The sequence below is a fragment of the Delphinus delphis genome, chromosome X, assembly GCF_949987515.2.
Source record: "Delphinus delphis chromosome X, mDelDel1.2, whole genome shotgun sequence".
Classification (NCBI taxonomy): Eukaryota; Metazoa; Chordata; class Mammalia; order Artiodactyla; family Delphinidae; genus Delphinus; species Delphinus delphis.
The window spans coordinates 30,317,582-30,461,760 of NC_082704.1; the positions used below are offsets into that span (position 1 = coordinate 30,317,582).

The window sequence follows — 144,179 nt, forward strand, 5'->3', positions numbered from 1 at the left end:
GAGTAACTATGATGAGAAGAGGTTTCCTGGCAACCCACATTAGACATGGAGTGTGAGAGCAAAATGAGTGTTTGTTTTGTTAAGCCATTGAGACTTTGGGATTGTTTTTTACTGCAGCTTAGCCTGAGCTATCCAGATGGGTTCAGAAATCTGTTGATTGAGAACACCTTTAGCATGAAAAGAAATCTCATATAAAAACATATATTTATTTTCACCTCCATTTGCCTTGATTTTGGCTTAAGTAACAGGCAGCCAGGTTCTTTCATGTTATTTGTATAGGTGCTGAACTAGGTGGTGAATCTTTTTGAATTAGGTGGTGAATCTTTTCTACTCAATAAATGTACTATTTGTTATAGATGCTATGCTACACTGACCAGATCCTACCTTCAGGGCTGAAGGGTTTATTCCCCAGGTGATGGGAGATTGTGGACTTGACAACTTTCAGGTATAAGCCCTCTTGGGGAGTTGCCTCTGTTGGAGAGAGTGACCTGGCATAAAGTCATATATCTCTCTTGGGGACAGTGGTGCTATAGAGGATTGGACCCTTGCTTCAACTTGGGACAACTCTGAAGCTTCCCATGAGAGTCATCTAAGTGTGATATTGTTTTTGTTGTTCACACCTCTCAATTGTCTTTCCGCTGGTGTTATAGTCTTTGAATACATGCAGAATTAGTCAGGAAAGGTGATACTTTTTGGTTAAGTATGTCTTTTTGAACTTATTTTATAGAATTCAATTTAACTTTCAAAGAAAATGAGGTGAAGTGGTATATTTTCCCTACCAAAGATGCAGGGGGAGTAAGTCCTTATTGTAACTACATCACAGCCCAACTTTTCCCTCTGGCCAGTCATCCTTTTTTCCCTTTCCCCGTGCAGATGGGTCCCAAGATCACTTCCTAATAAACATCCTGCACACTTATTTCCATCTCAGAATTTATATCCCAGAGGACCCATCTTAGAGCTATTTATGTTTAAAAGTGTGTGCTATATGGGCTTCCCTGGTGGCGCAGTGGTTGAGAGTCCGCCTGCCGATGCAGGGGACATGGGTTCGTGCCCCGGTCCGGGAGGATCCCACATGCCGCGGAGCGGCTGGGCCCGTGAGCCATGGCCGCTGAGACTGCGCGTCCGGAGCCTGTGCTCCGCAACAGGAGAGGCCACAGCAGTGAAAGGCCCGCGTACCGCAAAAAAAAAAAAAAAAAAAGTGTGTGCTATGGGTCACATAATATTTGAGAGCCACTATGCTGTCACCTACTCCTGTTGGCATTGCCTATAAAAATACCTCTTTCTAATATATTCACCTTTCTGTGTGATATGTTAATATATGTCTAGGGGAATATACAAGGAGAAATGGGCCTCAACCATGGAGATTGCATTGACTTAAGGGGGAGCTGATTAACTGTGTGGAAACTGTGTGTTTCTGCTGTAAGCAGAAATGTACTGCTGCCTGATGGCAAGGAGCATCTTTCTTTCCTCAGACCATGAAGACCTTCCTGTACAATGGGATATGGCACTCCAGTCTTCCTCTGCCCCTCCTTCCCTTTCATTGGTAGTAACAACTCCAGGTCTGTGCCATCAGAAATTTCAACCTTTCTCCATTGCCTTGCTGTTGGGGAAGAGTAGTCCCTAGCTTCAGTGGTACAAGATATTTCTAGCCATGGGCAGCAGTGACGCTGTTGTTTCAAAGTGGCCGTTCAACCTTTATCCTTTGACCCATTCCTAGGACTCAACCTAGTCATGGTTGCAAAGGAATGAGGTATTCCTGCTTTCTTCTCAGGGAACTGAACTCATGCCAGTGGGCTCACTCAGCGTCAGGAAGGTACAAATGTTGAAAGAAAAGGCCAGTGTATTTTGTCACCCATGGCTTCAGGTATGGAGGAACAGAGCAGCTTAGTATGGTGACCCTGATGATTGCACAGGTATCCAAAGCCATTTGGGATAGGGGTCAGTTAAGGTGATCAAGTCATACCACATGACTGAATAGTGGGGAGTTGTAAGACTCCTTCTGGCAACAGGAACAGATAATACAATGCCCACAAATACTGACGCTCAATACGTGTCTGTTGAACATAGAGTGGCCGCTATCAACTGGGGATAAAACCATCAATAAGGTAAACATGGTCCTCTCTAGGGGAGCTTAGAGTTTGATGGGAATAAGATAGCAATGATACCTATAGCAAAGAGAGCATATGAGCCACCCCAGGCCCCTGCTCAGGTTAAGGAAAGTAGGATAATTTGAGACTGCAGTTATTCTGCTTACCAGGCATCAGTGATGTTGTTATTAATATTGCGTTTGTTGTTTACACCTCTTGTCTTTCCTCAAGTGTCACAGTCTTTGAGTACATAGAGAAGAGTAATATTTTCTGGTTGTATTTGTCTTTATGAACTTATTTAACAGGTTACAATTTAATTTTCCAAGAAATGAAGTGGTGTATTTTTCCCTCAAAAGATGCAGGGGGAAAAAAGACAGGTGACATATTAGGCAACATTTAATAAATTTAATAAATTAATAGGAAGTATCACAAAAACCTGGAATGGATAACATACAGGAACCAGGAATAAGACAACACTTTGCAACCACTCACAAAAAGTACCACTTGATGAAAGAAGACTTACAGGAAATAATATAAGGCAGTCTGTTGCACGTGTCTTAAACAGATATACATACATAATAGGACATCAAAATGATCTGTTTGACAGTAAATTCACCACGTTTACACTTATCACATGGACTTTAAAACATTTATAAAAGGTGTAGGTTTAACATTGAACTGTAAGGTTTATATCCAAATGAGTATACTTGTTTCATACCGAACTGCACAGAACTTATGAATAGCACACAATTTGAGAATAATTACTGTGTTGGGTACTATTAAGTACTACTACTTGATGGCATAAGAATTATTAACAAATGTGCTGTAAGCTATTATCGTTCAACTTATTGCTAGTGCTTTTGAAAATCTGTGGTTTATATTTTATTTCTTTGTAAAACATGTGCTATGAGCTTGCCGCGATAGTTCAGGAAAGAAATCAGATGTTTCCAATTTTCTCTAACACTCACCATACTTCAGATCTGATTGCGTGGTCTTTTTAAAGACTGCTGAAGGATTTGCTTCAGTCCTTCTTATATCACCTACTCCTGCCTTACATTAATACAAATCGATGGATTTATGCATCATACACGGCATACATGCAGGACACCATCTGTATGTGCAGAACTCATGCTCAGTGCATGGTGTGTTTCTTCAGACATTTTCATTTCAGTAAGAATTAGATCTCACTCAATTTCATATAACTGTTTTAACATGCAGTTCAACAGAGCCAACAGGCAGGTAGACTTTACTTTCATGTCATAATTGGGCATGCTCAAGCAATTGACCGGCATTTGGCAGTGTTGCAAATCACGTAGGGACTGTATGAGTGTCCTCAAATACGTCCGTTGGCTCTCCCACCACCCTTGTGGCAGACTGTTGGATTTATCTATGCTGTGTGTTGAGGACACACACCAGGGATTTTAGAAATTCAGATTCTGCCTTCACCAATTTCAAGATACTCTAAGGTGTGTAAGTAACTGTCAGGCATAAGAAATAGCATCATGAACTCTTCAGAAATGGATCCACAGTTGTGTGACATGGACACACATGGAAATACAGTTACTGGAAACCCTTGTACACTCTGCACACAGCATAGACTTAATGGTCTGACTTTAGCAATGTTTGAAAACCTTTCACGGTTAACAAACTAGTAAAATGGTACTGAACTCTTAGAGAGCAGCAGGCCCAAGAATGAAACAATGGCCAACACTTACTGTAACGCAACACTATATTTTAACAAAGATTTAAACTTCTGGTACATAATTGCAGTACAATGAAGAGCTTGCCACTTTTACAAATTAGCTGCAGCCTTGCCTGCACTAGAGAGTTTGGAAGGATCTGTAAATGAGATACATTTTGTTTAAAATCCAAATGGAAACTCTGTATTTCTGTTTTTCCCAAAGTTCAGTAAAAGCTTCTTTTTAATTACTTTTTTTTCACATTCTAAGGGCCCAGTTCTGTAGTCCTTAATCAAGCAAAACTTCCAAGCTTTTGATCATCTATGCTTCCAATGCAAGTTTTACTCAAAAATGGACTGCTAAATTAGGTCCTATAGATAGAGGTACCATAATTAATATACTATTTTAATAAGGCTCAAAATGCTAATTTCATTTTGTGTGTAGCACACAAACTTCCAGGATCCTGAGATCAAAACCCAATTGATGATGAATCCTGGATTGGGAAATAACTCTGGGATTTTGTTTCCCAGTTTAATCATGGAATTAGGTATTTACTAAGGACCAGAATGAAAACACTAATTCCAGTTTGCTTGTCATTATAATCGGAATTTGAACATTGTCTGTAAGAAGTGAAAAGCTGTTATTGGTGTATATATCTTGTATCATCCTTCCACTTCTGTAGTCCTGGTTAACCAGCTGCTATGTTAAAATACCACTATGTCTGATGACAGACATTGCAGTAAAATATCAACAGAACATTCTGACAATGTCAAAATTTCCCCTATGTGTGACAACAAGGCTAAGTTCTGCCTTTGACTCACTAATAGTTATGATAGATTATCAGAAGGCAGAACCTATCTTACTGTGTTTATGTGTGTAGATGAGCTGAGCAAGAATTTAAAGTGTATATTTACTGTTAACCCAGAAAATAGATTTCACTGAATTTGTTCAATTTTGGCGTGGTTGAAGTGTAACCACTGTCCTGTGCATCATTCTGGTCTCCTGCAAATGTCACCTGAGATGAAGATCAACACTTCCGTATGTGAAAAAGAAAAAGAGAGAGAGAGAGAAGAGGGAAAGAAAGAAAGCAAGAAAGAGAGGGAGGGAAGGAGGAAGGAAGGAAGGAAGGGGGAAAAAATCAACATGTTTGCATCAAACAACCAAAGTAAATTATTCTCAATCTATTATAAACAGTAAATACAGAACCCTAAATCTCACTACTGTAAGCATGATTGTAAAGTACAGGATTGCAAAGCTATATATAAAAACAACTTTTTCAGACAGCAATATTTACATTAGGTTATGACCGACAGAAGAATTATAGAACAGTTTCCTACATTTGTAGCTTTACTGTAGGAAAAGACTGCACCGCTCTTTCTTACACACTACTAATCCTTTCACTAACCACATTGGAGGGATTAACTGGTAGCTCCAAATTCTCCATTTGCATCTCTATACCGGCCTCCTGGTCATCAGCTTTCTTAATCACTGGTTCATTGGTGTGCCGGTAAATGTTAACATTAAGCTCCCTCCCAGACAAAGCAGTGGCAGCAACTCTCGGTATTTGTCTGATCGGAGGCTTTTTATCTGCCTTATAATTGCAGCGCAAATAGTTGGAGAAAGCCCTTCGGTAAACTTTGTTGAAAAGAGTGTACACCAGAGGATTAATTCCTGAACAAACATAGCCAATCCAAACAAACACATTCAGAAGTTTTTCCATTAGCTTTTGATTACAAGCCTTCCCACAAAGAACCGACAGGATATTAGTAATAAAAAACGGGCACCACATGATCAGAAACACAAAGAAAACAATGCCAAGGACTTTCGAGGCTTTTCGTTCATTGTTGATAGCTTGCATGGTGCCCCTTGGCCGTCTTTCCTTCTTCTTCCTTCGGCGTGGGTTCAAATCTTGGTTAGGGTTTGCAGAGTTCTCTTCATCAGTATTCCTCTTGCAGCACTTCAGGAAATCCAGGCTAATTCCGGGCGGTTCCTCCGTGTGGCCGTGCAGTAACATCAGAGCTTGTCGGCGAAGGACGTGGATCGTTAGACAGTATGTAATCACCATGATCGTCAGCGGTATGAAGAAAGCTACGAAGGACCCAATAAGAACGAAATTTGGGTCATTCAGCACGCAGGTGGTGTTGTTGATGAACACCTTGTCTTCATCCCTCAGTCCAATCACTGGGATAGGAACTGATACACCTACAGGAACAGAAAAGAAGGTAGGACATTGTTACAACATATTGAAGGGTCGCACAGATTTGTACAGTGGGATGCATTTAATTGCATTTCACTGAAGAAAATTTAGATCTATCTGTTGAAGGCTATTCACAGCATAAATGGGTAGTCACATGAAAGAGTAGCAGTATGATATCAGAAAATGACAGCTTTTTTCAAGTTAGGAATGCCTTCTCACCAAATTTCCTGTAGAAGATGTGGAATTATCATTATTGAGATAATTATAGGTATGGTTGTGCATAAGAGTGGTTCGTGTCTTTTTTGTTTTATCTCCAATTCCTAGAACTGTCCTGGCTCATAGAAAGCACTCAATAAATATTTGTTGAATGAGTGAATAACTTCACATCTATACTCAATGACGTCAATAAATTCAACTGTTCTTTTTTTTTTTTAACATCTTTATTGGGGTATAATTGCTTTACAGTGGTGTGTTAGTTTCTGCTTTATAACAAAGTGAATCAGTTATACATATACATATGTTCCCATATGTCTTCCCTCTTGCGTCTCCCTCCCTCCCACCCTCCCTATCCCACCCCTCCAGGCTGTCACAAAGCACCGAGCCAATATCCCTGTGCCATGCGGCTGCTTCCCACTAGCTATCTACCTTACTACGTTTGTTATCAACTGTTCATTTTTAAGCAGCTTCCAAATGCAATAAAAATGATGTGTATGCCACCTACAAGAGTAATTATAGCATATCAGGGTTGGCTGAGCTTTTAGCCAAGGACATCTTTTCCTGAGGAAAGTGGTCAAGAAGAGGAACTTCTGTGTGTGTGTCCTTTGGAGACAGGGCCTAGGAGCTCTGGAGTTACTGGAGATGGAGAGGATAGTATGTCCCCCAAACAGGAATTAGATCTGACCACAGTGTGGACATAATCTATGCAGAAACTGAAAGGATTGTCTTTTTAGTAAGCATTTTCCTGAGACTCTGTGCTTAAGCAGGGTCAAGAGACAGATAGAAATGCTGAGTTGGGAAAGATACAGTCCTCCCATTTCTGTGTGGAGTTTTGAACTCTTTTGTTTTTTAAGAATACTGAGAGGTAGTAATTTGGTAAGCACTTCCATTAATAAAGAAGCTCACAGGCAGAAGATATCAACAAGGAGGTGGGAGCAGAAGGTGCTCTTATGCCTGAGCATAAGTAAGAAACCTAGAAATTTTTAGAAATCATTATGGTAGATCTCGAAGAGGTCCTACATTAATAAGTAGGGATAACTTGCAAGTGAAATTCAGATTTTAATGTTAATTTATTCTCTCTTGTGTCCACAGGAACTTGAAGCCTGGGAAAATTCAGACTGCATTTTTAGGATTCCATCAGAGATTATTATGAGGAATCCTGAGCTGGTGGATATCTGCACTATGAACTGTGAGAGGGAATAGAAGCGCACTCTCAAAGATCATTGTTGGCTTTAGGGAACGGTGACAAATCTGAAACTGAAAGTCCCTATAGATTGTCTTTTTTTTTTTTTTTTTTTGCCGCACAGCGTGGGTGATGGGATCTCAGTTTCCTGACCAGGGATTGAACCCAGAATCCCAACCGCTAGGCCACCAGGGAACTCCCCTACAGGAGTCTTAACACACTTTGTCAGGTATACAGTGTTTGGCTGGATGATCAAGAAGGAAATAAATGGTAAATGTTTCTTTGCCAAGAGCTCGCTGAGGATATTGATTGGTAATTAATTTCTAGGAAGACATGAGGAAGAAAGAGTCTTTGGAAAGTGATCTTTAAGCCTTCTAACTCAGACCCTGAATTTCTTAAATGACCGTTTTTTTTTGTTTGTTGTTTTTTCTAGAGAAAGAGGCCAAGTGATGGTATGAGAACCAGTGATAGATGTGACAAGACTTCTTGGGGTATTGGTATATGCCTGCAACCCTGAACCTGGGCATGCCATTCAAGAAAGTAAAAACGGCTGTGAAAACTAGGAGACACTGCAAACAGAAAGTGTCCTCAGGTAATACAGTGCAGGATCCGGTGAAAAGACCTTTGAACTCTGGATGGGAAGAGTGGCAAGTATCAGAAGGTAATATTCACCCAGTTTGATGAACCACGCAGATTACATTTCTTAAGAGTTATAAAATGACAGGTAAGAATGTGGTCGGTTTGTACTGTTAGGATCTTTATTCCAAAAGTTATAAATATGAGGGAATATCTAGAAAGAGTGTAGATCCAGCTTGCCTGAAAAAAGTCAGTATTGGCTTTATCCTTCATGAAATGTTTTAGTGAGGATTAGGCTGCAGGAAGTTTTCTGGAGTTAAGGAAGCTAATATGAGATTAAGAAAAGAGGGACGGGTTACTTAAACACAAATCATTTACAAGAGAAAAAATTAGAGAACCTAAGATTAAGAGAGACTTAAAAGACCTATCAAGCATTATAATATGTGGACCTTCTTGGGATCTTGATGCAAATAAATTTTAAAAAATATTCATGACACAGGTGGAAATTTTGAACAATGGCCTTTTGATGATATTAAATAATTTTTGTTCATTAATTTTTAAAAGTGATGTTGATATTGTGGTTCTGTAGAAAAAATCTTATATTTTTAGATATAGAGACTGAAGTATTTAAGGATAAAGTATTACGATTCTGAGGTTTATTTCAAAATAATATGGGAGGGAGAAGTGGATGGAAGTATGGATGAAAGAAGGCAGTCCATAAACTGATAAATCTTGGAGCTGGGTAATGAGTACATGGGTCTTTACTATATAATTCTATCTAACTTTACAATCTTTGGAAGTGTCTCTAACAAAAGTTTAATATTTTAAAAATTGAAGAAATTAAAAGAAGACATAGAAGTCCTTTCTGGAACAGAGAAAGAAATGGCTATTAGACCTCAGATCATAAAAGTCTCTAAGATTTACTACCACTGCTAACTTTGGAAGTGATTATTTCTAGAGCAAAAGTCTTGGCCTCCTGAGTGGAAACGCTCAACATTTTCATATAAATATAGAGAAGAAGGCGGTTTTCTGACAAAATGTTGGTAGAAAACTATGTTATACTTTCTCAGGATCCTATAGCAAGACCAGAGGAGGGGTATAGTGGAATGGCTCCCCTTCCAAACTGCCCCCCTCCCCTGCCCTCTAGCAATGTGAGAACCAGAGCCTGAGGCTAGAAACTTGATCTGGGGAGTTTGCATTCATTCTGGAGGAATCCTGACAAGGGTAGACATATCTACACTCAGGAAACAAGTGCTGGAGTGGAGATTCAATTCCCAAGGAAATGCTGCACAATATTTTAGGTATTTCTAGATATCTGAAGTTTCTAGGGAAGGCCTCACACTCTGATCAGAAGGTCAGTGGAAGTCAGCATTACTCAGAGCCCAGCTCTGAACTGGTATTAGCTTATTTCTGTTAAAAGATTTATTCACTTTCCTAAAGGATTCTTGGGCCTAAAAGTAAGCCTGTTGAGAGACAACAAGAGAGGGTAGCAGAGTGATCCCAGATGAGCTAAAGGAGTTATTGGGTATGTGACGCCAATTTTATCCCTGGCATCTATTTGTATAATTTTATGTACATTGAACAAAGAGTGATTCTAAGGCTGCCTTTTATTGAGTCTATCTTGTATGCCAGGCATTGAGCCATGCATATTACTGACATTAAAGATATAAAATGTATTATCTCAATTTGGTTAAAACTCCTAAAATACAGATATTATTTGGTGAAGGAGCTTAACCGTTTTACCAAATCTATATCATCACTAGTTTTATTTGTTTTTGGTTTTTCAGAAACTGTGAATGCAGTCAACAAAACAAGAAACTTAAGTTCTTTTGTCAGTATCTGGAAATGAAATGTAAATAATAGCAGCTAAAGCAGCATTAATAGCAGTACCTATTGTACAGATTATCTTAATCAATACTTAAAAAACAATTAAAAGTATATGTCAGCAGTTTTCAAAGTGTGGTTCAAGGACCCTGGGGGGCCTCTGATACTCTTTTAGAGAGTTTGCTATGTTTCCCTTTTCCACCTATTTATCTTTAAAACTGCATTTTCTTTATAAACTTCAACCTAATAACATAAAACAGGTTGAATGCAGATACATAAATGAGAATCCAACTATATTTCCCTAAAACTAAATATTAAAGAGATTTTAAAACTGTAAAACAATGTCGGCCTTCTCTCAATTATTTTTGGGAAATATAGTTTATTTTTATAAAAAGTATTTACATTGACATTAAATGGATTCATTACTGTTATTTAAAATGAAATGATTCATAAATATGTTAAATATTTCTCAGTTTTAAGTTATATTATAATAAATATCAATAGATATAATCCACACAAACAAAAGCTCTTTGAGGTCTTCAATTATTTCGAAAAGTATAAATAGGTCCTGACACCAAAGAGTTTGAGAGCTGCTGTTCTATATTAATGGATGAAGTTACTTAAGCCCTGGAGAGTTAAATTCAGCAAATTTATGAAGTCTTTCTCAGTATTTTAAATTTGTCAGCTAGTAGAAATTCAGGTGATGTTATGTCAGGGTAAACATAAACAACATCAGTAATAGCAACTAAATATTTTACATGCATCATCTCACTCATTGTCGTAAAAATTATGAAAGGCGCATGTTATTTGGTGAAGTTAACTTCAGAAAAGTTAAATTAATTTAGCAAGTATAATGAAGCAGTCTTTGATATTTTTAAACCTTTGATATGTCCAAGGAGAAAAAGTGAAAATGAACTCCAAAGAAGATATACAGATTGCCAACAAACACATGAAAGAATGCTCAACATCATTAATCATTAGAGAAATGCAAATCAAAACTACAATGCGATATCATCTCACACCGGTCAGAATGGCCATCATCAAAAAATCTACAAACAGGGGCTTCCCTGGTGGCGCAGTGGTTGAGAATCTGCCTGCTAATGCAGGGGACACGGGTTCACACCCTGGTCTATGAAGATCCCACATGCCGCGGAGCAACTAGGCCTGTGTGCCACAACTACTGAGCCTGCGCGTCTGGAGCCTGTGCTCCGCAACAAGAGAGGCTGCGATAGTGAGAGGCCTGTGCATCGCAATGAAGAGTGGCCCCCACTTGCCACAACTAGAGAAAGCCCTCGCACAGAAACGAAGACCCAACACAGCCCAAAATAAATTAATTAATTAAAAAAAATCTACAAACAATAAATGCTGGAGAGGATGTGGAGAAAAGGGAACCCTCCGACACCGTTGGTGGGAATGTAAACTGATACAGCCACTATGGAGAACAGTATGGAGGTTCCTTAAAAAAGTAAAAATAAAACTACCATACGACCCAGCAACCCCACTACTGGGCATATACCCTGAGAAAACCATAATTCAAAAGGAGTCATGTACCACAACGTTCATTGCAGCTCTATTTACAATAGCCAGGACATGGAAGCAACCTAAGTGTCCATCGACAGATGAATGGATAAAGAAGATGTGGCACATATATAAATGGAATATTACTCAGCTATAAAAAGAAATGAAATTGAGTTATTTGTAGTGAGGTGGATGGACCTAGAGTCTGTCATACAGAGTGAAGTAAGTCAGAAAGAGAAAAACAAATACCGTATATTAACACATATATATGGAATCTTAAAAAAAAAAAAAAAGGTCATGAAGAACCTAGGGGCAAGATGGGAATAAAGACGCAGACCTACTAGAGAATGGACTTGAGGACACCAGGAGGGGGAAGGATAAGCTGGGACAAAGTGAGAGAGTGGTAGTGTATATATGGATATATATACACTACCAAAAATAAAATAGGTAACTAGTGGGAAGCAGTTGCATAGCATAGGGAGATCAGCTCAGTGTTTTGTGACCAGCTAGAAGGGTGGGATAGGGAGAGTGGGAGGGAGGGAGATGCAAGAGGAAAGAGATATGGGAACATATGTATATGTATAACTGATTCACTTTGTTATAAAGCAGAAACTAACACACCGTTGTAAAGCAATTATACTCCAATAAAAACGTTAAAAAAAAAAAAAGAAAATGCCAGGTATAAATAACAACAATTGCAATAATAATAACTACTTTTTACTGAGTGCTTTTTATTTGTCACACGCTGAGTCATGTGTTTTATAATTATTACATACTTTCATATATTATTTAATCCAGACAAAAAACATAAAAAGAAGGAATTATTAACTAGAATTACTAAGTCTTTCTGAAATTAACTTCAATTAATCTACATCATCTTTAGAATTTTAGAAAGAACAAAGATAAGTTATAATTCACATTCGGCTGAAAATATCAGGTACTACTTCAACCAATAAACAGTCAAATATTTTGCATGCATTATCTCATTTAGTTCTCAGAAAATCCTGTGAAGGTGATTATTATTCACTAAGGTTACTTAAACTCAGAGAGAAAAAAATACTTTCAATAAACATGTGGAGTCTTAGCATTTTAGGAACACTGAATTCAGTAATAGTTATAGTTCAAGTTTTTATTGAAAATATGTGTTACTATGACTACCACGACTACTATCATTTATTGAGTGCTTACTAACTTTGGTACTGTATCTGCAGTATATACTTTATATGCATTATTTTATTCTAGCCTCATAAAAGCCATAAAATAACTTGGTGCAGTTATTTTACTTCAGATAAGGCAAGTAAGTTCAGAGAATGTATAAAGATGTTCGCATTATTTCTTGAAGCCTTGAATTCAAGCAACACAGATCAATTCTCTTCAATCAGATAATAATACCATATGCCAATCATTCTTAGATGTACATTTCTTTTAGATTTTAACATCTTCTAATGTGTGATGCATCTTACAATTGATAGTATCTTACAATCAGTGTTGGCCAGACAGTAGTCATTACATAGCGTTACATTGTCAGCGTATGTGTGAGCCTGGTCTGATAAACTTCTTTTGACATCTTCTGGTAAGATCAAAATTACCAGTAGCAAAATTTGCAAAGTGGCTATCAGCAGCATGGTAATAGTTCACTGTGAACGAAAAATTATGTCATAACAGGCAAAAAGAGGGAGTGTTCTGAACAAGGCATCCTCAACAGCATCAAATGTCACAGAAGGGTCTAGAATTTGAAACATTTCCTCTGTCTTTGAAAATGAGGTCACTGGTGATTATAGAGAGAACAATTATAGTGGAGTAGTGAAGACAGGAAACAGATTGCCAAGAGATGAATAATAAATGGTAATTAGATAGAGGAAAGAGAGATTATAAAATACATTTCCTGGAGCAGATTGACCAACATCAAAATGAAAACATAGATTAAGGGAATTTTTTACTGAACTGCAGGGCTATCTCCTAGGTATCTATTTTCATGAGTTTTTCATGGAGAGGAATTTTTTCAAGGACACCTAGGAGGATGACACAATGTCAGGCTGATGGGAATGGTCCCTTGCCTCACAGAGTAATAAGTGAGTCCCTTGACAATGGGAATTGACAGCAGAAGATGAAGGAACTATTTTCAGAGAAGAACATAGAAGACAAAACAAACACAAGCAGTGCTGCCTTAGTTCTCAGGTGACAAAGTGTGACTGAGAGTTGGAGAAATATTTTGCATACTTTGGCAGATAAATCAGTATTGTGATGATGCAGTGGGAATTTTAAGGAAGTCAGAATCAGGTTGAGAGTCAACTTTGAACTTAAGGAGTTTTTAGCTTTGAAAAGAGTAGGAACCTAGGCATGCATGAATGAAGGATATCGAGTAAGGAAAAGACCTTAAATGACTTTGAGGGAAGTGGAACTAAAAGAAGAAGATTCTTCGTAAGCAGGAAAGCATGAGAAGACAGTTCATGAGGTGACAAAAGGAATGCCCAGGGTTTGTAAGATAAACCTGGGTAAGAGTTTCTGGACAGCTGGGTGTTAAAAAGAAATAGCAAGCACCAAATGGAGTCATCTGCCTCCATGACAGCAAACTAAGGCTTAATAGTCTCAACTTCTCCCAATAATGTGACTTTTAAGCAATCTGAAATTTCCTGGTCAGCACTAATGAGGTAATCTGCATAATGACCCCTTCCATTACCTTTTCCCTCAAAAGAAGATGACCTAACCTGAAATAATTATTTTCTTTTGCTAATAACTTCCTTGCCCCACTCCTTCTGCCTGTAAAAACCTTCCATTTTGTCCGGTCCTTTGAAGTCCTTATTTATTCACTAGAAGGGATGCTACCCAATTCATGAATCATTGAATAAAGCCAATTAGATCTTACAATTTACTCAGTTGAATTTTATTTTTTAAACAGTGAGGGAGGTCCTAGGGAGGTCCAACTATAATATGGCTGAGTGCATGAGGAAGTGAAATTTGAGATAACATCGAAATATGGCAACATTACTACTGATGGGTAGCAGAATATGCCACACCAAAATATGCGTCTTTGGCGTAAGGATTATTTTGAGTTATTTTGAGAAATGACAGACACAAGAGAAGCTCTGAAAACAGCCTAAGAGAAATTTGCATTTACAAAGGAAATCTCCATTCGTAAACATTTTCCTCTCTGTACCTGGAAGAGAAGGATGACTAAATCATAAGAGAATCTTATCAATGGAGAAGAAGCCCACTTAATTCTGCATAACAAACCTAACCCTTGTTTACCTAGCTTTTCCTGGTCACCTCTTATAACTGGTTTCCCCCACCCCACATCTTTATTTGTCTTTAGCTGAAGATGGTATTTAAGGTGATGGCTTACACCATTTGGGGTAGTTACTTAGTTTTTCTGGGTATCTCCCATGTATACATAAAATATACATGTTAATAAACATATTTGTTTTCTCTTTTTAAACTGTGTTTTATTATAGGAGTCTAAGCCCAAAACTCAGAAGGGTAGAGGGAAAATTATTTTTCCTCCCCTACATTGCTCACAAGCTAATGAAGATTGAGGAAACTAAGATTATATTTAAGGTACAATAATATGCTTACACATTAAAGGTGAAGGCCAATAGAATGGAAGAGCTTAAAGATACAGAAAAGAAAGGTTAAGATGTTAGATAAAGGTCCCTGAGGAGGCAAAGTTGGAAACAGTTGGAAAAATTACACTAGGTCTAAAGACTGGTTGTTCCTTTCTATTAGAAGACATAGTAGTATGAATGGGTGGCAGAAATTATTGGGCCTTATACAAAAAGGTAGAAGAGAGATGAGAAGAAAGTGTTAAACGGCAAAAGAACAGAGTTGTTAACTGGATGCACAAAGTGATTTAAATGTATATCTGTTGATTCCACAAAGCAGTGAGAAATAAGGAGAGTAAATGCAGATAGATGAGTGTGGATAGTCAGCTTTCTTAAAGATAAAATCAGACAGTTGAACACCCTTACATGCTATTGGAAAAATATTCAGGAGAGGGAGTTTGAAGATGTGGAGAAAAAGACATTGAGTAATGGAGCCAGACCCTGAGAACTTGAGAAAAAATAGACTCATGGGTTCCAGGAAGAAAGTCAAGACTTGGGTAGAGGGTGGCCTCAATTCTCTTGTAACAGGTTAAAAAAAAAAAGATTATTATACAAGGGAAAGAATTAAGGGAAGAGTAGAGGGGATTGGGAGAATAGACAGATTTTTTGAGCCATTTAGAAGTTCCATTGATAGGATATGGTGATTGATAGGATGTGGCATGTGAGGGAGAGGCAAGAGTTAATAAGTAAATGAAAATTTCTGTTTTGTGTCATTAGGTAGATGGGGATGCCATTAAGCACAAGAACATAGATGAAGGAGCAGGATTTTGGCAGTGAAAGTAATGGACTCACTTTGGATTGTGTAAAGTTAGAGATGTTTGTGAGTATCAATATGGAATTCTCTGTGAATATAGTTGTTTAAAACTCAGGAGACAGGTGCGGTTGGGAACAGGATCTTTCTTATAAAGGGAAACTTCAAGGTCATGATCTTTTAGGGAGAACTTTGGTGAAAAGAAGTCATACAAAAATCTAGGGAAAGGGTTCCAAACCTTTTTGTACCTAAGGATCTCTTCTTAGAATAATTTTTTTTTTTAGAATAATGTTTTTAATATATAAAATAACATACAGGAGATTGCAAAGGAAATAAATTATTTTGACATTCTGCTATCAAAATATTAAAGATAAAATTTAGAAACAGTAATATATGCAGGTTTTAATTAGCACATTAAATAACAAAATCTAGTAATGGGCCTAACAGCTCCTGAAATTTGAAATAGTGATGAGCATCTATCATATGGCAAGATATCTGCCACAACCGAATATGATTTTCAAGTATTTGTAATGACTATTGGTGATACTCTTACAGATATTGCAAATTACTATTTTGGTTTATTGCTTACATTTGTAATTGAAGTAAATCCCAAATTTCAGTTATAAGTTAGTTAAAATAAAGATGCAGGGAGGGAGTGGCCAAGATGGTAAAGTAGAAAGACCCTGAGTTCACCTCCTCTCATAGGAACATCAAAATTACAACTATTTACAGAACAACCATCAATGAGGACAACCTGAAGACTGATAGTAAAGATCTTTTACAACTAAAAATGTAAAGAAGGAACCAAAATGAGACAGGTTGGAGGGGTAGAGACACAATATAGTCAAGACCCATCCCCCTGGGTAGGTAACCCACAAATGAGAGGATATTACAATTGCAAGGGTTCTTCCTAAGGAATGAGTGGTCCAAGCCCCACGTTGGGCTCCTCGCCCAGGGGGCTTGCACCAGGAAGACAAGTCCCCAGAATGTTTGGCTTTGAAGGCCAGTGAGGCTTACTTTTGGGGAGGGCTGTAGGAAAAAGAGACTCTACTCTTGGCACACACAAAGCCTCACAAGCTCTGAGACCCAGGGCAGAGGCAGTAATATGAAAGGAGCCTGGGTCATAACCACTTGCTATCTTAGCCTCCTGGAGAGGCAGGAGAAAACTTGGATCCACCCTGGGGACATACATGCTAGCAGTAGCCATTTTGGGGAGCTCATTCTACCATGAGGACAATGGTGCTGGCAAGTGCCAATTCTAGCACCAGAGATCACAGGATCCTACCCTGCCCACCAGCAGGCCAGCATTAGCCTCAGGAACCCCTGGACTGTGCCACCAGACATGATGGGACACAGCCCTGCCCACCAGCAACCAGCAATCTTCACAATAGGCAGGGCCCAGCAGCCAACCAGACTGGGGGCCAGCCTTACCTACAAGCATGCCTATAGTAGTCAGCCCACCACAAAAGAAGGGCCCATGCAGCTCACATAGATGACACCACTAGAGCATGTAGCTCTGGTGACCAGAGGGGAGTGCACTGCTGAAAGGCATAGGAAGTCTCCTACATAAGGCCACTTCTCCAAGGTCAGGAAATGTAACCCATCTACCAGAAACATAGAAATAAAAACAGCAAATTAGGCAAAATGAGGCAGCAGAGAAATATGTGCTTAAAGGAGGAACAAGATAAAGCCCCAGAAGAACTAAATGGAGATAAACAGTCTATCTGATAAAGAGTTCAAGGTAATGATCATGAAGGTGCTCAAATAACTCAGGAGAAGGATGGATAAACACAGTTAGACGTTAGAAGTTTTTAAACAAAGAGTTAGAAAATATAAATAAGAACCAAGCAAAGCTGAAGAATACAATAACAAATAAAAAATAAACCAGAAGGAATCAACAGTAGATTAGATGATACAAAGGAAGAGATCAGGGAACTGGAAAGCAGAGCAGTGGAAATCACTCAGGCAGAACAGAAAATTTTTTTTTTTTAAATATCAGGACAGTTTAAGAGACCTCTGGGACAACATCAAGCCTATTAACACTTGCATTGTAGGGATCCCAGAAAGAGAAGAGAGAGAAAAATGTGCAGGGAACTTATTTGAAGTCATAATAGCTGAAAACTTTTCTAACCTGGGAAAGAAAACAGCCATCCAGGTCCAGGAATCACAGAGAGTCTCAAACAGGATAAACTCAAAGAGGAACAGGCCAAGACACATTGTAATTAAAGTAGCAAAAATTAAAGATAAAAAGAGAATATTAAAAGCACCAAAGGAAAAGCAGCAAGTTATGTACGAGGGAACTCCCATGAGGCTATCAGTTGACTTTTCAGCAGAAACTCTGCAGGTCAGAAAGAGTGGCATGATATATTAAAAGTGATGAAAGGAAAAAACCTACTACCAAGAATACTCTACCTAACAGGGCTGTCACTCAGAATTAAAGGAGAGATCAAGAATTTTGCAGACGAGCAAAAGCTAAAAGAATTCAGAACCATGAAATCAGTTTCAGAAGAAATATTAAAGGTACTACTCTAATTGGAAAAGAAAGACCACAACTCCACAACCAGAAAAATGAAAATTACAAAAGAAAATCTCATTGCTAAAGACAAATATATAGTGAAGGTAGTAGATCAATCACTTATGAAATTAGTAAGAAGCTTAAAAGACAAAAGTAGTAAAATCATCTATATCCACAGTAAGTAGTTAAGGGATACACAAAACAAAAAGGTTGTAAACTATGATGTCCAAAACATTAAAAGTGGGGAAGGACATAAAAATTCAGGTTTGTTAAAATGCATTTGAACTTAAGAGATAGCAACTTAAAATAATCATATATTTATATAGATATATATAAAGTTCATTGTAACCACAAACAAAATCTATAATAGAAATACACACAAAAAGAGAAAGAAGTCCAAACATAACACTAAAGATAGTTATCAAATCACAAGGGAAGAGAACAAAAGAAGTATAAATGAAAAAATAGAACTACAAAACAGCCCCAAAACAATGACCAAAATGGCAATAAGTACATACCTATCAATAATTACTTAAATGTAAATGAATTAATGTTCCAATCAAAAGACATAGAGTGGCTGAACAGATACAAAAACAAGCCCTATCACTATGCTGCCTACAAGAGACTTACTTGAGATCTAAAGACAAGAGAATGAAACTGAGGGAATGGAAGAAGTTATTCCATGCAAATAGAAATGAAAAGAAAGCCAGCACAGAAATACTTATACCACAAAAAAATAAACTTTAAAATAAAAACTTGTTACAAGAGACAAAGAAGGACATTACATAAGGATCAAGGGATCAATCCAAAAGAAGATATAACAATTGTAAATATGTATGCACCCGACATAGGAGCACCTAAATGTGTAAAGTGAATATTAACAGATAAAGGGAGGAATTGACAGGAACACAATAATAGTAGGGGATTTTAACACTCCACTTACATCAATGGACAGATCATCCAGACCAAAAATCAATAAGGAAACACTGGCCTTAAATGATACATTATACTGGATGGACCTAATAGATTTATATAGAACATTCCATCCAAAGCAGCAGAATACACATTCTTTTCAAGTGCACATGGAACATTCTCCAGAGTAGATCCCATGCTAAGCTACAAAACAAATCTTAGTAAATTGAAGAAGATTGAAATCATATTAAACATCACATTGCAACACTATGAGATCAGAAATCAACTGCAAGATAAAAACTTCAAAAATCATAAACACATGGAGGCTAAACAATATGCTGCTAAATAACCAATAGGTCTCTGAATAAATCAAAGAGGAGATCAAAAAATACATGGAGACAAATGAAAATGAAAGCACAATGATCCAAAATCTATGTGATGCAGCAAAAACAGTTCTAGAAGGGAAGTTTATAGTGATACAAGCCTGCCTCAGGAAACCAGAAAATCTCAAATATACAACCAAACCTTACACTAAATGAACTAGAAATAGAACAAAACCCCAAGTTAGTAGAAGGAAAGAAATCATAAATATCAGAGTAGAAATAAATAAAATAGAGACTAAAAAAATAGAAAACATCAATAAAACTAAGAGCTTGTTCTTTAAAAAGATAAACAAAATTGATGAACCTTTAGCCAGACTCATAAAGAAAAAAATGAGAGAGGGTTCAAAACTATAAATTCAGAAATGAAAAATGGGGAGTTAAGTCAACATCACAGAACTACAAAGGATCATAAAATATTACTATGAACAAGTCTATACCAATAAAATGGACAACTTAGAAGAAATGGACAAATTCCTAGAAATGTACCTCCCAAGACTGAATCAGGAAGAAATAGAAAATATGAACAGACCAATTTTGAGGAATAAAATTGAATCAGTAATAAAAAAATTCCAGGAACAGATGGTGACAAAGGGGAATTCCACCAAATATTTAGAAAAGAGTTAATGTCTATCCTTCTCAGACTATTCCAGAAACTTGAAGAGGAAGGAATGTTTTCAAGTTCATTCCAAAAGGCCAGCATCGTCCTGCTGCCCAAACCAGAAAAGATATCACAAAAAAGAAAATTACAGACCAATAGTACTGATGAACATAGATACAAAAACATCCTTAACAAAATATTAGCAAGCTGAATTCAACAATACATTAAAAGAATAATAGACTGTGCTGAAATAGGGTTTATCCCAGGGATGCAAGGATGGTTCAATATTCAAACATCAATCATGTCATACACCATATTAACAAATTGAAGAATAAAAATCATATGATCCTCTCAATAGATACAGAAAAAGCTTTTGACAAAATTCAACATTGATTTATGATAAAAACTCTCCAGAAAGTGAGTATAGAGGGAACATAAGTCAACATAAAAGGCCATATATGACAAGCCCACAGCTAACAACATACTCAGTGGTTAAAAGCTGAAAGCATTTCCTCTAAGATCAGAAACAGAATGATGCCCCACTCTCACCACTTTTATTCAGCATAGTATTGGAATTCCTAGCCACAGCAATCAGACAAGAAAAATAAATAAAAGGAATCCAAATCGGAATGGAAAAGGTAAAACTGTCACTGTTTGCAGATGACATGATATTATATATAGATGCATAAAGATTTCTACAAAAACTACTAGAACTCATCAACGAATTTGGTAAAGTTGTGGGATACAAAATTAATATGCAGAAATCTGTTGCATTTCTATACACTAACAGCAAACTATCAGAAAGAGAAATTAAGGAAACAATTACATTTATAATAGCATCAAAAAGAATAAAATACCTAACATTAAGTCTAACTAAGGAGATAAAAGACCTGTATTGGAAAACTATAAGACACTGATGAAAGAAATTGAAGATGAAACAAACAGATGGAAAGATATACTGTCTTCATGAACTGGAGGAATTAATATTGTTAAAATGACCATACTACCCAAGGCAATCTACATATTCAATGCAATCCCTATAAAAATACCAAAAGGCATTTCCCACAGAACTAGAACAAAAAATTTCCCAATTTGTCTGGAAACACAAAAGACCCTGAAGAGCCAAAACTATCTTGAGAAAAAAGAACAAAGCTGGTGGTATCATGCTCCCTGATTTCTAACTACACTACAAATCTACAGTAATCAAAACAGTATGATACTGGCTCAAAAAACATACACTTAGGTCAACGGAAGAGAATAGAGAACCTAGGAATGAATTCAGTTATATGGTCAATTTATCTATGATAGAGGAGGCAAGAATATACAATGGAGAAAAGACAGCCTCTTCAATAAATGGTGTCAGTAAAACTGGACAGCTACATGTAGAAGAATCAAACTGGACTACTTTCATACCTTGTATGAAAATAAACTCAAAATGGATTGAAGACTTAAATGTAAGACCTGAAACCATAAAACTCCTAGAAGGAAATGTATGCAGTGTGCTCCTTAACATTGGTCTTAGCAATATTTTTTTTGAATAAGTCTCCTCAGGCAAGGCCAACAAGGCAAAAATAAACAAATGGAACTACATCAAACTAAAAAGCTTTTGCAGAACAAAGGAAATTATCAACAAAGTGAAAAGGCTTCCTACTGAATGGGAGAAGATAAATGATGTAACTAATAAGGGGTTATCTGCAAAATATACAAAGAACTCACACAACTCACATAAAAAGTAAATAGCCCATTAAAATAATTGGCAGAGGACCTGAGTAGACATTTTTCCGAAGAAGATATACAGATGGCCAACAGGCACATGAAAAGATCCTCAATATCACTAATCACTAGGGAAATGCAAGCCAAAACCACAATGAGCTATCACCTCACACCTGTCAGAATGGCTGTTACCAAAATGACAACAAATAATTGTTGGTGAGGATGTGAAGAAAAGGGAACAATTGTGTACTGTTGGTGGGAATGTAAATTGGTGCAGCCACTATGGAAAACAGTATGGAGATTTCTCAAGAAATTTAAAAATAGAACTGTATAATCCAGCAATTCTACCCCTGGGTATTTATTCAAAGAAAACAAAAACACTAATTTGAAAAGATATATGCCCTCCCGGTTCATGGCAGTGTTATTTATAATAGCCAAGATATGGAAGCAACCCAACTGCCCATCAGTAAATGAAAGGATAAAGAAGGTGTGGTATATACACACACACACACACACACACACACACACACAAAAGAACATTACTCAGCCATAAAAAAGAATGAAATCTTGTCATTTATGACAACATGGATGGACATAGAGGGTATTTTGCTAAGTGAAATGTCAGAGAAAGACAAAATACTGTATGATTTCACTTACATGTGGAATCTAAAAAACAAAATGAACAAACATAGCAAAACAGAAACAGAGTCATAGATACAGAGACCAAACAGGTTGTATCCAGAGGGGAGGGGAGTAGGGAAGGAGAGGATTGGTGAGGGAGATTAAGAGGTACAAACTTCCAGTTACAAAATAAATGAATCATGAGTATAAAATGTACAGTGTGGTATATATAGTCAACAATTAAGTAATATCTTTGTATGGTGACATACTGTAACTAGACTTCTCATGGTGACCAATTTGAAATGTATAATGTATAAATAAACAAACTCATAGAAAAAGAGATCAGATTTGTGGTTACCAGAGGCGGGAGGTGGGAGGAGGGGGAATTGGATGAAGACAGTCAAAAGGTACAAACTTCCACTTATAAGACAAATAAGTACTAGGGGCACAATGTACAGCATGATAAATATAATTAACTCTGCTGTATGTTATATATGAAAGTTATTAAGAGGGAAGGGGTTCTCATCTCAAGGAAAAAAACTTTTATTTTTTAAATTTTGTATCTATATGAGATGATGGATATCCACTAAACTTATTTTGGTAATCTTTTCATGGTGCATGTAAGTCAAACCATTATGCTGTATACCTTAAATTTATACAGTGCTGTATGTCAATTATATCTCAATAAAACTAGAAGAAAAATGCAAATTTTTTTCACCATCAAAATGTACAGGGCTTCCCTGGTGGCGCAGCGGTTGAGAGTACGCCTGCCGATGCAGGGGACACGGGTTCGTGCCCCAGTCTGGGAAGATCCCACATGCCGCAGAGCGGCTGGGCCTGTGAGCCATGGCCACTGAGCCTGGGCGTCCGGTGCCTGTGCTCTGCAACGGGAAAGGCCACAACAGTGAGAGGCCCGCGTACCGGAAAAAAAAAAAAAATTAAAAAAAAAATGTACAAACTCCCAGCTATAGTCATGATTCAATAGCTGGTATCAGAGTCAGATTTAACTTCCTGCCACAAAAATCTATAAGAACTTGTTAGTAAATACTATCATTTTCTAATAATGGTGGAATAGTTTATAGAAGACTAGGTCTCCTGCTGACAACAATCAAAAGCTTGAACAAAATTTAAAACACCCAACATGCGAAGATACTTGAGAGTGAACAAAAAGCAGGTAGAAACTACAGGGGACTGTGCAATCAGAAAGAGGACAAGCTATAGGCAGGAGGGGGTTTAAAATTTCTGTACAAACTTCCCTCACATTCTTGTTTGACACCTGAGTCCTTTATTTGTGACTCTCCAAGGAACTCATGGAGCAAGCAACATTTGAGAGGTTGAAAATATTTAATAGAGATCTCAACAGTTTTCTACTGAAAAGGAAACAGAGTTGGGAGTTTGCATCACACCAAGTCAGGAAAGCTTAGTAAACACCCTGGCCTTTTCATCTATACTCAGAAGGAGCATGCCTTAGGAAAAAAGCCAATTTCTTGAGAATAAAGGATTTGACCTAGGAATAAAAGCAAACCTGGAACCCACCATAACAAAGCAAAAACAAGGCCTCCATAAGAGTATGTGTATAAAATTACTGAATATACAAAGAAACAGAAAAATGTGACCCATAATAAAGAAAAGAAAATAGCATGCCACCCCCAAATTGAACACTCTTTAAAAGAAACAACACATTCCAGACTCTTTTCAATGTATCATTTCCAGTGCCCTGCATAAAATTACAAAAATATAGATGATAGGCTAAGAAATAAAGATATTAATTACACAAAAAAGCAGTCAATGAAAAAAGATTCCCTGTACCACTTAATATTGGAATGATCAGATAAGGAATTTATAGCAACTGTTATTAAGATGTTCAAGGACTTAAAGGCAAATGTGGTCCTAATGGGTTAAGGGATGCTAACTCTCAGCAGAGAACTGTAAATTGTAAAATGAAGAGGATGGAAGTTTTGGAATTACAAGGTTAAATATTTGAATGAAAAATAAACTGCATAAGTTTAACAGACAAGTGGAGATGGCAGAAGAAAGGAACCATGAACTTGAAGATATTTATACAAATTAATCAGAAGAACAAAAAGAAAAAAAAATTTAAAAATAGAGTTTCAGTGACCTGTGGGACAATATAAAGCACTCTGACACACTCGTAAACTGGAGTCTAAGAAGAGGATAAATAATGGGGCAGGCAAACATTTGAAGAAATAGTGGTAAAAACTTCTCAAATTTGGTGAAAAGCATTAACCTATAGATCTATGAAGCTCAACAAATCTCTAGTAGAATAAACCCAAAGGAAACAAAACATAAGAATATTATAATCAAAGTACTTATAACCAATATAAATAAGAAATCTAAAAGGTAGCCAGAGAAAAATGACACATTTCATAAAGAAGATTAATATAGAAATATCCGAGGACTTTCACATCAGATTCCATAGAGAATGGAAGATAATAAAACTTTCTTTTAAGAGAATAAATATAAATGATACAAACTCACAGCCGTCAAACCAGAATTTTATGTTCAGTGAACAGATCCTTCAAAAATAAGGGTAAAATTAAGGCGTTTTTCAGCTAAACTAAAGCTGGAAGAATTTGTTGCTAATAGATCTTCATTAAAAGAAATGCTATAGGAAGGTCTTTAGAGGTTGATGGAAATGATACCAGGTGGAAGTTCAGATCTACAAAAGGAAAGAGGAGCATGTGAAATGGTAAATACATAAGTAAATGTGAAAGACTAACTTTTGTTTTATCCTAATTTCTTAGAATGTATAAATGAGGTTTTGAAGCAAAAATAATTTAAATTTAAGGTTATGTCAGTAATATATGTAGAAGTAGCATACATGAAAACAAGAACAAAAAGAAAAGGCTTGGTAAATGAAATTATACTATTTTAAATTTCTTACATTTCTGAAGTCTGATGTGGGAAAGTGGTATATTATTGAATTTAAGGATGGTTATGAGCTAAGAAAGCATGTGGTAATTCCTAGATTAACCTAGATCAACTAAATATAATTTAAAAGATGTATGGTTAAAAAAACAATATAGGAACTGAAATGTAATGTTAATAATATTTGGTAAACAGAAGAGAAAGCAAGAAAAGAAGAACAGAGGAACAAAAATCAAATGAAACAAATAGAAAGCAAAGAACAAGATGTCAGACTTAAATCCAGTCATATCAATAATTATATAAAATGTAATTGGACCAAATACTCCAGTTAGAAGACAGCACTTTTTATAGTAGGATAAAAAAGCAAGACTATCACTGTCTAAGAGATGAACTTTAAATATGAAGACACATACAGTCATATCTTGCTAAATTTATTTATTTATATTAGTAGTTTTCTTTTTAGTATAATAGATTCCTTAAGAGTTTCCACATAGACAATTGTTATCTTCAAGTTAAAAAGTTTTAACTTTTCCCCCAATCTTTTTCTTTTTTTTATAAATTTATTTATTTATTAACCTAAATGACTATGTTACCCCTTGCTCTTTAATGTATGGTCTGTGGCCGGTGGCATTGGCGTCACCTGGGAACATTTTATTTAATTTTATTTATTTTTGGCTGCGTTGGGTCTTTGTTGCTGCACGTGGGCTTTCTCTAGTTGTGGTGAGTGGGGGCTACTCTTCGTTGCGGTGTGTGGGCTTCTCACTGCAGTGGCTTCTCTTGTTGTGGAGCACAGGCTCTAGGAGTGCAGGCTTCAGCAGTTGTGGCACATGGGCTCGGTAGTTGTGGCTCACGGGCCCTAGAGCACAGGCTCACTAGTTGTGGTGCACGGTCTTTGTTACTCCGCAGCATGTGGGATCTTCCCAGACCAGGCTCAGACCTATGTCCTCTGCATTGGCAGGCGGATTTTTAACCACTGCACCACCATTCTCCCAATCTTTGTTATCTCTATTATTTATATTTGCCTTATTCACTGGCTATGAACAAAAGTGAGTCAAAATGGAAAGAAATAGAAAATTGAAAATTCTCTTCATCTATTAAAGTAATTGAACTAATATTTAAAAACTTCTCCAAATCCAAATGGCTTCATTGATTAATTCTTTCAAACATTTAAGAGAGAAACATCAAATTTACACAAATGGAAAAGTAAGAAATACCCCTCCCTAATGTTATGAGGCCAGCATAACCCTGATCTGAAAACCTGATGACTTTATCTGATAGGACTTTTATAGAACAATATCATTTATATACATAGATACAGAATTCCTCAATAACACCTGTAAATCTGTATATAAACTCTACCTCAATTATTGACTGATCTTTAAACTATGCAGGCACAGAAGAAATATAGGAGGAATACACTAAAAAAGTAGAAGCTGGAAGCCAAGAAAACTGAGCAGAGGCATTAGATGCTGCATAATGTGAAGGACACAAGTTTTATAGTTTGAGTACAGAAGGGTAACTGCCTACTATAAGACAAAAACAATAATCTTCACAAGAGAAAACAAACTCCAGAATATCACAAAGTATAAAAATGTCCAGTTTTAAATCAAAAGTTATTAGCTATCCAAAGGAACAGAAAGATGGGAACCACAATCAGTGAAAAGAGAAGTCAATATAAGTAAACTATATTTATTGGTCACAGATATTGGATTTAGAAGGGGAGGGTGGGATGAACTGGGGGATTAGAATTGACACATATACACTACTATGTATAAACTAGATAACTAATGAGAACCTCCTGTATAGCACAGGGAACTCTACTCAGTGCTCTGTGGTGACCTAAATGGGAAGGAAATCCAAAAAAGAGGGGGAAAAAAAGAAATCAATTGCATTTCTATACACAAACAACAAAACATCTGAAAAAGAAATAAAGAAAACTATCCCATTCACAATAGCTTCAAAAACAATAAAATACTTAGGAATAAATTTAATCAAGTAAGTGAAAGATGTGTTCAATATAAACTATAAGACCTTGATGAAAGAAATTTAAAAGGACACAAACAAATGGAAAATTACCCCATGTTCATGGATTGGAAGAATTAATATTGCTAAAATGTCCATACTACCAAACCCATTTATAGATTCAATGTAATCCCTATAAAATTCCATTGGCATTTCTCACATAAATAGAAAAAGCAATCCTAAAATTTGTATGGATCCACAAAAGGCCCTAAATAGCCAAAGAATCATGAGAAAGAACAGAACTGGAGACATCACACTTCAAGATGTACTGCAAAGTAATTTAAATGGTATGGTACTGGCATAAAAATAGACACATAGACCAATGGAACAGGATAGAAAGCCCCCAAATTAACTCCTACATATATGGTCAACTAATATTTGATGTGGAGCCAAGAACACTCAATGGGGAAAGGATAGTCTCTTCAACAAATAGTGTTGGAAAAATTGCATAACCACATGCAGAAAAATAAAATTGCACCCCTATCTTACATCAATCAAAAAGTTAACTAGAAGTGAATTAAAGACTTAAACATAAGACTTGATACCATAAAACTCCTAGAAGAAAAGGAGGAAGAAGCTCCTTGACATTGGATTGGGCAATAATTTTTTCGATATGATACCAAAAACACAAACAACAAAAGCTAAAATCAACAACTAGGATTACATCAAACTAAAAAAAGATTCTGCACAGCAAAAAATAAATCATAAAATGAAAAGGCAACCTGTGAAATGGGAGAGAATATTTGCAAGCAATATATCAGATAAGGGGTTAATATTCAAAATATATAAAGAACTCATACAACTGAATTTTATGAAAACAACGCAATAAAAAATGGGCTCAGGAACCAAGTAGACTTTTTTTTTCAAAAAAAGGCATATAAATAGCCGTTAGGTACATAAAAAGATGTTCAGCATTACTAATCATCAGGAAAATGTAAATCAAAACCACAATAAGAGGGACTTCCCTGGTGGTGCAGTGGATAACACTCCGTGCTCCCAATGCAGGGTTCCCGGGTTCAATCCCTGGTCAGGGAACTAGATCCCACATGCATGCTGCAACTAAGAGTTCTCATGCCACAACCAGGGAGCTGGTGAGCCACAACTAAGGAGCCCTGGAGACACAACTAAGGAGTCCACCTGCCACAACTAAGACCAGGTGCAACCTAATAAATAAATGTATATTAAAAAAAACACAAAATAAGATATTACCTCACACTTGTTAGAATGGCTATCATCAAGAAGGCAATAGATACTAAGTGTTGGAGAGGATGTGGTGAAAAGAGAACTCTTGCACATTGTTGGAGGAAATTTAAATTGTTGCAGCCACAATGGAAAACAATATGGAAGTTGTTCAAATAATTCAAAATAGAACTGTCATGTGATCCAGCAATTCCCCTTCTGGGTATATATATCCAAAGGAAATGAAAAGAGGATTTTAAAGAGATATATTCACTACAGTGTTTATTTTTGTATTATTCACAATAGCCAAAAAATGAGAACAACTTGTGTGTCCATCAATGGATGATATATATGATATAATGGAGTATTATTAAGCCATGAGAAAGAAGGAAATCCTGCCATTTGCAACAACATGGGTGGACCTAGAAGGCTTTAAGCTAAGTGAGGTAAGTAAGACAGAGAAAGACAAATATTATATCATGTCACTTATATGTGGGATCTAAAAAAGCCAAACCTGTAAAAACAGAGAGCAGAATGGTGATTACCAGAGGCTGGTGGGTGAGGGAATTGGGGATATGTTTTTTAAAGGTACAGACTTGGAGCTAGTAGCTACATATGTCCTGGAGAGCTAACATACAGCATTGTGATTATAGTCAACAATACTCTATTATAAACTTCAAAGTAGCTAAGAGACTAGATCTTAATTGTTCTTAAAATGAAAAAAGTAATGACTGTTATATGATGTGATAGAGGTGTTAGCTAACACTATAGTGGCAATCATACTGCAATATATAAATGTATCAAATCAACATGCTGTGCATCTTAAACAATTTTATACATCAATAATATTTCAATTTTAAAAAATGGACATTTCTTTTTCAAATGCTATTTATGCATATATTGAGATGATCATGTGTTTTTTGTTTTTATTCTATTGAGATTAAATCAATCTTTCATATCTGGGATAAATTCCACTTGATCATGGTATGTAATTTTTTAAAATGTTGCCACATTCAGTGTGCTATTATTTTGGTATTCAACTATATTTCTATACACTAGCAATGAACAATCCAATAAATGAAATTAAGTAAACAATGCAACCAAGGGGAGAAAGCAGGCGGGGGGCAGTTGGTGGGATGAACTGGGAGACTGGACTTGATGTATATACACTAATATGTATAAAATAGATAACTAATAAGAACCTGTTGTATAAAAAAAATAAAATAAAATTCAAAGAAAAAACCCAATGCAATTTATAATAGCACTGAAAAGAATAAAGTACTTAGGAATAAATTTAACAAAAGAAATCTAAAACTTTTAAATTGAAGAGTACAAAACTGTTGAATGAAAGTAAAGAATTTAAATGAATGGAAAAAAGCATATGTCTATGGATTAGAAGATTTAAAATTGTTGAGATGGCAGTACTCTCCAAAGTGATCAAAAGAGTCAACGCAATTCCTTTCAGCATCCCAGCTGACTTCTTTGTATGTAGAAATTGACAAGCCAATTCTAAAATTCACATGGAATTGCAAAGGACCCAGAATAGCCAAAATAATTTTGAAATAGAACATAGTATGAGAACTCACACTTTCTGATTTTAAAACTTACTACAAAATAATGATAATCAAGACCATGAGGTACAGACGTAAAAATAGACATACAGATCACTGGAATAGAATTGAGAGTGCTCAAGTAGACCTATGTATCCATAATCAGCTAATTTTCAACAAAGGTGCCAGGACCATTGCTATGGTCTGAATGATTGTGTCCCTCTCAAACTTCATATGTTGACATCCTAACCCCCAAGGTGCTATTAGGAGGTGGGGCTTTTGGGAAATGATTAAGTCACGAAAGCAGAGTGCTCATGAATGATATTAGTGCCCTATAAAAGAGGCTAGATAAAGCTCCCTTGCCTTTCTGAGATGTGAGGTCATAGTGAAAAGATGGCCATCTAGGAAGTGGGACTTCACCAGACACCCAATCTGTCAGTGCCATGATCTTGGACTTCCCAGCCTCCAGAACTGTGAGAAATAAATACTTTTTCGTTTATAAGTCACTTAGTTTATGGTATTTTGTTACAATAGCCTGTAAAAACTAAGACAACCATTCGAGGGGGAAAGAATAGTCTTTTTAAATGGTGCTGGGATAACTGGATGTCAACATACAGAAGGAGGAAATTGGATCTTTACCTTTCACCATTTACAAAAATTAACTCAAAATGAATCAAAGACCTAAATGTAAGAGGTAAAAATTATACAACTTTTAGAAGAAAACATAGGGATACACCCTTATAATTCTAGTGTTAAGAATGTTTTACTAAATGTGACACTAAGAGCACAAGCAACAAGAGAAAAATAGATAAATTGAACTTCATCAAAATTAAAAACTTTTGTACTGCAAATGATGCCATCAAGAAAGTGAAAGGACAACTCACACAGTGGTAGAAAATACTTAGAAGTCATATGTCTTCTGTGTGCCTTTCATCCAGAATATATGAAAATGCTTGCAATTCAATAGTAACAGACAGATAACTCAATTAAAATTGGGCAAATGATATGAATATGTATCTTTCCAAAGAAGATATACAAATGACCAATATGTACATGAAAATATGTTCGTCATCATTAGCTATTAAAGAAGTGCAAATCAAAATCACAATGAGATACCACTTTATACATACTAGGACAGGTATAATCATATATATAAACAGCAAAAAATGTAGGTAACAATGTGAAGAAATTGGAGTCCTCCTATAAGGGTGATGGGAATTTAAAATGGTACATCAGCTTTGGAAATAATTTGGCAGTTACAATGTGATCAAGGAATTCCTTAGTTATATACGCAAGAGATTTAAAAACAGGTGTTCAAAGAAAAATTGCTCCATGAATGTTCACAGCAGCATTATTCATGATTAAAAAAGACTGGAAATAACCCAAATGCCCATCAGCGGAAGAGTGAAAAAATAAGTGGTAGTATATACATACAACAGAATCTTATTCACACTTAAAAGATTACTGAGTGAAAAAGCCAGTCACATAAGACCACATATTATATGATCATAACTACATGATATCCCATCTATTGCCAGAGTAGGCACACCTATAGAGACAGGTAATTGATTAGTTCTTGCCTAGGCATGGGGGATGGGTAGGTAGGGGTGGTGATACTTATAAGGTTTTTTTTTTTGTGGTGACAAAAGTGTTTTAAAACTAATAAACGTGATGGTTGCACACATCTATGAAATATTAAAAAACATTGAATTGTATACTTTAACTAGGTGAATTATATCTGAATTATTTCTCAATCAACTGCTAAAATCTAACAAAGAAAGGAAAAAGGTAAACGAAGTACTAATGTATGCTACAACAAGGAAGAATTGAAAAACATTATGATATTTGAAAGAAGGCAGATAGAGAAGGTCACATATTGTATGACTCTATAGAAAATGTCCAGAGTAGGCCAATCCATAGAAATAAAAAGTAAATTAGTGATTTCTAAGGTCTGGGGTGAGAGGGATTGGGAAATGACTCTTTTAAATACTTTTTTTTGGTGTCATGAAGATGCTCTATAATTAAATAATGGTGATGGTTGTACAACCTTGTGAATACACTAAAAACTATTGAGTTGTACACTTAAAATGGTAAATTTTAGGCATATTAACTATATCATGATAAGAAAAAAGTAAACAGAAAGGTGGAATGGAGCAACAATAAAGATAAAAGATGAATAGAAAACAAATGCCAAAAGCAATATCAATAATCACATTAAATGTAAATTGACTAAACCCTCTAATCAAAAGTTAAAGGTAATCAGATTGAATAAAAAGTTTTAAAAATAAAAGAGAGATTAAATTTTTTGCTGCTAACGAGATATATTTTGATTATGAACATACATATAAGTTGAAAGTAAAGAATTGAAATATATACTACATGAAATGATATGCATAAAACACTATAGTACATATTAATTTCAGATAACATATACTTAATAATATGATTAGTATTAGAGGCAAAGAGGGAGGTTGCATAACTAAAAATGGGTTAATATAGCAGGATGATATAATAATTTAAAAAAATATATGCACCTAATAACACAGTTCCAAAATACATGAAGCAAAATCAACAGAATTGAAAGGAGAAGTAGATAAATTAAGACTTTTAGTTGGAGTTTCAATATCAAACTCTCAAAAATTAATAGGATGAATAGAAAAGTAGAAGGATATAGTAGACCTGAAAAGCACTATGAACCAATTCAACATAATTAAGATTTATACAACTTTCACACAACAGCAAGATACAAATTCTATTCAAGTGCCTATAGACTATAAACCAGGACACACTGGAACATATCCAGGGACATAAAGGAAGGTGCAAAAATTTCACGGTCTAAAGGTATTGAAATCATACAGGGTCTGTTCTCTTATTACTGTGGAATTTTGTTAGAAATCACTATCAAAAGGTATTTGGAAATAACCCACATATTTTCAAGTGCAATGTGACATTTACCAAGAGAGATCTTTGACTTAGCTATTGAAAGCGTCAATAAAGTTAAAAGACTGAAAAAAACACAGAGGGTGATTGCAGAGAAGAAAACATTTAAATGAGAAATTAATATCAAAAGATACTTAACCCCCCCCCCCATATATTTGGAAATTAAATGTCCACTTTTATATGATGGGTGTATCTAAGAAGCCATAACAAGGAAAATTAGAAAATATTTGGAACCGAATAAAAATGAAAAGAGAATTTATCAGAATTTGTTGGATGCAGCTGAAGCTGCTCAATGCAACTAAATACAATGTGGAATCCTGAATAAGGTATGAAAACAAATAATGGACAGTAGCAGAAAATGTGAAATTTGAACAAAATCTGTACTTTAGTTAATAATACTGTACGACATGATGATTTCCTGTTTTTGATCATTGTACTATGGGTATACAAAATGTTAATATTCAGTGAAATAGGATGAGGGATGTAAGGGGACTCTCTGTGCTATTCTGCAGCTTTTCTGTAAGTCTACAAATTAGCTAAAAAAATAATAAAAACTGGCATTACCAAGTGGCAATGAAATCATGGATCAACTAGAACTCACATATGTTGCTGGTGGGAATACAGAATAGTACTGCCACTTTGAAAACTGGTTTGGTAGTTTGTTTATTTGTTTCTTCTAAATAAAGATAAACCTACAACTTTGTTTTGACCCAGCAATTCCATTCCTAAGTATTTACCCAAGAGAAATAAAAACAGAGAACCTAAAATAGACTTTGAAAAATAATTCTCATACCAATTTTATTCCTAATAGTCCCAAACTGAAAATAATGTAAATATCCATCTGGAGATAATTGAATAAACAACTGGTTGTATATTCATGCAATGATAGTTACTTAGCAATAAAAAAGAGCAAGTTAATGATAAGTGCAACAAAATGGATGTATCTCAAAATCACTATATTGAAAAAAGATGATAGACACATAAAAGAATGCAATGTTTATTTTCATTTATTTGAATACCTGGGAAAGTTAAAACTAAATATTAGTAATAAAGAACAATGGTTGTCCCATTACAGGTGTATTGCCTGGAAAGTGAATGGGGACAATTATTGAGTGGTAGAATTACTTTAAATCTTGTTTTATTTCTGATGGTTACATAGAAATTATCATTTTTTCTTACTCATCAATCACTATGCATAAAAAGCTGTACATTTTATTGTATGTAAATTATACCTTGGCAACAAAAAACAAGGCTGCACCAAATACATTATACAATTGTTTCTATTTACTGGATAAGCTAAAGTGCAAAGCTACAATCTTTAAGAGACAGGAAGCCCATGTTTGAGCTCCCATTTACACAAGCTTCCTCCTGATGAGCAATTTTGAAACTATGTTTTAAGGAAATAGAGCCCAGTCAAAGTGTAGCACTTTTGCTGGGAAGTCGAGACATAAATAACATTTCAGAGCTGAATGGAGACTTAAATTTGGGTGTTAAGCCAGGAGAGAATGGACAGACACACAGGGGATTCTCTGAAACTTGCATAAAATTTCTTCTCATGATTTTGGCCAACTCCTGAGATGCAAATGACCTAGGTAAGCCTCTTGGGGTCCTAGCATATAACAGACACTGGAAGGCTGGAAAGCAAAGCTGAGATTTTAGAGATCGTATACGCATAGTGGACCGTCTTTGGAAAATACTCAGGGCCTTTAGTTGAGACTGAAGTAAGTCTATGCGCTAGGAATCTAATACAGTATCCAGGTGATATGCTGATAATTTAACTTTCAGTTAGAATAAAATTTAACACTTACGAGAGAAAGATGACAAAATCAAGGGCTTTTATAATATAATACCCACAATGCTGGGCATACAATTAAAAGTACTAGATATGCAAAGAACATTGAAGCAGTAACTGCTGATCAGAAGATGAAAGAGTTAATAAAAGAGACCCTGAGGTGATTGAGTATTGAAAAAAGAATAAGAAGAAAAAAAAAGACAGAAAATAACAACAATAAAAAAGGGACAAATAATAAACAGCAAAAGATTACTTTTAAACCCAACTATACCAATAATCACATTAAATATAAAAGATATAAATATGAGCAGTGGAGATTGCAAGATTAGATAAATAAACAAGACAACTATATTTTATCTATAAGAAACCTAACTTAATTATAAAGACAAAAGGAAGTTAAAGTAAAGAATGATGATACAACTGAAGGTGACATTAGTGGAAATGGTGATAAAGACATAAAAATGCTCTTATCTATAAAAACAATGAGAACACTGGAAAATATTGTCAAAATCAACCTATCAGAACTCCAGAAATATGCCAAAGTCTTTCAGTAATTCGGGGAGTATTTATTCAAGAAGAAAGCTCTGGCTCGGTGCTTTGTGACAGCCTGGAGGGGTGGGATAGGGAGGGTGGGAGGGAGGGAGACGCAAGAGGGAAGACATATGGGAACATATGTTTATGTATGACTGATTCACTTTGTTATAAAGCAGAAACTAACACACCATTGTAAAGCAATTATACCCCAATAAAGATGTTAAAAAAAAAAGAAGAAAGCTCTACTTCCGTAAGAACAGTGTTTTGTGGAATTTGAACTTGCCTTATTCTCATTCTTTCATTCAAAATTTGTACCATTTTTTTTTAGAATCCACATATAAGTGATATCATATGATATTTGTCTTTGTCTGACTTACTTCACTCAGTAAGATAATCTCTAGGTCCAGCCATGTTGCTGCAAATGGAATTATTTCATTCTTTTTTATGGCTGAGTAATTTTCCATTGTATATATGTACCACATCTTCTTTATCCACTCCTCTGCCAATGGACATTTAGGTTGCTTCCATGTCTTGGCTATTGTAAATAGTGCTGTGATGAACATTGGAGTGGATGTATCCTTTTGAATTATTGTTTTCTCCAGATATATGCCCAAGAGTGGGATTGCTGGATCATATGGTAGCTCTATTTTTTGTATTTTAGGGAACCTCTATACTGTTCTCCATAATGGTTGTACCAATTTCCATTCCAACCAACAGTGTAGGAAGGTTCCCTTTTCTCAACATTCTTTCCAGCATTTATTGTTTTCAGATTTTTTTATGATGGCCAGTCTGACTGGTGTAACATGATACCTCATTGTAGTTTTGATTTGCATTTATCTAATAATTAGTGATGTTGAGCATCTTTTCATGTACTTTTTGGCCACCTGTATGTCTTTATTGGAGAAATGTCTATTTAGATCTTCCACCCATTTTTGGACTGGGTTGTTTGTTTTTTGGATATTGAGCTGCATGAGCTATTTGTATATTTTGGAGATTAATCCCTTGTCAGTCGCTTCATTTGCCAATATCCTCTCCCATTCTATGGGTTGTCTTTTTGTTTTGTTTATGGTTTCCTTTTCTGTGCAAAAGCTTTTAAGTTTAATTAGGTCCCATTTATTTACTTTTGATTTTATTTTCTTTAGGAGATGGATCAAAAAAGATATTGCTGCAATTTATGTCAGAGTGTTCTGCCTATGCTAAGAGTTTTATAGTATCTGGCCTTACAGTTAGGCTTTTAATCCATTTTGAGTTTATTTTTGTGTATGGTGTTAGGGAATGTTCTAATTTCATTCTTTTACATGTAGCTCTCCAGTTTTCCCAGCACCACTTACTGAAGAGACTGTCTTTTCTACATTGTATATTCTTACCTCCTTTGTCATAGATTAGTTGACCATAGGTGTGTGGGTTTATTTCTGGACTCTCTATTCTGTTCCATTGATCTGTATGTCTGTTTTTCTGCCAATACCATGCTGTTTTGATTACTGTAGCTTTGTAGTATAGTCTGAAGTCAGGGAGCCTGATTCCTCCAGTTCCATTTTTCTTTCTCAAGATTGCTTTGGCTATTTGGGGTCGATGCAGAGATATACCATGTTCTTGGATTGGAAGAATCAAAATTGTCAAAATGACTATACTACCCAAAGCAATCTACAGATTCAATGCAATACCTATCAAATTACCAAGGCATTTTTTCACAGAATTAGAACAAAAACTTTACAATTTGTATGGAAATACATGAATTAAAAAAAATACACATGCTATGAAGACTAATTCACAAAGAAAAAGAAAATATGAATAGACCTGTTACAGTAAAGAGATTCCATTTGACATTAAAAAAACTCCACTAAGTACTGCTCAGGCCCAAATGGCTTCACTGGTGAATTCTATCAAATATCTAAAGAATTAAAACCAATCATTCAAAAACTCTTCCAAAAAATAGAAAAAGAAAGAATGTTTCTCATCTCATTTTATGGGGCTAGTATTACTCCTGATACCAAAAAAAAGACAAAGATGTCATATAAAAAAACCACAGACCAGTACTTTTTCTTAATATAAGTACAAAAATCCTCAACAACATACTAGCCAACCAAATCCAGCAACATATAAAAATTAGTATACATCAAGACCCAGGGGAATTTATCCAAAGAATGCAAGGTTGTATCAGCATGTGAAAATCGATCAATGTAACGTGATATTAATAGAATAAAGGACAAAATGCAATGTGTTTTTATGATAAAATAGTGACCATACAAAAAATAGAAGGGAACTTCCTCAACCTCATAGAGGACATCTGTAAAACACCTACAGCTAACATCTTCTGCAGCATGTGGGATCTTCCCGGACCGGGGCACAAACCCATGTCCCTTGTATCAGCAGGCAGACTCTCAACCACTGCGCCACCAGGGAAGCCCTACAGCTAATATCTTACTTCATTATGAAAGACTGAAAGAGGAATTTTTGGTGAAATTAAACTTTCAAAAATATGAAACACACACACACACACAGAGTGAGAGAATGATTATTTCTGGTGGAATTATTGGTAATTACAAAATATTAGAAATAAATGCTCATACTACACAGGAGACTGGTTAAATAAATTACAATATATCTATAAAATGCAGTACTAATGAGCATTTAAAAAAGGAATTTGGCTTTTAAACAGAGTGTTTAGGTCATTTACATGATATTTGGGTTTACATCTACCATCTTACTATGAATGGATAGAGAGGGATTCCCAGGACATATTACAAAGAACAGCAAAGTGTTAACATGTATGTAGTATTTTATCTTTTATCTAAGAAAGGAGAAACAAGAATATATATAGTTTTTTGAAAAAATAAACTTCGAAGTGTAGTCTAGAAATTATTGAATGGGTTAACCAAGGGAGAGAAGAAAGAGTGACACTTCTCTGAGTATACTATTTGCATACTTTGGAACATAATATTAAGGTCTTACATATTAAAAAATAAAGGCAGCAAGGTAGGGTAAATCAATACTGAATGCATACAGAAACCAAAAAAATCCCTAACTTTAAAGAATTGGTAACAGAACCACACAGAAGAAAATATCCATATTAATTGTAATATTTTGAACAGAATGCTTTGACATATAACCTCAGTGGGAAACATTCTAAAGGCAAAAAAACAACAACCCAAAAACCAAAAAAACAATTGCAATACAATTTTAAACATAGCATTTTATTTATTTAGTGGTATGAGGATAGCAATTCTGAAATGAATTTTCATATTGTAGGATTTAGAAAATATAAATATTAAATAAATATCTTGATGCTTTTGAGGATCAGGTTACTCATTGTGAGAAAGGTGAGGAATAACAAGGAATTGGGAAGGTAGCAGAAGAATCCTGAGTCACTGGATTGGAATTAAAGGCATAGATATAGCAATGAGTGTGCCTAGATACCATATCTGTCTGTAAAACCTCTGACCACTAAAAAAACCCAAGGGTTCCTTGTATGAAATAACTGATTTCAGAACTGGGACATGGAAAATAAAGGGTAAATCTGGCAAAATCAACGACAGAAAGTAAGAAAGTGCTTAATGTGCTGATGGGACATAACAAAAGGAGTTATTGGACAAATCTGGGACAATTTGAGCGTCAAAATAATTAAGGACAGTAATGAATTAAGTTATATTGATTACAAAAGAATTCAAGAGTATTTACTTATATGAATAAATGAATAACAAAGTGGGAGGGAAAACCTTCCTTACAGTACAATGCCAACTAATAAAGGAAGAAAGAATAATAAAGTGAGAAAAAATCATTAGTTTACAATCACATAATAATAAATGGTTCAGAGAAGAGTCATCAGTGGATTCTAAATCCATTGGGTCATAGTTTATTGGAAAATAATTTCTTAATTTCCAAATATATGTAGATTTTTCTAGTTACCTTTTGGTAAACATTTCTATTTCATTTGAATTTGAATTACTTTATGATTCCAACACTTGAAATTTATTGAGAATTAATTTATGGCCGAATATATGGTCAATTATGATAAATATTTCTTATGCAAATGATAGGAATATGTATTTTCACTTGTCCATTAGTTCAGCTTTTTTCATTGTCCTCATACGATCACTGAAAAGGGTGTGTTAAAATTTTACACCATTATTGTAGACTTGCCTATTTGTCCTTACAATTCTGTCCATGTTTAATTTAGTAACGTTGAGGCCATAATATTATATACATACATTCATTATTCTGTGTCTTCCAAATGAATTAACTCCTTCATAATCGTGAAGTAACCTTCTTTCTTTAAAATAATTGATTTTGCTGAAAAATCTATTCTGATAGATTACTACTATAGCTATACAATCTTTCTGTTGGTTAGTGTTTGTGTGGAGTACCTTTTTAATCCCTTACTTTCCTTATGATATATATGTGTCTTATAAACACATAGTTGGATTATTTTTTCAAATCTTATCTGACAGTCTTAGACTATTTAGTCCCATTTACAATTAATATAATTATGGATATATTTGGTTTTAATTTTGCCATCTTAGTATGTGTTTCTATATTTTCCCACCTGATCTGTGTTACTATTTTTTATCTTTTATTGCCTCCTTTTGGATTTGTTATATTATTCTCTAATATTCTTCTAAAAATTTGGAAGGTAAACGTTTCCTTTCTATTAGTGATTACCGTTGAATGGACAGTTATACTTTATTCATCAAAGCTTAATACTAAATATCATTTTTATTTTTCTCCTGGACAATGATAAAAGTTTACTTTCAACCCTCTGTTCTTATATGCTATTGTGTTGTGCATTTTAGTTCCATTAATATACTGAATGCCATAAGACATTATCATTATTGTTTTATACAGTCAATGTTTATTTATATTTAACTACACATTTACCATTTTCATTGCACTTAATTGCTTCCTGCATCTCCAACCTTCCTTTTGTGGCCATTTTCCTTTGTTTGAAGAACACCCTTTAGTATTTTGTTAAGAAGGAGACTGCTTTTGTCACGTTCTCTTAGTTTTTGCTTGATAATGTCTTTATTTCACTTTGATTCTTGAGGTATAATTTTGCTGAATATATGATTCTAATTTAGCATTCACTTAAAAAAATTTTTTTTTTCACCACTCCCTGTGCCATGCGGGATCCTAGTTCCCAGACCAGGGATCGAACATGCGCCCTCCGCAGTGCAAGTGTGAGTCTTAACCACTGGACTGCCCAGGAAGTCCCAGCATTCACTTTTCATCAGCACACTGACACTATCATTTTAATATCTTCTAGTTTTCACTGTTGCTGTTGAGAAGGCATTCATCCATCTTATCGTTGCTCTACTGAACTAACTTGATCTTTTTTTTTTAAGGTTGATATATGTTTTCTCTTTTTCTGCAGTGTCACAATGATGGGTCTAAATGTTGATTGTTTTTTATTCATTCTGCTTGAGACTTGTTGAGCTCTTTAAATGAGAGAATCGGTGTTTTTCATCAATTTGAAAAGCCATTATTTCTTCAAATATTGCTTTTCTGCCATTCTTTTCTCACCTTATGGAATTCTTCTCACTTTGTACTGTATGTCCATTATCTTCTTATTTTCTCTTTTATATCCTTCTGATTTTCCTTGCTTCATTCATCACAGTTTCTTCTGACTGACCTCCAGTAATGCTCTCTTTAGCCATGTCTAATCTGTCTTTGAGTTCTAAGGTTTTTATATGTTTGAGCTCCAGGTTTTCTCGTTGTTTCTTATATCTTAAATGTCACCCTTTACAGCTTGCAGTTTCTTGCTGAAATATGTAAGTTCAGCTTGTAATTTCCATGTTCACACTACAAATAGTTGTTTAAAGTCTATATCAGGTAATTCAACTATCTTGAGTGCCTGTGGATTCATTTGTATTATCTTTTATTGTGTTATATCTAGTTCATTTGTCTTGTTTCTTCATGTGTCTGTTTATCATTGTATTTCAGTTACAGGAATTGAAAATTATTGAAAGAAGTCATTTGAAGCCTAGGATGATAAGGATTTTTTTGTTTATACCAAGAAAATTGGAAAGGTGAAGACTATGAAATCACCTTAATCCAATTTCCAGGCTCAAGATTATTTTGCTTAGATGGGTGGCTTGAACCAGGCCTGAACTCCATGCCAAGGGTGGTTTAACCCTGGTTCATCCTTACTTCTAGTGTACAGTCCTTTGGGATCCCAAACTAAGCCCAAGTTCGTTGACCCTTGCCAGGCTCGTGAGACTTGAATGAGCTTCTCAACCTGTCATCACATCTTCAGGTTTGCAAATGCCTCATTAGCAGACGTGACCCAAAAGTCATAATCATTTTTCCTGGATTTCTGTCTTTTTATGGATGTCTCACTATCTTTTTTTTTTAACATCTTTATTGGAGTATAATTCCTTTACAATGGTGTGTTAGTTTCTGCTTTATAACAAAGTGAATCAACTATACATATGCATATATCCCCATATCTTCTCCCTCTTGTGTCTTCATGATGGAGAGGGTAAAATGTATAAGTCCTTGAATATGTAGGTCAAATTGTGTATATAGATTCACTTTTTTTCTTGGAGAAATTTCATTGTTTTTTATCTGAAGGGATGTGTGTGTGTGTGTGTGTGTGTGTGTGTGTGCGCATTCACCTATAATAGAACAATCTTAAAACTTAAATTTATTTTATCAATGAACCCAGAGTCAAGATCTTTAGATGATATCAGTAAAGACATCTTGATATTGTAAAATTTATCAGAATCTTTTACAGAAACATAACTTTGAAGAGGAATTATTTAATGAGACACTAAATGTACGTTCCAACTGGAGGAGAAAAAAAAGGAAAATATGGATTGTAAAATCCCTTATATTCCAATTGGTTAAATTTTGTGACTTGAATATTAGTATTGTTGAGCATGAATATTTTAAATAAAAGCAGTAAGATGATCATTTCTCTCCCTTTAACCTCCCTGAAATCTTTAAAGAAACCAATAGATGTTTTTGTTTCTGTATAACCAGAATTCAAGGAGATATTTAAAAGTGAAGGGGAAATAGTATATTTTAGGTTGATTAACAGCATAAATTTTGACATGTTTACTTTGTGAAGATTCATCTTGCACTATAAAGTTTTCCACTGAAGATATAGAATTAGAATAAAAATATTAAGATTAATATTCTGGGATAGATTGATCTCTTCTAAGATTTAAAAGCTGCATTTTAAAAATTTAGATTTTACCATGTATCTTTGTCATCTTCAAATCGTTTTAATTATCTCAAAGGTTATGTGTCTGTGTTGCAGAATTCATTGGCATTTTTGACACATAAAATAATTTAGCAGGATAAATGGAAACTTTACATTTGCATATTTATATACTTTACATTTCTTACATTATTGTTAACCTAAATATCAGATAAATAGGTTAAGAATAATTATTAAATAGAAGAATCCCGATTAAACGCAAATGTTACCAGTCGACGTCTGTACGTTGTTCACAGTACATAATCCGAAAGTATTGAGCATAGCCGCTGCAATTCTACTGGCCAAGAAAGTTAATTACCTAAAGAAATTGCCCAAACAATAGCAATCTTCATGATGGCCTTAGTCCGTGAATTGAAACGGCTATGCTCAATAGGATTACGTATTGCTACATACCGATCCAGCGAAATAGCGCAGAGGTGCATGATGGACGCTGTAGAAAATAAAACATCTAAAGAAATCCAGACGGGGCACAAATATCTAGGTAATGGCCAGACATAATCTGAAAGAGAACAGAGAGAAGACAAGAACATGTTATGTAAATTATACCAACTGTAGTTTTAAATTTAGTCTACGTATTTTTTCTTCTCATAATCTAAGTTTATAAAAGAAAGTAAAATTTGGTAAACATTGTTTTCCATAGTAATGATATGATGATGATGATGATAATGCATTCAGTGTTACATTATTTTTTATTGAGGTAAAATTTACATATTATAAAATTAATCACTTTAAAGTGTACAATCTAGAGGCATTTAGTCCATTCACAACATTATGCAACCATCACCTTTTTCTGGTTCCAAAACATTTCATCATTGCAAAAGGAAACCACTACCCATTAGGCAGTCACTCTCCATTTTTGCCACCGCCCTCAGCCCCTGACAATTTCTTATCTGCCTTTTGTCTCTTGAATTTAGCTAATCTGGTTATTTTATGTAAGTGGAATCATACAATAGGCGACCTTTTGTGTCTGGTTTCTTTCTTTTTGAGGTTCATCCATTTTGTAGCTTCTATCAGTACTTCATTCTTTTCTATGGCTGATGCTCTTATCAGTTGAAATTTTTTTGCATGCTCTCATAAATGAAATTTTCTTAATTTCCTTTATGGATTGCTCATTGCTCTTGTTTAGAACTATACCTAATTTTCATGTATTAATCTTGAAACCTTCAACTCTGCTGAATTCATTTATTAGATCTATATTTTTGTGTGTGGGTTCTTTAGGATATTCCATATGTAAGATCACATCATCTGCAAAGAGAGGTAATTTTATTTTTTCTTTTCCAGTTTTCCTCTGCCTTTAATTTTCTTTCACTTGATTTCTCTAGATAGAATTTCTAGTACAATGTTGAATATAAGTAGTGAAAGCAGATATCTTGTCTTTCTCCTTATCTTAAAGAATAATCTTTCATTATTTCATTATTGAATAGGATATGTTAGCTGTGGGTTTTTCATACATGCCTTTTATCATGTTGAGGAAGTTTCCTTTTATTCCTAGTATGTTCTGTGTTTTTAATGATGAAAGAGAGATATTGTTAAATGCTTTTTCTATATCATTTGAGATGATCACGTGGTTTTCTTACCTTCATTCTATTAATGTGATGCATTACATTAATTGATTTTTTATGTGCTGAACCACTTTTCATTCTTGGGATAAGTCACACTTGGTCACGGTGTATAATATGATGCCGAACTTAGTTTGCTAGCATTTTGTTGAGGATTTTTGCATCTATATTCATAAGTGATATTGGTCTATAATTGTCTTTTCCTATGATGTCATTATCTGGCTTTGGTATCTGGATAATGCTGGTCTCATAGAATGAGTTACAAATGTTCCCTAATCTTTTATTTTGTAGGAGTTTGAAAAGTCTTGGTATTAGTTCTTCTTTAAATAATTGATAAAATTTGACCAGTGAAGCCATCTGGTCCAGGACTTGTCTTGTTGGAAGGTTTTTTGATTACTGATGCAATGTCTTTACTTGTTATAAAGTCTAATCAGAGTCTTTATTTATTCTTGAGTCACTTTAAAAAAAAATTAATTTAATTTATTTACTTTGGCTGTGTTGGGTCTTCATTGCTGCACACAGGCTTTCTCTAGTTGCAGCGAGTGGGGGCTACTCTTTGTTGTGGAGCATGGGCTCTAGGCACACGAACTTCAGTAGTTGTGGCACGCAGGCTCAGTAATTGTGGCTCGTGGGCTCTAGAGCACAGGCTCAATAGTTGTGGCACATGGATTTAGCTGCTCCGCAGCATGTGGGATCTTCCCAGATCAGGGCTCGAACCCGAGTCCCCTGTATTGGCAGGTGGATTCTTAACCACTGTGCCACCAGGGAAGTCCCTTGAGTCACTTTTAGTAGCTTGCATGCTTTTAGGAATTTGTCATTTGTCCATTTTATTTAGGTTATGTGGTTTGTTGGAGTACAATTGTTCATTTATTCTTTTATAATCCTTTTAATTTCTGTAAGGTCAGTAATAATGCCCTTCCCCACTTTCATTTATAATTTTAGAAATTTGTGTCTTCTCTCTCTTTTTTTCTTAGTATTTCTAGCTAAACGTTTATCAACTTTGTTGACTTTATTGTGCCTTAAATCTCAATTTCTCCATTTTTTGAAGGATAGTTTAGAGTTTTGCCATATGCAGAATTCTTGGTTGACAGAATTGTTGTTGTTGCTGTTGCTGTTGAGCACTTTATTTATTTATTTTTTGTTTATTTATTTATTTTTTCCAATTTATTTATTTTTGGCTGCGCTGGGTCTTCTTTGCTGCATGCGGGCTTTCTCTAGTTGTGGTGTGTGGGCTTCTCATTGTGGTGGCTTCTCTTGTTGCAGAGCATGGGCTCTAGGCACACAGGCTCAGTAGTTGTGGCTCTTGGGCTCTAGAGCACAGGCTCAGTAGTTGGGGTGCACGGACTTAGTTGCTCTGTGGCATGTGGGATATTCCCGGGCCAGTGCTCGAACCCATGTCCCCTGCATTGGCAGGCAGATTCTTAACCACTGTGCCACCAGGAAAGCCCCTGTTGAGCACTTTAAATATGTCATCCCACTGCCTTCTGACCTCCATGGTTTCTAAAGAAAATTCATTATTAATTTTTTAAAGATCCTTTGTAATTTTGACCATAATGTCTTGGTGTGGATCTCTTGGAGTAATATATGCTTAGCATTCATTGAGCTTAGTAAACTTGATAGTATCTTGTTTCTCTCAGGTGCTGTTCATTTTTCTTCATTTTTTTCTCTTTCTTCTCCTCAAACTGGATAATCTAAATTGACCTATCTCCAAGTTCCTTAATTCTTCCTTCTTTCTGCTCAATTCTGCAGTTGAATTGGTCTAGTAAATTTTTAATTGAATTTTTGTATGTTTCATCCCCCAAATTTCTATTTGATTTCTTTTTATAATTTATATCCCTTTATTGCTATTCTTGATTTGTTGAGACAAATTCTGGTTTCCTTTAGGTCTTTGTCCATGGTTTCCTTTGGCTATCTGAGCATTTTTGAGAGAGTTGATTTAAAGTCTTTGTCTAGTAAGTCTAATGCCTAGGCTTCCTCAGGATCATTTTCTATTAATTTTTTTTTCCTGTGAATGGGCCATACTTTCTAGTTTATTTGCATTCCTCTTACCTTTGATGAAACTTGAATATTTTGAATTTTATAATTTGGCAACTCAGGAAATTTGATTTTGCCCCAGACATGTATGGTTCAGAGGTTAGCTAGAGATTTAAGCCAAGTTTATGGTTCCCCAGAGAAGAATCTATGGTTCCCTCTATCTCTACCCTTTCCTATATGCTCCCTCAACTTTCAGCTTTGAGATTTCCTCAAACTCTGTCCTCAGTTTCTTTGGGCTACAATAACTGCAGATTTTTTGGAGGTTTAGGCACTTGACCTGACATAGACTGCATCTTCCTCTTCGACTGTAAGTCATGAAATTTGGAAACTCAACCAGTGCTGTTCTCTTCTTCCAAGTCTTGAGACCCTCCAGAATCTTTCTGTTTTAGGTTTTTCTCCAGTACCTTTAGATAGTTGTTTTTGTATTATGTTTAGAGTTAATAGAGTTAATAGTTTTTATCTGCAGAGGTGTAACTAACAACCATTGGAATTCAAGGAGCACAACAAAGAAATCAAAGATATTATTAAAAATTCTTCTAAACAAAAATGTTTATGAAAGTCCATTTCTGTTCATCATTATCTTGTAATCTCCTCAGATTGTATCCATCTAGAAGTTGATTGTGTTGAGGGTTTGGGTATTCTCGAACTGTTTGACGTTCAAAAATTATTTTTCAAATTGTGTTTCAAATACACAAATATTACCTCACTGCCATTATGTGGAAAATTTTGTTGCCATAACCACTGGAATATAAGATGCATTGGGTCAATATTGTTATCTGTTTTATTTTTCTACTGTTTTATTTATAATGCTTAGGTCAATGCATGGCACAAAGTAGGCACTAAATAAATATTTGTTAAAGGTATAAAAGAATACATCCCTCTCAACAGATCATAACCTCACTCTAAACCCAACTTCACCATATGCCAATATATAGCCTCATGAGGATACATGTCTACTCTGCAAAGTCAATACACTATCTGGTCATTTCTCAGCAGTTGCATATTTAATAATGGCAAAAATGGCAATAGCTATTGTACAGTACCTGTCATATACCAAGCACAGTGTTAGTTAGGTACTTCATTTTTAGTTATATTCCATACAACACAAAAAATTCTGTAGTGTCAGTTCTGTTATCCTACAGTGTGAGGAAAATGTGTCTCAAAGTTTCAGACTTGTTCAAGTCTACAGTGTGAGTAAAGAATTTTGCTCCAAATCTGACACTTTTTCCTGAACACTAAGGTACCTCCTATCACCATACACTATTTCTTATTGAATAATAAATTCAATTGCTTTTATAATAGAGGACAATATTCCTTGTACAGGGTTTTCAAGAAATCTACTTCGAAACATACAAGATGTACAATTATGGCTGATAACAATTATCCTCTAAGATTCTTATTAAATATATTCCTTCCTGGATTTCACTACAGACCTGTTAATTCAAAATATTTAGAATTTAGTTTTCATATTTGTCTTGTTAAGAAGACAAATGCATTTTTCTAGTTGTCTCAATGGAATTAAAGTGTATTTTCTTTAGATAAATTTATGTGATCAGGCACATTCCAGACAAGAAATATGTGAAAAGTTTTGTGGAAGTTGCATAGCAAAAAGGCCATATAGCATAATTTCCATGGGGGAGGTCAATTAGTTGAATGAGATTAAATCTTGTTTTCAGAGGTAAAAATTGTTAGTGTTTCATAAGACATTTTCCTACATTCAGTCATTCATTTATTCATTCACAGATTACGTCAGCCTTAGTAACTCCAAAAATCACAGGCATCCCCACCAATATTGACAATAATGGCAAAGACTGAATAATAGACACTGTAAAATTTCAGTTCATTTGTGCAAATGAAAAAATACAAGGGCTTTATTTCTATGAAATAATGGAGACAAGTTTTGCCTTGCACAAAGTAGACACTCAAAAAATATTTGTTAAGTGTATAAAGGAATAACCCCACCCTGAAAATTATAATCCCATCACAGAAAAAATAATTTTCCAATATTCTGATAATATAATTAAGGAATGTGGAAATGTTGGACTGTAAAGCCATCCCAAAGCTAGAATGGAAATAAAGAAGTTATAATTGATGTCATTAAGTTAACATATATGAAAAGATGAATAACCACAAAAAAGTTTTAAAAATTCTCTAATTCATTTGATAAAATAATACAGTGTCAATATCAAAACTTACAAAATACTGAAAGAATAATACTAGAGACAAATAGCATTCATTGATATAGATTCAAAATTACAAACAAAATACTCACAAATAGAATCCAGCAAAGAGTAAAATGAAAAATGTATTACATTAAAACAAAACTTATTCCAGGAATGCAATGGTAATTTAATATTATAAAAATCTACCAATATAATCCCTTATATTATCATCTGTAAAGAACTTTTATGATCTTTTAATAGATTTTTAAGAATAACTTGATAAAATACAGGAGCCATTCCTAACTAAAACTTTAATTATATAGAGATAAAGGGAATCCCCTTAAATTTGATAACTTACAAAAACCAACAGCAATTATTGTAATCAGTAATGCATTAAATACATTTCAATTACATTAAATTTTAAAATTGGACAGTACAGTCTTTACAAAGCCTTTGAAGCAGCTCCCATAACCACATTCAGTGAAGAAACGGTGGATGTTGTTGAAATTAACAGAAAGAGGACTTCTTGAATAAGACATAGAACTTATGAAAAGAACCAAATGAGGAGTTTAGAGCTGCAGAAAATATCTGAAGGAAAAAACTCACCAGGTGGGCTCAATAGAAGAATGGATATGGTAGATGAAGAGTCATTAAAACCAAATGCAGATCAATAGAAATTATCCAAACTGAACAAGAATGAGAAAAAATTAAAAATAAATGAACATAGTAGGGACCTATGGGACATATGTATGCATCTAACATTTGTGCCATTGGAATCTGAGAGGAGAGACTGATACAGAAACAAACTATTTGAAGAAATAACTAAAATATTCCATATTTGATGAAAAATAAATTTACAGATTTAAGAAGCTCTGCCGAACCCAAACGGTTAAACTCAAATAAGATCATGCCTAGACACATAATAATCTGGTGAAAACAAAAGATAAAGAAAAAACTTTTTAAGCAGCCGAGAAAAATAACTCTTTCATCAGAGGCCAGAAGGCAGTATAATCACAATTCAGAATTTTATATCCAGTGAAAATACCTTCAGAGAATGAATGTGAAAGAAAGAGATTTTCATAGGAGGGGAAACTAAGAGATTGGTTGCTAGGAGACTTACTTTAAATATTTTTAAGGAAGTTCTTCAGAAAGAAAGAAAACTTGTAAAAAAAATATACAAACAGCACATGCAGCTCAATATCAATAAAACAAACAACCCAATCAAAAAATGGGCACAAGACCTGAATAGACATTTCTCCAGGGAGACATACAGATGGCCAAGAAACTCATGAAAAGATGCTCAACATCACTAATTATTAGAGAAATGCAAATCAAAACTACACACAGGTCGGAATGGCCATCATCAAAATGTCTACACATAATAAATGCTGGAGAGGATGTGGAGAAAAGGGAACCCTCCCACAGTGCTGGTGGGAATGTAAATTGGTACAACCACTATGGAGAACAATATGGAGGTTCCTCAAAAATCTAAAAATGGAACTACCATATGTTCCAGCAATCCCAATCTGGGGCATATACCTGGAGTAAACGATAAATCAAAAAGATACGTGCACCCCTGAAGGCAGACAGCAGAAGCAAGAAGAACTACAATCCTGCAGCCTGTGGAATGAAAACCACATTCACAGAAAGATAGACAAAATGAAAAGGCCGAAGACTATGTACCCGATGAAAGAACAAGATAAAACCCCAGAAAAACAACTAAATGAAATGGAGATAGGCAACCTTCCAAAAAAAGAATTCAGAATAATGATAGTGAAGATGATCCAGGACCTTGGAAAAAAGAATGGAAGCAAAGATCGAGAAATGCAAGAAATGTTTAACAAAGACCTAGAAGAATTAAAGAACAAACACCTAGAAGAATTAAAGAACAAATAACTAGAAGAATTAAAGAACAAACAAACAGAGGTGAACAATACAATAACTGAAATGAAAAATACACTAGAAGGAATCAATAGCAGAATAAATGAGGCAGAAGAACGGTTAAGTGACCTGGAAAACAGAATGCTGGTATTCACTTCCACAGAACAGAATAAAGAAAAAAGAAAAGAAATGAAGATAGCTTAAGAGACCTCTGGGACAATAAACCTACCAACATTCACATCATAGGGGTCCCAGAAGGAGAAGAGAGAGAGAAAGGACCTGAGAAAATATTTGAAGAGTTTACAGTTGAAAATTTCCCTAACATGGGAAAGGAAATAACCACCCAAGTCGAGGAAGCACAGAGAGTCCCAGGCAGGATAAACCCAAAGAGAAATATGCCAAGACACAAAGTAATCAAATTGACAAAAATAAAGACAAAGAAAAATTATTAAAAACAACAAGGGAAAAACGACAAATAACATATAAGGGAACTCCCATAAGGTTAATGCTGATTTCTCAGCAGAAGTGCTGCAAGCCAGAAGGGAGTGGCATGATATATGTAAAATTATGAAAGGGAAGAAACTACAACCAAGATTACTCTACCCAGCAAGGATCTCATTCAGATTCAACAGAGAAGTCAAAAGCTTTACAGACAAGCAAAAGCTAAGAGAACTCAGCACCACCAAACCAGCTGTCCAACAAATGCTAAAGGAACTTCTCTAAGTGGGAAACACAAGAGAAGAAAAGGACTTACAAAAACAAACACAAAATAATTAAGAAAATGGTAATAGGAATATACATATTAATAATTACCTTAAATGTGAAAGGATTAAATGCTCCAATCAAAAGACACAGGTTTGCTGAATGGATACAAAAACAAGGCCCTTATATATGCTGTCTACAAGAGGCCCACTTCAGACCTACGGACACATACAGACTGAAAGTGAGGGGATGGAAAAAGATATTCCATGAAAATGGAAATCAAAAGAAAGCTGGAGTAGCAATACTCATATCAGACAAAACAGATTTTAAAATAAGGAATGTTACAAGAGACAAGGAAGGACACTACATAATGATCAAGGGATCAATCCAAGAAGAAGATATAGCAATTATAAATATATATGCACCCAGCATAGGAGCACCACAGTACATAAGGCAAATGCTAACAGCTATAAAAGAAGAAATTGATAGTAACACAATAATAGTGGGCAACTTTAACACCTCAATTACACCAATGGACAGATAATCCAGACAGAAAATTAATAAGGAAACACAAGCTTTATGACACAATAGACCAGATAGATTTAATTGATATTTATAGGACATTCCATCCAAAAACAGCAGATTACACTTTCTTCTCAAGTGCACACAGAACATTCTCCAGGATAAATCACATCTTGGGTCACAAATCAAGCCTCAGTAAATTTAAGAAAATTGAAATCATATCAAGCATCTTTTCTGATCACAACGCTATGAGATTAGAAATAAATTACAGGGAAAAAAGTAAAAAAAACACACATGGAAGCTAAATAATACATTACTAAATATGCAAGAGATCACTGAAAAAATCAAAGATGAAATCAGAAAATACCTAGAGACAAATGACAATGAAAACATGACGATCCAAAACCTATGGGATGCAGCAAAAACAGTTCTAAAAGGGAAGTTTATGGCAATAAAATCCTTCCTCAAGAAACAAGAAAAATCTCAAATAAACAATCTAACCTTACACCAAAATGAACTAGAGAAAGGAGAACAAACAAAACCCAAAGTTAGCAGAAGGAAAGAAATCATAAAGATCAGAGCAGAAATAAATGAAATAGAAACAAAGAAAACAATAGCAAAGATCAATAAAACTCAAAGCTGGTTCTTTGAGAAGTTAAACAAAATTGATAAACCATCAGCCAGACTCATCAAGAAAAAGAGGGAGAGGACTCAAACCAGTAAAATTGGAAATGAAAAAGGAGAAGTTACAACGAACACCACAGAAATACAAAGCATCATAAGAGTCTACTACAAGCAACTTTATGCCAAAAAAATGGACAACCTGGAAGAAATGGACAAATTCTTAGAAAGGTATAACCTCCAAGACTGAAACAGGAAGAAATAGAAAATATGAACAGACCAATTACAAGTAATGAAACTGAAACTGTGATTAAAATCTCCCAACAAACAAAAGTCCAGGACTAGATGGCTTCACAAGTGAATTCTATCAAACATTTAGAGAAGAGCTTACACCCATTGTTCTCAAACTCTTCCAAAAAATTGCAGATGAAGAAACATTCCCAAACTCATTCTGCAAGGCCACCATCACCTTGACACCAAAACCAGACAAAGATACTACAAAAAAAGAAAATTACACACCAATATCACTGATGAATATAGATGCAAAAATCCTCAACGTAATACTAGCAAACAGAATTCAAAAACACATTAAGGGCTTCACTGGTGGCACAGTGGTTGAGAGTCCGCCTGCCGATGCAGGGGACACGAGTTCATGCCCTGGTCCAGGAGGATCCCATGTGCCGCGGAGCGGCTGGGCCCGTGAGCCATGGCCGCTGAGCCTGCGAATCCGGCGCCTGTGCTCCACAACAGGAGAGACCACAACAGTGAGAGGCCCGCACACCGCAAAAAAAAAAATATTAAAAAAAATATATATATAAATAAAACACATTAAAAGGATCATACACCATGATCAAGTGGGATTTATCCCAGGGATGCAAGGATTCTTCAATATACACAAATCAGTCAATGTGATACACCATATTAACAAATTGAAGAATAAAAACAATATGATCATCTCAATAGATGCAGAAAAAGCTTTTGACAAAATTCAACACCCATTAATGATAAAAACTCTCCAGAAAGTGGGCATAGAGGGAAGCTTCATCAACATAATAAAGGCTATATATGACAAACCCACAACAAACATCATTCTCAATGGTGAAAAACTGAAAGCATTTCCTCTAAGATCAGGAGCAAGACAAGGATGTCCACTCTGGCCACTCTCATTCAACATAGTTCTGGAAGTCCTAGCCACGGCAATCAGAGAAGAAAAAGAAATAAAAGGAATACAAATTGGAAAAGAAGAAGTTAAACTGTCACTGTTTACAGGTGGTATCATACTATACATAGAGAATCCGAAAGATGCCACCAGAAAACTACTAGAGTTAATCAATGAATTTGGTAACGTTGCAGGATACAAAATTAATGCACAGAAATCTCTTGCATCACTATACACTAGCAACGAAAGATAAGAAAGAGAAATTAAGGAAACAATCCCATTTACCAGTGCAACAAAAAGAATAAGATACCTAGGAATAAACCTACCTAAGGAGGTAAAAGACCTGTACTCAGAAAACTATAAGACACTGATGAAAGAAATCAAATATGACACAAAGAGATGGAGAGATATACCATGTTCTTGGATTGGAAGAATCAATATTGTGAAAATGACTGTACTACCCAAAGCGATCTACAGATTCAATGCAATCCCTATCAAAAGACCAATGGCATTTTTTACAGAACTAGAACAAAAAATCTTAAAATTTGTATGGAGACACAAAAGACCCCGAATAGCCAGAGCAATCTTGAGGCAAAAAAACAGAGCTGGCAGAATCAGACTTCCTGACTTTACAGTATACTACAAGTCTACAGTAATTAAGACAATATGGTACTGGCAGAAAAACAGAAATATAGATCAATGGAACAGGATAGAAAGCCCAGAGATAAACCCACACATCTATGGTCAACTAATGTATGACAAAGGAGGCAAGGATATGCAATGGAGAAAAGACAGTCTCTTCAGTAACTGGTGCTGGGAAAATTGGACAGCTACATGTAAAGAATGAAATTAGCACACTCCCTAACACCATACACAAAAATAAACTCAAAATGGATTAGAGACCTAAATGTAAGACCGGAGACTATAAAACTCTTAGAGGAAAACATAGGAAGAACACTCTTTGACGTAAATCACAGCAAGATCTTTTTTGACCCACCTCCTAGAGTAATGGAAATAAAAACAAAAAGAAACAAATGGGACCTCATGAAACTTAAAAGCTTTTGCACAGCAAAGGAAACTATAAACAAGACGAAAAGACAACCCTCAGCTGCTGATGAGGGTGTGGAGAAAAGGGAACCCTCTTACACTGTTGGTGGGAATGTAAATTGATACAGCCACTATGGAGAACAGTATGGAGGTTCCTTAAAAAACTAAAATAGAATTACCATATGACCCCACAATCCCACTACTGGGCATATACCCAGAGAAAACCATATATCAAAAAGACACCTGCACCCCAATGTTCACTGCAGCACTATTTACAGTAGCTAGGTCATGGAAGTAACCTAAATGCCCATCGACGGATGGATAAAGATGATGTGGTACATATATACAATGGAATATTACTTAGCCATAAAAAGGAATGAAATTGGGTCATTTGTAGAGATGTGTATGGACCTAGAGACTGTCATACAGAGTGAAGTAAGTCAGAAAGGCAAAAGCAAATATTGTGTATTAATGCATGTATGTGGAATATAGAAAAATGGTACAGATGAACTGGTTTGCAAGGCAGAAATGGAAACACAGATGTAGAGAAGAAACTTATGGATACCAAGGGGGGAAGGGGGGATGGGATGAATTGGGAGATTGGGACTGACATATATACACTACTATGAATAAAATAGATTACTGATGAGAACCTACTGTATAGCACAGGGAACTCTACTCAGTGGTCTGGGGTGACCTTAATGGGAAGGAAATCTAAAAAAGAGGGGATATGTGTATACGTATAACTGATTCACTTTGCTGTACAGTAGAAATTAACACAACATTGTAAAGCAACTATACTCCAATAAAAATTAATAAAAAATGAAGGTTCCTGATTTTAAAAAAAAGAATAAGTGAGGAACAACAGAAATGGTAAACAATCTGGGAAAATATAATAATTATTTTTCTTTTCTTAAATCTTTAAAATATATGTGACTGTCAAAAAGAAAAATTATAAAATCATCTGAAGGTTCTCAATGTATATAGATGTACTCCATATTGCAATTAAAACAAAAAGGGGAGGCGCCAAGGGGACGATATGGTTGTAAGTTTTTTATATTCACTTGAAGTGAATAAAGTACTAATTATAAGGAAATTTTGACAGATTAGGTATGTATATTTCAATCTAAGAGGCAATCACTAAAAAATTGTACAGAGAAATATAGTAAAACTTCAACAGATCAATAAAAATGGAATACTAAAATGAAATGTAGAACCCACCAAATAATTCAGAAATAGAAAAAAAGGAATGAAAAAGTGAAGGGATAAATAGAAAATAATAAAATAGCAGACATAATTACAAACAAATTAATAATTGCATTAAATGTAAATGGTATAAGGTGTAATTTGTATCAATTTAAAGAGATAGCCATGTTGGATTAAAAAGAAGAACAATAATACTATATGCTGTCTATAAGAAACCTACAAGTTTAAATACAATATGGATAGCTATATAGTAAGAGAATGGAAAAAGGTAAACTATGCAAACACTAATCAAAGAATGCTGGAGTTGCTATATTAATATTAGACAAAATAAATTTCAGATCAAAGAATATTACTAGGGATAACAGAAACCATTTTATAGTGATAAAAGTGTCAATTCCTCAAGGGAATATAACCATAGTGAACATTTATGCACCTAATAACAGAGATTCAAATTTCATGAAGCAAAAAAAAAAAAAGAAAACAAAAGTACAATCACTATATATATATATGTATATATATATATATATATATACACACACACACACACACACACACACACATATATATATGTACAATGGACCATTGCTTCATCTTTAAAATAATGAAATTAAGATACATGCTACAACGTGGAGGAACCTTGAAGACATTATTCTTAGTGAAATAAGCCAGACACAGAATGATGACTCCACTTATATAAGGTTTGTAAAATAGTCAAATTCACAGAGACAGAAAGCAGAATGGTAGTTACCAGGGGCTGGGGGAAGGGAGCAAGAGGAGTTATTGTTTAATGGGTACAGAGTTTCAGTTTGGAATGATAAATTCTGGAAATGGATAGTGGTAACGGCTTCATAGCAGTGTGAATATACTTAATGTTACTGAACTGTATACTTAAAAATGGTTAAAATGGTGAATTTTATGATATGTATCTTTTACCAAAAAAAGGAAATAGCACTTTTCCAGCCACCTTAGAAGCCCTTCCATGTGCTCTGACCCAATTGTAAACCCTTCTCCCCCCCAAATTAACCACAGTCCTGACATTTACAGTAACCAGTAACTTAACATTTCTTTATAGCTCTATCAATAAAGTGTGCATTCCCTAGGGGAAAAGAAGTACAATCACAATTATACTTTGAGATTTCAACATCTTTTCCTCAGTAATTAACATAACAAGTAGACAGAAAATTACCAACGATATGAAAGAACTGAACAGCACTAACAACAAACTACAACAAATTGGCATTTACAAAACACTCTAACCAACAATAGGAGTATACACATTCTTTTCAAGAGCTCATGGAAATTGATTGGGAAACAACACATCCTGAGCCATAAATTAAATCTTAAGGAATTAAAATAATTGATATCATATAATGTATATTCTCTGACCATAACAGAATTAACCTAAAAATCAGTAACAAAAAGATATCTTAAAAAAGTCAAAGCATCTGGCAATTAACACAGGTCTACACAATCCATGTTTCTAAAAGGAAGATAAATTAACTTAGAAAATAATTTGAACTAAATGAAAATTAAAACATCAAAATTTGTGTGACAGTGTTAAAGCAGTACTCAGAGGGAAATTACTAACATTAATGGTTTATTTTAGAAAAGAAAAAATATCTCAGATCCATGATCTAAGCTTCCATATTAAATGGACAAAGAAGGGTAAAAATTAAATCCAAAGTATCAGAAGAAAGGAGGTAATGAATACAAAAGCAGAAATCAATGAAATTGAGGAAAGACAATAACAGACAAAATTCAATGAAATGAAATATTGGTTATTTGAAAAGATTGATAAAATTGATAAACATCCAAACAGACTGAGGGAGAAAAATAAAACTAGAAGACACAAATTATCATTATCAGTGATGAAAGAAGAAATATCTCTGTAGACTCCATAGACAGGTATAAGGGAATTATAATTATAAACAATGGTTTGCGCATAAATTTTGTGGGATTTTGGGGTCCTTAGACATGAAATCACAAATTTCCTGAACCATGAACCGAGGCCAGAATTTCAGTGGAGAGTGTGCTGCTGAGAATAAAATAAAACAAAATTAAATTAAATTAAATTAAAAGGATACAAGAGCTCTGAATCCCCAAACCTGAGTCAGCCTTTTCCTTAGCCTAACATTGGCCCACTTGCACTCTTTGAAGACTGCCAAAGCCAGGGCAGTTTACTGGAAACTTAACCCAGATTTGAATGCATAGTGAATAAAGCCTTTTTAGAACTCCAATGTCTTTTGAGATGGCCAGGTTAATGTGGACCTTAATTAAAGTCTGGAAAACTCAATGGCATCCTAGGCTGTCACTCAGGTTGATGCTATCGACAGAATTGATTATCAGCAGCGTCTCCTATAGATCAGTAATTTTCATATACAGGTCCATAGTGAAATTTTCAGTCTATGGAGAAAATAAGTATGACAGTGTATTTTTAATAAAGCTATATTTATTCCATTTAAATATATTTTAGTTAAATAAATTAGTCCAATAAATATATGGACTTATTTTTATTCTGAGATTATCTTCTCTAGAGAATCCAGAAGTAGAAGAGTCTAGCCCATAAAATTCAGTAAAGCTGGATTTTGCTTTACTATTTTATTCCTTATCCCATGTTTTTGAAGGGCTCAGCCCTGTTCTTGATGTTTCGTATCACCTTGCCTTTGATGGAGTCTCCTGGGTATCATTGGATACTGCATCTTACATCAATTATTTCTTCTAAATGTTTTCGGAGAATGCCACTAACTTTCTCCCTTGGAATCACACCCACTCCCTTGCAACTTGATTCTTCCCTGATACTAGACTGTGTTTGCACCCACTTGAACTTGATTTAGAATTACTGGATCTTCTCTGGGCCACTGCACCCAAATCTCCTGCTTCTGAAGTTGAGACATTTAAGAAAGTATTACCTTGACACTCAGACCTGAAATTCTGGGATGCTTTTTAGGCTATAACCTTCGCTTCTCTCTGCAGTAGGAATTAAATTCTCTCTCCCTCTATCTACTCTGTCTCTGAGCACCCTAAGTAAATATGTCCAACTACTAAACTCACCTACCTTGGTGTAGTGCTGAAAGGAGGAGGTGCAATTCTGGAGGCATTACTTGTATGGCTAGTGGAGTTGCTGGGAACTCTGCAGGTTCTTCATCTGGCTACTATTGTTCAATAATTTCCTACTGGCCCTGAGCTTACAGATCCACTCATACACCCACTGTGTCTCATGAGCCAAGGTCATAGAAAACAGTACTCTATCCTCTAATGAAGATTTGTCAGAATGCCTTTCTAGTGATGTAGCTTAGCATCTGTACTTCCTTGACACGTAGATTTTATGGTTCTTCAGTGAGGCAGAGTGGTGTTTCTGGTATATGTCCTGATGATGTGGGCGGTCTGGTATGTCTCGACGATGTGGGCGGGGAGATGGGACATCCTACATATGCAACCAGCCAGCCCCCTCTTAGTATAAAATAGGGATTTCCTGGCAGCACTATGCAGGATGTTCAACCTCCCCACCCATGTGACTGTTAACTGCTGCATCATGAAGTTCCTTCCAGTTTCTATCAAAGGGCTTGTCGCTTGATGTGTCTTTGTGTGAACCATTTCAGGGAGACCTCTTCCAAGCTGGTCTTCTGTTCCCGATGAACTGGCTGTGATTACTAATGGCCTACATGATCTAGAAGCCTGGTAACTAATAACCCACCTCTTACTCAAACTTAAACCCCGTATCTCTAACAATATACTTTTCCATCAACTTAAATAAAAAGAGAAAATTCTCTTGACATAGATGCCAAGATATATCATGGATTACAAACACTCTCCAGTTCCACTTCCAATTTTGTCGACCCTTACTAAATAAATACATAAACCTCTAAATTATATAAGCCACTCTAAATAATATAAACACAGACTTCTTATATTACAGTAGAGGCAATTCTATTGCTAGAAGAACCTAGATGGGCTGCATACATTTATCCCAGTTATCCCAGGTTATCCCAGTTGAAATTAACCATCTTATATGTATCACAAGTTATTTGCCAAAAACATAGGTCTAGAAGCATCATCCTGAGACTCGCTGCTCTGTGGCTATGCAGTCTGACTACCACATACTGAAATAAATAAGAAACTTAGCTAAAGACAGATTCTGTCGGCCTCGTTCTTTCAGCTGAATAAATTTTGCATTATGTACTTTCCTATCTCAAGCCTCTCAGCTCTGAGAACTTTTCTACCTGTAAAAATTCATGAACCTGAAGTTCCACCAGGACCAGACACCTGAAAGGCTCAATATGATGTATAATACCTTTTTGAATAACACCCTGGATTTGTTTCCCTGAAATAGTCCCACAACCCATCCACCCTGGAGCTTTCCTTATGATTTGCAATTGAGCTAGTTCCTTTCAAGTTGGCTTCAAGTCTTTCCCTATGGGAATATGGCAATGATTTCCATGTCTCTGTTTATATTTTCTCCAGAGAATGGAAGACTCAGCAATTTTATGGATCTTGGGTGGGAAAGGGAGAAAGACAAAGAAGAAATGATGAGTGTTTTCCTGGTGCTTTCTACCTAACCAAGTATACATTAATGAAAAATTCTGCTATTTGTACTATGTGGCTCTACCCTAGCACAGTAGTGTGGGAAAAAGAAAAGATAGAGGTAAGAGAATAAGATATTATTGTGGCTTTAAATTTATGCCTCTAGATTTTTTGGTTTTGGTTTCATTTTAATACATTAAGCACACCCATAATCTGGTACTTTATATTGAAAAGAAAAAGCCTATTTGACTGTGTCATTTATGTAAGGTGATTGCTAACTCAACAGGAGAAAATATATTTTTAAAAAAGTATCTGGTATTCATAATTTATCAAGTCTTGATGATACTAGCAGGATTAAATTTTGGTAATTCTCCTAGGTACTTGAATGATAAATATGATGACCACCCCATCATTCTAATGTTCACTAAAGACCAAAGTAAACCTAAAATGTTCTTTTGAATAATGCTTTTTTATAATAATCCTTTAAATCTCTAATAACATATTCATAAATACTAAAATGCACATTTTATTAAAGATTAGTATTCAAGTAATGAATAACTTATCCCTGACTGAACAATTTATCATTTGAAATTTTTGGATCAATGTTTCTAAATTTTTGGTGGCTACTAGTTAATTTACTATTTGGGAGGATACATTTTCTACAATATATTTAAACTAAAGATATAGGACAAAACCTGTAAAATCAATTTACTTTTTTTTTTTTAAAAAAGATGTTGGGGGTAGGAGTTTATTAATTTATATATTTATTTTTGCTGTGTTGGGTCTTCGTTTCTGTGCGAGGGCTTTCTCTAGTTGTGGCATGTGGGGGCCACTCTTCATCGCCGTGCACAGGCCTCTCACTATCACGGCCTCTCTTGTTGCGGAGCACAGTCTCCAGACGCGCAGGCTCAGTAGTTGTGGCTCACGGGCCCAGTTGCTCTGCGGCATGTGGGATCCTCCCAGAGCAGGCCTCGAACCCGTGTCCCTTGCACTGGCAGGTGGATTCTCAACCACTGTGCCACCAGGGAAGCCCCTCAATTTACTTTTATCTTAAATTTATATACTAATATTTACTAAAAATCTAGTCAAGTCTAAATTAATAGCTACTGATACTAGTGTCAACAACATGCTGCCAGGTATCAGGCAGATTTCTTAAAGCATGGAGTAGCAATCATGATTTTAGAACACTCAAAGTAGCTACGTCAAAGAGACACCATCTACAGCCTTAATTAGAGCACCCTAGTAACTGCTGTTTGTGAATTTGTAACCCATACCCATATCTGCTTTCTCTAGTTAGTGATCCTTTTGATTACTTGCAGTAAATACCCAAGGCTTAAAAATATTCAATACATCTCCAAGTGAACTCCAGGTATTAACCTTGAATGCCCCCATGACCTCCCTTCTGTTACATCATAGGTTGAAACCAATACTTATTCACTGCCTTTCATATGCCCAATTTCAAACATCCCCACATTCTAAGTTTTAGTAAAGCTTTTTGGTTTTTATTTATTCCCTGTTCAAACAGTTTACTCTGCAGAATGAGAATAGATTAAAAGTTACTGTGGGGCTTCCCTGGTGGCACAGTGGTTGAGAGTCCGCCTGCTGATGCAGGGGACACGGGTTCGTGTCCCGGTCCGGGAAGATCCCACATGCCGCGGAACGGCTGGGCCCGTGAGCCATGGCCGCTGAGCCTGCGCGTCCGGAGCCTGTGCTCCGCAACGGGAGAGGCCACAACACTGAGAGGCCCGTGTACCGGAAAAAAAAAAAAAAGTTACTGTGAAATTTTAATTAACAGAAAACGGAAACTCCTTCTAAAGCTTCTTAAAGGGGAAAGGAAAGCAATATTGACATCGAATTCCATAGCTAAAAACAAACTATATTTTACATATATATGACTTATAAAGTTGTTGTTTACAATTAAAATATTGCCATTTAAAAAATTTCCCTGAAACTTCCACAAATTTGCTTTAAAATAACAAAACCGTGCCTCGGAGACGCCACCGCCAGCACAGCCGGAGACCTGAGCCGACACTGGGGGCTGTCCGTGGGCCCCGCACTCCCTCGATGAATCGTAGAAGTCCCGTTGTATCAGAGTAAGATGGACGGTAGGTCTGATTGTGATTGTGGTGAGCTGGAGCCACCTGGTCACTAACGAAAGACATTTTGTTAACCAACCGCCCCCAGAGCTTCCTGTTGAAATATACAGCAACAAAGGAAGAAAAGAAGCAAAACGGAAATAGTGCTTGCCAGCACCTTAGAATGATGCTGCTCAGGACCAGTCCAACACTGAATGTATCTGCACTGCGAGGAGAATGTTCATAGAAGCCTGTTGTATGCATATTTATTCACATTTTTGTTAAATGTTAAATCCTTCAGCACAGTAAATCTGAATGTCACTTCATTCCGTTTGAGTTTCTTGAGTGTTTTCTTTAAATGTCTGCAGAGTTGCTGCCCCTTTCTTCACCTATGAGTACTGCAATCTTTTTAATTCTCAGTATGAGTAGAGCTTTTTGAGCTTTAAATCTAAGGGGAACTCAACAGGCCTGGTTGGCATATGCAATGAAACCACCTTGCTGTGGAAGCAAAATTATTATTTTTTCTACCTTTTTGAAAGATCTTTCCTTTTGATGCCAATTTTCTTCCTTATTTACACAAGTTCAACAATTTGAAAGGAAGAGGCAATAGTAAGGGTTTCAAAATGGCAGAGAAATTTAAAAGTCTCATGAAATCTGGGCTCTAGTTATATGGACTTAAAACCATTGGGTTGTGGAGGCAATGGCTTGGTTTTTTCTGCTGTAGACAATGACTGTGACAAAAGAGTAGCCATCAAGAAAATTGTCCTTACTGATCCCCAGAGTGTCAAACATGCTCTACGTGAAATCAAAATTCTTAGACTTGACCATGATAACATTGTGAAGGTGTTTGAAATTCTTGGTCCTAGTAGTAGCCTGTTAACAGATGATGTGGGCTCTCTTACCAAATTGAACAGTGTTTACATTGTTCAGGAGTACATGGAGGCAGACTTGGCTAATGTGCTGGAGCAGGGCCCGTTACTGGAAGAGCATGCCAGGCTTTTCATGTATCAGCTGCTACGTGGGCTCAAATATATTCACTCAGCAAACGTACTGCACAGAGATCTGAAACCAGCTAATCTTTTCATTAATACTGAAGACTTGGTGCTGAAGATAGGTGACTTTGGTCTTGCGTGGATCATGGATCCCCATTATTCCCATTAAGGTCATCTTTCTGAAGGATTGGTTCCTAAATGGTACAGATCCCCACCTCTTTTACTTTCTCCTAATACTTATACTAAAGCCATTGACATGTGGGCTGCAGGCTGCATCTTTGCTGAAATGCTGCCTGGTAAAACCCTCTTTGCAGGTGCACATGAACTTGAACAGATGCAGCTGATTTTAGAGTCTATTCCTATTGTACATGAGGAAGATTGACAGGAGCTTCTCAACATAATTCCAGTTTACATTAGAAATGACATGACTGAGCCACACAAACCCTTAACTCAGCTGCTCCCCGGAATCAGTCGAGAAGCACTGGATTTCCTGGAACAAATTTTGACATTTAGCCCCATGGATTGGTTGACAGCAGAAGAAGTGCTTTCTCATCCTTACATGAGCATTTATTCTTTTCCAATGGATGAGCCAATTTCAGGTCATCCTTTTCATATTAAAGATGAAGTTGATGATATTTTGCTTATGGATGAAACTCATAGTCACATTTATAACTGGGAAAGGTACCATGATTGTCAATTTTCAGAGCATAATTGGCCTATACATAACAACTTTGATACTGATGAAGTTCAGCTTGACCCAAGAGCTCTGTCTGATGTCACTGATGAAGAAGAAGTACAAGTTGATCTCGAAAATATTTGGATGGAGATAGTGAAAAGTATTTGGAGGATCCTGCTTTTGAGACCAATTACTCTACTGAGCCTTGTTGGCAATACCCAGATCATCATGAAAACAAATATTGTGATCTGGAGTGTAGCCATACTGGTAACTACAAAACGAGGTCATCATCATACTTAGATAACTTGGTTTGGAGAGAGAGTGAAGTTAATCATTACTATGAACCCACACTTATTGGAAAGAACAAAGCAAAGAAAAATCTGATAAGAAAGGCAAGTCAAAATGTGAAAGGAATGGATTGGTTAAAGTCCAATAGCATCACAGCAACTTGCTGAAAAAGAAAGGGAAAAGAATCAGGGATTTGATTTTGATTCCTTTATTGCAGGAACTATTCAGCTTAATTCACAACATGAGCCTACTGCTGTTGATGACAAATTGAATGACTTGAATAGCTCAGTGTCCCAACTAGAATTGAAAAGTTTGATATCAAAGTCAGTAAGCCGAGAAAAACAGGAAAAAAGAATGGCCAATTTGGCTCAGTTAGAAGGCTTGTACCAGTCTTCTTGGGATAGCCAGTTTGTGGGTGATGGGGAGGACTGTTTTCTCATAAGTCAGTTTTGTTGTGAGGTAAGGAAGGATGAGCAAATTGAAAAGGAAAACACTTACCCCAATTACCTGGACAAGTTCTTTAGCAAAGAAGAAGATATTGAAATGCTAGAAACTGAGCCGGTAGAGGATGGGAAGCTTGAGGAGAGAGGAAGTGAGGAAGGATTTCTGAACAACAGTGGGGAGTTCCTCTTTAACAAGCAGCTTGAATCCATAGGCATCCCACAGTTTCACAGTCCAGCTGGATCACCACTTAAGTCAATGCAGGCCACATTAACACCTCCTGCTATGAAATCTTCCCCTCAGATTTCTCATAAAACATACAGCAGCATTCTGAAACATCTGAACTAAAACACTCAGCAGGCATTTCTTTTTGTATTCTTCATGAAATGTGTTTTGTCTTTGTTATTACTAGTGTTTAAGTCAGTTTTTTACTTGAATCAGATGGTGTCATTTAGAAAGCATTTTTTTCTTGGTTTTTAAAATCCAGACTTTTTTTCTACATGTGAGATGGTTTTCATTTTAACTGGCATGTCATTTGCACACAAAAATAAAGAATGGAGCAAAATAATGCAATGCGGGAGGAGATAAAAGAAATGCACTAAGACAAGTAAAAAACATTCTCTCATAGAACAATGATCTGTTTTACAGGAAACAAAAATCTTGCCTTGAAATTTACACAGTGAGACTACATAATTGCATGAAAATATATATTTTTTTCTTAAAATATTTTTCATTCTTGAGTATTTCCAAGTTTTTCCTACTGTACACATTTCTTTAAAACACATGATACCAGCAGCAACTGAAAATGAATGACGAATTTGGTACACATGTGTTATCTACCTCAAGGTAACAGAAGTATGTGGCAAAACATATACTACCCATAGTGCTTCACAATATGCACTTCTATTTAGCCAGCGTTTATTGCAGTATTCTTAATAAGATTCACTCACCGTTTATAAATGTTCTGGTATGCATTCTTTATAGTGAAGTGTTACTACATCACATCTTATTTATTTTAGCAAATCAATATATTTTCTGTATTTAATTCTAAAAAGTTAACTTAGTTTTTGAAATTTATTTGCAAATACACTTTTTCCATTTGGCACTATGGTTTGTTGTCTACTTAGGTGAATATATGTCAGCTTATCCTAAGGCTGTCCATGTACTTAATTTACTTAAGTATTCATTTTAAGTAAAGCGCTCACTGTGTATAGGAATTTGCATTTTGGAGGTACTTGATCTATCTACAAAGAAAAATTAGGAATTACTTTATTATAAAATGCTCCTAGAAGTCTTAATTGTGTTTATTTAAAAAGAAAACTGTAATGTTCGACATGTGTGCATGGAAGTAATTAAGGTACATAATTATTGTAGTTTAAAAGTTGTACATGATAAGACATATTTTGTTTCTATTGTATGTTTTTACTGAATGACCTATTCCCCATCCCAAGGCAAGCATGAATAAAATTAGTTTAAATGTAAAAATAAACAAAACAAAAAACCCCACAAAACCAGTGACAATATGTTTCAGGAGCCAAGTATTGAAGTAACTACTACATTGTATAATAGGCATGTTCTTTTCAGAGTAATACATTACTCAAATTATTAGTATGAATTGTTAATATGATAGAAATATATTGAAATGAATTTTAGGAGAATTGGTATATTTTATTAATTTATGGATTTATTCTCTTCCTTGTTCCAAAATAAGTTTAAGGTGTTTTACTGATGTGGCATTGATTTATGTATTTAATAAATATTAAGTTCTTAATATATAGTAGGTAGATGGAGATAATGATACAGAAGGCAAACATTATACTTGTTCTCATGATTTTATAGTATAGTGAGAAATATTATAAGATGAAAAACTAATTAAATAAATTAACTGGACAAAAGAAAAGCACACATGGAGTAGAAGGGCATTTTATTTTTTTTCACATGCAGCAATTAAGAAAGAAGAAAGCCAATGGAAAAACAAAACAAAACCAAAAAACAAACAAGGAAAAACTTGGGATTTTCAAACGGCATCTTAAACCAGAGAATGGCAAACATTTTCTGTAAAGGGCTAAGTAATATATATTTTAGTCTTCGCAGCTACTCAACTCTACTTTTGTAGGTTGAAAGCAGCCATAGGCGATCCTTGAAAGAATGGGTGTGACTGTATTCCGAGAAAACTTTATTTATCAATATCAGTAGTCACCAGGATTTGGCACATGGATGTAGTTAGCCAACACCTGACCTCAAGGGCTACGAAGGGGGAACTGAGGTGTGGTTGAGGGTTGATGGAGATGATTCAGTATTTTTTTTTTTAGTAATACAACTTTATTCTTAAAATATCATTTTTTTGTTTCAGAGCTAAATACTTTTTTGAATTTTATTTTATTTTTTTATACAGCAGGTTCTTATTAGTTATGTATTTTATACGTGTTAGTGTATATATGTCAATCCCGATCTCCCAATTCATCCCATCAACGCTCCCCGCCCGTCCAGCTTTCCCCCCTTGGTGTCCATACATTTGTTCTCTACATCTGTGTCTCTATTTCTGCCTTGCAAACCGGTTCATCTGTACCATCATTCTAGATTCCACATATCTGTTTTTATCACAAAAGGGGTTGGATTTTGTCAAATGCTTTTTTGAGTCTATTAAGGTAATCAGGTAGTGTTTTTCCCTTTATTCTGTTAATAAGGGGCATTATATTGATTGATTTTCACAGGTTGAACCAACTTTGCTTTTTTTTTTTTTGCTGCCAAAAGCTTTATTGTTTCCATTTGGTCCAAGGCTTGGGAGAGGGCCCCAGGGCGGTTACAAAGCCCTAGTGGCTGCAGAGACGGGCTTCAGGCAGAAGTCCTGACACCAGGGCGGCTCCTCAAAGGCTTCTGGGCTCTGGAGGCTCCTAGTTGTGCTTGAGGGTGATCCTTTCAAAGAGATACTGGCTGAGCCCAGCCTGGGACCAGCCAGCCTGTGGAGGTTAGTCGGGTGGTCGCCATCTGCTTGATGAGTTTCAGCTGCTCCTGCAGGAAGCGGCTCTCCAGGAAGTCACAGGGGTGCGTGTCTGCGCGGGCAGAACCCAGGGCCTGCGGGTCCGCAAGGGCCTGGCTCAGGTTCTTCTCCATGAGAATGGCGGTTTCCATAGCATCCTGGGTTTTACCCCACTCATCTTGGGACGGCTTCTGTGCTCCTGGAGGAGGGTGCGGCTGCTGCACTGGTTTTGCATCTTCAAGAGACGTTGGGCGCCCTCGTGCTTCTCCTTGGCCAATTCACAGAAAAAGTGGCCCACGTTCTCCAGAGCCACATCCTCGCGGTGGAAATAGAAGCCCAGAGAGAGGTAGGTGTAGGAGGACCCAGATGCATGTCAACTGGGCGGTTGATGGCAGCCTCTACCTCAGTGGAATAATTCTGAGGAATCTGGGAGCTCATGGTTGATCGGTAATACGGAGTTAAGCTCAAAAAATGGCGTTGGCTGGTCCCGAAAGCTGAGGGTGGCTGAGTGGCTGATTCCGAAAGTTGCGACTGGAAAAAAGGTTGGAGGGTGGTTGGAGGCTGGAGCAAGGGGCGTCCCTCGGTCTGTTTTGCCCCAACACTGTTGAAGCAAAAGACAGATCCGCAGGACCGCCTGAGCGGCTTGCCCCAACTTTGCATTTCTGGGATAATACCCATTATATTGGTGTCCAACCTTTTTCATATATTTGCTAGTATTTCGTTAAGGATGTTTGCATCTATATTCATACAGGATATTGATTTATATATTTTTTCCCTTATGCTATTTTTGTCTGGTTTTGGTATCAGGATATTATCAGTCTCATACAAAGAGTAGGGAAGAATTCCTCTTTTTAAAAAAATTTTTTGAAAAAGTTTTTGAAGAATTGGTGTTAATTCTTCCAGGGGACCACCAGACATGTCAAATAATGACAATTCTCTGGAAATGAGGCTCTGAAGGAGTGTGCTAACTCTGTTCCCTCTGGTAGGTATTGGGCTGCTAGTTTGCACTGAGATTGCAGGCTCTTGGTTTTCAAGGCTACCCCGGAGCCTGAGACGGGTAATGAAATAGGGCAAGTTAAAATGCTACAGAGACTGCTGCTCTTAGCAAAATTCAGTCATTTTTTTTGAATAAACACTCCCTGGATTGCTTTGAGCTTTTAAGTAACTTCCAGAGTCCTGAATTAGTTGATTCTGACAATTTTTGTAAAATTTCTTGTTGCTTTTAAGGAAGAGAGAATTTTGGAAGGACTAAAGACTTATATCCACATATAATTTTTGTGTTGTAAACACATCTTAAAATTTTATAATCTCACACAGCTTAGAAATTGTAGAAAATTTTGCACACTGAGATCGTATTACTAATATACAGAATGGAAATGGTGATTTTGAACAGAAGTATGAATGAGAATATGGAAACATCATGTTCATATTCATTTCCCAGTATCTAGGGGATGCATTATACACTGTTCTTCTAAATAAACCTATAGGTATATTTTATAATATAGTATTTTAACACAATTGTTAAATATTTGAGACAAATATTTTATGTCAGTCATTGCTTTATCTTGTAATTTTGCTTATGTTTGTTTCTTGCTGCAATTATTTTATCCCAGTCTACTTTACGTTTTTTAAAAAATTTTATTGGAGTATAGTTGATTTACAATGTGTTAGTTTCAAATGTACAGCAAAGTGATTCAGTTATACATATATCCATTCTTTTTCATATTCTTTTCTCATATAGGTTATCACAGAATATTGAGTATAGTTCCTTGTGCTATACAGTAGCTCCTTGTTCCTTGTCTATCTTATATAGTGGTGTGTGTATGTTAATCCCAAGCTCCTGATTTATCCCCCCCCCACGATGTTTCCCTTTTGGTAAGCCTAAGTTTGTTTTTGATATCTGTAAGTCTGTTTCTCTTTTGTAAATAAGTTCATTTGTATCATTTTTAAAATTAGATTCCACATATGATTGATATATATTTGTCATTTTCTGACTTCACTTAATATGATAATCTCTAGGTCTGTCTATGTTGCTGCAAATGGCATTATTCTGTTCTTTTTTTATGGCTGAGGAATATTCAATTGTATATATATATATATATACACCACATCTTTATCCATTCCTCTGGCAAAGGACATTTAGTTTGCTACCATGCCTTGGCTATTGTAAATAGTGCTGCAGTGAACATTGGGGTGCATGTATCTTTTCGATTTATGGTTTCTCCGGATATCTGCCCAGGATTGGGATTGCTGGGTCATATGGTAGTTCTATTTTTAGTTTTTAAAGGAACCTCCATACTGTTCTCCCTAGTGGTTGTACCAATTTACATTCCCAGCAACAGTGCAAGAGGGTTCCCTTTTCTCCACACCCTCTCCAGCATTTATTGTTTGTAGTCTTTTTGATGATAGCCATTCTGACCAGTGTGAGGTGATACCTGCTTGTAGTTTTGATTTGCATTTCTCTGATAATTAGTTATGTTCTACTTTACATTTTAAAAAAATGTTTCTGTAGTCAGAAATGTTATATTTTTATGTAGCCAAATCTCTCAGTCTTCTCATTTGTGTAATCACCTATGGTTTCTTCATCTTAGATGTTAGGTAAATATCCAATAGTTGGCTAAATATCCTTTTCAATTTCTTCTTGTGTTTACTTGGATAGGTTTTAAATAGTCAACTTTTTAATCTTCCTAGAATTTATTTTCGTGTGTGAAATGAGGCCAAGAGTCTAAATTTATCTAACATGTTTTCTTTTATCATTGATTTTGATGTCTCATCTATCATAAATAGTATGACCTATTGCTGTACTTTTAACTTTTTAAAAAATGTTTTTATATGTTTAATCCTACATCCACACATTGTTATTATACTGGCTGTTGACTTAGAATATATTAAGAAATGACTTTTCTATTTCCGTCTTTGAAAAATGTTTATTAGAAATATGCATTGAAGTTTATTAAATGATTTTCAGGCTCTACCAGGATTAATTATAGTTTATTGTGTTTAACCTATCACAATGCCATATTTATATATTTCATAATATGTTTAAAAATCCTTAAATTCATTAGATAAAAAGAAACTAGCATTAGTTAGGTATATTTTTTTTCCAGGAAACTTTACAGATTATGTCATTTATGCATCACAGTAACCTCATAAATTAGTTACAGATCAAAGCCCAAAACCCCTGAAGTTTGGTGATATTAACACTGAAAGTGATGCAGTTGATAATTTGGATTTGAATATACATATTAAAAGCCATGACTTCACCCTGTTAATTCAATTTGTATTGTGTTTCATTGAAAATTTTTCTATGTTAATAACTAGGGATTCACTGTATAATGGAGAGACAAACATGCAAACAAAAATTTCCCTACAATGAGTTAAGTGCCATGACAGAGGTAGTGCACATGATATTCTGGAAATACTGAGTATGATAAACTTAACTCTCCCCAGGTTTATAAGATAAGTCTTCTCAGAGAAAGCTGGAAAGGGAAGAAAGTAAAGTTTGGAGGAAGCAAGAGAGTTGGACAAAAGTCAAGGAGATCTGCAATGATGTCATAGAACACAATATTTGTGAATGAAGGAGTTAAAGGGCTGGAAGGAAGAACTTTATATTGAGATGTAGGAAGTTGATTACAGTAGACCCGCTCTTAATTTTTGTCAAATTATAAGAGTAGCTATAAAAATTATGTGGCTCTGTGAATTTACAGTAACGTGCTTTAAAAAATGTTTATTCCCACATTTGGCGTATATACGCCAACTATATAGTATCTATACTTTCTCTACTGCCAGTTTTTTAGATTAATGCAGATTTTCTAGTCTTCCAGCTTCCCTTGTCATATCAGGAAGTTGGAAAGCAAGACTGAGAGTGAGTCAAGATCTCCTTTTACCACTTTTCCATCCTAACCGAGGAGATAGAACTTAGGTTGAACATGTGAAAGGAGCAAGGTCAGTAATGACTGAGACGTGCCCTGAGGACCTCCATGTTCACTGCTTGTGCTGAACTTTTGCTGAACAGTCTAAATAAAACTGCTGAATAGTTGCTGAGTTGCCAAAAGGAAAAAAAAAATGCTGAGAACTGTACTTTTTCTGAACTAGAGAAAACATACCTTTCCGTAGTAACAGATGAGATATGCTCAATAACCCAATTGTATTTATAGAACAAATTTATCCTCCAATCCAAATTCTTGGGAAACAACTTTTCTAAGCCTGCATGAGCTTCCCGCTTTTTCCCGTAAAAACCCCTATCCATTTCCTCTGATGGGACACTATTCTGTGTTCCTCTGGAATCTGTGTTCCCAGAATAGCAATTCTAAGACCCCAAATAAACTACCTTTTGGACTCTTTATAGTTTGTGGTCCTTTGGGTTGACAAACTTTAGTATTGTTTCTCATTCTAGTCACATCATTCTGGTTTTTATAAACATTTAAAAGTTCTACCATGCATCCAATACTCTTTATTAATTTCTGCTGGGGTTTTAGATTTCTTTTTGTTTGATTTTATAGGACTTGTGTGAAATGCTAAGACCAGTTTCCAGCATTTTTACATATTCTGATACTTTAAGGTACTTTAAGGTAAAAGCTATTCTTTTAGTTTTAGCTTAGGGTTGAGGAAAAGTATCAAGGGGAAAGGTGAGCCTGATTGTCTGATGTAGAATATCTTTTTCAAGTCATCATCCGAATATCTCTTTAGCCCTCCTAAACATTACATATTGATTTTGAAAGGAGACAGAATGGAAATTTATGGTCAAATAGCCCAAAATAGGGCAGTGCTATTAAGTAGAAGCAGATAAAAATGAAAGATTTATAGAAAAACACTCTGCTAGTTAACACAGTCATCCCTCGGTATTGGGGGTGGGGTTCAGATTGGTTCCAGGACTCTGGGTAGATGCTCAAGTCCTTTACATAAAATGGTGTAGTGTTTGCATATAATCCTCCCGAATGCATAAATCATATCTAGTTTACTTATAATACCTAGTACAATGTAATTGCTATGTAAATAGTTATAAGTACAATGTAATTGCTATGTAACTAGTTGCAGCTGTGTGGCAAATTCAAGTTTTGCTTTTTGGAATTTTCTGGAATTTTTTTTTTTTTAATTTTTGACCTGTGGTTGGTTGAATCTGTAGATGAAGAACCTGCAGATACAAAGGGCTGACTGTATTCTCTGGAAAACCTGGCAAGGATAAGTAAAACTTTATTTTAGTTAGGGAAAGGACTGTTTACAAAACAATACTATTTATTATATAATTTTCTGTGTGGAACTGTATATATACTGTATAATAATATATATTATAATATATATATATTTATAAAATGATATATATATATATATATATATGTATAATAATCCCAGGAATAACCTAGCTAGCATTTCCCACAAAACTGGAAGAGGCATTTTTTAAGTTATAGAACTTCTACTTCCTAGCAGCTTTCTTTTTACCTCCTAGTTTCAAGTGACTATTTTCCATGCTTCCCCTAGGTTTATGCTATTGTGTGCTGCTCTAAAGTGTCAGCCCTGGGAGAGAGTGGTAAGAAAGGAACAAAGCAATAGCTCACGACTATCAGGAATCCTATATTTGAAAATACTCAGGGGATGAGTTAGAGTGAACGATGATGATGAGTTAGGGTAATGGGCTTCCTGTGGGGGGGAAATTAATACACAACAAACCTCTCTTGTTCCTTTTAAAGTGCCACTGACACAAACCAGGCCCTAGCATCTTCTTTTGGTACCCTGAGTTCCCTGGTCGGGGTGGACATGAAATGGGGGAGGGTGTTGAGGATGACCGTTTCATGCTGAAGTCACAGAGCTCAGGTTCAAGGTAAAGCCTGCAAGACTGAATGGTTGCAGAACTGAAGGCTGCATCTTAGAAAGTGGAAGTACGGAACTGAATATGGACATGTGCACACATGTATCTCTTCCTTGTATAAAGTAATCAGTCTCTTGAACGATCACTTTCACCATGATAAGTTTGTCACAGAGGAAGGCAGTGGCCATAGCTGCCTGGTATTCTGGGCTGGTTCGAGGGGATAGATGCTGTGGTGAATGCAGGTATGTTCCAAAAATAAAAGGAAAACAGAGAAAGAGAATGAGCAAAATGAAAAAATAGGAGAAAGAGGAGAAGGAGAAACCAAAAATGAACAACAAAGAAAGAGTATGAGGTGGCCCTGCAGGTGTTCAGATGAAATATTCCCGCTTACACTCGCTCACTGTGTTTTGAAAATCAGTGTCACTTCTAAAGGAACTGTCCAAATTTTCTGGATATTCCTTGTCCTTCATCTGGTTGGTATGATGTGACTGCTTATGCTGGTAAAGGAAGCAGCTCATGGTGCCGATGATGGAGAAGATGATGAATATCACCACTGCTATTACTCCTCCGATGAGAGCCGAGTCACTTTGCACTGCATTGGTGGTTCATCTGTCTTCTCAAAAAGATCTGATGAAGAATGCACCATGGTCACTGCATTCACATCCGAATCCATCATTGAGCCACAGCTGGATTCTGTCAAGATCCCTTGGATGGTTACAGGTGCGGTGGTGGCATGGCACAGGGCTGCCTTCAGTGGTGCTATGTGGTTGTATTGGACTGAAGCCAGACAGCCAACAAAACCCAGGGTGTTTGCTTTAGCAACTTCAGAATCCAATCGAAGATTCTCTGTGACTTTGCCCAAGGTGAGGGACCTGATAGCCCTGAACTCAACCTCTGAGGAGAAGTTATAACTGAGTCAGAGTTGCTGATCCATCTGAATGGTAAGCCCTCTGCCCTCTCAGTTAATCTTCAGGTGGTGCAGTCTTCTCTTGGCAAAGTTCTCTGCATAAATGGTGAATACATGGGTTTCTTCCTTGCTTAGCTGGTAGTGAACTTGTAAGCTTCCTGCTAGTGTTGGAGGGTCTGCAGAGGCGGGGGGGGGGGGTGGCTGTGTCCCACCGCGAGGACAAGGACACTAGCAGCAGAAGCTCTGGGAAGCACCCCCTGGCACGAGCCCTCTCGAAATCCTTATTTCTTGAGTCTGTTTCTGACATTATTTAATCATTGAGGTTGTAGTTTTAATGTTTGCATGCATTAATAAAGGAGATCGTGAAATATATTTTGGATGTGTATGATGGATTTTGGGTATATTTTCATCTACGGGGTGGCATGACTTTTTATGAGTGCAAAGAATTTAATTAGATGAAACTATAAAGACCTTTTTGACTACCTAAGTCTGCAGTATGTTTAAAAAAGTTAATCATAAACTTAAATATCAAAGGACATTTTGTCTGGTAAAAATATTCAAATACTTATTATACTGTTCGTTGTTTTTTACTTTTATTTAACAAAATATCCACTCTTTAGCATAATAATTCAATTTATAAGCCAGCATTACTTGGGAAGTTTGGAAATTAGTATCAGCTACTTCAATTCACTAACAGTTTATTTGAGTTTAAGATGGCATTTTCATCATTCTCTTTAAACATTCTGGATCCATCTTAGCTACTAGACAATGTCTTCATAGAATATGGCCCGGTTTTCATAATGTAGGTTTGTTAAGTGTATAACCCATATAAGGGATGGAGAACAAAATTGGGGTAACCAAGGAAGGAGTCATAGAGTTTCGGGGTGGCTACCACTCTAGATAATGATTTCTACAGAAAAGCAGTTTAGGTGAGTAAATAACCATTCACAGAATACTAAGGGACATAAGAGAAGGTAGTGGGACTAAAAATATCTCCAAAATTGTGGCTGCATAGAGACAGTAGGAAAAAAAGTGACCCTAGGAAGAAATGGTTGTTTTGCCATGAGGAACCTTGAATGTTTGGAGCATGAACCGGTGGTTGTTAATAAATAGATTCCATGTAAATGACTAATGAAGGCTCATGCTGGGAGCAAGTAGTAGCTTTCCAGAAAGCAAAAATGTTCCCATGAAGAAGCTTCCTGCAATAGCTCCTCTCCTATCTTCTATTCAGACTATGCATTTAGAAATATAGTGACATAAAACATTTAGCCTTGAGAGACAAACTGTAGATTTAATATGCTAATATATTTCTCAGTGAATTAAGTCTTCGTAATGAATGCCTGCAATGGGAATATTATCATGACTTTTTTTTCCATAAGGCAGATATTGTCATGATTAAAGTGACGAGAAATGTCATGTAAAGGTAAAGAGGAAATATGTAAGGTTTTCCCCAGTATGAGTATTCCATATTTATATGTGACATCTGTATGTTCTTTGGATATTTTGCTATATTTCTATTGTCATTGTACTACTTAAATATATGTCATTATCCAAAGACTTTAAAGGATTCTATAAACATTAGCATATTAATCCTCTAAAAAATATGTAGTGGCGGGGTCTGGGGAAAATTATGAAAAGATGAAATTGGTCCTTGGACACTTTCATTACTTTCAAACCTCTTTTTCCCATTTATAGTACCTATATTTTAATTAAGCAATTTGAATATAAATTAGATTTCTATGATTGGAATTGTAGGGAAGGCAAAGTGACAGGGAACAATTTTGGCTGGTGTGGGAGGACAAAGCAACTTTCGCAGTGTCCCTCAAATTACACCTGATAAGAGGCTTACTCTGAAGTTCTAAGAATTCCAAGAACACACTTAGCCATTCTATCTATGATATAAGCAGTTTGTTAGTCTAACTATGTCACATTTTATCTGTTATTGATTAATATTCAATATAATATATAAAATATTTTTATAAATTGCTTTTTAAAAACAGAAACTATACATTTTAGCTGAACCATCACTATCATATAATCACTTTGGGGTGAAGTATAAGAATTTTTCTTTTTTTGTGTGTGTGATGAAAGTCTTGGTTCAAAATTGAAATTGAAGACATGAAATGGCAAAAGAAAAGGTGTTGAGACAGTTACAGGGATGAAAATAGTGGATGGATGGTGAAACCATATGACAAGAGAAGGCCCTGAGCCCTGGTTAAGGAGGCAACAAAGGTTAATCAGGAAATGAAGCTGTTATGTCTACACCTTGAGGAATAGATGAATCTTTTAAAGTATGAAAATCAGATAGGCAGGGGGAAAAAAAGGGAAAAAAGGCAAGAAGAAATGGCTGGAAAGTAAAATGGAGCAATTGCGGCACCCCATGGGACTCAGCAGGATAAACAGGGAAAAGTCTCCTTTAACCCATTGGTGAATCCCAGTTCTTGTCCTGCCTGTTTCCCTCAGATTAAATGTACTATCTGGCTACATTCCTAACTTTCAACCTTTATGTTTTATTCCCTGGATTCTGATCAGCTTCCTTTTGCTTTGGCATGGCTTTTTCACAAACAGATAAGCTTTCCTCTTGGCATAAAAATATTCATAAGATCTGAAGATAAAAAGCTCAAAGTGGTGAAAAAGCTTGCGGCCTGGATTTTAGATTTGGGTGTCATCGGCAGATGGTAGCTGAGAATATGAAAGTAGATGTGTTGTCCAGGGAAAGACTGTAGGGGAAGTAGACACCGGACCAAAGACTTTGATAGCTTTTTGAATTACTTTTTACCTGAAATTATGGTACTGCAACAAGTCCCTAGAAATACCAGTTGCAGGCTGATTTTCTCCTTCTAAAATGTAGATTACAAAAGCTTACTCCAGAATCCATATACTAAAGCTGAAGGCTTCTAAATTTTTATTTTATTCCTTTTGATCACTTTAATGTCTTTTGGATATTGCAAAGTTTTACAAAATCAGAAAGTTATTATATACAATTTTAACATTACATCATTTTGGCAGCAATTATTTCTTAATGATTTTTATTCTTCTTATCTCAACAACCTTATATAAAATAAAAGCATGCTATTCTTAGATTCAGCAACATTTAATTGCTAGTTCAGCATTGTACAACCTCTGCTCTTACACTATCGTGAAATGAACACAGACTTTGAAACTAGACAAACCTGAGTGTGAGACACAATTTCACTAGCTTAGGTGTCACCACCTCCATGAAGCCATTAGCTAGTTTCTTTTTGTCTTCTCAAGAAACTGACATAGATCTAACTTGACATTTATACCACCGTGTATTAAAATTATCAGCTGCTGTGTCAGTTTCCTTCATTACGACTCCTAACAGGCAAAGGAATATGTTTATTCAACATAGAGCTCAGCACGTGTAGGTGCTCCTTTTAATGTTTGAAAAGACAGATGAATAGACAATACTCAAGTGGCTTGATTTATCTTCTTCTTACAGGAAGAATGAAAAGAGAAGGATGGTAACCTTTTTTCAGCTATGTAGATAAAAAGAACCTAAGCACACTGTGTCAGTAAAATAAGACCAGAAAATGTAAAGCTAAAAGGCATTATCCTGAGCAAAACTCGATGAAGTAAGTAGAGACCCTTATCAACAAAATCTCTGATTGTCATCATGGGCTACATAATAATTGTCATCTGGTTAGGGAGACAGAGGAGTTTCTAGAAATTAATTTGGCTCTTTGGAAATAATGGAGCATATTTCTGAGAAGAAGGTAAATTGTGAAACTCTATGGCACATTCTAAGATGACTGCCCCCCTTTTGTATTTAATTAGCTCATATTCCTAATGGAGGTGTCAGGAAATAGCACAGAAACTCCGTGCAAAAGCTCCTGACCTCACTCTATGATTTCCCATCTCTGTGTTTAATAGTATCATTAGACCAGACTTTGAAGTTGGCTTCCATAGAGACTCCTATTTGCTCAAGTAAAAGGGATAGATGAGAAAGCTCATTATCTTGTATTTGGAACTTTATGCAGCTCCATAAAATTGTATATGAATACCTCATAGCTGGTGCTAAATATTCACTAGATAGCTCCCATAATTCTACTGCAGAATCCCTGATTGCTGATTCCAAAATTACAATGCCTCAATTTAAAATAAGTTATTAGGCTCTCAGGAATATGGTAAAAGTTTCATAAATGGACCTTTTTGGAATAGGGGAAATTCTTTATTGTCTCTATACCTCATTGCACTACTACTTTCATCAAAGATGCTTTGTGACTTAGAAAATGCATCCAAATTTAGGGAAACTGCAGTAGTCTTTTAAAATTAAAATCATTCATTTGAATATATATATATATATATATATATATATATATGTATACAACCAGGTTTTCCTGATGATAAAGTTCTTTGCACAGTTAGAACTTGTCAAAGGGGTTATAGTTGTCCATAAATGCTCAGATTCTATCAGAGAGTGGATGTTTAACTTGGTAGGAACTAACTCATAAAATTAGGCGAATCTAAGTAAAGTATGCCTTGCTAGCATGGAGGCAAATATGTCACCATGATGGTAAAGAACAGGGCAGAAAAGCTAATCTTGATTGGAGCTCATTTTACTGCATCTAGGCATCACATCTATCCATAGCAACAAATGATCTTGCATTCCTTTCTATCCTAGATTCCATGTAAATTGCTTTTTCTTGGATGCATTGATGATGAACTTTGGGGAGAGCCTGTATGATTCTGAGTGGAATCTCTACTGTGATCTAGGCAGATGTCTTCAAATGCTTATTGGTTAATGTTGTATGTCTGGGCAACATAGGAAAGCCAGAGGAAAAAATTAACACTGGAAATGACACTTGACGGAAAAAAATCATAAATTAGGGCTTGGTATCTGTGTTAATGTGTAGGTCTGCTCTTCTCTTCTCCACTGCCTAATAAAGACAGCTGAACATTCTCAACTACCTAATAGGGGCTCCCTGTGTTCTTTACTGTTGCATTATGTTCCCCACTGCTTGAAAGGCTGCCTTGAGTCCCTCTGTGACTAGCATGAGCTGACACACACACGGAAAGGCTTATTGAGCCATATCTTATAATGAAGTGAGAGTTGCCTCAGTCATAGGAGGGCTAAATAAACTGCCACAAAAACTTGTTCCTATGGAATGGGTGCTTTTCTAGCTTACTCTAATGTTGACACACCCAGTATTCTTACCACACAGGGTTAATTTCCCTGATCACATCATGTATTCTTATTTACCACTCATTTTTATGTCATTCCCACTACTTACAATGTCAAGCCCTACTCCTTCTCTGCCTGTCAAAATCCCATATTTTAAGAACTCTCTTGGCCAGCATATGGAATAGTGCTTCATACACAGTAGATCCTAAGTGAATACTAGTCATTGAATAAATGAATGAATTAATGAATGAATTAGTGAATGAAACTTCTGAGCTGATATATTCCTATCGGAAGTTTGTATATACTTCTAATTTAGCATCTATCAAATATTATCATAGTGGAATGTATATAAACATATGGATATATTTATAAATATATAAATATATACTTTTCCTAGTACTTGTGTATTTCAACATGGCTCTTCAATGACTAAAAACTTCATTGCATATTATAATTTTATTAAATGGGAATGTGAACAGAAGGATGCATAACTTAAGGGATTTGACTGATGTGTCAGAACAGTAGTATGTTGCCTACACACAAAAAACTTTCACGTAGTGCATATATAAATATGTCCAGGTGTGTGTGTGTGTGTGTGTGTGTGTGTGTGTGTGTATATATATATATAAAATACAAAGTAAGTGTCATACTTGGTATTAACTTGTTTAATGACTGATAAATTCAAGTCTATAATACTTGTTATATCTTTTCATTTAATGAATTTTTTGTAGTCTATTTTTAGATATTGAAGAGTTCATTTTTCTGCCCATTGTGGGAAAGAATATGTACTAAAATTTCCAAATATCCCTCAAAAAAAGAAGAAAGAATCTTTGTAATTAAAATAAATCTTTTTATTCTTAAGGGAGGAGGGATTTTGAGTGACTCTTGACCTTATGGCTCCTGCCAACCATTTGTAACTCACGAGTGGTGATATAAATCATGCTAATAAATGCCAAAGAATGCATAATATTTCAATTTGCCTTATTGTCACTTTATTATTCTGAGTGGCATTCCTTACTAGAGAGCTGTGCGGAGACTGTTTACCTGAAAAATATCATCTTTTTTTTTATTGAAGTATAGTTGATTTACAATGTTGTGTTAGTTTCTGGTGTACAGCAAAGTGACTGATATATATATATATATATATATATATATAAATAACTGAATAATATATATATTCTTTTTCAGATTCTTTTGCATTATAGGTTATTGCAAGATATTGAGTATAGTTCTCTGTGCTATACAGTAGGACCTTGTTGTTTATTTAATATATAGTATTTTGTATCTGATAATCCCAAACTCCTACTTTATCCCTCTCCCCCTCTCCTCCCCGATTCCCCTTTGGTAACCATAAGTTTGTTTTCTATATCTGTTTTGTAAGTAAGTTTCTGTTTTGTAAATAAGTTCATTTGTATCATTTTTTAGATTCCACATATAAGTGATACCATATGATATTTGTCTTTCTCTGTCTGACTTACTTCACTTGATATGATAATCTCTAGATTCATCCATGTTGCTGCAAATGGCATTATTTCATTCTTCTTTATAGCTGAGTAACATTCCATTGTATATATATATATATACCATATCTTCTTTATCCAAGAATATCGTCTTGGAGAAATTAACACATTGAAACTAAAGTTTTCTAGCCCTTGAAATTCACTAATAGTAACTTTGAGGTTCAAGAAAATATCATTTGAGTTTGATATTGTCTCAATGAGTCCCTCTCTGACTGTTAATCCTTAGTCATCCCTCCCTTTTCTCACCTCACATGACACATTGTGTTTGTGTCACTTGGTCTAAACTGCTTTGCATTGTTTTTTGTCTCTTTCTATAAACATCAAGGGTAGAGATCATGTCTTGTATCTCTTTGTCACTTGAGCCTAGGTACATAAACATTTGAAGGGGAGGAGAATGAAAATAATTGGGGGGGCTCTCTCTCTGTCTCTCTGTTGTGTTTTTAATAGCAAGGAAATAGTCATAAACTGGTATGGTCAAAGTTTAAGTAAAATTTAGACTATATAGACAATATTGAAATTTAGAATGGAGAGATAATTTTAAATATAATTAATTCAATGCTATATAGTGCTGAAGACTTGAGCAATGTTCTCCTTTTGTGGGGAGAAATACATATATACTGTATATAATATATATATTTACACACTACTATGGGCTATTTAATTTTATGTAAATAACTCTCAAAATAGTTTGTTCAATAATTAACCATGGAACTCACAGGAGATGTTTCTTAATGTTTTCAGAGTCAAGGATTTAGAAATAAAAGGTAAATATATACAGTGAGAAAGTTGTTTTTAGTGCTATGATAATACACTGTCTTTACTATGACCAACAACAGCATATTACGGTTAAGCAGTGTTTTTATGTGATAACTAATGCCGCAACATATTTAACTTTGTATAGAAAATATGATGGGTTTTAATTGTAATCTGAAGAATATAAGCATTACTTGAAAGTTCTTTGTGTGTCGGCAACATACTACTGTTCTGACACATCAGTCAAATTCCTTAAGTTATGCATCCTTCTGTTCACATTCCCATTTAATAAAATTATAATATGCAGTGAAGTTTTTAGTCATTGAAGGGCCATGTTGAAATACACAAATACTAGGAAAAGTAAAGAATTAGGTCATTTCCTGACATTAAAACCCCAAGCACTGTGACTGGGTCAGATTAATCAGTTCCTGGTGTAACCAAGGCCAGGTATGCCTGGGAAGCTCTAAGTGCCTAGGGCTCTCTTGGTTTTAAAGGACTGCAGTCTGGTTCAATAGACTCTACTACTGCCTCTGAAACTACTTACCTTTGTGTCTAGAGTAATCAGTTAACCACACTGAACCTTAGTTTCCAAGTCAGTAAAAGGAGGGAAGCTGAGATGTTTGAATTTTAAGGTCTCTTTTAGTCCTCAGACTCTGGGTATAAACTAGTAGGTTGTCTTCCTAATTATCTGGGGAATATAGAGATGGCCAAGCCATTCTTTCAGGCTTATTGAAATCATATTAACAGGACAATGTTAATACTAATATAATTAATTTACAGCAAGATTAACACTCAGAGCTGTGTGAAATCACATGAAGGAAGCAAATATTCTTACTGAAATTTGGCTATTTCATATATGTGATTTCCAAAGACCCCTATCTTAGCACATGCATACCATAACATCTCGTATAGGTGACAAGTACAAGGTTAATCTTACTACTGTGTCTCAATGGGACACTGCTTGTTCCCTTTCTCTAACTGATGATGATTCAGTCCCCATATCCCAGAAATAAATCCCTTTTCATATATGCTGTTCTGGGCTACAGCCAGATGCTCCATTTATGAGAACAGACCTCATCCAGCCTGACTAGGGGTATTTCAGCTACACAGTGTCCGCCTTGGCAAAATTTTCTTTAGTTTGATTAAGCCTTATTGCCAACTTCCCAAGTGAGAACACTTATGGAACAATGGGATCTTTTATAGCCACTAACACTACTTAATCCTGGTAGCACAACAACTAATTGCTTCTTTAATTAATTTAAGGGTAAGAAGTAAAATCTGTAGGCACTTTTATGCCCATGGATGGTTAACTTATATATACTATAGCTTAGGTTAAAAACTCAAAACACAGTGTTGCCTAATCAGTGAAACTGAACTCTTAATAATTAGAAAACCTTACATTAAATGGCCTTCACCAGAATTTACCTTAGGCCAACTACAGGTGGATTGGAGTTAAGAGGGCCACAATTTGGCAGAAAGAATGGTATAGTGGAAAGAAAACAGGGTCAAGGGTGACACATGATTTGTGGTTCCAGTGTTAACAATTACTGTCATAAGCATATCACCTTCTCTGGTTGTCAATGGAATGAAAAAAAAAAACACACTTGGTTGCAGACGTGGCACTCAATTCTCCACCATATCTTGATACATGAGAATAATGATAGTGCTTCAGCCATCTACCTCTTTGTGTCACTGTGCTTATGAAATGGCGTAAAGAGCTCACGCTTTGGAGTCAGACAGAGCTGAGCTCTGTAGTACAGCCAGACCTGGAACCTAAATCTCCTGACTTTCAATCCTGTACTCTCTTTATTACACCATGCTTGAGACTGATCAATAGAGGAGAAAGATAACTATGAAAATCCATAATGTCCCCTTACAGAAAGGTGAACATGGGTAGTACAGGTAATGTGTGTAATGAAAAGATTATTCTTTGAAGATTATTTGAAGACTATTGATTTATAAAGTAACTTTTCCTATCAAACGTTAATTGTCCTAAGTCCAAGGGACAATGAGAAGCCAGTGATACCTAGCTTCAATATTTGGAAGTGTAAAGATTAGGTCAGTTAAACATCACTATCTTCCGGGGCTTCCCTGGTGGCGCGGTGGTTGAGAGTCCACCTGCCGATGCAGGGGACACGGGTTCATGCCCCGGTCCGGGATGATCCCACATGCCACAGAGCGGCTGGGCCCGTGAGCCATGGCCGCTGCACCTGCACGTCCGGAGCCTGTGCTCCGCGACGGGAGAGGCCACAGCAGTGAGAGGCCCGCGTACCGCAAAAAAAAACAAAACAAAACAGAAAAAAACAAAAAACAAAAAATCACTATCTTCCTAAGAGACTCACTGTTAAATAATAAGTTTTTTTTTAAAGATTGTGCAAATACTCTCTCTCCCTCTGCATTGGCTGAGGTCAATATATTATTGTATGGGACTTTGGTCAAGAAGATAAAAAGGCAGAATGACCCTTAGAAAATTATTGTGCTGCTGCTCTCATATGTCTGGACGGACCACAGGGCTTAGTAGCAGAAACTGTCTTTCTGAAAGAAAGATCTTGATAGAGAACAGTGAGAGAGATCTTTTTTTTCCGTTGAGTTGGGTGTTTGTTGCTGTGCGCAGGCTTTCTCTAGTTGCGGCGAGTGGGGGCTACTCTTTGTTGCGGTGTGTGGGCTTCTCATTGCGGTGGCTTCTCTTGTTGCAAAGCACGGGCTCTAGGTGCGCGGGCTTCAGTAGTTGTGGTGCGTGGGCTCAGTAGTTGTGGCTTGCGGGCTCTAGAGCACAGGCTCAGTAGTTGTGGTGCACGGGCTTAGTTGCTCTGTGGCATGCGGGATCTTCCCAGACCAGGGCTTGAACGCACGTCCCCTGCATTGGCAGGCGGATTCTTAACTACTGCACTGCTGGGGAAGTCCCGAGAACAGTGAGCTCTTGATAGAGAACAATATATTTATGGGAAGGTGAGCAGTGCTATATTCTAAGTTGGAGAAAGGAAAGGGTTATCATTTTCTACTCTATATCTCTAATAAAAATGTATATTGGTTTGAGTGCTTATTTTTCAACTTAGCTTCTAAAATGAAATTTTATAAGTACAGTGGAATATCTATCTATCTATCTTTTATATATCTTATCACAATGAATTCCCATAAAATAGAAAATTATTTTTTCTATAAAGAACTGATATTGTCTAACCTAAGTGGTTCATTGGCTGGGATTCAGAAATCATTTTGTTTTTGTAAAACATTTCAACATAATGGTACTTTTGGACTTTATTTGCCTCAAACAGTTAATTCAGTACTTATGGAGATTCATGCTACTAAACATATCCATTTGATAGGAAAGCAATTGCATCTCAAATAGATTATTAAGACAGTAGAACCAGTGGAAAAAATAAGGGCTTGGAAAGACATAGAAGTAAATATTCACATTTACACCTATTGTGGAAATTTTTTTTGAATATCATGAGGGCTTTGATTATCCTGAAAAAGAATAGTAGGATCTTTGTTCCTAGATATCTTGAAGAATGGGACAGACATCTAACTACATGTACTATATAGATATTTTTAGATATTTTTTTAAACATGACTAAAGAACAAAAAAAATGCAGTAATGTCCTTCACAGACCAACCAATCTGTTATTGTCTATTTAGAATAAACAAAGCAATTTATTTTATGCAAAATGTAGCCAAAATATAAGTACTTAGATGCACAAACATAACTCAGCATTGTTCAAAAGATACTCTAAGGGCCTATAGATAATATAAAGACTTGGTAGGAAGCAAAATCCTTAGAATACTAAACATATTATTTACAGCAATAGTAAGTAATATATGTTGCTTACTATGCACCAGGCCCTATTCTAGGAGTTTTATTTATTACCTTACTTAGTCCTCAAATCATGTAAAGTACTTACTATTATCATCCCCATTTTATGGATAAGGAATTTGGAGTATATCTGAGCCATTTTCTCATCCTCCAAACTCTTGTCTAAACATAAGAGAAGACTTTCTTACTTTTTCCCCTTCTTATCAATATTGTCCTTGGTTGTGCGTGTGTTAGCAGTATTTCCCATTTGTGGCCTCCATGCTTTTGCTAAGCTCAAAGCTCACTTTTCGAGTTATTAGAGGTCCTTGGCAATTTTCTTTTTACCTTAATATTTAGGATAACTTCTAATTAAGATCACTAGTAATTATAATTACTGGTAATTATTTTCTTTCTGAGAAAGGCCTGTAAAAGGTTAGCTTACTTTCAGGAATTAACTGAGAAAGAATTAAATGACTTTTTTTTTTTTTTTGCGGTACGCGGGCCTCTCACTGTTGTGGCCTCTCCCATTGCAGAGCACGGGCTCCGGACGCGCAGGCTCAGCGGTCATGGCTCACGGGCCCAGCCTCTCCGCGGCATGTGGGATCTTCCCGGACCGGGGCTCGAACCCGTGTCCCCTGCATTGGCAGGCGGACTCTCAACCACTGCGCCACCACGGAAGCCTTAAGTGACATTTTTAAAGGCTTTAATTTCCAATGAGAAGCTGCAGCACTGGGAGGATTTGACTCAACATTGTATAGCGTGTATGCCTGAAATTAATGAGAAATGCTGGGGTATTTGGTTCCTTGTAAGTGTAAAGTAAGATAAAGCATGAATCATAATTCTCTTGTACAGTAACAAAATAATGACTACACCAAAATACTTGGCATTCTGCGACACAATTAGAATCTCAAACAGTTTTCCATTCTGATTACCACAAAAGGGTAATTAAACTGTTTCAAAATCTTTCCTTCAAAACTCTCCCTGGGCCAAAAGTTTGAAGCAAATTATTTTCTTCTTGAGCTGGTATCACTAAGTGGGGGGGAGGTCTCAGCTTTCTTGAGAACTGCAGTTTTTCTAATGCTTCTTCTAAGAATAGACCAGAGCAAGTGTACTTTGAGGAGACTGACATTAATAAAGTCATTTCCTCCCCAGACATAAGTTAAAGTAGGAAGACAAAAACTTGGATTTGAGATATAACAACAAATTTCCCAAAATGTCCCTGACACTGTCCTAATTTCTGAACCTGATTTCATCTGAATTGGGAAGGTTATATTGATGAAGCATAAAACCTCATTAGAATCTGAAATTTATCTAGTTAATAAAGACTTACAGCTAGTCTGGAGGTAGGGGCAAAGGGGTGGAAGGGCAGAGACAGGGAATTCCTTAGTTTTTCCTAGTTTTATTAATACTATTGGATGAATAATGCAGGACTAATCCCTGAACTTCAACAGAGTGTTCTCATCCTCCTAAACACAAAATATATATAAAAATGAATTTCCTCATTATTGTAGGGAATATTTGGGGATTTTAAAATTTAGCTTTGGTGTGTTTATTTCTGCATGAAAAGAAAACCCCAGCTTTGAATCATTAGAAAAAGGTCTACCTTTTAGGCCAAAGTTACATTGTCATTTTATAGCTTTCTTTTTCCAGATTATTTAATTTAATTCAATCTCTTATACTTAAGACAAGTTGTCTCAAGCATTTGTGAATTTTAATTCATTTTTTCCATAACCAACAAATAGATATTTCTGGTCTGTGAAATCATAAAGACTTTCTTGTGACCAAATTTTTCATGACTTGCTTGTCATCTTCCTTTATCTTCTGCTGTCTTCTTAAAACCTTGAACTATAATTCTGAGAGAAATTTCTCTGTGTGTATAAATTGATGCATTATGTTTTCTTATTTGCTTCCATGAAATTTTGGAAGGATATTTCAAACTTGGTGGGCTTGTGTTGTATAGACTCCTCTAGGGGACGAGGTGCAGGGACAGATGGTTTACTCTCATTCTGTGTATAGGGTGACCCAGAAAAAGATTCTTACGAGTTTTTAAGTTAGGAAAGACTCTGTTGCCCAGAAGTGGATGACTAGTACAAATGTATGCCAAAGACTGTTTTTCTCGGCAGATGTTGACAGTTGTTATTGCTTTCATCATTTCCATCCCCCATGGTTAATCAGATTGTTTTGCCCCACAGTCACTTAACAAAATGAGAACTGGAAGAAAGAATCAACCACAGCCCTTTAGCAATGAAGGCTTTTAGAGGAAAAGAACAAAGGAAACTTTTTTCACGGATAAACGACAGCTTAGAAAGTCATTTTGAGTGACAGCGCTAAGGAGAAGTAGGCTGATACATCGAGCAAGGTGATTTCAGGCCAACGGGGCTTAGAATTTAGGAGAGCTATTAGACTGAACCATATGAATTTGCTAATACTCAACTCTTGACTTGCAAAAATGCCAGTTTCATATAGTTCAACCTAATAGTATTCATTTCCTGCAAAACAAATTTAACAGAGGCAGCATAGTGTAATAGCTGAAGACTTTAGGGTTAGATTGCGTGGAGGCAAACCCCAACTCTGTCACTTAAAATATGTGTGATTTGGGGTAAATAGCTGCACCTCTCTGTGCCTAAGCTTCCTCATCTGTATAGTATTTGGTTATATTACCAAAGGCAGCAACTTAAGTATCCATTTTATTATTGCTTATACAATTTAGTTCCTTTTAGTTTGGGGTAATTACAAGCAATGCTGCTACAAATAATTCTTTTACACATATCTTGATGCTCAGGAGTAAACCTCTCTCTATACTATATACCCAGCAATGGACCTTCTGGATCATAGGGTACACACTTTTCTAGTATTGCTATATAATGCTATATTGTTTTTAATTATAGTTGTGTCAATTTACATTCCCATCACAAGTGTATGACTTCATGTTGTTCCGTATGCTTGCCAGCACAAGTATAGTCACACTTTAATTTTTGCCGATCTGGTGAGTATTTACCAGTACTTAATTGTAGTTTTAATTTCCCTGATTACTGATAAGTCTGAGCATCTTTACATATGTTTATTGGCCATTTGGACTTCTTTTGTGAAGTACCTCCTCAATTTTGTCTTTTTGTCAATTGCATTGTTTGCTATTTCCTTATTGATGCACAGGGGCACTATATTCCAAGAATATTATCAGCTAAATTTATAGCTTGAATTTTTTGGACCACTGAAAATGTGAGTTCTGGCTTATGGTTAAAAATTATCAGGGACAGGTTCCCTCTGCCCCTCAATTCCAAGTCACTTTTCCTGGCAGACCGTAGGGGTGAGGGTGTGGTTCTGGTTTACCTCTGGATCACCCTTATATTAAGGTATAGTCATTTAGGGTGCCAGCTTAAAATGGGAATGATCTTCTGCTTGAGTTCTTGTCTGCATACTCTCAAGCTTCCTTTTTAAGCAGATTTCTGCAGAGTAAACATCCTGAGCCGATGTCTGGGTTCCACTCTTGACTAAAATTTTGCCTTGATAATTCCTTACTTATATTTGCTTGGTAGTGTTGTTCAAATAAACTTAGACTGCCATATTTCAGAAAACAGAACTCATTGCTAAATAATCTTATAAAGTCTCATCTTGTACCTAATGCCTTCACTTCCCCTACAAATAAGTTGAGGTCCCACAAAGGGAAACTAAGCTCTGAACTAGAGAGATTTTTATTGAAATGTAGAGTTATCATTTGAGATAGCTGCTAATCTTTGAGTATGACACCCCCGCCTCTCCAGTGGCTTTCCAGAGTAGTGCATTGTGAGTCTGAAAGAGCTTAGGGCCCCACTGTCCATGTGAAGCAGTGATCCTGCTTGAGTTTAAAGGATTTTTGCCTAAAATAAGAAGCTGCATTGGAGATATTATGCATTACTGTTAATAGGTGCTTAACTCTCCTTCCAACCTGCAGGGCACAGGAGAAAACATTCTATGGTTCTAATGAGTATGGTTCTAATGAGGAAGGGAGGAAGAAGATTTGCTTTGTCACATACTATCTATAAGTGTGTATCCACTTTGGGATTTAGTTGGATTTTTTTCCCTTCTGAAAACTCAAGAAAATTACCTGTTTTATCTACTTTGTAAGTTGTTTGAGAATAAATAAAAATGTGTATGAATGGGTTAAATATTTAAGATAGCAACTATAGTCTTCCACCCAAGATAACATACCTCTGCTGCTTATGCTTCAATTGTCCTCATAAGTTACCCAAAGCACTGAGCCAGTGTTGGGCCTGTGCACTCTTCGAGTCTACCTCAAAGGCCTATGTAGACAATTGGAAATTAATGTTGCAACAGGAGGCAATTTTATCTTCTATCAAATGTCTTTGGAAATGGAATGCTGGGGAGGTTAGTCAGTCTGTGATTAAGGATATAGGATTTATACACAAAACTTTTAATATTCTCTTTGATTATTTAGCCCTGTATATTTTTTATTCTCCATTTTTCTTTTTTTTGTTTATGTGGAGTTTGAAGAGATAGTAAAGAGAATCTGGATGGGAACTGGATGACCAGCCTGGAAGTTAAAGTTTTCCATGCCTGACGTGGGAGAGCAAAGATTCCTTATTATACAGCCAACCCTCCATCTATGTCCCAGACGGTCCGTCACTGTCTCTTATATAGGAAGCTTCACCTAGGTGGCTCTGTTTTCATAATGACAGGTACAAACTTTTTTTTTTAAACATGGAAATGGCAACAAAGATATATATATGAATGGGAAAACAAAGTATGTATGATCATTTCCCACTCCACCAAGACATATATGCTGCACACAAAAGCGCTAATCAAATCCTACTCACAAAGCTGTAGGGCACTTCCACTTGTAAGCTGACTTGTGAGATATTGTATTCTTAAACAAAGGCACAGAACTAACCTAAAAGACATTCATTCAAAAACAACCTACTTACATTTGGTAACAACAGTGGCATCTGTGTTTCCCTTGAGGTTGCTCCTATTCTTCTCCCAGCTCAACAGTGGAGCACAGTAGCCATGAAGAGCAGCTGCCAGTGGAATGGGGCCTTACTTGTTTTGGAGTTCCTTGTAAATTTCCATCCCCATAGCACTATACATATTTTTATAATATTTACAGTAGTTTCCTTGAAACACTCTATTCCCAGGGCATGTGGCTATTTGATATGACTCTGAATTCAGTCCCTCAGAAAAAGTCCTATACCTTGGGTATTATTGAAACAATAGCAATAAGTTGGATTCAATAACACTGTAGTTGTGTAAGGCTGTGAATTCAGTTGGAACAAATAAGAACCTGGCTAAAAGTTTAGAAGGAATGCCTTTGTAATAGGAATATGACAAATATAAAGGACTTTAAAAAGCTCCAACATATTCTAGGAGACCTAAAGAGGCTGCATACATGCATGGCTGTGCATATGTCCAAGAAAGCCTGGAGAGGACCCCTGCTAGTTCATCTCTTGCTTTCCTTGATTCTCTTCTCAAGTAAGAAGTAAAAGTAAAAGTCTTAACTGACTTGTAACCCCCCAGAAATTTGAAGGTATGACTTCACACACAAAAAATCCCCATGGAAAAGGGTGGAAGTATAACTGGCTTAAAACATTTAATGAAATATTCTGACCAATCATTGACTGATCAGACACTATGCAGATTCAGGGGTGACTCCTAAGAAGCCAGGCTTAAAAATAACAACAAGAATTAAAAAAAAAAACCCACCAGAAAAAATAGCGACCATACATTGCAAGGAATATAGAATCTATAAGATTAATCTAGGAAAGTCACTAAAGCAAGCAGGAATGAGAAAAAAAACAGCAACAACAGAAAACACCAGAAGGCAAGGGGTCTAATTCCAAAGTTGTTACAATATATTATTTAAAATGTCCAGTTTTCAAAAAGAAAATACAAGATAGCAAAGAAACAGGAAGGTATGGCCCATAGGCAGGAATAAAAGCAGTCATTTTCTAGTATCCAGGAGGGGGTTCAGTTGTTGGACTTATTGGACAAAGTGTTTAAATCAACTATAAAAATACATTTAAAGAAGTAAAGGAGACTATACTTAAAGAATTAAAGGAAACTATGATGATAATGTCTCACCAAATAGAGAAAATCAATAGAGGGATACAAATTAGTCTAATATTTAAAACAAAACCAAAAACAAATAGAAATTCTGGAGTTGAAAGGTATAATAACTGAAATTATAAATTCATTAGATGGATTTAACAGTGAATTTTAGCAGGCAGAAGAAAAGATCAGTGGACTTGAAGATAAGTCAAAAGAGATTATCCAGTCTGAAGAACAGAAAGAAAAAAGAATAAGAAAAATGAACAGAGCCTGTGGGACACCATCAAATGTATGCATAATGGGAATATGTATGCAGAAGGAGAGGATGGAGAGAAAGGCAGAAAAAAATTTTGAAGAAATAATGGCTGAAAATTTGATGGAAAACATTAATTTACACATCTAAGAAGCTCAAGGAACACCAGTTAGGATAAACTTAGAGAAAGACATCTAGACACTTCATAGTCGAAATCAAAAGACAAAGACAAGGAGCAAATTCTAAATACAGCAAGAAGTAAATGACTCAACATATGTAAAATGACCCAAAAAAGATAAACAGCTGACTTCTCATTGGAAACCAACAAGTCCAGAAGGCATTGGGATGACATATTCAAAGTGTTGACAGAAAAAGACCGTCAACCAAGAATTCTATGTCCAGTAAAACTATCCTTCAAATATGAAGGAAAAATAAAGACATTTCTAGATAAACAGAAATTGAATTTGTCATCAGCATATTTGACTTACAATACCTATTAAAGTGAATCCTCCAGGTGAATTGAAAGGCTAGATGGTAACTTGAATTCATATGAATTAAAACACTTTTCTCCTAAGTGTGAAAGACATGAAAAATTATGTAAAAGACAACTACATAAAACAATAACTACAAAACTATTTTGATGTGTTATAATGTATAAGATGCAATATGTATGACAATAATAGCACAAAGAAGGGGGAAGGAATGGAAGTATATTGGCACAAAGTTTCTATATACTATTGAAATTCAATATTAATCTTAACAAGATTGCTTTGAGCTAAAATGCATATTATAGAGAGTGACTGCTAATTTGTATGGGGCATCTTTTTGAGGTGATGAAAATATTCTGGAATTAGATAATGATGAATGCCCAATTTTGTGAATATACTAAAAACCACTGAATTGTATACTTTCAAAAGGTGAATTTTATGGCATATGAATTATATCTCAATTTTTTAAGAGGAATGAAAATAAAGAGATGCATATTATAAGACTTGGAGCAACTTCTAAGAAAATTCAAAAAACATAGTAGAAAAATTCAACAAAGTAAGTTAAATGATACAATACAAAATATCTCTATCATTTCCATTTAGTTGACAAGGGTAAAAGATAATTAAGAATCTTTTGTGACTAGCAGTAGTTGGTCTTTCAAAATCCAGAAAAATATTGTCATAGTGGTAAGAAATTGAGCAGAAAAATAATGACCTGGACATTTTTCCATATGTGTCATTCCTTATGTGGTATATGTGAGGGGGTTGGCTGCTTCTTTAAGGGAAAAAATGATTAAACCACTTGTATAATTTTTACTTATTAGCACACTGTTTTGAAATCACTACAAACTCATTTTTTTCCTCCCCAGCTTTAAGTATAGATAATGATACCTGTAACAAAAGACTGTTTTGATGTTTTAGTGAATAATATAAGTAGAAATATTAAATCTGAGAAACTATTATTTGTGTGGCACAGCAAAGCAGACTGAAAAGAGCATAAACTTTGAGGTTGAATCAGTTGTTCAACCTGAACCTAGATTTCCTCATCTGTAAAAGATGAATTGTAACACCTACATTATGTAATATTTTTAGGTTAAATCATAAGATTTGAGTAAAGTGCTTGGCATATAGCTGGGCCCCAATATAGACATAGCTATCACTATTATTGGTCTTACTTGTGTTATTGTTTTGTTAGCATATAATAATTTCCTTAGGCCATAGCTCTGCCCTACTAGGCATGAATTAAAAAAAAGCAATAGGTAAGAAAGCAACGTGAGTCTACCTACCACTTTTACTTTCTGTATTCTTTTATTTTTTCTACTATCACCTTTGTGTACTGTTTAAATTGTCTCTTTTTTTTCAAGTAATCCTAACACGTCTGAAAAACAAATTCTAAGAGAATATCAGGTAGGCTACAAGTGTAATATTTTTACTCATTTTTTGTTTCACAGTAAAAATAGGGTAGTTCTTAATTACAGTATTACAATATTTTACATCAGAATTAAATACAGTCAGATTCTCTCACTATATTTCCCCTCTTTTGTTCAGTCATTTATATAACTAATTTAATTAGAGTTCACTAATCGTGTAAAATAATATTGTGACTAACCTAAAATTAAACTTTTAGGTGAGTAAGCCATGGTAAAAGTTAATTGAGTAATTTGTCATAGTATTGCATGCTAAAAAAATTATTTATGAAATATTGGTCTTCAAAATTTGCCTTGTATTTTTTTTTTTTTTTTTGTGATACACGGACCTCTCACTGCTGTGGCCTCTCCTGTTGCAGAGCACAGGCTCCAGACGCACAGGCTCAGCAGCCATGGCTCACGGGCCCAGCCGCCCCGTGGCACGCGGGATCCTCCTGGACCGAGGCACGAACCCGCGTCCCCTACATCGGCAGGCGGACCCCCAACCACTGCGCCACCAGGGAAGCCCTGCCTTGTATTTTTTTTTTTTTTTTTTTTTGCGGTACGCGGGCCTCTCACTGTTGTGGCCTCTCCTGTTGCGGAGCACAGGCTCCGGACGCGCAGGCTCAGCGGCCACGGCTCACGGGCCCAGCTGCTCCGCGTCATGTGGGATCTTCCCGGACCGGGGCACGAACCTGGGTCCCCTGCATCGGCAGGCGGACTCTCAACCACCGCGCCACCAGGGAAGCCCCTGCCTTGTATTTTTTAATGAAGTAAGTTTTGGCTAACTGATCCTTTAATTTTCCTACTCTAATTAAACTACAAGAAGCTTACTTACTTCATTATAATTAAACAGAAAATTTATATTTTATATTATATTATAGTTAAACCAAGAAAATACTTCCAGAACATTTGTTTTGGTAGATGTGGAAATACATAGTTTATATTTTCATATGCACATTATATTTAAATTTAGATAGAGACTTGGTTTAATGTAATACTAAAAATAATAATATCTTAAAATCGTGTAGAGGCTTACAGTTCACTAAATAATTTCACTTTCGGTCTTTAATAGTCATAAGTACCTGTAAAGTATATGCTAAGTGACGTAATGTAGGTTAAAATACTTAGCATGATAGGTACACAATAAAAACTAATCATTCATAAAGGAGAATCTAATTCTTAGAGATATCCACTGATTTGCTCATAGTCACAATATTAATATGGCATTATTGGAGTCATTTGATCAAAAAGATATAGTTAAAACACAATATTTCTTAGGCAGAATTGGAGCTAAGGATATAAAACTATCAAAATTCAAATACGTATATGATTAACTTATATTCATGTTCGGCTTTTGTATAATTTTTCTATTAAACCGTTTCCTTTTTATTGGTAACTAAGCAAAATATAATTCAAATCTTTGAAATAATTATCTTTATTTTTTACTCCAATTTCCCTCCTAGAGAACACCCTGGTTGATTACAATGGTTTATATGCCACCCACTGGTGAAATTCATGTATATACAGAGATTATAATCCTAGGTTTTTGAGGAATTGAAAATTAGAGACTTCATTCTCTCCCATCATGAGAAATACTTCAAAGAACATAAGGATTTTACTTTTCATTATTTATCTGTGCTCTGTTTTGAGTATATTTTCCATTTGAAATGAAATACATGAAAGTTAGCTTCATCTATATTAGTCCAATAGCACACATTTAACTTCCTCTTCTGTACTTGTTCCTAAAATAGGAAACTCAGAAAAGTCCTTTCTGCCTACAAATATGGAAATTTTAAGCTGAGAGTATATAAGATGGGGTTAAAATAAAATAGAAAAATGAATAAGTGCCTAATAAATATTAAATGCCTTTCTTTTAGTTCCCCTTCAAGGTTTTTGCTACATAATTTTGAGGAGAAACTTTTTTTTTATTAGCTAGTGAATTCTTTTGGGCTCTAGAATAAGAAATACTTTTGCTCTACAGAAGGTGTCCTGATGTAGTTATCTCATGTGTACCTACTAATTCAGAATACTTCCTTTCCTGCTTCATTCTGAATAGAGTTAAAAATCCACAGTAGCTTTGATCTTATAATTACATAGTAAACAGTGATTAATAATCTACAATGGTTTGGGCTCATTTGAAATTGTATACTTCCATAAAGACCCTCAAATATCTCTTGCCATGTAATTAAAGAATAAAAATAAAGATACATAGGCTGGTAATTAAAATTCTGCTTTTACTACCTATTTTATGAAATATTTCTCAGTGAGAAGATCCATACTAGAAAAAAATCTCATTTAACCTTGACTGTCTTGGTGATATTCTTATTAAAAAGAAACAGTGGCATCAAGTCATGGAAAAACAATTTATGAAGTATATTTTTGGAACTTAGTGTTATGTGAATAATGGGTGAGTAGCTTGCATTTGCTATATTTTGAATGCAGAAAAATTAGAGTGCAGGGCTTCCCTGGTGGCACAGTGGTTGAGGGTCTGCCTGCCGATGCAGGGACAAGGGTTCGTGCCCCGGTCCGGGAGGATCCCACATGCCGCGGAGCGGCTGGGCCCGTGAGCCATGGCCGCTGAGCCTGCGCATCCGGAGCCTGTGCTCCGCAACGGGAGAGGCCACAGCAGTGAGAGGCCCACGTACCGCAAAAAAAAAAAAAAAAAAAAGAAAATTAGAGTGCAAAGATTTTATATTTCTGATATCTTTTACTTGGAACATGAAACAAATTTTAGCACTTGCAGAATATAGAAATTTAGTTTGACTAAGGAGGAAAAGAAAGAAATCAACTTTTAACAATTAGTCCAAGAACCCGGATACTACACAGTTCAAGCACTGTGTTAGGAATACATAGATATAAATGAGAACAATTCAGATTCATCGTTGTAAGCAATTCTATTTAACATATGAAAGACAGCTTTCAAGATTGAATTACTGCCCTTTGAGATAAAGGCTAAGTAGGCTATTCTTATTCATCTCATAATGTTTAAAAGTGAGGGTTTTGGATATACAGTCCATTCATTCTTAGCAAATTTTCTTTTATGTTCACTTAGATGGCAACAAGAGATAAAATGTCTTATGAGTTGTTAAAATAATATATAATTAATGAGTAGGTTTTTCATCCAGGGTCTCTTAAAAGCACATGTGAAATGTAACCCTGTTGTATGAAATAGTAATTCTTCTTTTCATCTCCCTGTCATTCCTTCTACTTCCGTAATGATAATTTCAGACTCCAAGTAACTCATTCAAAGTGACATCAGTAGGAAACTTAATGATACAATCTGAAAACATAGGAGGAAACACAGAAAGTATCTAGTGTAACTTCCTATTCAAAGCAGAAGTTCCTTATATAACCTCGGTAATGGAGTGGTTCCTTTCTTTGAAAGATAGAACTTTTCATTGATAAAGAACATTTTAATGAACTCTAATCTGCTTCTTTCTGTATCTTTTACCATTTATTTTGGTTTTACCTTTTGGAGCCATGAAGAGCCTTCAACTATTTGAAGATATATTATGCCCCTCCCCCACACCCCCTTAATTCTATTTTCTAATCACATGGCAACAAAGGCATTGAAACCTGGGCCTTCAAACTCTGCGTCTGAAGGGGATGTTAATGGAGTCTAAAATGTACTGAACAGAAATTACTTTGAGCAAAGCTATGTTTCTAAAAGAGTGTCTATCAGCTAAAATGGTGTATAGCACTAATATGTGTAAAAGAACTGTGAACTATTGTTATCATTGTAGGGCTTGGAGAAATTACTCCTGGATATACAAGAGATTATTTTCTTAGTTATGGTACTCTGTGTGTCTAAAGCTGTATCAAGACAGAAGCAAGAATCAGCATTTGGTTTTTCAGGAAGATATAGCAAGTTCCACATTTCCATGGATGAGTGGCAAAAATATCAGTCTGAGTAGCAGGGGGAATGGGGCCCTTAATGTCATTGATCTAAGTGAGAATGGATATTAGCCTTTCGTGGCCCTAAAATCAGGTAAAGTGTGTGCTTTAGTTTTCCTCATCTGTAAAGTGGCGAAAATGTAAAGTTCTACCTATACCATCCCCCAAATATGCTGCTTTGGCATAAGGATTCTTTTGAGCTGAAGGCAAATGAGAAACAGCCAATATAGGAAAAGCTCCTGACCCTCCCCGTTTCTGCCTAAAGTCAGGTTATAAATTTCCCTTTGTGAAGGTGTCCGCATCCCCACCTCTACCAGGAAGAGGAGAATGACTCAATCACTGGAGACACACTTATCACCCCATACTACACAAGATTGAGGCTTCATAACAAACCTTACAAACGTAACCCTTATCTTCCATTAGTTTTCCACATATATTTACCTTCCCACAATTTACCACCCCTAGAAGCCCAAACTGCTTTTCCTTTGTCTTGTCACTTCTCCACAATTTATTGCTCTTTGTTAAAATGATACATACACCCTTGGAGTCTAACTGCTTCTTTGGGTTTTCACTTCTTTTCTATGAAGAACTCAGTATGCATAAGTAATAAACCCTTTCTCCTGTTAAACTGTCTTTTGTCAATTTAATTTGCAGGACCCCAGACAAGTTTTCCTTCCCATACAGTGCTCAATTAAAGTTAGCTATAATAATTATTGTTATCATCATCTTCTTTAACATCATCATGGAACCAAGTTAAAAGGCTCTTGGATCACACATACCAGATTAGGGGAAAGAGTCTTTGGAAATAAGAGCTGAGAATTTAGCTTTCTAGGAATTGGCACATCATAACATGATATAAAGCCAGTGAACGTTTCCATGAAAAACAATGAGATTTTCCAAACTCAAAAAATACCTATATCAGGAATTGTGTTTGGGATTAGCCAAATAGAAGTAAAGGATAAAATGAAGTGAATCTTCAGAACATCAGCAATGGGTACTCTACCAGGAAACCCAAACCCAACTTGAGAAGATAGAAGAGAGTTTCCTGTTAATGTAGAAAATATAGGGGGATTTTTCCCAACTTGGCAATAGATCATTGGTAGTACTTAAATTCTTGGTGCTTTGATCTCCCTACCTGTTAAATGGGGATAGTAAATGTATAGCACTTAGAATAGGGGCCAACACTGAGCCAGCACTCAGGTGTTACTTATTAGTGAGCTTAGTGCTGCCTATCTGTCTGTAAGTGAAGTGATTTTTGCAAGTAGAACTGGAATGTTAACTAAAACTACATTATGAATTTGTTGGAGAATAAAAGAAGTAATCTGCAAAAGTTGTTCTAAGGAGGAAAGAAGAAAGTACAAAGAATTACTAGAGATAGCAGACTCTAGAGGTAAGAACAACAATCAGGACCTCTGGACTGTGTTCTTTAATATATGTCACTGTAATTTTCTGTAAATATACTGAATGCCATTCTTCCCGTTTACACTTGGAATTAAAATTTACTTGGTAAAGAAAATTTTCACCCCAGGATAAAGAGCCTGTAGTGAAATGACTATGTGGATTGGGACAGGGGATATTGGGAGTAGACATTTAAACCAAAAAGTAAAGATTCACAGTTCTAGATGTGTAGGGCTGGGCTATCCCAAGTATCTAACCTCATGAATTAATTTGCAAGAGGGAAAGAAACCTTCATTTATCCATTAAAAAATACCAGATACAGGGATAAATGCTGGGTTACAAGACTGAGAAGATCACTGCTTAGCCTTTCAGGGAGAAGTTTTTATGTGGATGCTTGAGGACAGAAATTAAGGCATCAGCAAATATACTCTAGATCAGTCCTATAGAATGTAAGCCCTGAGGAAACTACAGTAAGTAAAAAAGAAAAAAAAAAGAGTTGTTTTTCAGAGGGATTTTGTGAAGAGGGCAAGGACAAGCATTGCTTTTTCCATGTTTAGATAACGAAGTGTGCTACATATTCCTAATTTTTGCAGGGAACACTAATACTGAAGCAAATGCAGCACCATGTGGTATCTTGAGGGTTTGTAGGTTTGGCTATACCAGGTGACAGTACCCAAGACAGGTAAAGCAGCATTCTCATGGAAGTCACGGGTGGTGAAATGGCAGAGCATCAGCAGAGACCACAATGCCTGGTGGGAGATTGTGGATTCCCAACAGACAGGGCGGTACTCAGCAGATGCCCAGCAAATGATGATGGATGCCCAGTGGGCGATGATGGATGATCAGTGAGAGATGTTGGATTATCAGCAGATATAGTGAATGGTGGCAGGTGACGGTGGATACATACGTGCTCGATGAAAGCCCAGAACGGTTGCAACAGTGAGTGATGCAAATTGATTTATTCATGATCACATGTGAGATAACTCTTGGGGACTTCTAGAAGTATTTGGAGGGAAGGTGTGTATCTTTCTAGGGGATTGGAGTAACTTTGTTAGCACATGGGGATAACAAGCCAGTGAATTTAGGGTATTGATATCAAGGTTGTTTCTTTTGTGCCCACAAGCTGTGAGTCCTGTCACAAACTTAAATGCTTTTAGGGACCAGGTAGGTTTATAATCAGTGAGTAAGGCAGCGAGGTGTAAGAAAATGGGGAGTAGTAGAAACACAGCAAAGTTGGAACACATACACAATTGAATAAAAGATATTCAATTTACAAAGTTCAAAAATCATTGGTTAGGGGCTTCCCTAGTGGCGCAGTGGTTGAGAGTCCACCTGCCGATGCAGGGGACACGGGTTCGTGCCCCGGTCCGGGAAGATCCCACATGCCGCAGAGCGGCTGGGCCCGTGAGCCATGGCCGCTGAGCCTGCGCGTCCGGAGCCTGTGCTCCGCGACGGGAAAGGCCACAACAGTGAGAGGCCCGCGAACCGCAAAAAAAAAAAAAAAAAAAAAAAAATCATTGGTTAGGGTACAACAAAACTCACCTGCAGGCAGAAGTCAGATAAAGAGCTACAAGATAGTGGCATCTGGTTTCGGTGAACACTAAGTACCAATGTCCTAGAGCCTAGTACATCATTTATCTAGGAATGTGGTACCACCTTTACACAAATAAGAAAATTGTTTCATTTTGAGAATGAACTCCAGGTATGCAAATTTTGGATATATGTTAGGTACATGAGAAGATTATCTTCTACTATTTGTTAACCAATTCAAAGAAATCAGAAAGATTCTATTTATCACATGTTTATTTCCATTAACTCTAGCTTTTCTAGAATGTTTTAGGATAAAGGCTTTTTCACTCAACGTCTTTAGAGCTAAATCACATACTTTAAAAATTATATTTTAATGTTAATGTTATAAATATAATGCTGTGCTAATATTATAATTGTATCAATATTGATAATATTTTTACCTTTAACTATTAATAAATATTAATTAGTAATAATGTTGATATTATATATTAATATGTTTTATTAAGTGATTCCCTAATATAGGGCCAACATAGTGTTACTGGAATTAATCCCAGTTCATCGTATAATATTTTTTAATGTGACATTGGATTCTGTTTGCCAATTGTTTATAAAGAATTTTTGTCATAAGTGATGTTAGTCTATAATATTCCTTCTTTGTGCTTTGTCTTTATTTGGTTTATGTGTTAAACCTATGCTTGCTTTGTATAAGAATTAGGAAGGTTTTTAAAAAATTATTCAATGGTCTTAAACAATTTATGGAATATTACAACTATCTGGTCTTCAAACGTTTTAAAGAATTCCCCAGTGAAACTATCTGTATCTGATGGTTTTTTTGTGTGGTAGGTCCTTGATAACTTTATTTCTTCTACTGAAATTGTTCTCTTTCTTTCTATATCTAATGAGGTTAATTTTGCTAACCTGATTTTCCCTGGGAAACTACCTGTTTTTTTTTAATGTTCTCAATTGATTTGCATATAAACCTACAAAGTAATCTAATTTTTAAAATTTACTTTGCTTCAATGGTTATTTTCCTTGTTATTTCTTATTTTGAATATTTTTGTTTCTTCCTTTTTCCTTGTTTCAGTTAGCTAGTGCTTTTATTTTGTTTAAAAGTTACTTTTTAAAAATGCAGGATTTTGATTTATTAATTAGGTATATTGTTTTTCTATTCTCTACCTAATTAATTTCTGCTTTTATCTTTAGTTTGTTTCTTTGTGCTTTCTTTTGAGTTACTTTGCACTTCTTTTTCAAGGTTGCTTTCTAGGAATTTAATTCATTTGTATACCTTCATTTTTACTTATAAAGGTGATGAGGGCTATGAATTTTCCTTTGATCATTGCTTAAGTATCTTCTATAGATTTTGATATGTAGTGTGTATTCTATCATATTTCTAAAGTAGTCTGTAATTTCAGTTTGCATTTGTCCTTTTGACCAACAGTTGTTTAAAATTTGTTATAACTTCAAGATCAGATGGTCTTTAAACTTTTGTTGTTAATACTTTCAAGCGTTATTGTGTTCTTATCAGAAAGTATTTTTCATAATAGTTTTACTTTTCTAACATTTTCTTTGTGGCCTAATGTATAATTAATTTTTGTGAGTGTTCCATGAACTCGTGAAGAAAATATACTTTCTATGATAAGGGTATAAAGTTTAATATACATCCATAAAACCTACATGTCCAATTTTTTTGTACTGAGTATGATATTTAAAGTCTCCCATTAGTAGAATGTATCCATAAATGTATCCTTCCATGTTCTTTAGTTTTTGCTTTTAAAAGAGCATTGCTGTGTTATTGGGGGCATAGATATTCTTAACTGCTATATACTTGTTAATTACAGCTTTTAATCATAAATAAACATCCTTTTTGGGGAAAAAAAGCATCATTTTTTTTTTTACTCTTACTGTTTTTTTAATTTTTTATTTAAAATTTACTTTGTCAGATATCAACATCACAATTTCTGTTTTCTTAGTGTTTCTATTTGCTTACTATACCTTTGCCCATCCCTTTATTTTAACCATTGTGATTCACTGGGTTATGAGTTCCACTAAATATAGAGAGTATAGTTGGGTAATTTGTTGTAAGCCAACTTGAAAATCTTTTATTTTTAATGGTAAGTTAGGTTCATACAAGTGTATTGCTATTACTGGTATGTTTGTTTTCAACTCTGTTATTGTATCACGGTATAATGTTGAGAGTATTGTTTTATTTTCTTGTGTTTCTTCCTCTACTTGACTTTTTTTTTTTTTTACTCTTCTATTAATTGCATTTCTTTTGGTTTTAGATAGATTTGTCTTTTTGTTCTAGTGGTTAACTTTATATCATGTTTATATCATGTTTTCTTTACATCCTGTTTAATACTCTTAGACCTCTGTTTTCTTATGAAATCTAGTTTTTCGGCTTGCCATTTTTTGGAGTCATATAAATTAACACCCATCTTTTGTTTATAGAAAAATCAATGAAATTATTCTACTTTCTTCTTTCTCTTTCCCTTTCTCTTTTCTTCCCAATTTTTAGTTGCATTGCTTCTAAGTTGTTAGACTATATAACAAATAATATATATCATATAAGATATGACAGTATTCTTATGCCCTTATACCACCTTTATTTCTGTCTTAGCTCTAAAATTAAATATATTAAACACTCATGATCCATCTTTTTGAGGAAAAGTTCCCAATCATCCCTTTGTTAGATGAATCTTATCCATTATTCAATTTCTTAAGAAGGGCTATGGGTTCAGAATTCTCTGGGTTTAAAAAATATTAAACTTTTTACAGCTTGATGGCCAACTTGTCTGGATACAAAATCTTGGTTTGAAACTTTATTTGAGTATTTTTCTTTTTTAAATTTCAGGTATAACTTACATACAGTAAAATTCACCCTTTTAAAACTGCATACTAGAATATATAGTTTTTAAAATTTTGAGAAATATATATACAACCACTACCACCATCAAGATATAGAACAGTGCCATACTACCAAAGTAAATGCTCCTTTGGAGTCAGCATTGCTTGTTCAGACCCTGGAAACTAATGATCTGTTTTCTGTCTTTATAGATTTACTTTTGAAAGAATATCATATAAGAGGTTGACTTTTATATAAATATTGCTTCAGTGTTGCTTTGTTTTGTTATTTTTTAAAATTATGAAGCCAGTCTAATTCTCTTGCTTTTGTAAATTATTTCTTATTTTTGCCTGAAGATTTTTCTTTCTATTTAACACCTAATGTCTCAGATATATCTCAGAGTTGACTGTTCCAGGTCAATTTTTGGTACTGGGTTGGCCCTATCAATATGTACATTGAGACCCTCTTTTATTTCTGGAAAACTTTCCAGGATTATAGTTCTAAATATTAATTCTGTTCCATTATATTTTTTTCTTTTCAAGGATTCTCATTATACACACATTGGCTCTTTTATTTGATGGTCTTCCATCTCAAACACTTTCTTTTTGACCTCTTTTACTTCTTTCTCCATCTCATTTTCATTCTTTCTGTTGTTTCCATGTTTTTCTTTAGTGCCCCTTATTAAGTTTTCATATTAATCTATTCTTCTTTAGGCACTTTTAATTTAATGTTCATTCCAATATGATTTTATCTTTTTCTCCTATTTTATTCTCCTGGGTTCAATCAACTTTTGCTTTATGTTGACCAATTTTTTTATCCATTTCTTTTCTTAGTTTTTAGATTTCTACTTCAAGGTGTTTTTTTTTTATAGATATATCTTTAAATGTTTGAGAAAATTTAGTTTATCTTGAAGTATTTTGTTACAGCTTTTTTGTTTTTTGATCATTCTTTATTTGTGGGAACTTTCATCAAATGGCTTTTTTTATTCTCATGTTCTGATTTCTTTTTATAGTAGCTTGGTATAGATGAAAGTTGGTTGCATCTTTGAATTTGTATGAACATGGCTAGCAGTTTGTGGGTGGTTTCCATGGCTAGTGGTTTGTGGGTAGTTTCCAAGATTCCAAGCTCTGGAGCACCCTTTTCTCTTCATGTAACAAAGTATGATTTCTTTATTGGAGGACTTTTGGGGTACAGTGGAGGGCAGTGGGGGGAGGGTTGATGGGTTCTTACATGTTGACATTTTTTTGTCTTGTAAGTTGATGAAATTTCCCCTCTTGTTTCTTTTTCCCTTCACTGTGCATTTTTTTTCAAAAGTCACCTCTCCCTTTTAACCCTTTTCTACCTCCAAAGAGTTCCTCTCCAACACTGCTTTCTTGAGTCCTATATACACTTCTAAGTCAATTCTCTAAAGGATGAGCTTCCAGAGAAGTTTCTCAGAATTTTCATACTTGGGGTAGACTTTCTTTCTTATGATGATTTTAGATCAATCTTAGGCTTCCTACTAGCTTTCCTCCTCTCTCTTTCATCTAGTATTTACTGGACTGCCCTTCCTCTTCACAACAGCACATGGTGGGAGCCTAATAGAAAGCTCATTGTGATCTCTTATTTATTTTCTGCTTACAGATTATTTGGAATTTGAATGTTCTCCAAATTAGGTGGTGGTATTGTGTAGTTTTATTTGTTTTGTTTTGTTGTTCTTTATTGCTTGGGGGTGTGGTGATGGATGTGTTAGGACATTTGGATTTAGGCTGATGCCATTTTTTGACCACTCATATATTTTTAAGGGAGAAACTGGCAAAATGAAATAGACACCACAAGACGAAGTATACCTTCTAAAGCATATTCATTCCAGTGACCTTTTCTTACATAATTTGGAGCTATAGTGTGGTAAAATGCTCACAGAGAAGGTAAAATACTTATACTTTGAAATTAATGCATCATTCAAACTCAGTAAATATAAGGAAAGCATATTTCCTGAGAACACTATTTATAAAATGCCTATTGAGACAATCTATTACCACTGTGTATTTAGAACAGGATAATTAATTTGTAAGTTCCATGAGAGATTATTTTCTAGATGCAGTAATCTTCTTTTAGGACTTGAGAACTAGATACACTTTCAGTATTAGTCCTTCCAGTCTAATTCCATTATACACTCCAGGGAGAAGGGAGTCTATTTCACTGCCTTGTGAGATGAGCATATCGGCAATGAAATTCAAACTGGGTTCTCCAACTCCCTAGGAAAGAAACTTTGCAGTGTAGTATAAGTGGTTTTGATTGTTCTTAATAAATATTAGCTAGAAACAAAAGTTAGGTTAAAACGAATATGGCAAAGATATGGGAGAAAATCAAAAGAAAAAATTTTTATCACTGTCTCCTTTTAAAAACATGAATTATAGACTCTAGGAAGAAGAATAGCTGTTATTGAGTGCTTATTATGTGCCAAGCACTTAGTTTGTCAATATTTAGGAAGATTACTTAAAATATGTTTTTAAAGATGATGAGCCTTGGGGACCTTCAAGATGGCAGAGGAGTAAGATGAGAAGATCACCTTCCTCCCCACAAATACATCAAAAATACAGCTACATGTGGAACACCTCCTACAGAACACCTACTGAACGCTGGCAGAAGACCTCAGACTTCCCAAAAGGCAAGAAACTCCCCGTGTACCTGCGTAGGGCAAAAGAAAAAAGAAAAAACAGAGACAAAAGAATAGGGATGGGACCTGCACCTCTGGGAGGGAGCTGTGAAGGAGGAAAAGCTTCCACACACTAGGAAGCCCCTTCACTGGGAGACACAGGGGGTGGGCAGGGGGAAGCTTTGGAGCCATGGAGGAAAGCACAGCAACAGGGGTGCAAAGGGCAAAGTGGAGAGATTCCTGCACAGAGGATCGGTGCTGACCAACATACACCAGACTGAGAGGCTTGTCTGCTCACCTGCTGGGGCGGGTGGGGGCTGGGAGCTGAGGCTCAGGTTTAGGAGGTCAGATCCCAGGGAGAGGACAGGGGTTTGCTGCATGAAGACAGCCTGAAGGGGGCTAGTGCACCACAGCTAGCCGGGAGGGAGTCCAGGAAAAAGTCTGGACCTGCCTAAGAGGCAAGAGACTATTGTTTCAGGATGTGTGAGGAGAGGGGATTCTTTCCCTTTCTGCCCACAGAAGGCAGAGCACCACCTAAACGAGCTCCAGAGACAGGTGCAAGCCATGGGTATCAGCTTGGACCCCAGAGACCAGCATGAAACGTTAATGCTGCTGCTGCAGCGAACAAGAATCCTGTGTACAAACACAGGTCACTATCCATAGCCCCCTGGGAGCCTGTGCAGCCCACCACTGCCAGGGTCCTCTGATCCAAGGAGAACTTCCCTGGGAGAACACACGGTATGCCTCAGGCTGTTGCAACGTCATGTCAGCCTCTGCTGCCACAGGCTTGCCCCACATTCCAATTATAACTACTGTACCCCTCCCACCCCCCGGCATGAGTGAGCCAGAGCCCCCTAATAGGCTGCTGCTTTAACCCCGTCCTGTCTGGGCCAGAACAGATGCTGAGGGCAACCTACATGCAGAGGTGGAGCCAAAACCAAAGCTAAACCCCAGGAGCTGTGCGAACAAAGAAGAGAAAGGGAAATTTCTCTGTACAACCTCAGGAGCAGTGATTAAATCTCCACAATCAACTTGATGTACCCTGCATCTGTGGAATACCTGAATGGACAATGAATCATCCCAAAATTGAGGCGGTGGACTTTGGGAGCAATTGTAGACTTCGGGTTTGCTGGCTGTGACTGATTTGTTTCTGATTTCTTATGTTTATCGTAGTATAGTTCTGAGTGCTTGTTATCATTGGTGGATTTGTTTAGTGGTTAGGTTGCTCTCTTTTTTTAAATTATTATTTTATTTTAATATTTATTTATTTATTTATTTATTTATTTTTTCTTTTTTTCTTCCTTTTCTTCTGAGCTGTGTGTCTGACAGGGTCTTGGTGGTCTGGCCTGGTGTCAGGCCTGAGCCTCTGAGGGGGGACAGCCGAGTTCAGGGCATTGGACCACCAGAGATGTCCCAGCCCCACATAATATCAGTTGGCGAGAGTTCTCCCAGAGGTCTCCATCTCAACACTAAGACCCAGCTCACCCCAAGGGCCAGCAAGCTCCAGTGCTTTATGCGCCATGCCAAAAAACTAGCAAGACAGGAACACAACCACACCCATTAGCAAAGAGGCTGCCTAAAATCATACTAAGTTCACAGACACCTCAAAACACACTGCCAGATGCAGCCCTGACCACCAGAAAGACAAGATCCAGCCCCACCCACCAGAACACAGGCACCAGTCCCCTCCACCAGGAAGCCTACACAAGCCACTGAAACAACCTCACCCACTGGGCGCAGACAACAAAAACAGTGGGAACTATGAACCTGGAGCCTGCAAAAAAGAGACCCCAAACACAGTATTTTAAAAAAAATGAGAAGACAGAGAAATATGCAGCATGAAGGAGCAAGGTAAAAACCCAATAGACCAAACAAATGAAGAGGAAATAGGCAGTCTACCTGAAAAAGAATTCAGAGTAATGATAGTAAAGATGATCCAAAGTCTTGGAAATAGAATGGAGAAAATACAAGCAACGTTTAACAAGGACCTACAAGAACTAAAGATGAAACAATGATGAACAACATAGTAAATGAAATTAAAAATTCTCTAGAAGGAATCAATAGCAGAATAAATGAGGCAGAAGAACGGATAAGTGACCTGGAAGATAAAAAAGTGGAAATAACTACTGCAGAGCAGAATAAAGAAAAAAGAATGAAAAGAATTGAGGATAGTCTCAGAGACTTCTGGGACAATATTAAAGGCAACAACATTCAAATCATAAGGGTTCCAGAAGAAAAGAGAAAAAAAGGGACTGAGAAAATATTTGAAAAGATTATAGTTGAAAACTTACCTGACATGGGAAAGGAAACAGTCAATCACATCCAGGAAGCACAGAGAATCCCATACAGGATAAATCCAAGGAGAAACATGCCAAGACACATATTAATCAAACTATCAAAAATTAAGTACAAAGAAAAAATTTTCAAAGCAGCAAGGGAAAAGCAACAAATAATATACAGGAGAATTCCCATAAGGTTAACAGCTGAACTTTCAGCAGAAACTCTGCAAGCCAGAAAGGAGTGGCAGGCCATAGTTAAAGTGACGAAAGGGAAAAACCTACAACCAAGATTACTCTACCCACCAAGGATCTCATTCAGAATTGATGGAGAAATTAAAATCATTAAAGACAAGCAAAAGTTAAGAGAATTCAGCACCACCAAATTGGCTTTACAACAAATGCTAAAGGAATTTCTCTAGGCAGGAAACACAAGAGAAGGAAAAGACCTACAAAAACAAACCCAAAACAATTAAGAAAATGGTAATAGGAACATACATATCAATAATTACCTTAAATGTAAATGGTTTAAATGCTCCAACCAAACGATATAGACTGGCTGAATGGATACAAAACAAGACTCGTATATAAGCTGTCTACAAGGGACTCACTTCAGACTTGGGTACACATACAGACTGAAAGTGAGGGGGTGGAAAAAGATATTCCATACAAATGGAAATCAAAAGAAGGCTGGAGTAGCAATTCTTATATCAGACAAAATAGACTTTAAAATAAAGACTATTACAAGAGACAAAGAAGGACACTACATAATGATCAAGGGATCAATCCAAGAAGATATAGAATTGTAAATATTTATGCACCCAACATAGGAGTACCTCAATTCATAAGGCAATGCTAAAAGCCATAAAATGGGAAATCAACAGTAACACAATAATAGTAGGGGACTTTAACACCCCACTTTCATCAATGGACAGATTATCCAAAATGAAAATAAATAAGGAAGCACAAGCTTTAAATGACACATTAAACAAGATAGACTTAATTGATATTTATAGGACATTCCATCCAAAAACAACAGAATATACTTTCTTCTCAAGTGCTTATGGAACATTCTCCAGGAAAGATTATATCTTGGGTCACAAATCAAGCCTTGTTAAATTTAAGAAAACTGAGATCATATCAAGCATCTTTTCCAACCACAACGCTATGAGACTAGATATAAATTACAGGGAAAAAACTGTAAAAAATACAAACACGTGGAGTCTAAACAGTATGCTACTAAATAACCAAGAGATCACTGAAGAAATCAAAGAAGAAATCAAAAAATACCTAGAAACAAATGACAATGAAAACACAGTGACCCAAAACCTATGAGATGCAGCAAAAGCAGTTCTAAGAGGGATGTTTATAGCAATACAGTCCTACCTCAAGAAACAAGAAACATCTCAAATAAACAACCTAACCTTACACCTAAAGCAATTAGAGAAAGAAGAACAAAAAACTCCAAAGTTAGCAGAAGGAAAGAAATCATAAAGATCAAATCAGAAATAAATGTAAAAGAAATGAAGGAAACAATAGCAAAGATCAATAAAACCAAAAGCTTGTTCTTTGAGAAGATAAACAAAACTGATAAACAATTAACCAGACTCGTCAAGAAAAAATGGGAGAAGACTCAAATCAACAGAATTAGAAATGAAAAAGGAGAAGTAAAAACTGACACTGCAGAAATATAAAGGATCATGAGAGATTGCTACAAGCAATTATATGCCAAAAAATGCACAACCTGGAAGAAATGGAAAAATTCTTAGAAAAACACAACATTCTGAGACTGAACCAGGAAGAAACAGAAAATATAAACAGACCAATCACAAGCACTGAAATTGAGACTGATTAAAAATCTTCCAACAGGGCTTCCCTGGTGGCGCAGTGGTTGAGAGTCTGCCTGCCGATGCAGGGGACAGGGGTTCGTGCCCCGGTCCGGGAAGATCCCACATGCCGCGGAGCGGCTGCGCCCGTGAGCCATGGCCGCTGAGCCTGCGCGTCCGGAGCCATTGCTCCGCAATGGGAGAGGCCACAACAGTGAGAGGCCCGCATAACGCAAAAAAAAAAAAAAAATCTTCCAACAAACAAAAGCCCAGGACCAGATGGCTTCACAGGAGAATTCTATCAAGCATTTAGATAAGAGCGAACACCTACTTCTCAGACTCTTCCAAAAAGTTGCGGAGGAAGGAACACTCCCAAACTCATTCTATGAGGCCACCATCACCCTGATACCAAAACCAGACAAAGATGCCATAAAAAATGAAAGCTACAGGTCAACATCACTGATGAATATAGATGCAAAAATCCTCAACAAAATACTAGCAAAAAGAATCCAACAGCACATTAAAAGGATCATACACCACGATCAAGTGGAGTTTATCCCAGGAATGCAAGGATTCTTCATTATACACAATTCAATCAATGTGATATACCGTATTAACAAATTGAAGGATAAAAACCATATGATAATCTCGGTAGATGCAGAAAAAGCTTTTGACAAAATTCAACACCCATTTATGATAAAAACTCTCCAGAAAGTAGACATAGAGGGAACTTACCTTAACAGAATAAAGCCCATATATGACAAACCCACAGCCAACATTGTTCTCAAAGGTGAAAAACTGAAACCATTTCCTCTAAGATCAGGAACAAGACAAGGTTGCCTGCTCTCACTGCTATTATTCATCATAGTTTTGGAAGTTTTAGCCACAACACTCAGAGAAGAAAAAGAAATAAAAGGAATCCAAGTTGGAAAAGAAGTAAAACTGTCACTGTTTGCAGTTTACATGATACTATACATAGAGAATCCTAAGATGCTACCAGAAAACTACTAGAGCTAATCAATGAATTTGGTAAAGTAGCAGGATACAAAATTAATGCACAGAAATCTGTTGCCTTCCTATACACTAATGATGAAAAATCTGAAAGAGAAAAAGAGGGAAACACTCACATTTACTCTTGCAACAAAAAGAATAAAATACCTAGGAATAAACCTACCTAAGGAGGCAAAAGACCTGTATGCAGAAAAGTATAAGACACTGATGAAAAAATCAAAGATGATACAAACAAATGGAGAAATATACCATGTTCTTGGATTGGAAGAATCAACATTGTGAAAATGACCATACTACCCAAAGCAATCTACAGATTCAGTGCAATCCCTATCAAATTACCAATGGCATTTTTCACAGAACTGGAACAAAAATTTTACAATTTGTATGGAAACAGAAAAGACCCCTAATAGCCAAAGCAATCTTGGGAAAGAAAAACGGAGCTGGAGGAATCAGTCTCCCGCACTTCAGACTATACTACAAAGCTACAGTAATCAATACAGTATGGTACTGGCACAAAAACAGAAATATAGATCAATGGAACAGGATAGACCTCCCAGAGATAAACCCACGCACATATGGCCACCTTATCTTTGTCAAAGGAGGCAAGAATATACAATTGAGAAAAGACAGTGTCTTCAATAAGTGGCACTGGGAAAACTGGACAGCTACATGTTAAAGAATGATATTAGAACACTTACTAAGACCGTATACAAAAATAAACTCAAAATGGATTAAAGACCTAAATGTAAGGACAGACACTATAAAACTCTTAGAGGAAAACATTAGGCAGAACACTCTATGACATAAATCACAGCAAGATCCATTGAGAAATGGAAATATAAACAAAAATATACTAATGGGACCTAAGGAAACCTAAAAGCTTTTGCACAGCAAAGGAAACCATAAACAAGATGAAAAGGCAACTGTCAGAATGGGAGAAAATATTTGCAGGTGAAGCAACTGACAAAGGATTAATCTCCAAAATATACAGTCAGCTCATGCAGCTCAATATCAAAAAACAACCCAATCCAAAAATGGGCAGAAGACCTAAATAGACATTTCTCCAAAGAAGGTATACAGATTACCAACAAACACATGCAAGGATGCTCAGCATTACTAATCATTAGAGAAATGTAAGTCAAAACTACAATGAGGTATCACCTCATACCAGTCAGAATGGCCATCATCAAAAAATCTAGAAACAATAAATGCTGGAGAGGGTGTGGATAAAAGGGAACACTCTTGCACTGTTGGTGGGAATGTAAATTGATACAGCCACTATGGAGAACAGTATGGGGGTTCCTTAAAAATCTAAAAATAGAACTAGCATATGACCCAGCAATCCCACTACTGGGCGTATACCCTGAGAAAACCATAATTCAAAAAAGTGTCATGTACCACAATGTTCATGCAGTTCTATTTACAATAGCCAGGACATGGAAGTAACCTAAGTATCCATCAACAGATGAATGGATAAAGATGTGACACATATATACAATGGAATATTACGCAGCCATAAAAGGAACAAAATTGAGTTATTTGTAGTGAGTTGAATGGACCTAGAGTCTGTCATACAGAGTGAAGTAAGTCAGAAAGAGAAAAACAAATACTCTATCCTAACACATATATATGGAATCTAAAAAAACAAAAAGTTCTGATGAACCTAGGGGCAGGACAGGAATAAAGACACAGATGTAGTGAATGGACTTGAGGACACAGTGAGGGAGAAGGGTAAGCTGGGGCGAAGTGAGAGTAGCATTGACATATATACATGTAAAATAGATAACTATCTATTTTACATGTATATATCTACCACATGTAAAATAGAAAGCTAGTGGGAAGCAGCTGCATAGCACAGGGAGATCAGCTCGGTGCTTTTTGACCGAGGGGTGGGATAGGGAGAGTGGGAGGGAGACACAAGAGGGAGGGGATATGGGGATATATTATACATATATCTGATTCACTTTGTTATACAGCAGAAACTAACACACCATTGTAAATCAATTATACTCCAATAAAGATGTTAAAAAAAAATGAAGATGATGAACTTCTTTCATCTTCTTTGTATAAAAGCTGGTACTAGGTATGTGTACTGCCCAGAACATAGGGGTAGGCACATGTTTCTTTCACTGTCACAATCTGTATATTGGAAGGCAATTGTCATTGTTTACAAATGACACTGAGCAATAGAGTATCTATATATGATTTTAATATATTATAAAACATTTGTTTTGCTTTTTCAAGAGTCTGCTACTGATTTATTTAATAAATATACACACATCCAATTTCGTCTGTCACACAATTTTCTTTTCTGTTTATTTTCCAAATGATACAAGTAGAATAATTAACTTTCTGATTTTTTACGATACCTGCCACAGATTTATGACATGATCTGAGATCAAAATACTAATAAATTTGTACTTACCATAAAGGATTGCAAGCAGAGACAGTGGCATGACAAGTAGTCCCACTAGCATATCAGCAATGGCTAGGGACATTAAGAAATAATTGGTGGCATTGTGCAGTTTCTTTTCCAAGCTTACTGCCATGATAACGAGAATGTTGCCACCTATTGTCAAGATTATTATTATGACGATTGAAAGTGCTGGCCAGTTTTGTACCCCGTCTGGGAATTTGAAGCGTCCACCATCGGAGGTATTGAAAATGTCAGTTACTATGGCTGCTACTGGGCTCACAGAAATATCACATTGCCAAACCAATAGGCCAATCAGGTGCACACTGAAAATTAAGAAAAAAATAATCAGGTATATATTATATTGCTTGTACCTAATAAATTACTTACATAAATCAACTGCTTTTCCTTTAACAATCATTATCATCATCATCATCATTTCTACTCTCAATTAAACTTCAGTATCTCTTCTTTCTCTCCCCCAAATACTTTTATTGAATGCTTAATATGAGTCAGGCACTTAGTTTACTGAAATATATATGTGTAATCTCATTTGATCTCATATAACATCCTCATGAAGTCAGTACTGATTTATATCTATTATGTATAAGGAGAGACTGAGGTTCAGAGAAGTTAAGTAACTTTCTCAAGGAAATATAGGCAGTAAGTAGCAGGGGCAGGGTCCGTACTCAAGTCCCGTTGAATTCAAAGCCTGTGTTTTAGACTTTTACTCTTTATACTCAATCTGAAACCACAGTATTGTTTGACTTGCTGAGTGACTTTATGCTGGCCCATAATTTCTTAATATCTGTCCTGTAAATTTTCCTTCTACCTGACACTCTCCCCATTTCTGTCCTATGTTTTCTGGTGTTGTTCTAGGTTAGAAAATGATTTGTGGTGATAATTAACTCCTGTGGGTTTGCTACTTTCCTATGCTGGAAAAGAAATCTCTTAAGTCATTTAAAATGTACACCTCTCATGATGGTACTTATGTAGATTTTTACTGGTAGGAATTTCAGGCCAAGTGGCAGACTAATGCAAAAGAGACAGACGTGGTTATGTTTTGTACATTCCAAATTAATTTCCCCTGATGGTGATATGAGATTTATTCAGGTTTCATACATTAATGTAAGTCCGTAAATTGTCTCATGAAACTAATATTTATTTTCCTTAATAAGATAAACAAGAATAAGTATATTCAATATTTCCTGCTTAAAAGCAAGAATTATTATCTGTGAATGACTGTCTTATGTGTATTCTATGTTCAGTAATAGTTATTTAATGAATACTAAGCAACAACTATACTATATGTACTAGTTGTTAAACCCTGATATTATTTATAGAGAAGAAAATTTCCTCTACTGGTACAATATGTGCTAACCAATTCTCTATGCAAGAAAATTGCATGGGGGATGGAACACATGACATTACAAAATCCAGAGTCTATGAGTTCTCCATGTAAAAGTTTTGATTTCATTATCTCATTCACTTGTTCTTTGAGCTAAAAATATTATTTCTACAGGGAAAATATATGTGTGATTAAATTGACTATCACTTATTATCAATCATCAGAGAAACTTGCAGTAGTAACACTAGATGATTATGATTATCATAATTGTATCTATAATATTATACACACACACACACACACACACACACACACACACACACACACACCATACTTTCTGAACCAGAACTGGAACACTGAACCTGAAAAATTATTGGCCTTATTTAAACTTAAGTAAAATATTATAATAATTTTCTACCACGTTTAAAAATTATTTCTCTTAATATCTTGTTAATATACTTTATGTATTTTAACGTAATGAAGAAATCATGAAAATATTTTGACTTTCTCATTCTACAAGGGGTGAAAACTAGTACTTCGGACATTTAGCTTAAAACTACTTCCTCATTAGTCAAAGCTGCCTGATATCCTAAGCATCATGTCGGTGGGAGACATACATAATAATTTTCTTCAAATCATGAGAAGTAATCATTAAATTCTTTCCAATGCTGGATGTATTCTTTTTTCCTGAGACATAAAAAATAAGCTAAAATAATATGTGATTCAAAAAATCTGTATCATAATTAATTTGTGATTAAAGTGAATAGAAATTATTGAAATAAAGGACCAAATAAATAGAAGCAAGGTATTTGCTTTCAGCTTTGATTACTCTGTCACTGTATTTGTTGTATTTGGCATGTGGCTAATGTCCTGGCTACCTGACCTAAATGATTTTTTTTGACCAGTCACTTAACCTCTCAGAAGATCAATTTCCTCATCTTTACAATGAGGATGATCACATTATTGTTGTGAAAATTAAATGATACATGTAAAGTCTCAAAATAATACCTTTGTCGTAATAGGCCCTCAGTAAATGTTGGAGCTTACCTTCTTTCTGCCTTCAAAGTTAAACAAAAGTATTTTGTGGTAGCTATACCCTAAATGTACTTCAAAATTTGTCAAGAATTTAAGTCCTGGTTTTATTTTAAGAAGGTACTTATTTATGCAGAACTGGCTCAGATAGTAATTTTAAATCCAAGGTCTTTTCTGGCCTAGCTGTTGAAAAACATGTTCTGAAATTTAAAAAAATTCTGGTTTAAATTAGTTGATGATCATTTCAAGTAGTCCCACAAGACTTTATGCTCACAGTGATATGCTGCATCTTCAATTTTCAGTTGCAGAATCACAAATATATTTATTCTTAAGCCTAGATAATATGGTCCTAACAGGATATGCAATGCAACTTCAAATTTTCTCAGTAAATTGTGAAAACATCTAAATCCTTTCACATTTCTGTAAAAATAGTAGAAGAATACAAAATAAAATTGTATATAACAAAAGTACACGAAAAACTATGTCCAATTATGAATTTTATGATTTGAGTATCTTAGAACTTTGGGGTACAAAACCACTTAAAACATTCATCTTGCCTACCTCTGCTGGTCAAATATATTTTTACTTTTTATTAAAGAGTCCATGAAACAAATACTGAATTATTGAGGAAGCTTGTAGAATCTAACTATATCTTTTGTGAATTATTAAATAAAATAATGGTGTTGGGAAAAATCCTGACAGAGTTTTTACTTCAGTTTCCTGGTTTCAATTCAATTCAATTTAATAAATTCTTATTGAGCACTACTTATGAGCAAATTATTATGATTTTTACTGCAGTCAGTCCTATTTTCTACAGTATTATAATCAAGAATTGGCTGTATTCTAATTAAACCTAATTTGTAACATTTACTTGTTCAGTGAAAAACATACAGTCCTTTTACAGAAGAGGAGTAATCTAGGTCTTGTTTCTAAAGCTTATGCTGATTGCTATTAAGCCCACAGAAGTCTCATAAAATACGTGCACAAAAATCACAATTTCTATCTGAACAATTGAAATAACTTATTAATTGCTACTAAGTTTTGAATGAAAATATCTGACATTTTTAGTCGATAAACAAAATTATAATTTGATTTAAAAGTCTGAGTACATTTTAAATCTACTGAGTTTTTGCATGGCATATGACAATGGGCATTATTAGAAGAGATGAATGATCCCTTGTTTCTCTTAATGTAATGGAAAAAATTCTATGTGAATTCTTTAATTCCATAGCAGAATAATTTGGTACTCTTTAAGCTACCTTAAGCTAAACTGTTTCCTCAGTGAGCACTTTTATAGAAATCACAGAGGAGATTGTGCAGGAGCAAGGTGATTCAAGGCTTCTCAGTTGTACTGATCAGAGTTTACAGAGCCCTGGATCTTGTTTTCCATGCCCCCATTCCTCAAAGAGTAGGTTTAGAAGAAAGCAACCCAACCTTTTACTAAGTTAAAAAGAAGATATACCTGGATTAGATCATGTTTTGAATTGCTTAGTGCTTGAATTCAACGCTTTCCTTATCACTTTTATGTTATGTTCTATTGACTTTAACTACTGGTTCATTGTTTCAAGGCTACATCCTGTCCAGCTACATCCTCCAGCCCCTATTCCCTGACCTCTCGCTCATTCTTTTGCAACCTTAACTATTTTTCATAGAACCAGAGACTTGTAAAGACATTTATTCTCTTGGCTGTTTAGTTCATGCAGGAAGGAAGAGGAAAGAACCTTTCTTATTTCTACATTTTAACCATACAGAAAGGAACCACAAGTATCAGAATTATTTTTGAATGATATTACTTGTTTGAACATATGAGTGGTTGTGTTTAATTGGAGTTCAAGTTATTGGTTTTTTTCCCATTTATTGTTTTTGAATAGAAAACACCAGTAATATTAGTCTATTGGAATGCAAGTCATTTATACAGATTGAGGCAAATATAGCTGAATAATCATATAAAAACCTTTTTAACATTTTTGAGCAAACTACTATGAAAAGTTATTTTAAAAAAATAATAGGTAATAACATCCTTACAGGAACGAGTGCACTGCCTTCCTCAGGTTCACCATAATTGCTTCAGTCTTAAGCAACCAAAGTTTAAAATTGAGAGGAGGAAATTTAACAGACTGGATTCATTATGCCATCCTTTCTGGGGAGAGAAAAAAGAAAAAGAGAATTAGTTAAAAGTTTAAATAACTTTAATAACCTTTGATTAAATAAAAATAAATATATTTATTAAGTGATAAGAAATAATCAATACTAAATTTAGCAAACAAGCAAGCATATTATATAAGTGATAAAAAATGGCAAGGAGAATAGATTTTTCATTTATTTACCAATATACAACCATCATAATTTTTCTAAAATTTCTTGTATATACTTTCTTTATATGGGGCTTCTACTAAATCTCCCCCTGCTGGAGTACAAAGCAGTGTTTTGAAAAAGAAATTAAGAATATATGCTTCTTAATTTGCAAACTATTGGGGGAAAGTTTGTGATCTAATAATTAAGTAGCATGTATAAAGTAAAAAGGTTTCATCTTATAGAGCAATGAAAAACTAAAACAAGTTTTAAGCATTTTTATAAAGTGAACATACTTTGTACAACATTTCTAACTTTTTTTCCAGTGAAGCAATCTGCTTTTTCATAGATAGCTTTCTTTATACTTTTGCATGAACCAACAATATTATCCAGAGGGTAGCCACAGGTTTATACCAAAATAAATGAGTTGATTAAGTTTACCTAATTAAATATAGCAACAACCCTATGAACCAACTAGTTAGTATCCAACAGATAATATGCTGCAGTCAGAGCACATGGGATAATGTTGAAAATTGCAAACAAAAGGTCAGTTGCACTCGATGATTGAAAAACAAAATTTAGTTTCATTTATTGATTAAGAACTGACAGTGCATCTTCAGAGGAATTAGGAAGGAAACATGAACACTCTACAAACATCAAAGAATTTCAGAGTGAGTACCTTTGATTTCTGTAGGCTATTTTTGAAGGAGTTATTGGTTGCAATGCAAAACCCCACCAAATATTTACATAAGAGATTATTCACCACTTAGCCCTCACTATATTCAGTGTGCTAAAATGTTGGCCAAGAGTAGACTGGATGCAAATTTGCTGAGGATCTCTGCTGTGCTCCTTGTGGAAATAATATCTTTACACGGAGTAAAACGTGTCACTGTGAATTTTTACATTGATATTGAAGAAATACCCAGAGTGAATTCTAACGATTAACATAGAGACCCCTTGGTTTTTCTGCATAGCAATTCTTAACTGGGAATAGAGTAGGTAAACCTCTCTGTTTTTCATGTTGCCTTCTCTATATCTTCTTTTTTTGGATTTTGATTTTACTCTCTTCTCATACCAAACATGTAACTGTATTCTTTTTGGGGATCACAAGCTATTATGAGAGTCAAGATTGTGATGTTAAGTTTGCAAGTAGTGGGCTGTCAATGAGAAAAATTTAGTTGTGTATGTTTGTGGGTGGGGAGAGAGAGAAAGGGAGAGAGAAAGGGAGAAAGAGAGAGTTGAATAGCTTGAGAACATGGAATATTGAAAGGTCATCGCTTTTGTTTAATTTTTAAGTATTTTCAAGGAATATGATAAAAATTTGTCAGTAATCTTTTTTAATGTTTTCTAGTTCCTTTTAGAAATTTGGAAATAAAATTTTACCAAAAAAACTTGCACCTCCCTATGTTTCCCATCTTATTCAACAGCACTCTTCTAGTCAGTCAAGCTACAAATTTAATTTTTTCTCACTTCTTATCCCTCAACTCTCACTTGTGAGTTCTCTTAGTGCTACCTACACAAAAATTTATCCCCAAATCATCCCCTTAACTACAGTATGAGAAATGTTCTGTGAGTAATTCTACAAAAAGGGGAGGGGATGCAAAATCTCTTAAAGCCTTGGATAAGAAATTAAGAAGAGAAACAAACAAACAAAAACAACTCTAATTGAACACTGATCTGCATACCTCTCAGATTCCACCAATCTTTCATAACGGAATTCTCATGATTGTGTGAACACAAACACAAAAATATATGTGAGTTCAAGTATTCAAATTTGGGAGGACTTGTGTTTTATAAAATAAATTTAAAAATCACATGGGATAACTGACAGAGTAATTGATTAATTTTTAATGAGAATTTGTGATTCTTATAGAAACTATGATCATGTAGCAACATAATAAGAATATATATACACATTTATATGTGTGTACGTATGTATATATGTATTTGTGTTTGTGTATATATATAAATATATATATAAAATTTTGTGTAGAGAAAAGTATTGATTAACCTGAAATTGTCTCAAGCATGCAGAGAAAATTACAGATTAAGTCACAGAAATAAGTAAAGGATCAGTAAATACACATTCAGATCAATCTCTCATTTCTTTCTGCAACATAAATCACAAATCTTTTCATGCTCTCTCTAAAGTTCTGTAAGATCTTCAGGCATCACTAACAGTAACTACGTTTGCTAAGGCAAAAAAGGGGACAAATATTAGTTTTCATATAGTTCTTTTTTTTCATATAGTTCTTAATAGTACACAAGATATTGCAGAATAACTTCAGTTAATGTGGAATTTCAACTAAGCAAAACTCATATCCTGAGCATTATATTTAATTGATGCCTATGAAATCTGTGCCCATATGTCAACATATGTCACCTGTCATATAGCATACATCATCAAAAATAGTGTGAGCACTTGAAAATAATTGGCCCCAAATAGGATCTCCACTCTATATTCAGAACTAAATTTCAAACTATCAGAATCAGTATCACTCATAGAAATACTTAAAAGCCATTATTAATAATCATCTTGGAAGTGAAATTTTTTTAAAAAAAGCAAAAAAACACTGTGGGGAAGAAAGGCTGGCATGAATTAAAAAGAACAAAAGCTATTTTTGACTCTTCCAACATGGTTGCAGGCTAGACTTGGGAATTTGTTAGTTTAATAGCTAATTGGTGTGATTCTCATTTAGCTCTAAATTTAAGAATGACTATGATGGGACCTGGCTAAGATTTCTTCAGCACACAGCTTTGATTTTGACTTCTTCTTAGTGACCTTATAAGGGTTTTTCATGGTCATGAGTTTAGTCATGCTATGCCTCTTGCCTTCATTGGGCAATAATGTGATGATTCACTTGGAAGACCAGTACCATGCTCTCTCTAAGAGATACCTAGTTTTCCATGCCAATTTGCCATCCAAGTGGTGGGAGATATATGACCATCCTTGTGGTCCATAGAATACTTATTAAATTCATTTGTGAAAACTACAAAGATGAGGAAGGGAAATCAGTTTTGCACATTATCTCAGTTTTACACACATTTAGCTGATAAAAGAGCATCTACATTGCTCTCTTTTCGAAGTAATAACAAGAACAACAAGGGGAAAAAAACCCATGATTTTGGTCTCCAGTAAAGTCATAATTGAGGATTAGGTTTAAGAGTCAACTGTTAAACCAGTAGAGAGTAGACATTAGAGAAAAAAAATAAAGGGAGAGGGCAGCAAATAAAATGGAAAGAATAGGCAAAAGGGAAAATGTCAAGGGAATGTATTTTGAGAAGGAACAGAGTGCATACGGTGTGATTTGTCTAAAAGGAGATTGATTGCTGGTGAGCTTAGCACCATTTCAATAAAGTAGTGTAGAAAGGATCTAGAATGTAGTTGGATGAAGGGAAGAGAAGAGGACTAGCCAGATGAGAGGAGGTGGTTGGTGAGGAAATGGAAAATGTTCAAAGGGTTTTGTCCGATGCAGCAGAGGCAGATGTGTACTAAATGTGTACTAAAGACAACTTTTTGAGAGGAAGAACCATCTAAGTGTACTTTCCAGGTAACTCCCACATTCCTTAGTGAAGTGCTGGGTACAAAGTAATTGGCTGATTGAAGGAAAGCGAAAGGGAGAGAATTGAAGTGATTTAAGGTGTGACATCAAAATATCCTAAGAATAAAGGGAGAGCTGTGGTTTTGTCCAAATTGTGTTTGGAGATGATAAAAGTCTACAACTTTATTGAAAACCGTGGACATTTCCTTGCACCTTCTAAGCTAACCATTTATAGTTCATTTTTACTATTACCTTTTCCACCTTTGACACTGAAGAAAGATTGTTCATGTTTCAATCGCATTTTCTGTCCTCAAACTGTTTCTTATTCTTTCTTTCCCAGACAAGGTCAAACATAATATTGATGAGGCTAAAAAGAAAATGCCAGTGTTTCTACTTGACGTTTTAACAAAATTTGGGGGGTATACAGTAACCCATAAAAAGATGTAGTTTACATTAGATTTCTGGAAATTCCACGAGCTCATCATGGTGATGCAGCAGATTGGTTTCTCTCATACCGAAGAGCCTACATCTGACACTAAATGTTGTTAAAAATTATTGAGTAGACAGTTAACTGAGATCATTCTTCTCTGATTTTTTATAATAAAGCATTTAAGAATTGAATGATAATATACGAAGAGGTTTAATTTTTGTCAGTTTTCTCTGTTCAGAAATTATGGACTCATAATCTTAAAATATAAATCTTCCTTCTGGTTACTGTAGCCTCTGAGCTTTCAGCAGATGGCTAGATCAAAAGTGAATTAGTCAGGGCTTCCCTGGTGGCGCAGTGGTTGAGAGTCCACCTGCCGATGCAGGGGACACGGGTTCGTGCCCCGGTCCGGGAGGATCCCACATGCCGCGGAGCGGCTGGGCCCGTGAGCCGTGGCTGCTGGGACTGTGCGTCCGGAGCCTGTGCTCCGCAACGGGAGAGGCCACAGCAGTGAGAGGCCCGCGTGCAGAATTAAAAAAAAAAAAAAAAGTGAATTAGTCACAAATGTTTAAATTAGTCCTGGGAAGACTATATTAATGTGGCACAGATTTACAACGTTTTGAGGGGAAATCTTTTAATTCAAAAATTGTTCTTAGGACTAATGAATGTTGTAGGAATTTTCTTTCAACTTCAAATGTGCTGTAGAGATTTTCTAATAAAATATACAGTTGTCATACGAAAAATTCACCTTTGCTAACTACAGTCAAATCAGATAATAACTATTTATGGTTTTAATAAAAATTGCTAAGTTATCCAGTTATAATCAGTGTGATTAAAAACTCTTCTACAATAAAAGAAACCCTGCCGTTCCATCAGTCAATCCAGGATTTTCAAGCATGTTAGGCTCACTTAGAAATTTATTCTAGGAAGTTAAATAAATTCAAAACTTCTGTATTCAAGTAAGATCTTAATTTCTTCTACAATTATGAATTCACAGAACTCCTAGGGCTGAAAAAATTATGAGTGATCACATAATCCAGTCGTCTGCCTTCAGACAGGCCTATATTTAATCTACTTTAAGAAATTTGATAATTGATGTTCTTTAGAACAACCTTTGGGAAAGGCAATTTCATGACCTTCGAATGTTTAGCAATCTGCTTTGCCAGAAAATGTTACTTTATATTAGGCAAAAAGCCTCAAGCTAAGAGTCTTCAATGGGAGTGATTAGTTCCTTACTAAATTGAGTATCTATATCACAGGATAATATGATACTAGCAACTTGCTTACTGCATCTTTCTTTGGTTTGCCTGAGAATGCAGCCGTTCAGACACAGAAATGGACATTTCCTCATAAAGTGCCATTGAGAACTCTAACTTTTCTGAATATGCAATTATATATGTTGGGTGATTTTATAATCTCTTCTCCAAACTGAGATACTTTTGTAAGTGAAGGTTGGGGGCCGGGAGCATTAACTGGATGAGACTCTGGGTCTCTCTTGGGCATTTCATTAGATCTGGTAATAAGGTGATTATTCTATCTGAATGCAGATCTAGTGTCATTACTGTCATTTCCTTCCCCCACCCCCTCAAGATAATGTTAAGTGGTTGTTTAAGCAAATTCAACTGTTCCTCTTGTACTTGAAATTAAAATGAAACATGAAAGAGTTTCTCCTTATTTGTATTTACTGAATGCTTCTGCTTGCATTTTACATATTTCATGAGAATGATTACTGTTTAATTTAGTAAGACATTACAAGATAGTTAACTCCTAAAATCTACAGTATATAAAATCCTGTTTTTCACAGCTAGACCTATTCCATTTACCTAAAATAATACTTCAAAAACAAAATAGCCTCCAAATTGATAGAGTTAAAATAGCTATCAAACTCACTTCGTGATAGTAGTGTTGGGTCCCAGGTCAGGCTGCCCCCAAATATGCTTCAATGGCATATTGATTATTTTCAATTAAAATTAAGAAACAGCCAATGCAAGAGGGACACTCTGACCCTCCTTTCTGTCTCCCTGAAAGCAGGAAATAAATATCATATGCACTCCTTGCATTTGGAAGTAGGACATCCTTATTGCCAGAGATAGGGAATTTGGGACCAAGAAGTCTGTATAAACAAACCTTGTTACTTCTTTAATTTACTATCTTAAGCTCAAACTCTGTTTAGATTCCTCACTAGTTAAGCACCCAAAGCCTAAGTTTCTTTGTCCTGTTAACTCCTCACGAATTTATTGTCTCCTTGTCTAAAAATTATACAAGCTGCCTGCTTTAGCCACTTCTTAGGTCCTATTTCTATGAGTGCTTCACATGCATGAATTAAAATTTGTTTCTTTTTCTCCTGTTAGTCTGTCTTGTGACAATTTTATTAGTCCAGCCACAAGAACTCAAGAAGGGTAGAAGGGTAAATGAAGTAAACTACTTCCTGACAGTAGTAACAGACATTGAGAGAATCTGGCTTTGTGGGCAGTGTGCTCAGCGATTGGAAGCTGCTTTCTCCACAGGTGGCAGCAGAACTCTCCCTGAATTATCTCAACATAAGTATCCACATAGCAGAGTAAATTGAAGGCTTTTAAACAGGGGAGCTCGCGGAGCAAACCACATGCTAAATCTCTGTGTTGGAGACCAATTCCGACTGATTTGCAGGACTGAAAACTCTGTATAACAGCACTTTCATGAATTCAGATATTTATTGATTGCCTATTATATGGTAGGCACTCTGCCAGGTGCTGTAGCAAACAAAGTAGAACAGGCCCCTGCTCTCCAGGAGCTTATATTCTAGTAGGAGATACAGACAATAAACATCTAAACAAATAAGTAGGATAATTTCAGATGGTAAGAATTGATATGAGTAAAATGGAGTGGCATAATGGGATAAAGAGTGACTGGGGGAAATACTTTAGATGGACTTGGGTATGTAGCCATAGCTTGAGGTTAGATATTTTAAAAATATTATAGTATACTAATAATATGAGCCAGCATTTGCTGGGCCTTCTCAATCACAATAAAAAATCCAGTCCTTTTACACTGGTGAGTTAAGCACACAAGTGTCATTGGTGGGAACAGTTCAACATTTTCTGTTAGTTTGATTTTAATCTTGCAAACTAGGGTGGGAAACTCTCCTTCATCTTTTGCTAAGATACTTAAAATTCAATTGAGCTGCAAACTAAAATGTTTTCCCACTTATATTTACATTGTTGTCTCCTCCCCAATAAGCCACTCCCACATCCCATATCATTAGGTTAAGAGATCACAAACTTTTTGCTATATAGCAGGCCCTTCTGGCTGTAGAGGATTCCAGTCGAGTCGTGAAAAGCGAAAAATTCAATCAGTTGCCCAGATGTATTTATTGCCAAGTATCGGGGTACTTGGATACATCTGGACAGCTGAATGAACTCTTAACTTCTCCTCTTTCCAATAGCTATTCATTTCACAGCTTCAGAATCACCTATATAAAGGGAAGAGAAACAAACAAACAAAAAGCCACTTTGGAGTGGAAGGATCCATCTAGTGCTGGTTCTGCTGCCCCAGCTACAAAAAGCAACTCCTACTATTGTTTTATAAGTTATTATTATACAATGCATATAAATCCCTAAAATTGGGCAATACTATTAAATAACAAATTAATAATGTGAAAATAAAATATATCACAAATTCAAAAAATTGAGCCCAAATTGAAATTAATTGTACAACTGATAAGCTATATAATGTATACATCATTCTAATACTATTCAGTCACCTAGGTGTTAAATATGTGAGGTATAGCAAAAAGGACATGAGGCTGAGAGGTAGGAGACCTCGGTTCTAGTCTTGATTTTATCACTTAGTTGATGTGTGATTTAGGATAAGTCACTGGACCAATTTGGCCCTCAGCTTTTTCAACCATGACATGAAAGGGTTGTGATAAAGGATCTCTATCCCTTGTGACTCCAAAAGGCTGTGATTCCGGTTTTCTTCATAAATGTTGAACATTATTCTATGCTATTTTACAAGTAAGACGCTTCTAAATAGCTAAGTTTGGTTACAATTAGATTCTACTTCTATTTATTGCCAATGAAATGTAGGACATGACATTCATCTGAGAAAGCCTCTTGATTTGAAAGGAAGGTGAAAGTGGTTTTTACCTTGATTTTTCTTGTGATGCAGCCTGCAAATTAATGTGCATGTATTCTGTCCCATCTCTTCTTTATGCTTCCTTAAATGATTCTTAAATATGTATTTCATTCTCAAGGAATTAGGAGACTACCCAGATGCACACAAATTTTAAAACAAAATTATTTGTGATTTTCTGATTTTAAAACGTCTTTATGCCTAGGATACTTTACAGAAAAGTGAAGTATAAGAAGTACTGGCCAGTTTCGTGGTTATCTAAAGTTTCACTTCTGCTGGTCTAATGCTCAACTAAAACCTGTTTACTGCTTTGTGTACTCTTCTTCCTTTTTATTTATTTATGAAGAAAAATGGTACTGCAATTCGACAACTTTGAAAATACTGTTTCTTGCACCAATTCTGTGAACTTTATATCAGATGGTGTTAATATTTAGAGAAACAGAGCTGCCTATTTTATAACTCCTTTCAGTGACATTAAAGCGAAAGTATCAGACCACAAATGATATGTGGTATTTTTCACTTTTTTCCTAACTAGACGCATGAAGAATTCTTCTAATTGCCCTCCCAGAGTACATCCTGTACAACTCAGTTTACAAAAATACAATCTGTCAAGAAGTTCAAACCAACATAAATCCTCAAACCCTTTTGCTCATGATTTCAAAGTGTGTACGTGTGTGTGTGTGTGTGTGTGTGTGTGTGTGTGTGTATTTTGGAGCTGGGGAATGAAAAGAAAGGTGCTATGAATATACAAATTTTATCATCCTCCATAACACCATAATCTCATAAGTTGAAATCATTTCATGATGATTCAAAGCCCCTTTGAGTGGTTGAATATTTTCATTCATGTTTTTCAAGCAGGAGAATTAACTTACCTAATTTTAAAAGTCTATGAAATATTGATTACTGCACATTTGACAGAAATAAGCAATTTGTGAAATAACAGATGCTTCATAACAGCAACACCGGTTTTTACATCTCATTGAAAGATTATTCTATATATAGGCAGTCACGACTGTTCCACACACTCATGTACAGTAGAGACAGTTTTCTATCACATAGATTCATAGTGTAATATAGACCAACTGTAGGCAACTTTGGTAAAATATCACCATGTTATTCTACAGTTTCATCCAAAGTTAAAGTAAATTTAAGAAGAAAAATATAAAAAGGTATTTCTGAGACAATTGAGAAAATGTGAATATGGACTGAAATAGTAGATGGTACCAATGGATTATTCTTAAAATTGTTAGGTATGATAATTACATCATGGTTATGTAAGAATATACCCACAATTTTAGAAATGCATGCTGAAGTAAAGCAAAATCATTTAAAATAATTCAACAAAGAGAGTGGGAGAGAAAGAAAAAGGGATAGATGAATCAAGCATTGAAAAACCTTATTAATTATTAAATCTGGGTGATGGGTACATGAAGGATCATTATACTATTGTCTCTACTACTGTGTATGTTTGAAAGTTTTTCAAAGGAAATTGTAACTACAAATGAGATATGCTTTCAGGTTATATAGCATGAAAAATACTTAGTTTTCTCAAAGAGGACAGAATTCATTGTTTTATGCCCAACCCAGTTTTTATTTTTAGCACCGTAATATGCCACCAGTCCAGTTGTTAAAAAGAAAAACAAAACACAAAACATTATTTTAGCCATCTCTAATATGATGAAGACAATGTATTTTCTCTAGAAAAAAATTGATCTTTCTAGATACTGTAAACTTATCTAGGCCTCTTTCTTCTTTGATAGCTTTCTTCCCAGTGGATATTATGACAGTGTATTTTGAGAAAAGTAGCCTCCTTGAGTGAACCACATTTCAAATACCAATTCATTAAAGTCTTTTCATCAGTACACCCTCTCCACTTCAACAACAGCTTACAACAACTTGAACTCTCTCATTTAAGCTATCGAGGGAGACGCAATCATGGTGATTCATTAAATACAGGGCATGGCTCTAATTTGGTAAAGGTCTTAAAATTCTTGCAGGACAGAAATGTGATCATTTAGAGGAGGGTGACTGTAAATAGGGTTTTCTGACAGCTTCACATGCAATATGCATATTACAATATTTAAATTTGCTATGAATTTCTCTAGTAGCTGTAAATTCAAAAGTGGTTCCATTGTGCATGACTGGGCATAATTTTTTTTTTTTTTTTGCGGTACGCAGGCCTCTCACTGCTGTGGCCTCTCCCATTGCGGACACAGGCTCCGGACACGCAGGCTCAGCGGCCATGGCTCACGGGCCCAGCCGCTCTGCGGCATGTGGGATCTTCCCGGACCGGGACACGAACCCGTGTCCCCTGCCTTGGCAGGCGGACTCTCAACCGCTGCGCCACCAGGGAAGCCCGACTGGGCATAATTTTTAACAGTGACTAAATATATTGAAAATTTGCATTGATTAAATGTATTAATTTCTCATTGGAAACCTCTGTTCACTCAGCAAATTTATAAAGGAAAATGTATTTTGTGCTAATCCTCACTGAGGTACGGTGTGACCCCTTTGCCTCATATGTGATTTTATAGACCTTTGAAATTATGCTGGGAAATAGGTTAATGAGAGTACTTTATTCTTTTTTCTCATTTCAGGGGCTCAGTATTTCATGATATCACAGAAATGGCATTTAAATAATGCTTTATTTTTCCAAACGGCATATGATGCTGACTAAATTATGCATTTATTTAACAAAAATATATGCATCAACATGGACATTTGTTCTTCTTAAGTAGTAAATCATAGGCAGTGTTGTTACTTCTATTGTTACATTCAAAAACTGTCACAGGAGTCCTATTTTCTTATTTTACAAATAGCAATTTCTAGGTTAAAGTTCTAGGGGTCTATTTTTTTTCAAAATGCAGGTACAGTGCTAATAAAACAAAATCCACAAACATTTAATGACCACCTATTGTGTGCCAGGCACTATGACAATTAGTTTCACCTAATTTGAAGTTCCACAACTCATTTTACAGAAAAAGAAATTGCTAGAATCAAAGAGGTTAAGCAGTTTTTCCTAGTAAATAACAAGTCAAGATTCTAAAACATTATTTTACGGATTAAAAAACCAACACATTTAGAAAGACAGTATAAGCAGAGAGCTTAAGTGCTCATCAGGGCATTGTTCAGTTATTCAACACATTTATTTAATGCCTAGTATATGCTCGACAATATTCTAGACACTTGGAATACACAGTAAATAAAGCAAAGACCCCTGCCCATGTAGAGATTACATTCTTGTTTTTTCCACTGATTATCAATTATTTCTTAATGGAGAATATATGATAAAATAAATTGGTATAATTTCTAAATGTTTTCAAGATTTTACTCATCTCTTCTACAAATAAAAGAATAAAAGTTCTGCAAGCTACTTTTGCCAAATTACCTTAATCCTTAAGGTTACCGAATAACATATTTGTGATTTTATATTCACTGCTGTTCTCTATTGAAACAATTTTTCCCACCATCTGCTGGTATTGGAGTTCTGAAATAAAACCAGTTGTCACCACATTACTTGTTATTGAAAGAAAGATTCCTTGAGTTTTACAATCTTATTTTAAATTACTAAAATATTTTGGTCCAAATTAAATCCATCTGTATAGAAAAGCAACTTAAAAAAATAAAAGCCAAAGATAGAAGAGTTGGCAATATAGTGCCTCCATAGCCGATCATATTACATCACATATATATATATAGGTTTGAAAAATTCTACAGATTCCAGAGAACACCTGCTACTCAGAGAAAGCCAGAAATTATCTAAATGGTCATTGCAATTAACTTGCCAAAAACTGAGAATTTACATTCATAAAACAAGTACTCAGCTCTTGCCAATATTTGTGTAAATTTATTCATCAGCTTCCCACGTACCTTTTGGCTTGATATTTTGCATCTGGCAGTAGAGAAAATCTCAGTACAGGACTTTATAAAGTTCATGCCACTGAATCTGTCATTGTGATATACCCTGGGAAATGTTAGTATCTAAGTCACCATTTGTCACCCTAAGATATGTAGAGAGAATAAAGGATCTTCCTGATGGAGTAATCCCTGCAGAAATTTCTCAACGTGAAAAGAATATGAGGGACTTCCCTGGTGGCGCAGTGGTTAAGAATCTGCCTGACAATGCATGGGACACGGGTTAGATCCTTGGGCTGGGAGGATCCCACATGCCGCGGAGCAACTAAGCCCACGTGCCACAACTACTGAGCCCACGTGCCACAACTACTGAAGGCCGCGTGCCTAGGGCCCATGCTCCGCAACAAGAGAATCCACCGCAATGAGAAGCACGTGCACCACAATGAAAAGTAGCCCTTGCTCCCAGCAACTAGAGAAAGCCCACGTGCAGCAACAGACCCAAAGCAGCCAAAAATAAGTAAATAAAATATAAATTCATTTATAAAAAAAGAATATGAAAAGGGGATGCATAATAATTGTTTCCATTTACTAATTTTTTATTGTATGCCAAATTCTGTGAGAAATACTTCATATAGTTTTTCTCACTTAATCTTGGCCATGATAACAATGCAATACCAAATTAAAAAATAAATTGAGATGTTAAAATATCACATATAGATAGTAAGTGGTAGAGATGGATTCAATTTCAAAATTGTTCATTCCAATGTCTATACTCTTTCACTTTGTACCACCAACCCTTACAGTGGTTCTTTGATTCCTATAAGAAACTATAACATTCTCCAAGTTGAACATCATACCTGTCAATTTCTATGTCTAATAAGTATGCTATCAGGAAAGGTATTGAAGGAAACACTCAAAGACCATCCAACTTCCTGTTTTGACGATTGAAGCAACTGATACAGAAGAGATAAATGACTTATCCAATGTCCTTATGTTAATTTTTGTTGGTGCCAAGATTAGAAGCAAGTCTATTCTCTTTCTAGTCCTTTGATGCTGAGCCTTACCAAGAGCAAAGGGCCTCTAAAAGTCACAGATGTTTAAAGTCTCACTAGTTTATGCATAATGTTTAGTACCAATGTCTCATATCCTCCCTTTAAATAAAAGAAGTGAAGGAAATGTCATAGACTACACAAATGCAGTAGAAAGCTACTTTGGAATGCATTCCTGAACACCTCACTCTTTAAATATTCAAAAAAAGGAAGTCAGGCAGAAAGGCAGAAAGAAAAAAGGAAGAAAGGAAGGAGAGGAAGAAAAAGAGAAGGGAGAAAGGGGAGGAGGGAGGGAGGAAGAGAGAGAGGAAGGGAACAGAAGGAAGAAGGGGAAAGAAAATTGTTTTCAAATCTGTATTAATTCCTGGATGTCTGGAAGGCCCACATGGTTGTGTTATGCATACTGTTCCAGGGACTAACTTTTCAGGAATAGCTGGCAGGGCTATTCTCAAACATAAGTTAGTGTTTATGCAAAACTTTGTTAAATCTCACAGTTGCTTTCTTGATCATTTAATTTACTGATAACAATAGCAAGGGGACAAAGTGATTTTTAGATACAATTAACACTTCCATGACTAGAGTAAAAATGTAAAGAAGGCAATTTTGTTCTGTTGGAAAACACACTAGTTTATGTATTCAAACAAGTAGTATGGAGATAATCCCACCAACCAACAGTCCTAGATTATTAGTTTAATACAGTTTGTGAATTTAGCATAATTGACACAATTATAGGCAAAATAAAACTCCACTAGGAAGGTTTTAAATAGCAAGAAAGATAGCGTTTAGCTTTGGTGCACTAGGATTAACCCAAGTGATTCACATGATGACACTGCCTTTCATCTTATAAAACTAATTGCACTAGTAGTTTTGAAAGCAGAGACTCCTTTCAAGCAATAAAGTGTTCTATTATAGTTTAAGAGATGCCAAATAATGCCTTCTCCCTCTGGGTCACATAGTTAAGTACGCATAGAAAGTTTTTTGTCCATTTCATGTGAAACTGAATAATACTAAAATTTTTGAGTCAGGTAACCAACTTTTGGAGGACATTATGTCTCTAAACCTTTAAGATAAGGTGCATAAAATACTGGGATAAGCTGACTTTAACTGTATTAAAGGAAGACAGAAGTATGCTGCATTTGAATGAGCATTGAGTTTTGCGGTCCAAAGATAGAAAGTTGAGTACAACTTTTACATCTGAACTTTATAACTTTGGGCAACTCATTTAATCCTTCTGTGCCTTTTTAAATCTAGTGTGTAGCCAAAAAGCTGGTAAATGTGAAATTGCTCTGTAAAAAGCTAAATGATTGGCAGATATTAAAGAGGTATGTGGATTTAGTGAGTAAGTGCATTTTCTGAAATTAGTCAATAGAATCATCTAATTATTTTAAAATCGTGGTCAGAATAACATGATTAGGTACCAAACTATTTTAGTTAACGTTGATTGATTTCCTAATATGCAACTCTAATACAATAGATTCGTAATGAAACAACTCACAATAAACATTTATTTCATCTAGAGTTTTTTCTTTGTCTTCAAAGATTGGGAGGCATGCCACTTAGAAATGGTTATAATACATTTATGTATAAGTAGTCTTACTTTCAAAAAAAGGGCAAAGTTGACAGAAAGACTGAATTAACTGTATTCAAGCCTGACTAGAACTGAAATCAACAGGGTTTCCATGATACTCAAATGAGGAGATACACAAACACTCTGAGAATTTACACGGGTAGGGAAAGAAAGTCACTCACATAAGCCATGAATTGAAATATGGGAATAAGTGGACCGTCAGAAGGAGAAATTATTTCTGATAGTGAAAAAAATCACTCTTTAGTAGCAGATTCAGCATAAATACGCTCTTCAGTCAGCTTCATCTTCTTTATAATCCTCTGGATTATAGTACCATCCTGAGCTGAAATCGTTAGCTTTCGGCAATCCATTCAAGGGAAAGTGGTAACTGAACAATCATGATGGTTTACTATAAAAGCACATGCTTTCAAACTGATGGGCCTTTTCTGCAGGTTTTTAAAGTGATGTTTAGATCTTTAGGTTTATAGTCCCATTGAAACAATGCACTATTAATACATCTTTATAAAATATGATAGATATATGTTTTTAATCTAAATGTCTGTAATAATATTTTGAGTAAAAATTCCTTTAAGAAGTTTCTATCACTTCATCTTTTTTTTTTTTTTTTTTTTTTTGCGGTATGCGGGCCTCTCTCTGTTGTGGCCTCTACCGTTGCGGAGCACAGGCTCCAGACGCGCAGGCTCAGCGGCCATGGCTCACGGGCCCAGCCGCTCCGCGGCATGTGGGATCTTCCCGGACCGGGGCACGACCCCGTGTTCCCTGCATCGGCAGGCGGACTCTCAACCACTGCGCTACTAGGGAAGCCCACTTCATCATTTTTTAAGCATACATATAGTAAGCACTCAAAAATAGTCTTGAGCTTTTTGAGTTGAAGTTTTAAGGATAACAAGTTCTTGGAGATTTTTTTCTGATTTAAGTTAGGGTGGCTGGCTGGTATTCATTGACAGTTTGTATCTTCTCTATATATACAACAGCAGTTGAAATCTTTTTTGTTTTCTTTGGTTGTTTTTAATAAATTCTAGAAAAAAACAGCCTGGACAAATCTTAAAATCTTATTTTTTTTAAAGCACTCATTGATTACATTTCAATTTATTACCATATAATAATTTTTAAAATAAATTATACGTGATCATTTGGTTACTACTTTTCTTTTGACTGGATTACCAAAAACTATAGATTTCAGCATGAGATGGTACTATAATCCAGCCTATTTTATTTTATTTATTTATTTTTGCGGTATGCGGGCCTCTCACTGTTGTGGCCTCTCCCGTTGAGGAGCACAGGCTCCGGACGCGCGGGCTCAGCGTCCATGGCTCACGGGCCCAGTCGCTCCGCGGCATGTGGGATTCTCCCGGACCGGGGCACGAACCTGCGCCTCCTGCATTGGCAGGCGGACTCTCAACCACTGCGCCACGAGGGAAGCCCCAGCCTATTTTAAAGAGGATTAAGCCAACTGGAGAGTGTATTTATGCAAACCGATTTTAACAGATCACAATTCTTTTTTGCTTTTAAATCTTGTAATGAGCATAAAAGAGTCAAATAACTGGGTTATTTTTACTTTCAAGTTCAAAAAAATCAGGGCAAGCAGGTGTAGAAAAAATGAGCATGTCCAATCTATTTGAAGTCTTTATATGGATTCAAAGCTCATCAGCAAAACATTCTTGAGGCCTCTATTTCAGCAGGGCATTTGTTATTCTAATAAAACAACAATAATAAAATGAAGAGCCAGTGAAATAGGGAAGGTGTATTATGTCCATCAAACTTTAAAATATGACAGAATGCATTTTTTAATTGACAAAGGCAGGTACAATCACATGCCTTCACATCTATTCATAATGATTTAGAGTAGCATGTCAGTCCTATTTACACTCAGCATAATTCATATTCCACTTCAAGGAATAATTTAATGCTTCATTATATTACTTATGTTATTAGAAAAGAAGAAGAATTATGAATGAGTACAAAATCACCTGCCAGTATAAACTGCTAGAGTGAAATGAAGAGAAACATTTATTATGCTAATATTATATATACTTTCAAATCTGTAGACTCATGCTTTCCTTGCCAAGAAATTCATATTGAATCATAAGAAATGCAACAGACTAATATCTGTGGCAGTAACCTTTGATGTTAATGAGGGAACTGGCAGTCATATAAAATCAGATGGATCACAGAAAATACAGTTTCAAGAAAGTACACATTGGCTAGCAGTTTGATATTTCTTCTCTTCCTCCATGAAAATTATATGCATGAAAGGATTTTTTAAAAAATCAACATTTTAATTAAAAAGTTGCACAGGCAGACTTTTGAAACTATACCTTAAAGTAGTTGCCTTCTTTTTGCAATGACAGTAAAAGTGATTCACTTTAGCCTTGGTACTCCCTGAGAAAAAGCAAGGTCTCTAACAAAAAAGCACTTCATGAGGAAAAAAGAAAAGAATCCACACTCATATCCATCATTAATTTATTGCATAAGCCTTAACTGAGGGCCTTTTATGTGTCAGGCACTATGCTAGGTGCTGGTGACATGGTGACAGGCAGAATAGACATCCTTTTTTTGTATGGAGAAGAAAGTCTATTGCATATAACAGAGTTTGTATGAAAAATCACACCAATTCCATATCACTGGATGTTGTGATTGGTGCTAAGAAAGGAAAGGATAGGGTGCTAGGAGAGAGTTTAATTTATATTGGTTGGTCAAATATGCCTTTTAAAGAAGTAACAATTAACTGGGATCTGAAGGATTCATGCCATGCCAGTTTTTCATTTGGTTACAAGGTTATTGGAAAAAAATTGTATGTCAGTCTCAAGTTTAGCAGATCCAAATCCATTTATAGTGCTGGGGTTGTAAGATGAGTATATTAAAAAGCCATAGCTTAAAATAAAAGAAAAAGCTATTATAAATATTTCTCAAAGAAAACTAGACGACATTAAATTATACCATGTTAGGGCTTGCTTTATTGTTGAACAATCTCAAGATTCCATAGAATGTCTGAGGTACAATTCTAATACTTAATAAATAGACTCCCTTCTGTGGGCACCATTTATTTTTATTTTTTTATTTTTTTTAACATCTTTATTGGAGTATAATTGCTTTACAATGGTGTGTTAGTTTCTGCTTTACAACAAAATGAATCAGTTATATATATACATATGTTCCCATATCTCTTCCCTCTTGCGTCTCCCTCCCTCTCGCCCCTCCAGGCAGTCACAAAGTACCAAGCTGATCTCCCTGTGCTATGCGGCTGCTTCCCACTAGCTATCTATTTTACATTTGGTAGTGTATATATGTCCATGCCTCTCTCTCGCTTTGTCACAGCTTACCATTCCCCCTCCCCATATCCTCAAGTCCATTCTCTAGTAGCTCTGTGTCTTTATTCCTGTCTTACCCCTAGGTTCTTCATGACATTTGTTTTCTTAAATTCCATATATATGTGTTAGCATACGGTATTTGTCTCTCTCTTTCTGACTTACTTCACTCTGTATGACAGACTCTAGGTCTATCCACCTCATTACAAATAGCTCAATTTCATTTCTTTTTATGGCTGAGTAATATTCCATTGTATATATGTGCCACATCTTCTTTATCCATTCATCCGATGATGGACACTTAGGTTGTTTCCATCTCCGGGCTATTGTAAATAGTGCTGCAATGAGCATTTTGGTACATGACACTTCTTGAATTATGGTTTTCTCAGGGTATATGCCCAGTAGTGGGATTGCTGGGTCATATGGTAGTTCTATTTGTAGTTTTTTAAGGAAACTCCATACTGTTCTCCACAGTGGCTGTATCAATTTACATTCCCACCAACAGTGCAAGAGGGTTCCCTTTTCTCCACACCCTCTCCAGCATTTATTGTTTCTAGATTTTTTGATGATGGCCATTCTGACTGGTGTGAGATGATATCTCATTGTAGTTTTGATTTGCATTTCTCTAATGATTAGTGATGTTGAGCATTCTTTCATGTGTTTGTTGGCAGTCTGTATATCTTCTTTGGAGAAAGTCTATTTAGGTCTTCTGCCCATTTTTGGATTGGGTTGTTTGTTTTCTTGTTATTAAGCTGCATGAGCTGCTTATAAATTTTGGAGATTAATCCTTTGTCAGTTGCTTCATTTGCAAATATTTTCTCCCATTCTGAGGGTTGTCTTTTCGTCTTGTTTATGGTTTCCTTTGCTGTGCAAAAGCTTTGAAGTTTCATTAGGTCCCATTTGTTTATTTTTGTTTTTATTTCCATATCTCTAGGATGTGGGTCAAAAAGGATCTTGCTGTGATTTATGTCATAGAGTGTCCTGCCTATGTTTTCCTCTAAGAGTTTGATAGTTTCTGGCCTTACATTTAGGTCTTTAATCCATTTTGAGCTTATTTTTGTGTATGGTGTTAGGGAGTGATCTAATCTCGTACTTTTACATGTACCTGTCCAGTTTTCCCAGCACCACTTATTGAAGAGGCTGTCCTTTCTCCACTGTACATTCCTGCATCCTTTATCAAAGATAAGGTGACCATATGTGTGTGGGTTTATCTCTGGGCTTTCTATCCTGTTCCATTGATCTATCTTTCTGTTTTTGTGTCAGTACCATACTGTCTTGATTAGTGTAGCTTTGTAGTATAGTCTGAAGTCAGGGAGCCTGATTCCTTCAGCTCCGTTTTTTGTTCTCAAGATTGCTTTGGCTATTCGGGGCCTTTTGTGTTTCCATACAAATTGTGAAATTTTTTGTTCTAGTTCTGTGAAAAATGCCAGTCATAGTTTGATAGGGATTGCATTGAATTTGTAGATTGCTTTGGGTAGTAGAGTCATTTTCACAATGTTGATTCTTCCAATCCAAGAACATGGTACATCTCTCCATCTACTTGTATCATCTTTAATTTCTTTCATCAGTGTCTTATAATTTTCTGCACACAGGTCTTTTGTCTCCTTAGGTAGATTTATTCCTAGATTTTTTTATTCTTTTTGTTGCAGTGGTAAATGGGGGTGTTTTCTTGATTTCACTTTCTGATTTTTCATCATTAGTGTATAGGAATACCAGCGATTTCTGTGCATTAATTTTGTATCCTGCTACTTTTCAAAATTCATTGATTAGCTCTAGTAGTTTTCTGGTAGCATCTTTAGGATTCTCTATGTATAGTATCATGTCGTCTGCAAATAGTGACAGCTTTACTTCTTCTTTTCCGATTTGGATTCCTTTTATTTCCTTTTCTTCTCTGATTGCTGTGGCTAAAACTTCCAAATCTATGTTGAATAAGAGTGGTGAGAGTGGGCAACCTTGTCTTGTTCCTGATCTTAGTGGAAATGCTTTCAGTTTTTCACCATTGAGGATGATGTTGGCTGTGGGTTTGTCATATATGGCCTTTATTATGTTGAGGAAAGTTCCCTCTATGCCTACTTTCTGCAGGGTTTTTATCATAAATGGGTGTTGAATTTTTTCAAAAGCTTTTTCTGCATCTATTGAGATGATCATATGGTTTTTCTCCTTAAATTTGTTAATATGGTTTATCACATTGATTGATTTGCATATATTGAAGAATCCTTGCATTCCTGGGATAAACCCCACTTGATCATGGTGTATGATCCGTTTAATGTTCTGTTGGATTCTGTTTGCTAGTATTTTGTTGAGGATTTTTGAATCTATGTTCATCAGTGATATTGGCCTGTAGTTTTCTTTCTTTGTGACATCCTTGTCTGGTTTTGGTATCAGGGTGACGGTGGCCTCGTAGAATGAGTTTGGGAATATTCCTCCCTCTGCTATATTTTGGAAGAGTTTGAGAAAGATAGGTGTTAGCTCTTTTCTAAATGTTTGATAGAATTTGCCTGTGAAGCCATCTGGTCCTGGGCTTTTGTTTGTTGGAAGATTTTTAATCACAGTTTCAATTTCAGTGCTTGTGATTGGTCTGTTCATATTTTCTATTTCTTCCTGATTCAGTCTTGGCAGTTGTGCCTTTCTAAGAATTTGTCCATTCCTTCCATGTTGTCCATTTTATTGGCATAGAGGTGCTTGTAGTAATCTCTCATGATCTTTTGTATTTCTGCAGTGTCTGTTGTTACTTCTCCTTTTTCATTTCTAATTCTACTGTTTTGAGTCTTCTCCCTTTTTTTCTTGATGAGTCTGGCTAATGGTTTATCAATTTTGTTTATCTTCTCAAAGAACCAGCTTTTAGTTTTATTGATCTTTACTATCGTTTCCTTCATTTCTTTTTCATTTATTTCTGATCTGATTTTTATGATTTCTTTCCTTCTGCTAACTTTGGGGTTTTTTTGTTCTTCTTTCTCTAATTGCTTTAGGTGCAAGGTTAGGTTGTTTATTCGAGATGTTTCCTGTTTCTTAAGGTGAGCTTGTATTGCTATAATTTTCCCTCTTAGAACTGCTTTTGCTGCATCCTATAGGTTTTGGATTGTCGTGTCTCCATTGTCATTTGTTTCTAGGTAATTTTTTATTTCCTCTTTGATTTCTTCAGTGATCACTTTGTTATTAAGTAGTGTGTTGTTTAGCCTCCATGTGTTTGTATTTCTCATAGGTCTTTTTCTGTAATTGATATCTAGTCTCATAGCGTTGTGGTTGGAAAAGGTACTTGATACAATTACAATTTTCTTAAATTTACCAAGGCTTGATTTGTGACCCAAGACATATCTATCCTGGAGAATGTTCCATGAGCACTAGAGAAAAATGTGTATTCTGTTGTTTTTGGATGGAATGTCCTATAAATATCAATTAAGTCCATCTTGTTTAATGTATCATTTAAAGCTTGTGTTTCCTTATTTAGTTTAATTTTGGGTGATCTGTCCATCGCTGAAAGTGAGGTGTTAAATTCCCCTACTATGAATGTGTTACTGTCGATTTCCCCTTTTATGGCTGTTAGTATTTGCCTTATGTATTGTGGTGCTTCTATGTTGGGTGCATAAATATTTACAATTGTTATATCTTCTTCTTGGATCGATCCCTTGATCATTATGTAGTGTCCTTCTTTGTCTCTTCTAATAGTCTTTGTTTTAAAGTCTATTTTGTCTGATATGAGAATTGCTACTCCAGCTTTCTTTTGGTTTCCGTTTGCATGAAATATCTTTTTCCATCCCCTTACTTTCAGTCTGTATGTGTCTCTAGGTCTGAAGTGGGTGTCTTGTAGACAGCAAATATATGGGTCCTTTTTTTGTATGCATTCAGCCAATCTGTGTCTTTTGGTAGGAGCATTTAGTCCATTTACATTTAAGGTAAATATCAATATGTATGTTCCTATTCCCATTTTCTTAATTGTTTTGGGTTCGTTATTGTAGATCTTTTCCTTCTCTTGTGTTTCTTGCCTAGAAAAGTTCCTTTAGCAGTTGTTGTAAAGCTGGTTTGGTGGTGCTGAACTCTCTCAGCTTTTGCTTGTCTGTAAAGCTTTTAATTTCTCCATCAAATCTGAATGAGATCCTTGCTGGCTTGTGGGCACCTTTTATTTTGGGCAATACACATCTGCCATCTAGTGACTACCACAATAACTACTAAAAACGTCATTTATATTGGTAGGCCGTATGGTGGTTTTTACACAGAATAAAATGCTCCCACCTAAATACAACAATCTACGTATTGAATTCCTAATCCTCTTTCTTTACATGAAAAGTAATTCCATGTGCACATGGCAAAAATACTAATATAAAAGGAGAATAGGATAAGTTACTATTAAAAATAAAAGAGCTCACTTCAAATGTTATCTCATCCCAATTTTCATAGATCAATTTTGCAGATCACCAAAATTACAAATGGGTTTCCAAAAATGGAAACAGAAGTGACTGGTTTTCCCAATTTGGCTAAAAAAAGTTTTGCCCTAAATTTAGTAGGTTAAAGCAATCTTTTCTTTTTATGAAATAGAAAATAACATCATTTATTGCACATAGTAAGAATTCTCTTTTGTGAAACTGTGTATGTGTGTGTTCCGAGTTTCACACTACAATGTATTTCAATACTATGGATATCAATCAAAAATTTTTGAAAGGCACTAGAAGGCTTTCCATGATAATGGGTTTGCATGGTAGGCAAATCTTTTAGAATGACCTCAGTGACACTCACCCTTGCATAATCCCCTCCTTTTTAGTGTGACCTGAACATGTAAATATGAGATATTACTTCCATGAGTTTGTTGCTTTATACGGCAAGAGATATTATCCAGGTGGACCTAATCTCATCCTATTAGTGCTTTATAAGTTGATAATTTTCTCTAGTTTGTAAGTGAAGAGAATTGAAGCATGAAAAGGATTCTATATGCAGTTGCTGGCTTTGAAGATAGAGAGGGCCATGTGAAAATGAATGTGGGTTTCCTCGAGGAGCAGAGAGTGGCTTACAGTTGGCAGCCAGCAAGAAAATAGGGATTACAGTCGTACAGCCCTAAGGAACTGGATTCTGCCAACAACCTGAATGAGTCTGGAAGCAGATTCTTCTCCAGAGCTTCCCGATAAGAGCTCATCCCAGCAGACACATGGACTTCAGCCTTTTGAGAACTTAAGCAGAGAATACAGGGGAGGTCCCTGGACTTCTGCCCTACAAAGCTGTGAACTAATAAATGGGTATGGTTTTAAACCACTAGGTTTTTGGTAATTTGTTACACAGCAATAGAAAACATGCAATTAATCAATACAGTTAATATAAGAGGCATGGGGAAAATGTTCAGTTATTATAGGGGCAGAGACATGAGCAAATAGAATCAAAGTATGAGGAGTAGGAATGATTGTGATATATCAGGAAAGGTAGAAGAGTGAGGGCGATGGCATGGGCAAAAAGTAGAGTCTCAGAAAACTGACTAGAAGAGAATAGAGGCAAGGAACAGAATAATCACAAGATGTAGCAGGCAAAGTCTTGTTCTCCTTGTTAGGTAAATGGGTTTAAAACCTTTACATTTTAATTTATTTAACTCATTTTTTCTGGCATTCTCCTTGATAGAAATGGGAAAATCAGGCTCAAAATGGGAAAAAATTAGAAGTTGTACATTGTCACAATCCATCTTAATAGAGAAGCTTTATTAGATTTGAACAAGCATGAATAAGAATTGAATTAAATTTATGCCAAAAAAAGCAGAAGGCACTTTATTTGGATTGATGTGGACTAAGAAATCAAGTGATCAAGTCAGTACATTGTTAGATTAGTGGCACAAAAGGAAATGGAAGCATTGAAAAGCTTTGCTTGCTTAATATACAGAATCAGGTAAAAGACTGATGGCTCCAAAGCAAGTAAATGGGAAATTGATCGCATATTGCATAGAGTGATATTCCTCTGAGACTTTGGATAACAAATATAACCTACTTCAGGAAAGATTCCCAGAATTTAAAACTCAGAGCTGTCAGATCATGAAAAGAAAAATTCCGAATAGGCTGTAATTGTTATTGAAACACTGAGGCAATTAAAATCTTAAATGTGAGGAAAGGCAAAGAGATGATGGCTTCCCAGGAGAATGCCATAAAACTTTAACTATCTCCTGTGCTCTAAACTGCTCAGAGAACTAGCAGGATTATTAAGTTTTTAATTCCTTTCCCCACAGTGAAACCTCATAGAAATCCATTAATAAGCAACTACTATGAACAAGACATTATTTTCTTCTCCTTAGGGTTTATATAATAAGAGGGCAAATGCTAAGCCCACAGAGAATTCATGCTCTAAGGAAACAGAAGAACGATGAACAAGAAGAATGATCAACACTGTATAGTTTTATCAGTAATCATCAAATCCTTTTCCTCTTGTGTCACAAATCTTTAAGAGTCCAAAACAATGAAAATAAAACCACTCTCAACTTGAACTTAAGATAAATGAAAAAAAACAAACCTGTTATGGATGTACTTTCATTCAGTTTTGCACCTGTAACTGCTATTACAGTCCATCTTTATGGATTCTTGGCATTGTATCAGTGTTTCTAAACTTATTTTCCACCCGCAAATGGTATAGGTAAATGCTACACTTAATTTCATGATTTTCAGTAGCATATGTAAGATTTCTTTTTTCTTCTGCAAATACTTACTGGTTTCTCAGTAAATTAGAAACGTCATCTTAGTAGGTGCTATTGATTAGATACAGATTTTATTTCCAAGTATGGGTGAAAAGAAGAAGGGTAAAGCAGATACAGGTATACCCTAGAAGTCACTATACTGCAAATGATGATGGGTGACCTGACTGTTGTAGTTAACAAGAGGTACCAGTGAATCATATTTTATCTCAGCTTTTAGAAAATGGACGTATTTCAGTTTTTTCTAGTGAGCTTAGGGTGTGGTCTTACTTGAAGTCAGGGAGAAGGACTAATGCTTATATAATCTTGTTCAACACTGTATGAAGTATGCTCCATTATATGCCTTTGAAGAATTGACTTGAAAGCATGCTACTTGAACAAAATTGTTTCGTTAGTGACATTCGTTTGTTTCCTAGTGTGAATATATGATTTCTGATGTTAATGAAAAGAGGAAAGTTTGCTAAATCAACTCTTAAGATATAATTAAATGACACTAAGCTTCACTGCAGCTCATCATTATTATTATCATGGTGCATTTATCTGGCACTTCTTATTTGCAATGTGCAAAACAAATGCACTCATATTAACTCTCCTACTGGGTTTGGGGAGTCAGGGTGAACACATAACTCTATTGTTCAATTAACCAAGTTGAAAAGTTTACAAACCCTCGGAGGAATTATTTGTTCACTATAGCACTGGTGGTTCCCAACTAGTGTTTACTATTGACTGGGACAAAACTTAATTTTTGTAATTCTGCTATTAAAAATTCATAGCTCTTCAATATTTGTCAGTGAATAAAGATCATGGTGCTAGGAATTATATAATACAATATTTTAAAATGACTTCCTTGTGTTTATTACAATGAACTTGTGGAGGTAAAGGGAGAGAAACATGATGAGGTTGAAGATAATTGATTTTGAGATAGAGCAGTAGGACAGTGAGCTGATTATTTAGGAAACATAGATATTCAGCATTAGGAAAGTTAAAGAGCTTTCTTTCTCTGTTGTCTCTTGTCCCCATTCACACACAAACAAACATATTTTAAATCTTACCTAAGGAATCTGAGTCTATAGTATCAAAAACAAAACAAAACCCAGAACTAGGCCTATGTTCCCATCACACAATTATTGGCATATTTTCTTTTTCGTGGTTCACTTCAGGAGTTTCTAATGCAACTAAAAGATAGTTTCTATTTAAAATTTCCCCATCAAATAATCGTTTCCATTGTTAAAAACATATGAAATTTCTAAGGGCATTAATAACTCAAATAATTGCTTTGTATGACAAACTTCCCTTAGGGGATGATATTGCACACAGGAAACTCTTATTTTTAAAAGGCCAAAAGATACAATCTTCTAGATAACAAGCCTAAAGAGAGGCAAGGTATCAATAATCCTTGCCTTTAAACTTTAAAGCTTTAGTGGGAAGCTGTGAAATTAACTGAAAATATTAAAATAAGAAATACTTCAAGCTTTTCTATCCCTCTGCAACCCCTCATTCCCAGGATCCAGCAGTAATTTCTAAATTATTGGTTAGAAATACAGAGGACATTGTGCTACTAGTGAGGTTTGAAAGAGAATCTATAAAGCAAAGGAGAACAAAAACATTTCTTTGAACACAGTATAATCCTAGCAGTCCTAGAAAGCATGAACATAACAGATATTA

The 144,179-nt window shown here is 35.6% G+C and overlaps 1 protein-coding gene and 1 pseudogene across 1 annotated transcript; one reads left to right on the forward strand and one right to left on the reverse strand.

Moving 5' to 3' along the window:
* Positions 1 to 5,144: 5,144 nt before the first annotated feature.
* Positions 5,145 to 117,748, reverse strand: HTR2C (5-hydroxytryptamine receptor 2C). The gene is made up of 4 exons (XM_060001711.1): positions 117,714 to 117,748; positions 113,321 to 113,634; positions 42,796 to 42,996; positions 5,145 to 5,968 (listed from the first exon to the last, which is right to left on the reverse strand). Exons 1-4 carry the CDS (start codon positions 117,746 to 117,748, stop codon positions 5,145 to 5,147), a joined length of 1,374 nt encoding a protein of 457 aa, XP_059857694.1.
* Positions 62,610 to 64,731, forward strand: LOC132418049 (mitogen-activated protein kinase 6 pseudogene; annotated as a pseudogene).
* Positions 117,749 to 144,179: the final 26,431 nt, after the last annotated feature.

What these genes read in the sequence shown, in the direction of transcription:
- HTR2C (XM_060001711.1), bottom strand. Translation starts at nt 117,748, where the DNA reads ATGGTGAACCTGAGGAAGGCAGTGCACTCGTTCCT. An exon ending in AAGGCAGTGCACTCGTTCCT is followed by an intron (nt 113,635 to 117,713) that starts GTAAGGATGTTA and finishes CTTAATTTTCAG; the next exon opens with TGTGCACCTGATTGGCCTAT. An exon ending in TCTGCTTGCAATCCTTTATG is followed by an intron (nt 42,997 to 113,320) that starts GTAAGTACAAAT and finishes GTTCTCTTTCAG; the next exon opens with ATTATGTCTGGCCATTACCT.